The 144,179-nt window shown below is 35.9% G+C and overlaps 1 protein-coding gene across 2 annotated transcripts; it reads left to right on the top strand.

Annotated features, from left to right (window-relative positions):
• Positions 1-39,981: 39,981 nt before the first annotated feature.
• LOC145693448 (MFS-type transporter SLC18B1-like) lies at positions 39,982-128,251 on the top strand. 2 transcript variants are annotated; one of them, XM_081769451.1, is made up of 13 exons: positions 39,982-40,127; positions 43,362-43,928; positions 73,579-73,674; positions 77,277-77,350; positions 82,044-82,191; positions 83,239-83,307; positions 86,110-86,200; positions 91,085-91,224; positions 94,714-94,907; positions 104,857-104,952; positions 107,755-107,829; positions 111,562-111,655; positions 120,652-128,251. In XM_081769451.1, exons 2-13 carry the CDS (start codon positions 43,455-43,457, stop codon positions 120,925-120,927), a joined length of 1,827 nt encoding a protein of 608 aa, XP_081625577.1. In that variant the 5' UTR covers positions 39,982-40,127; positions 43,362-43,454; the 3' UTR covers positions 120,928-128,251. The 2 variants fall into 2 exon arrangements, with proteins under 2 accessions (XP_081625577.1, XP_081625578.1); XM_081769452.1 differs by having other exon boundaries at positions 40,101-40,183.
• The last annotated feature ends 15,928 nt before the right edge of the window (positions 128,252-144,179 follow it).

The raw sequence follows: 144,179 nt of genomic DNA, 5'->3' as shown, positions 1-144,179 counted from the left end.
ATGACCAGTCGCCTAGAGTCCAAGATGAATCTTCTATTTACAAAGTGAGAACCGTAACCATTTATTTACAACCGAGAAATATTGTCTCCCAGGCAAATGGAGTGGAAACTGCTAACGATCGTTCTTCTCTTTGTGTGTGTGTTTTCAGGACATAGTGAAAAGGAAATAATATACATTCCGATTAATTAACTAATCGTCATTAATTAATTTTGGTTAATATCATTATTCGCCTTATGTGGATGAGAAAGAGAGAAAATTTACAAGAAAACAAAGTTTTCAACGAGGATTGCATCCAAAATTATCATAGGGTCTAATATGAAACTCGAAAGCATTTACCTCTTCAATCATACAAGAAAAGGGTAGCTTTATTACTACATATAATCTGTTAACTATATCTATCTATCTATCTATATCTATATCTATATATATATATATATATATATATATATATATATATATATATATATAACCGCTTGAAGAAGCTTGTTCTTTGCCAATGAAACATGACAAATCCAAAACAGAATATGAAATTCAAACAATATTTTCGCAAACAGAGACAGGGGAAGAGAGGAAAGGATACAAGAGGCACACACAACTAGTAATATACAACGTATAGCCTAGCTAGAAAGCAAATTCGAAAGTTACAACCAATTCATGACCTAGCTTGCAGTAGAGGTCTGCATAGGACGGAATTTTTAGCCCGGCCCGGCCCGTGAATTTACAATGTGAGGCCCCGACCCGAGTCCGAAATATGTTTTAGCATTTAGGCCCGTGCCCGGCCCGAGCTCGTGTGATAGTCAAACGAGCCCGAAATAAGCCCGAATTACAGATATTAATAATTAACGCAAAATTGTATTTTTATTTATAGCAATTAGAGGTTTAATTTTGCAGTTGTGCTTTAAGTTCTCCACAAAGAACGGTGCAATATATATATATATATATATATATATATATATATATATATATATATATATATATATATATATATATATATATATATATATCGTTGTACAGTATATTTACAAAGTTAGGCCCGAGAAATATGGTTGTATATTTAAAAATTTACGGCCCGGGCCCGAAGTGATATATGATTTGTAGGCCCGAGCCCGTGCAGACCTCTAGCTTGCAGTATCTTCTCAAGCTCTGCGTGCAATATTGCCAAACGTGTTTTCAGACGGAGAATATCTATTTCTTTGAATGCACAAGTAAGTATTATTTAGTAATGTACGGTAAATAATAAATCGCAGGTTTACCGTACATTGTGTAGTTATTCTAATATCTTATCCAGGGGTAAGTTACTGTATATTATTAGTGACGGTGTTCCGCATCTAGAATACGGTAAGTTAAGCTTAGTTGTTTCGCTTATTTACTAATCTTTTTCTTTTCAGATGCGTTGTCGAGATTCAACGAGATGCCTACGAGTAACAATATCAAAGGCGATAACCTAACATGTAAGTATTCCCTGTTCCTTTTGTTTATTTATTTACTTCTCACTGTCTTCATTCCACCATTTCATTCATCACTCATCATCACCGTCTCCTTTAGCCAAACCGGCATACCGTGGGACGTAAAACTCAAAGATTTCATTTCATTTTTCAAAACTATGGATTCGACACTGATATTGGTAATTTCGACCATTTTTATATAGGCCTATATCTCCTTCCCCCAAGTTGCAGGTCTGAATTTGGATTTAAACGACATCAGAAGTGTCACTGTTCATCTTAGTACCAGGAAAACAATGGATTCGACACTGATGTTGCTTATTGTGGATCATTGTTATGTATCTCCTTCCTACCCCTCCCTCAAATTGAGGTGCTGAATTTGGACTTAATCAGCATCAGAAGTGTCACTATGTATCTCAGCGACCCCCCAAAGTTATAGATTTGACACTAATATAGGTCATTTTCGATCATTTATAAATATTCCTCCCCCTCCCATAAGTTGCATCATCAAAGTGATATGACAAGACCATCTCAGGTCTGAACCTCATCTATGATGTAAATTTCATCGAGATCGGTCGGGGTGGTTGAAGAGTGATGGAATCAAAAAGGCAGTTATTTTCATATATATATATATATATATATATATATATATATATAGAGAGAGAGAGAGAGAGAGAGAGAGAGAGAGAGAGAGAGAGAGAGGAGTAAAGGGGGGGCGAATCCGGATATTCTAAGGTTTTTGGAACATTTTCTTGGGAAGTAAAATACGGAGCGCAACATGAATTTGCCAGTTGAAGTACTGTACCTCCCTTCACGTTCAGTGTACAGTGTAGAGTTGAACCTCATGGAAGATAGAGTAACGCAGCAGTGCGGCGTGGAAAATTAGTTTGAAGGTAAGTAACACCATAAAATTTGCTTCTTCTAATTTCTGAACAGTCTTACTTAAGGTATTATTAGAACATAATTGAGATTTTCAAAGTCCAGTTTCGTGTGAGTAAAGAGTCACTTATGCTAATCATTTACGTCAAGGTCAGAGCCCAGTTACTCCTCGACACCACTTCTGGTAATAAATAAAGTTAAAGGTGCTTAGGCGGGACGAATCCGGACAATAAATGTGAGGTGAATCCGGACATCTATTTTCCATTGGGGCTATTTCGGACATTTTAATATGAAATCTATGAGATAAAAATAAAAATAGTTTAGACTATATATTTTTGTAGAAGATGATTTCACATATACATAGGCACATATACACTGCAAAATATTTGTAGAAATAATAAACAAGACGAGAAAAACCTTCGTAATAAAATATTATTTTGGAGAGGAAAGTTACCTGTTATAAAATTAGCCCACCCCAACCTTTCTGGGGCGGGTTATGAAGCAACTTTGAAAATTTAAATAGGGACCCTATTTTTTATATCAGATTCGGTTTTTACGGGGGGAAATACGTAAATTTTATTCAATAAGTAAATGGCATTCTAATCAATAAAAACTAGTTGCATTAAAGTTTCTTCAATTGGAAATCTCCACGTTGTCATTTCAGAATAAATGTGCAATAAACAATGCTAATCTGTTTTGTACTTCTTCATTACTCGTGATAGATGGTTCTATATTCAGCAAGGAATATTTTTTTTAGTGAAGAAAAACATGTTTTATTTAGTTATGCTTCACCGGTTGGTAATAAAATTGATATGACGGAACCTGTTTTCTGTACGTTATCTCAGTATATGCGTGATAGTTTTCGGTATGACCCTTCACTTCTCATCTTTTAGTTACAGTAACTGCTCAAAATGACTACCTCTAACATCCATGAATTTATTGATAAGCATTTCGAATAATTGTGCATGACTCAAAAGTGTGTCTGTAGGAGAGTTTAAACCGTGCACTTACATGTTTACTCTGGTAAATTTTGTAGGCCCATGAAGTGCTACTTCTGTGAAGGGAAGATTACAGTACACGTTATATTCTACTTTATGTTAAACTTTACACAATACATTGAACTAATTTTTTGACGTCTGATTAAACTATTCTTTTTCAGATGGTGAGACAATGTGTAAGGAAACAACATAAGTCATGGACAGAAGATGACTTTACAATTGTGTGGCTACGTGTAGGAGAGACATGTCAATTCGGGAAGCAGCTGAAAGGTTTAATATTCCCAAATCTACTTTGAGTGATTAACAGAAGAAATAAAGAATTCAAGAGCTTATAATTAGAAAGGCTGGACGTCAAAGTGTTATTAGTGCTGCAGTAGAAAAATACTTGCAGAAATAATTTCTACTTTACAAAAAAGAGGATTTGGCCTTACCTACCGCGATATGCAAAAGTTGGTCTTTGATTTTGTTTCCGTAAAAAAATCTTCCATGTCCCTTTAACACAAACAACTGATTAGCTGGTTCCGCATGGTTCTCATTTTTCGACAAGAGGCACAATTTGTCTCTGAGAAAACCACTAGACCTATCCAATGCAAGTGTGCAAGGGTTTAATAAAGAAACTATGATCCGTTTCTATGAGTAATTGAGAGAAACTTTGACAGAATTATCGTTATGGAATCACCCCGAGCGGATGTACAATGTGGACCAATCGTGCTTGCAGCTCACAACAGATCCACAAAACTGCTAGAAAAAGCTGGAGGAAAATCTGTTATTCAACTAACGCACGAAGAAAGGAAACGTAACACAACGGAATCAGCAGGAGAACGATTTACCTGTGGAAAGAAATTGCATTTTACAAAAGAAATTGCTAGTGCATCGAGCAAAACAAGTGATTGTGGTAATTGTGGCTTCTGTGGCAAAAATTATTATGCATGTGACTCATAAATATGGTCCTTGGATAGAATGCACAAAATGCAAAATATGGTATCATGTAAGATGTGTTGGTGGTGGTGTTAATTGTTCATTCGTATATGGGAAGTGCATTTAACTTGAATTGTTCATATTTCAACAGCGTTTCTATTGTAAGAAATTATGTAGTGTAACCAAACTGTGGCTAACTAGACTGTGTGATTCACGTTTAATTAAACAATAGTCATTAGACTATTAGAAATCTAGTGTTTAAGGTCATTACTCAGAAAAGTTCTAATTCACTCTAAGTTGACTTTTTCATTTAGAATCAGGTAAGATACACATCCTGTTGAGCTTTTGTATATGTTTAGACTTGGAAATGAACCTATATAATATTTCTTATCCTTACTTATAAGTCATTTGTATTAAGAAAACACCATAAGATAAGTGGTAATATCACATTTAATGTGTCGGGTGATTTTGTAATCATATTTTGATTTTAAGAATATTTTCTATTTCGTCCGGATTCGCCTTCCCTAGTGTCCGGATTCACCCACCTCTTTCGCAATTTTCAGCAAAATGGCATCTTCTCTTCTGCTGAATGCCATTATTAAGAGCAACAGGCTAGCACTTTATTATCATGTGTTATATGTAGTGATGTGAGGTGGAAAATTTTCCGGTATGTTTTACCGGAAAATTTTCCGTTCTAAACAAAAATATCAGTAATCAAGTAACAATTCGTCAGCAATCATAAAATTGATTGAATTCATGTATAGAAATGATAAAAAGTGAAAGATCGTTTAAAAAATCTGAAGATTTCATGGCTCAGACAATTTTCAGTACGATGTAGGAACAAGTTAAACAATTTTTCATGAATTGAAATATTTTCTGTCTCATATGGAAAAATTGAAGAACATTTTATGAGTCGAAAAGTTTTCATCATTTTGAAGCAAAAAGTAAAACAAATTTTTATGAATCGGAAAGTTTTAATGCTCTGTAGAAACAAGTGAAAGGAATTTTCATAGATCGGAAAATGTTTATCACGATGTAGAAACAAGTGGAAAAAACTTTTCATAATCCGGACAATTTTGGATATTATATATAGTGATGTTAGGTGGAAAATTTTCCACTAGATTTAACTGCACATTCAGCTACAAAATTGAATTTCTGTAGAGGAAAGTTAGTCAGCAACAAATTATAATTTTCCAATTAGCTTTCGGGAACCGGAAATTTTCTAATATTTCAAGTTGGGAAGTAAAGTTTTACCCAGTGTTTCTCTCTCTCTCTTCCTCTGCGAGCTCCTTTGTTGCTAAGCGGTTAGCATACGCGCCTTTGGCATGGAAAACCTGGCTTCGATTCCTGGCGGGAGCTCATGTAGTTCGGATTCCACGTTAATCAGTTGGTCCCGTCTTATATACTCTCGCTGCTGAGAGGGACGTTAAAATCAAAATCAACTCAATTCAACTCCTCTCTCTCTCTCTCTCTCTCTCTGTGTGTGTGTGTGTGTGTGTGTGTGTGTGTGTGTGTGTGTGTGTGTGTGTGTGTGTGTGTGTGTGTGTGTGTGTGTGTGTGTGTGTGTGTGTGCAAAATGCATAGAACATACATCGAGTTCCTAGAGTACAAATATCCTATTCTATTATTTAAAATTTCAATTTATTAAAAGTCGTGAATATTTTCCGATTCATAAAAACATACTCCATAAACATAAACATAAAAACATTCCTACATCGTTGTTTAGCCGTAAAATATTTATTGGTAATAAATATTGTTTTAAAAAGTTTCATGAAGTGAAAATCTAACGATTCTTGATTTCAAAAATGTTTCAAAAACTTCAATGCGTTCTTCCCTCAGAATCCACCTTTGATCTTACAATATTAGATTTCGTCAGTTTAATACGCATAAGACGGTTTTCCCATAGCTTTGCTACTTTTATAGATTTACATACTGCAACATTTATAAAAATAAGTAGATATAATATAAAGTGCCTACTGTAAATTTTTGACTACCCAAAATTCGAGTTTAAGTAACTCACGAAAGAAAATACTGACCATTTTCTGGAAATAAACATTTATTTATTCATGTATTCATTCAGAAGAGAAATTGAAATATAACTGATAAGGAAGCTGATTTGTGTAGTTGTTCTTCCAATAAAATAAAAGAAACATAAAAAGCTGAACTATTAGCGCTGCGTTCTAAAAGCAACAAGTAATTTCATTTTAATTTACAAAATAAAAAAACATATTTCTTATATATATAAAAATGTATTAGAAATAATGACGATTCGATATATGTTCTATCGAATCATCATTATTTCTAATACATTTTTATACATAATGAGGGTAGTTTTACAATACAAATATCTGCTCTAAGATGTTGATTATACAAAATTCCAATATTGAAATTATGATTTACGAGAGTTAAACACAATAAAATCATTTTGTCTTATTTTCTGTTACAAAAATAATTTTCATAACGAACTTTTATGTAGTTATTTCATTACATAGGCAGGCTTACATGTGAAGAAATAGTGGAATTTTCTGTTTCTGAAATTGATAAATTCACAAAGGTTTCTTTTCAATTTCTTGTTACATTTTAAATATTGGAAAGAAATATTTGTTCTCTACGAACTTGATGTATGTTCCTTGCACTTTACACACACACACACACAGAGAGAGAGAGAGAGAGAGAGAGAGAGAGACAAACACTGTATATTTTTACATCCCAACTTCAAATATTAGAAAATTTCTGGTTTCCAAAAGCTAATTGAAAAATGATAATTTGTTGCTGTCTAACTTTCCTCTACATGAATTGAATTTTATAGCTGAACGTGCAATTAAATATAGTGGAAAATTTTCCACCTAATATTACTATACATAATATCCAAAATTGTCCGGACTATGAAGTTTTTTCATTTGTTTCTACATCGTAATGAAAATTTTCCGGTTCATGAAAGTTCATTTCACTTGTTTCTACAGAGCAATGAAACTTTCCGATTCACAAAAAGTTGTTTTACTTTTTGCTTCAAAATGATGAAAGCTTTCCGACTCATAAAAATTTCTTCAATTTTTTCATACAAGACAGAAAATATTTCGATTCGTGAAAAATTGTTTCACTTGTTCCTACATAGTACTGAAAATTGTCTGAGTCATGAAAATTTGCAGATTCTTTAAACGATCTTTCACTTTTTAACATTTCTATACATGATTTCACCGGAAATATATAGAAGAAAATTTTTCACCTCACATCACGGCTAAACAACGATGTAGGAATAAATGGAGTATATTTTTATGAATCGAAAAATTTTCCGTTTCAAAATTTTCCGGAAAATTTTCATCGCTGTACAGGACAGACAATTTTTCGATTCATGGAAAATGTTTCCACTTGTTGTTCCTACATAGTACTGAAAATTGTCTGAGCCATGAAAATTTTCAGATTCTTTAAACGATATTTCACTTTTTAACATTTCTATACATGAATTCAATCAATTTTATGATTGCTGAGGAATTGTTACTTGATCACTGATATTTCTTAAGAACGGAAAAAATTCCGGAAAAATGTAGAAGAAAATTTTCCACCTCACATCACGGCTAAACAACGATGTAAGAATAAGTGGAGTATGTTTTTATGAATCGGAAGATTTTCCGTTTCAAAATTTTCATCACTGGTTATATGTAGATTAAACTCCAAAGAATATTTGACCAGAACATAGTGGCTCTCTCCACTGAATTAAGCTGGCTACAATACAAAATATCTGAACTGTCCGGATTCGACCCCCTTTACTCTCTATATAAATACCCTACCCCCGTAGGTTCTGCCGTCAAAGACAAAATAGAAAAAGCTTTCCAATCCTGAAACTCATCTATATTAAAAATTTGATCGAGATCGGTCAGGTGGTTCAAGAGTCATTAGGTATTATTTATTTTTATATCTTTTCTCATCCCGTCTCCCTCCCTGAACCGTCAAAATGATATGATAAAATCCATCTCAAGTGCGAACTTCATTAATGTTGAAAATTTGATCGAGATCAGTTTGTGGTTGAAGAGTTATTAAGTTTTATTTATTTTCGTATATCTATATCTCCCCCTCTCCTAGGTTCTACCGTCCAAGTGAAAATATAAAAAACTATCCACTCCCGAACCTCATCTATGTTAAAAATTTGATTGAGATCAATTGGGTGGTTCAAGAGTTATTAAGCCACAAACCTAGTCACTTTTATTTTTATTTATATTGATTTTTCTATCGCTCCTTCCCTCCCCTATGTTGTTCCGTCAAAGTGAAATGATAAAATCCATTCCAGTCCCGAATCTTATCTATGTTTAAAATTTGATCGAGATCGGTCTGGTGGTTAAAGAGTTAAGTTTTATTTATTTTTCTATCTTCCTCTCCTCATCCTCCCCTAAGTTCTACCGTCTAAGTAAATAGTAAAAACACTCCCACGCCAGAACCGCCGAAAATTTGATTGAGTTCGGTTGGGCGGTTCAAGAGATTAAGAGTTACAAACATAGTCATTTTCAATCTTATAATATCACCTTTTTATTTATTTATTTACTTTTACTTTGTTTTCCCTTTATACCTAACCACTTTTCTTCTAAACCGTAAGCTTTATAACCAGGGCCGTCGCCGATTGCTCCGGGCGCCGCGACCAGGAGCACCGGGATGACAACAAAATTCATTGAATTCAGATTATGTTGGTAAATTATTTTTTTTAAATAATGTTAATTTAGATATCTTATTAATCATCAGGCCACTGCTAAGTGAAATTACTGGTAATGTAAAACATAATCTAGGATTCTTCAACGCGCACTCTCTCCAGCCCTCTGTGAGAAGAGTTTTTATCTTGGAAACAAGCTTCTAAAAATCTTTGAAAAACATCAAATGTATCACTGACATTTAAATTATCGAGCTTAATGGTTACATCCTAATTTATACGCGATAATAACAGAATGAAATTTTGTAAGTTAGTTTCGGCGATTGGCCTAGTTGCGATAAGTTTGGTAATGGGAGAACTAAAATCACAGGATTCTACTTTTGTATTACTTAGATTGACTAGCACGGCATCATGATCTGAAAAGGAAAATTTACTTACATTGCATGTTAAATACAATGTACATTAGTAAATATATTATCTAAACACCCAGTGCTTCTAGTCGGTTCACGGTTAATTACTTGAAGATTATGCTGTCTGAGTAGATTTAGTAACCCATAAACAGTTCGCTTCTCTGTCGTCACATCAAAATGTACGTTTACATCGCCCCATATTATTATCTCATAATTATGCCATTTGTTCTGAAATGTCAATAACTCCTCCAATTTTGCTTAAAAAAAATATTTGGATTACTATCAGGTTTTCTATATACACACACAATTATTAATTTGTATTGGTCTAGAAAAATTGCAGTTGACTCAAATTCACATTCAATATTGCGAAAAGTTGTATCTAATTGACGATATTCTATTATAACTATTAACATAGATAGCAACACCACCATGTCTATATTTACTTCTACTGAAACTATTTGCCATTGTAAAACCATCTATATTATTGTGTTGGAGTTCAGCGACTGTATTCCAGTGTTCACTCACACATTAAATGTTTGATGCATATTCTAAGGGAGGAAGAGAAAGTCCAAAGGAGAAGAGTTTTTAAGATTTACGCCAGAAACAAGAGTATTTCACGAGCTCCTGATGTTAGGAAGATAAAACTCGGTTTCTAAACTCATCTTTGAAAACATGTAGGTATACACGTACAACCTACAATCTTAAAAAAAATGTGGCGGTACGACAATCCTAGCACCGAGAAGAGAGGAAAAGTGTGTAGGTAAAAATAATAGGAAACAATCAATGTTAATGTTGAACTGATAGTTTTTAGGGTCACTGAGGTGAATAGTGACACTTTGATGAAAAATATTTCGAATATAATTTATTTATTTTTCTCGTAGAATCCGAATTTGCAATTTCCCATTTGAGTTTTCAAAGTTGACTACACTTTCAAGTGTGTGTATGGGGGGGGGGGAAGGAGCTGAGGGAGACTAATTTTATCAAAAGTTAATTTCCATCTTGAAATTATTAACATTTTATTTCGAACATCTTTCCTGTCTGCCGCTCATTTTACCTGATATTTTTCAGCTTCAAGTTAAATTCTCACTCTATTTCTCTTCCGACATATTCAGTCTATATCTTTGAAATGATTAACTCATCGAAAAAAAAAAGTGTAAGGACCTTTTGTGCAGAATTTTATAAATTGCAATTTTCCTCATAATTATTTTCTTCTAAAAAATCGATAATTTTAGAAATAATTGCAAAGAAAACTAGAATTTACTCCTTCCCTTCCTCCAAAAAAAAGAAAAACCCATTGCTCAAATCAAGGGTACTTTTCAGAAATTACTGAGGACATCAAAATAAAGGTTTCAGCAAACATCCAGCGTGTTCGGATTTTTTTTTAAGTTTCTCTTTTTTTTTTCTTAATTTTGCTGGGTTAGGTAAATACAAATATTATCAAACTCCAATGACTACATTTCATAACGCCTTTCATATTACCCTGTATAACGCCCTATGTTTTATATACGATACACATTAAAATAATATGACTGTCTCATTAACTGAAAGGTTAGAATAACTTGCTTAATAAAAGAAATATACAGTCTCCAGCGTGATAACTATCATTGCAAACACTCCGCAAAATATACATATGGTCACGAACTACATTAAACTTTTGTCTGTGATTGTATTTTTAGTACATCACTCTTCCAAATGTCTTGCAAAACATGGGAAAGGAAACTTGAGATATTTTAAAACTCATTTATGAATCTCTTCTATGTAGAGCTGCTTTATATTTCTGCCTTTTGACTTGTTTTCGCGTACCGATGTCAACCACCTTACAAAACACTGGATTTTTGTGGTCACTTGAGTCGTGTTTTCTCCATTTCTTGGAGGGGGATGGAAGAGAAGGAAGAAATTGTAGGTTTTTTTTTGCAATTATCTCGAAAATTATAAATTTTTAGACGAAAAAAAGTTATGAGGAAAATTGTAGTTTATAAACTTCTACACAAAAACGATCCATACATTTTTTCGTTGATTCAAGCATTTCAAAGATACGGACTGAATTATGTCTGAACACAAATAGGGTGAGAATTTTAATCTGAGTCTGCAAAATATCTGGAAAAATGTGCATCGCACGGGAAAAATGTCAGTAGTGCAAAAATTACCGATCTGGAACATATTAGAACAATCCAGGTCCCGCCTGATCCGAAGTACTCAATAGTCCACTGTCGCAAGATACGCGTCAACCATGGAAAATCGAACACCCCGAAAAATCGTTCTCTTTTATGAGGGTGTATTTGTTCCCATTTATGACCACATTTTTCAACCCCTATTTTAACATAACAGAAATCACACAGAGAATAAACGCATATTTTAGCAGCACTCCTATGTAACATAGCAAAGACTACTAACATAACAGAGAATAATGGGGGGTGTATTCGTTCCCTTGTACCACTACTTTTTTAACTCCTATTTTAACATAGCAGAGCTAAGAAAAGACAATGAACACATTTTCTAACCGCCTATTTAAGATACCAGAAATTACAAAAGACTATGTAACATAGCTGAGCTAATAAAAGAGTATGGCTTATTTTTCAACTCCTATTTTCACACAGCAAAGATTATAACTCCTATTTAACATAACAGTGATTTGACCAGGTATAGTAAACTTTTTTCAACTCCTATATAGCATAGCAGAGATTATCATTCTTTTACGGGGTATAAGAAAGGCTACGACCACCTTTTTAACCCTTATGTAACATAGCCTCAGGGTGTAGTCGTTTCCTTTTATGAGCATATTTTCCAACCCCTAATTAACATAGCAGAGATTACATAAGACTACGAACATATATTACAATCTCTATTTAACACAGCAGATAAAGAACCAATAGCAGGGGTGTACTCGTTCCCTTTTTCAACCCCTATTTTAACATAGCAAAATTACTTAAGACTACGAACACATAGCAGAGCTAAGAGTGTGGCACCGTTCTTAACCTTGTCTAACAAAGCAAAGACTACTAACATAATAAGGGTGTACTCGTTCCCTTTCATCAACCCCTATGTAACAGTAGAAATTACACAAAACTTTATCCAGTACTACATGTCCCAAAAGTACTGACCATCGAGAAGAAAGGTCAAATATTTAAGCCCTAATAACTCGTGTACGGAACCACATATTGAGATGCTGTTTCCACATTTAGTAATAGGTCATCAACTACTTCACGTTCCAAAAGTACTGACCATCGACGTCAAAGGTCATATAGTTAAAATAGAATAACTAGTAAACGCAGCAACATATTGAGATGCTGTTTCCACATTTAATAATATTTCATCAGCTACTACATGTCCCAAAAGTACTGACCATCGACAACCAAGGTCAAATATTTAAGCCCTAATAATTCGTGAACGGGACCATATATTGAGGTGCTGTTTCCGCATTTAGTAATAGGTCACCAACTACGACATGTCCCAAAAGTACTGACCATCGAGCTCAAAGGTCAAATAGCTAAACCAGAATAACTCGTAAACGGAGCAACATATTGAGGTGCAGTTTCCACATTTAGTAATAGGTCACCAACTACATGCCCTAAAGGTAGTGACCATCGAGATCAAAGGTCAAATACTTAAACCAGAATAACTCGTAAACGGAGCCATATATTGAGGTGCTGTTTCCGCATTTAGTAATAGGTCACCAACTACATGTCCCAAAAGTACTGACCATCGAGCTCAAAGGTCAAATAGTTAAACCAGAATAACTCGTAAACGGACCAACATATTGAGATACTGTTTCCACATTTAGAAATAAATTATCAACTACTACATGTCCCAAACTTACCGAACATCGAGGTCAAAGGTCAAATATTTAAACGAGAATAACTCGTAAACGGAGCGACGGATAAATTTGTGTGACCTATTCAATTTTGTACCAAGCAGAAAAAAAGCAAAGAAGGAATACATTTGAGTAGCTTATTTATTTTTGTATTAACGAGAAAAAAGCCAAGAAAGGCCACTTTAAGTTGTTCAGTGTTTTATACCTTTTTGAGCTATTCAAATAAACGAAAAAAATATACAGAGGAGGAAAAGGGAAAGATATGCCATTTTAACTAGCAGAGAATTGTATATCATCCTGTACTGTTTAAACAAACGAAGGGATTAGTTTGAGTGACCTATTCAATTTTGCACCAACGAAAAATGCCATTTCAATGGCTCAGAATTTCTATACCTTTTGATGCTATTCAAATAAACGAATCAGTAAATTTATACTAATCAGAAAAGGCAAAGATTGACCATTTTAACTAACTCAAAATTTTATATAATTTTGTACTACTCAAATAAACGAAGGAATAAATTTGAGTGGAAACCTAAGAAGGGCTATTTTAACTAGCTGAGTATTTTATACCATTTTGTAATATTTTAACCAACAAAGGAATAAATTAGTACTAACCAGAAAAAGTCAAAAAGCGCATTTTAACTAGTTCAGAACTTATGTACAATTTGTACTACTCCAATAAACCAGGAAAACCGAGGAAATGCCATTTTGACTAGCTCAGAATTTCTGTAGTTTTTGCTATTCAAATAAACGAAGGAATAAATTTGAGTGGGCTATTTAATTTTGTAACAACCAGGAAAAACAGAAGGACCATTTTAACTACCTGAGTATTTTATTCCATTTTGTACTAGTTAAATAAACAAGGGAATAAATTTGTACTAAGCAGAAAAGGTGAAAAAGGACCATTTTAACTAGCTCAGAATTGATGTACCTTTTGTACTGCTCAAACAAACGAAGGAATAAATTTGTACCAAGAAGAAAAAAGTGAAGAAATGCCATTCGAAGTAGCTCAACATGTTATACCTTTCTGTGCTACTCAAACAAACAAAGCAATAAATTTGGGTGATTTATATACCTTTGACCAACGAGAAAAAAGCAAAGAAGGACTATTTTAACTAGCTGAATATTTTAAATGATTTACATAAACAAACCGAAAAAGGTCTGTTTTAACTAGCTCAGAATTTTATACCATTTTGTACTATTTAAATAAACGAAAAACCAAAGGGCCATTTTGACTACCTCAGAATTTTATACCATTTTGTACTATTTAAATAAACAAAGGAATAAATTTGAGTGGACTATTTAATTCTGTAAGAATCAGAAAAGAATATATTATTTTTTGAAAGTGAAAAAAGGTCCATGTTAACTAGGTGAGCATTTTATACCATTTTGTACTATTTAAATAAACAAAGGAATAAATTTGTACTAATCAGAAAAAGCGAAAAAGACCATTTTAAGTAGGTCCGAATTTATGTACTTTTTGCATTACTCACATAAACGAGCGAATAAATTTTGGTGTTCTACTTTTTGTACAAACCAGAAAAAATCTAAGGAGGTCCATTTAACTAGCTAAGTATTTTAAATCATCTTGTCCTATTTAAATAAACAAAGGAATAAATTTGTACCAACAAGAAAAAGCGAGAAAAGACCACTTTAACTACCTCCGAATTTATGAACCTTTTGTAATACTCAAATAAACAAAAGAACAAATATGGGTTTTCTACTTTCTGTACCAACGGGAAAAAACGAAGAAGGACCACTTTAGGTAGCAGAGTATTTTAGATCATCTTGTACTATTTAATTTTGTACCAACGAGAAATGCCACTTTTTTCTAGCTCAGAATTTATGTACTTTTTGCATTACTCACATAAACGAACGAATAGATCTGAGTGGCCTATTCAATTTTGTACTAACGAGAAATGCCATTTTAACTAGCTCAGAATTTCTGCGCAATTTTTTACTATTCAAATAAACGAAGGAATAAATTTAGTTGTCATACCTTTTATACGTACGAGAAATTCTATTTGAACTAGCTCAGAATATCTGTACCTTTTTGTGCCATTGAAATAAACGAAGAAACAAATGTGGATGGAGTATTTAGAACCAGAAAAAAGTGAAGAATGAAATTGTTTAGCATTTTGCTCTATGACTCTAGAGTTTTAACACACAAGAAGTATCACAATAATGTGTTGCTTATTTAAAGGAATATTTTTTCTGTTAGCACAAAAGGTTCGAATTTAAAAATTGGTCCTACTTCGTTTATTTTGAATGGTATACAAAAAGTGCACAAACATAGTAATATGGCTCTCCTTGTACAAAAATTGGTCTTCAAAACTTTAAAATGGCCCTTTCTCTGGGTGACACAAAAATATACAAAATAGTACAAAATCTAGCAACCACAACTAGCGCCACTCAAATTAATTCCTTCGTTTATTTGAATACCCCAGAAAGGTATAAAATGCTGTTTAGTTAAAATTGTCCTCTTTCTGGTTGACACAAAAAATAGGTCACTCAAATTTATCCCTTCGTTTGTTTGAATAGTACAAAAGTTATAACATTCTCAGTTAATTAAAATGGTCATTTTTCGTCTTTTCTGGTTAATGGGGGCGCGGTGGCTCAGTGGTAGAGCGTTCACCTCTGGTGCTTCCGGGTTCAAACCCTGCTCCCGCCAAGTGAACTTTGTGGTGGACAAACACCGTGCTCGTGGGTTTTCTCGGGGTTCTCCCGTTTCCTCCCACTTTCTTCATTCCACCATTTCACTCATCTCTCATCATCACCGTCTCCTTTTGCCTAACCGGCATAAACGTGGGACGTAAAACTTAAAGATTTCATTTCATTTTCATTTTCTTTTCTGGTTAGTACAAATTTATTCCTTCGTTTATTTAAATCAATACAAAATGACACTGAAATTCTGAGCTAGCTACAATGGCATTTCTGGTTGGTTCAAAACTAAATAGAAAACCCAAATTATCCTCAGTTTATTTAAATGGTACAAAATGGTATAAAATGCTGCGTTGGTTAAAATGAACCTTCTTCACTTTTTCTGCTTGGTACAAAATTGAATAGGCCGCTCAAATTTATTCCTTCGTTTATTTGAAATTAAATTTCGAAATGAATGAGTGCCAATAATATGATACAAAATATCCGCAAAATATAGAATTATCGTATTGATATTGATGATTATTTGTAAAATATATTTTAGTGTTTTTATGAAAAGTTATTTTATTTCCTTGGGAATGTCCATAGCAAGCTTATCAAAGTAATATCCATGTATTTTCTCATCAATGTACACTGCAACCCAATGTGACCCACTTGAATCAGATGTATCGATATTAATCACAAGTGCAGCAGGAGGTTCTACCGTTAGAGGAAGTCATTTAATCGAGAAAATCCCAGTAACATTTGCACCAGTCACTTTATCAACTAGTAACACTTTTAACAACTCGTCACTATACATGAAGATTATTATATTTAATTGTAGCATATTGTAGCACTATTAAACACATATTCATACACTTTCACATATTCACTATAAAGTAATGCTTCATGAACACTGCACCTATATAGTCCGAAACGATGTTTATTACGTGCACAACTGTGAACGTGACAACTTAATGGAGTATACTTTGGACAGTCTATTTTTCTAAATTTGTAACATTTCGTTCAAGAATTTCTCGAAGAAAACACTTTCTAGTTATTCCGTATGTGTATATGATTGTATTATTTGAACATTTTGAAGTATTTCCTTAAGATTTGAATATTCTACATCACCTTCGTGCCAGGTAATGCCATATACATTCTCAACTAGGTACTTGTTTGAAGTTATGATCGGGTCAGCTAAATTATTTAAAGGAAATGGCGGTTTAAAAACCCAGTTTTGAAGGAAGGGAACACCAGGATTTATAATGGTTAGCTCCTTTACAAAAACTGTCATTATCGTGATAAGCAGAGAAGTGTACAACAACTCTCATCGTACTGAACTGAATAAATTAGAATGTGTTATCAGTATAAATATTTCTTTCTTTGTCTACTTGTGCTAAGGAATTAAGTTGTGCATACTCAATGCATGTAACAGTTTCATTTAAAGTTTCTGAAAATGATTTAAATTTAAGGGGAACCACGTGCTACATCCCATGTATTGTCATATAAAGTTCCTGTTGGAGATAGAATAAAAGCATACAGAGCATATCCGTTTGTATATTCATCAAGAATAACAGTATGTGAATAATTTTGATAATATATACTAGTACTTGAAATCAAAGTATAGTAACTTAGAAGATATAAATCGTTATTAAAATCAGGGGTGATGGGGTTGGAAGGAAATGATTTTGAGCCGACTTGTATTTGCAGTTTGTTAACGTTAAAGTCTCAAAATTCATAGGAATTAAGATGTGATTTTCCATTGAAAGCTGTGTTGGAGATGAAACCAATAACCAGGCCTTTAGGAACATTATCCAAGAAGAGATTATCAAGGCTGTAAGATTTTACTTTTGCAGGTAGTATAAGACCTTGTCTCTATTCTTGTCAGACGTAACTTGGCCGTTTCCGAAACCGTTCGCGTACTTAATTCCATAATTAAATCTGCAGCTACATCAATGCGACGTCCGTGAAGAATAACCTCAAGTGCAACTTTATAAATTGTATTTTCAGGATACATTAAGCAAAAATTATCTTTACTACGGTGTAATTTTACATGTAAAGTTACTTTATTTAGAAGCATACGATCTAAACTTACAATATCAGTATGAAAACGTCCGTACATTTCAAAAGATTTACTATTTTTCAGCTTACTAGCACGTTTTTCAAAACCAGCATTTGTATTAGCTAATGTATTAAAATGTTTTGCAGTATCTTTATGCCACATGGCACATGCTAAATGCGTTTCAGAAGCATCATAAGAATAATTTAATAATGTTTCAATGTATGCACGATAAGGATAAGATCCTGATGAAGAACTAATTAATTTATCATTTAACGAAATATCAATTGACTAAAGAATGAATGTAGGAAATTATTTACTTGTGCAACAGTATCATGTTCAATTAAAATTGTACCATCAGCTTTCGTAATTTTAGAACGTACATAAAGATACAGATATGCAGGATGAATAAATTCCCCTGTTTTTCAAGGTATAACAAATTCAATAGGTCCTTCTGAGGTTAATGTACAAATAGAACTACATTCAGCATTTATAGTTGATTCAATAGCTGTTTGTGTCATTGGTATAGAAAAGAAATCAAATTCATTGGAACAGCATTCAGAACTATTTGAATTTAGGAGCTCCATTATGAAATGATATCGTTTATACGTTTACGTTTTGCGAGCCTTCCTCTTGCGTGACAGTCCCTTAGCGCTACCAATTAGCAACTGTCCGACTTTATTAATGGCTTTTGTCTTTAAACTATCACCAGCTTCTTTTACACCGCACGAACAGATTCTTTAAATGGACGACTTTCTAATACATAACCCCCTACTTGTATACCGGTTTCTAATGCCTCTCGCCCTACACTTTTTGCATCTTGTTTAAGAAATGGTAAACCAAAACTGAACAACCCTTTAAAGAAACAACCTATTCCATGTCCCCTTCGACATACAGGTCCTGAAAATTATGATATTCCACATCCACAAAGGTAAATAACACGTCTTGTTTTCATTTTATTATTTAGAAGATGCAGGAGAACGTTTAAATTGTAGTGTTACAGTCAGCGTCGCAGAACGAATGACAAATTTCGCCCTGCGTGATCTTTTAATAATATTTCGATTGTGTTAAAACAAAATTTTGCAAGTGGCATAAAATGGATATCTTCAAAGGTAATTGTTTGAACTTTACCGTGTTTAATATCAGATATTGTTGCTATACCTAATAATGCTGCTTTTGTATCACCTAAAAATTGATATTGTATAGTATCTATATAAATACAAATTTGATGTGAATATCCGATATCTACGTATGGTTGTTTGAATCCATGACATTCTTTAAGATCTGATTTTTCAGAAAAACCTAATTGTAAAGCTAATGTAGGTGACAATGTAACTGATTCTACAGGCTCATCACATTCAGCATGTACGATATTTGAAAAACTAAATGTTATAAAACATTGATATTGCGTTCAATTCATATAGTAAATGATGAATGGATGGATAATATTCAACAATAATTTTACTTTTCATAGGATCTGCATTTTTAAATTTGTACCATACAACATTTTCACCTTCGGTAATATTATAACATGTTAATTGAATATGTATTTCACTTAATCCTACATGCCAATCGGATTCTGATAAACAAATATTTTTAATTAATAAAATTTGTTGGACTATTTGTAAGATACACATCTGCACTAGCGTCTGAAACTAATGTAATGTAAAAACTATCATCAGTACTTTAGGAAATCATTTTCGTTTAAAGTAAGTGTCAAGTTTGAAGTTCCAAAAAATGGTAATTTTAACCCGTGTTCATCTTTCAAGTATACTTTTATGGTATAAAAATATTTCATTTCAATTTTAACATATTGCGGTGTGTGAAAAACAAAAGATTTTCATGACCGTGTTGTAGATTATATACACTACGTTTTCCAACTAATGGGCCTATATTTGGTTGTTTTACAATATCAACGCACACATTAATTATATTGGAAATATTATAATGTAAATAACATGGAAATTTTCCACGTGTTAATATTAAATCAACATTTCTAACTTTTGTGTATACAACATATTTAATATCAAGTTTATTTTCAATTATAAATCCAAAAACATGTAATCCTGGTGTAATACCAATCATACATGGATCTTCTAATTTTAAAGAATGTTTGATAACAATCTGATTTTTATTTTCTAAATAATGTAACATACGAACATTTTCATGAATCAACTGTAGAATACATTCAATCTATGAATAATATTCTGGTTTTATTTGAACATGATGACGTTCAACTTTCTCATCGATAACAGTAGTAATTATAATTTCTTCATTTTCACCATTATAAAAACTCCACAGAATATTAATTTATGTTAATGTAACACCCCATTCCCATCACTTAAATCAATAGGTTGTGCTAAATTTACTCGAAAAGCTGCTATAATATTATCAGAAAGTTTTCTCTTTGCATTTGAAGGAAGAATAATATAAGTCGTGTGAAATGTTCAAATTCATTTCGCAGATTCAACAGAATCCGATCTAATACACGAATTCATACTTGATGGATATACCGACCATTTTACGTACATCCGCCCATTTTTACGTTTCGATACTTTTGCAATTAGATAAGTTTTCTTTGAGTTTATAAATAATTTTTGTAATTCTTGTGAATAAAATATTCCTTTAATTTCTCCACCATTCCAATGTTTTATTTTATAAGTGACAGGATCTGATTTTATACATTTATGAATAATAAATATTTCTTCTGACCTTTTAGGTAAATATCCTTTTTCTAATATATGTTTATACTTACTAACACGAACATAATTACCCGGACTAAATTTACAAATTATATACTTTTTATTCATTCTTTTTCCGTATAATGTTTCAAACACTTGATTCATATTGAAATTATTTACTTTTGGAGGTACCATTTTAATACTTGAATTATATGAATAATTATTTGATCTAATACATTAATATAACGATAAGTATTCTTTGCAGTGAAATAACAATACAATCTTTCTTTTAATGTATTATACATCGTTCTGCTAATGCGCATTCAAATTCGGAATGAACACTATAATGATTATTTTTTTATATTCTTTAAACAATTGTTTTACATGACAATTATAAAATTCACCGCCTAAATCTGTGTGTACGTTAAACACGGGCAACTTGAAATTTTTAAATTTTGTTATTGAGTTTGCCATTTCAGGGCCTATCTTTGTTTTTAAGGGAACATAATGTGCATAACCTGAAAAATATCAATACAACGTAATATATATTTATAATTATTATTATAATTGCAATATTTTGCATACCTGCTAAATCCATTTGCAATGATGCACTAACATAATACTTTTTCGTTCAAAAACTTAAGAGCTCGTTCATTAATGTATAAGCATCTTGAGAGGCTAACCATTTCTTAATTTTCTTTTTAGATAACTTTGTTTTAAGTTGCAATGTTTGTATACTTGATAAAGAATCAGGATTTGAATATTAAATAATAATAATAATATATTTCTGATAATTTTGTCATTTTACAAACTATATTCTTTCCAATGTTCAAATAAATTAGCTACTACTGCAGGACTAGGTGATTTTCGTATTTTACGAGTAAGTTGTCTACTAGTACTATTACTACTTTTCACTTTTGATGTTCGTGTGCTAATATGTGTACCAATACATTCTTTAGGAACATTAAGATCCTCTGATAACTTTTTTAAATTAATGAATGTCTAGAAAATTTCTTGAATATTTTCTTGTACGAATAAAATCATTTACTAAATCTATAATATTTGAACCTGATATTGCTTTTCCTTGGATACGTTCTATACCAGACTTATCCTATTGAATTTTATCAGAATTTGTCAACTGTTTTAATGATAGATCTGTTTTGTTACGAAGTGTTTTCGGTACTGATTGTAAAATGTCTGATACAAATGGTAAAATAAAAGTATTGTTGTCAAGTTTGAAAGTTGATGCTGCGGATTTTTCTTCTTCTTCTTCTTCTTCTTCTTGAATGACAGGTAAAGTAAGAGATCCATCTGAAGATGAAGTATACTGTAAATAACGATGGAAAGCTTGTTGTTATAATTTCCACTTTTGTTATACAATAAGATCACGACGTATTAAAATCTAAACGTGATTGATTCATGTCTTCATCTAAACGTGATTGATGTGAATCAATCAATTTAAGATTGGATTGAATTTCATGTACAGCATTTTCAGGAACTAAAATCATTTTACGTAATTCTGATATACCTTACGACTGAAAATACTATTCCTACTCCTGCAAGAAGTAGTCCCAAAATTAACAGAAGAAGCGCACCACTTTTTGTAATAACAACTTCGTTTTCTTCAATGCAGTACGTTGCTGAGATAGAGCACGTAAGATCTTCTCTACGTAAACGTTCCTTCTCACGAGAATTTAAAGGGCTATTTCCTTTTATTGTGTATTTAGCTATTTGAGTAATTGTTCTTATTAAATCCCCTGAAGCATTTTGTAAAATTCGTTTTCGTTTTGTACTCTTGCATTTGCACAGAGCACGGAGAGTGTTGTAATGTTGTTTCACCTTCAACTTCTTGATGCAAGCAAAACAAAAATATTCTGTATGCATGTATGACTTTTACGTTACCGTACACATACATAATTTCATTGGGAAAACTATGTGGATGTTTTCTCAATGCATCGTTCGTTTTCGCTGTGAGATAAAATAATAAATAAGTGTGAGGTTCGTGTGTTGCTTCGAACACATTCAGGATTTTTACTATACTGAGGCATAAATTGCCTAGCTAAATATTAAATTTGTAATTTATCACGAGAATTTATAAATAATATAATATAATGTACATTTAAACTAATATCACGTGCATGTTTTCCTTCTGGAAATAAATTTTGAATAATATTACAATTAACATTTTATGTGCATAATTTGTAAAAGGATAAGCAACATCACCATTGGTTTCTGACATTAAATCGTCAAGTAATAATAATTAATTTTCTCTAATTTCAAAATTATTCATGTCAGGTATTCTCTATACAAAACGTATTTTGGCATTTGCATCTAATTTTGGTATTACAGCATGCAATATCATTAAATTTTATACTAAACATTTTATAACGTTCATTAAGTAAACGATTTAGAAAACAAGTTTTACCAGCTCTAGGAGGACCAGAAATTAAAATAGTAGAGGAATGTTGAAACTAACATCTTATACTCAAATGAGTGCATACAATAGAAAATTTGCTTTTTATACAGCCCCCAGAGAGAGAGAAGAAATAAAGAGTTTTCTAAGAAAACGAAACGGTTAAAAGATCACTTTGTTATAAAAATGTTAAACCTTGAGAGTACTAGTTTTAACAATGAGTATGCTATGCACACAATAAACAAAAATTTCACAGAAAACGATCTAATAAATATTAACTTCTACAAGAAGCGATCCAACAAAAAGAAATAAATTAGAAATAAATTGCGCATAAATTAATAATAAATAATTTGAAGGGTTCAGAGTACGAAAAGAGACATTCATACAAGTCACACTTACTCGTTCCTGGGCCTATAACCGTAAGGTACACTTGCATCTTTTCGTATGGGTTCATCGTCAGTCACGTCATGTTCGTCAATTAGTTTAAGTTTTTTGTTGACCTCGCGGTGCGTCTTTTTCTCTCTACAGCTAAAGATGCGGAACCCTGGTCTACCCACGATACTTTTTGGATTTTCTATTGCTGTGGATTCTAATTGTCCAGACACTAATTTATAGAGAATCTCAAAGTTAATTTTCTGAGAGGTCCTATCATTTAGCGTTATCCCCCTAAGTTTGAAAATTTGCCGAACATCCCTTTGGGCATTTGTTAGCCTCATAGAATAATTTTTGGCGCCTAAACCGATAAACGTTCTACACTCCCAACCTGCAGGCATTTCATTTGTCACGTCACTCAAATAGTTTCCGAGCGGTAACAAAGGTTCCTCATCTTTTTTCTGTAGGTACATAATGCTGTCTGTGTCACAGTAGATTGCTCCATGGGGTCCTATAGTCGTCATTAGTTCGTACAGTCTAAGTCTAGCCCACGAAGTTATAAATGCGGCTAGTATTGCATAGGAAAACTAACGGTACATTTTCAGTTTCAATGAATCTGTAAGTGATAATTAGATGGTCATCATCAATTGGGACCACACTTTGAATTGTATATCTTGCCGTGGTTAAATACCTAAGAAACGTGACCTCATCACTAACGGTCATTCTCTGTGACATGTCTTGCCTTGCCCCAATTTTCCATATAATGAATTCAGGTATAGTTTCGCACAATGCCTCAATCCCGGGTTCATCCTAATGTTATACTTGAACCTTATGCCTTCATGGACATAATATTCTTCGATATATTATTGTTTATCTCTTTCCGTTTTACAATGAGCCGGAAAACCAGAGGCTTCCTGCTTCGTCTGACGGAAGGAATTCACATAAGTGCCGAACATCCCTCTTCAGAATCCAGGAGTTCAAATTCAAATATTTCATGTATTTCGAGTATTTTGCAACATTTTTGAAGAGAAAGGCGTAACTCTGGAGTACAAAATGTTCCTGTGAGAGCACACTCACCATCACTATGACTAAAATCGTTAGCGTTTTCTTCTTCCACGCATGTGCGGGAAAGACCAAAGAGTAATTGCCCTTCCGCAACGTATGGCAAGATCGGAAAGTAGAGGTCTTTTGGAGGCAAAATGGTGCAATTACTACACCGTGAATACTTTCCGCATCCGGAAAGTCGGTATGTATCTTAGGTGATTTAACCAGCATAGGTTTACGTGCCATCACCCATTGCTAAAGACTTGTTACATCGGCATAGGCGTTTCGTTCATCACTCGTACAATTGACATAGGAACGAAAGACCTCCGTGCGGCCACCATTGTAACAATTCTTGGGAATAAGAAAGTCAGGCAGATCAGCACAACGTTCTTGAATAAACTTTGTACTTCTTTATCCGTCTTTACCTTATTGTCCCAAGAACATTCCCATATTTCGTATAAGTTTACACCTATACTTTTCACTTACCTACGGAGCAGCATGGTTTGCTTATATTTTTTCTCTATCGTATTGTAGGAATTTTGAGCGTCGTGCAGAATGTCGTCAGGTTTAAAAGGGAAACAAAGCTTACAGGCATGGAATTAACACCCATAGAAGAATGTTCAGTCATTCGTGCCATCCATCGACCTTGTACTTACCAATATACTTTCCCAACCACTCCTAGCAAGCTAGATTTCTATTCCTTATTTTTCTTCCATTTACATTAGCCATTGTATAGCTTTAGTACTATATTTGGCCTTGTGACGGGAACCCAACGCGGGAATTACAGGAATAGTATTCTCCGGTAAGTGCAAGGTACGATATGTCCGCATCGCAAGACTTACAATGGTGGATAACAGAATAAAGCATTGCAAACCCTCCGTTTTCTCTTCGATAATGTCGGTAAATTTGATGGCCGCTTATGTTAGAATTCTAACGTCATTTTCAAAATAAGAGAGCATTTCCTTCTGCAGGTTAAACTCCTCGGCACTTACCGCACGTTCTTGGTGCCAGGCTTCCAATTGTTTTTCTTCCGTGCTCCGCGACTCAGAGTCATACAACTCAAGCGGATGATAGGGACCGACATAATTTGGATTTTCTTCTGTATTAAACAAATATAGGAAATCTCCCTTTAAATTTTGGCTAAGGCCTAAACCTTTCGGGAGCTTAGACAACTTCACTCCGAGGAAAAAAAAAGAATCATGGAAGAAGATTCGATTACCTATGCTAATATTGAAAACCTTCTGACCCTGGATAAGAACGCTAGGAATAATATGCTTCTCTTCTATTAGAGTTCTAAGACAGAAGGGGCCATCGTAGCGACTACTATTATGGGCGATCGACACTTTATTCTGAAAGACAGGACGCTTAACTAACACGTGGTTAATAAAGGCCGTCACCGTCTTAAAAGAAAGCGAACGAGTTCCAACATTATCACCACACGTTTTACAAGGGTCATCGATGCCTTTCCTTCTACAGGCATGACAAACGTGATGACAACAGACCAGTACAACTTCTTATTTCCTTTCACCGCGCTCATTTGGTGCCTTCAATATGATCTCTACATCATAGGTTATGTACATAAACCTATTGGTATGAACAGGCCTCTGTCTCTGTACAAATCATGTGTGGTTTGTATCAATACGTGCGTGTTACGTCAAACAAAAACGTGATCAGAGTTTCGACGCCTATTATCAAAAATGACACCGCAATCGATGCCGATCTTTACATTATCGCATACAGCTCTAGCAGCTTCATTACGCTTCACATGGTTCTCAAAACATACAGACTCAGCAAATTCTCTATTGCATGCATTACATTTAATTTTGTTAGAGGTATAATCGTGTTCGTGAGTATATTTGCAAAAAGAACGTCGAGTTTCACACTTGTGTTTACGGTATCTCATCATAAACTTCCAGACAATAATAACAATACTTCCGTGCCCTGAGCAAAGTTCTAGAGTTACGAATAGGTTAAAAATCACCAACAGTGTTACCTCTTTGATAGTGGATAAAGGTCTTATCCGCCGGTTCTCCCGGGTAACGAACTATATATTCCCGGTTATTCTTTTCATGCTCCTCATAAATTAGAATTTGAAATTCCCTTTCAAATATGATTCGAAAGCATCAAAATCTGTAAAGTCACAGGCCTTCTTACTTTGAACGTTAACTCCTGCCTTCTCGCAGAGAACTTCTGCTCTAAGAAGCCATGTATCTTGGTCTCTTATTCTTAAATTACACAAACTTTGATTACTTAACGTATGTTTGGTTAGTCAGAAAACAATGGCCATGGGAAGGCAATAGATATTTTTATCTTCAATGCGTATTAAACGCTTTTCCATATAGTCTTCGTATTTTGAATATTTGGCAACTGCAGTCGTTCTAGTATTTCTTCCCTGACCGTGCATGCTGTCGGCGTTGTGAAACCGAAACAGTACTTCGTGCCCCAAAAGGAACACTTCATTCGAATTTACTACACGTTCGATTGAAGTGCTGGCCGTCTTAGCAGAGAAATTGTCTTTCCTTCTCCATGGAACATACACGGGCTTATTGTTAGTACTGTTGCTACTGACTTTGTATAGCCCAATGTAGTCCGAGGGGCGTGCATAGAAAATCACGTGTTCCAACGCAAAATCAATTAAACTTTGATATAGGCGTCTAGGTTATGAATATTCCGTTCATCACCCACAGGTCTAACGGCCCGTAAGATGAAACTTACGAAACCACTTTCTGCTCTCCCTTACAACTTCGAAGTTACTATTTCTGCCGTCATTATTATTATCACTACTACTACCACCTCTACTACCACTGTTAGTACTACTAGTAATACCATTTGTACTATTATTGTTGTTGCTATAATGTCCAACCATTATTTGAGCAAAAGCATATGATGAGCCAGGTTGAGGAGAAAAAAATTTGGTTCCCATAGTCATCATTATCATGTACAGAGGTTTGAGGGGCATTCCCTACAGGATTTTCTCCCTGTGCCTGTTGCGTGGGTATATCCACAGCGTTGTCCTAATTTTGAACCAATCTCCTCATTCCTTCAACTTTATCTCATCGCACTTTAGATTGCCAATCCCATCTAAGTCTTCTAGGAAAGCTAAATCTTCATCGGTTAATTCATTTATATTATTATGGCTCAAGTTATAATTTTCTTGAGAGGTCATAACTATGGTATTATTTTCAGATGAGATTAAGCATGGTTCCGAAATAAACCGCGATCCAAAATCAAAAAGTTTAACGCTATCTTTTATCCTATCCACATGATCTTCCCTGCAAGATAATAAATACGTAAGTTTCTACTGAGCATGATCATAACTTTCTTTTGTACGAAGAATCCATAAACAAACAAGTCCAGGACATCAGCACTGGCTACACAGTGCTGTATAATTAATATGTCATTACCTTCAAAGGCACGAAGGGCGCGTAGTAGTAGGTCGCACCTCTCCGACCCGCGATGTTCCAGCCGCTGCATCCCCATGATACATTTCCATGTACTCAAAACTCGGATAGTCGGTTAAACCGGACACCAATTCTTGAAGGTAGAAACAACTATTTTGGGAGTTATCAACTTCACTTTCATATATCAGTTAAATAATAATATGTAAAAAGAGAGACCAATCAATTATTTTCAAGCTTCAGTTATAATATGCAAAAGAGAATGCAATCAATTATATTCAAGCTTCAATTAAATACTTATATGCAAAAGAAAGCAATCTGCTTAGTTTGTGAAGAAAAATGGGTAAATATTCACTTTATATCAATTTGAAAACTATTCTTTTTAAAATAGTATCTCTCTATTCATTAATAATGGTTAAAAAACAAGTCACGGACATAAAAATATATTATTTCTTTTTTATAAAACAGTAAGTATGAGAGATTTAAATTGCACGTCTAAATCCTTAGTTGATCTTTAACTCTCAAAAGAAGAAATGACGTATCTACGTCGATACTTTTGTGCAGTTCCAATCAAGATGGCTGCCTCTCCTTGAAAGGATTACTCTTTATCAGTACTGCTGCTACTCCCTCAACGTAGTCTAGTCAGCATGATTAATGAAGCGCTGTAATACAATAGGCTTTAATGAATATTTTGAAAATCCTATATACTTAGTACTACTAAAATTCAATATACTGTAATTAAAATACGCTTAGTAGCCAATAGGACTCGTCTTCGATCTTCTACGTACGCTGACGTGAAAGGAAATGATGCCCGCACAGTATATCATGTCCTATCATGTATGCCCAAGCGCCAATACTAATAACAACTAGCGGCAGAATTCTGAATTATACATTAGTTGGGTGATAGATGTTCTTCAGTGCAGACGCATGTGACACAATGTCCCATATAATTCTATATATTAAGGTGAGTATATTGCTGTTTATTTCAATAAATAGTAAATTTGTATTACATATGTTTTCAATGCATGACAAAGCGTCAGTACATATTCGCTATTTCAATCTTAATGTGAGGCACATTTCTTCACCACTAGTTATTACTAAAAGAGGCAAAACAACTCTTCCATTCATAGGTTTCTCTCACCCGCAAGATTGAGGCATTTTCGGTACCCCCATAAAAGTGCATGTATACTTTGGTAATCTTAACATTAAGTTAAACTATTGCCGATCAATACAAGTATAAATAAACTTAACATTAAATTGTACTATTTGGGGTAAATACAGGCATCAATGAACCTCTTTCAGTAAAGCAATAGGCGTTTAGTTGGGGGAAACAAAATAGGAACATACACGAGAACAACCCCCTCTCTCAGTAAAGCAATAAGTTTTTAGTTCGAACAAAACCAACTAGCAACAAACACGGGCTTAACCCCCTCTCTCAGTAAAGCATAAGTGTTAAGTTGGAAATAACAAACTAGCAGGAAACACGGGCATAAATGCCCCTCTGTTAGTAAAGCAATAGGTATTCAGTTGTGGGGGAACCAGCTAGCAACAAACAGAGGCATGAGTAGCCCTCTCTCAGTAATGTAATATACGTTCATTTAGAAATACTATTACCAAACAACGGAGTGAATGGTCCTCGCTGAGGCAAAAAGTCTAGGGGATATTTGCTGTCAAAAGGAGGGCATGAACATCCCTTCTCAAAGTAAAGCAAAAAGTGTTGAGTTGGTAATGTATAATAACAAAATTCAAGGACATAAATGCCCCGTAACATCATTTTTCTCAACAAAATACGGACCAATATTGCTTACGCCTTGGAACAGGGCCCCGATCATTCCGTATCGCAAAAGTTGCAATGCCATTGGAATGGTGCTTTTCCCGCATGTTCATAGGGACCCTCGTGGTTTCATGATCAAAATAAACAAGCGTGTTTTTCTTCTTTCAAGACTAAGTCTTGAAAGTCCAGAAATTTACAGGAACCTCTCCGCATCCACGTAGAAAATAAGCAAACGCAATTTCTCCGACGTTCAAATCTAACTCGTGAAGGTGCCACCGCAGGCGAGCCCCTACGAAACAAACATTTTTTGTAAGGTCCATAAGTTCTGCTAGCAGTTTCTGCAACGATAATATCTAAAATAAATATCTCTTTCTCTTCTCCCATGTCTTTCCATTTCTATCTGTTTGTCTCTATTTTCTACATCTTTCAGTATAGGAACACTTTTTTCGAACACATTTAAAGCACTTTTAAACATTTGTTATTGATTGATTTTCAAATACTACGCAATACATGTCTACTATATTTTTTCTTTCCATTCATTTTTGTTATACAAAGCAAAGCAAAAGTCATTCTTTCTATTTAAGTTAATTATTCTATACTACAGTAAATAAAACAAGATTTACTACAGATGTCAAGAGCAAATATACCGGGTATGTGTTATAAAGTATTCTTTACCTATGTAAAGTGTCCATTCTTTAGAAATACTTCCCAATATGGTCACGGGTTCACAACAATTCGTTCAAAAAATATAATAACATAACTACATTATATTTAAACATAGTATCTACATAAATAAGGAATATGTGCCATCTACAAACAGTCAAAATTGTTTGTCACTACCCTATTCTGTTTAATCCCGCTTTCAGGTGTAAATAAAAGTTTGCAGTTATAAAGATCACGACAAATTCCACAGTTGGTTTCAGCACTAAGCATTCATAAATTTACTCGTGTTACATCTCGTAAATAATCTATGAATTGTACTAAATCATTTTTCCCATTATTGGCGGCTCTGAGAGAAGTCAACATGCATTTCTAAAAAACCTGACTTTTTTCGTAACTATTATTATATTTCTCTATAATAATAAGGATACTTGTTCAAGAAAGCATCACATCTGGTTTGGATCCACTGTATCCTTAGCTATAATACCACAGATCACTGTTCCTCCAATGTTTCAGATCCTATCGTAAAAAATCTGTTTGCTTCACCCATAGAAATGTATACACCCGTAATAATAATAATCATAATAAAGCTTGCTAATCATACAATGTGTGTGCTGGTATGGCTCTTTAATCTTAGGCTTGCCTATGAGACAAGACAAACATACTATTCAAACAATATAAAATTTGCTTCTCCATGAGATGCTTCACCATTCCCTTTTCCCTTTACTGATACATAAAGCATGCCCATGTTATTAAAAATATATCAAAGCATTTGTTAATTGTTATAATAATAATAATGTAAAGAACTTACGCTGGTTTTTGATATCTCCTCTTGAAGAACACGAACAGGCACAAAAACAAGTGAGACACGTTAAAAACACAAGTTGTTAGACTACAAGAGATAACGACACCACGACAGTGAAGATTTTCTTCAGATTGTACAGTCGATTTATATAGATTTAATTATTTATTAACGTTATAAAGGGGATATAGGGTACATGAAATTTCATCTTTTAGTTTCGTTTGTAATATCACTTAGGTCGCAATAAATGTCATTGTACAAACAAGAAAAGGAAAAGATATTTCTTTTCCACACAAAAACATCAGACATCGTGTCGATTCTCTAGTCATCAATTCACAATTTATTTTTCTTCTTACAATAATATAACAGAATACATTTATAGATAGCCAACATGGTGCTCCTCTCATCAAACAATTTTTTAATTTTTTCCGATACTTTCACAGACACTTCAGCAGAATACTTATGAAGGTAGACATCATTAACTGTTAATTTCATCAAAATATTATCAGCTATCAGACAGTTTCATACTCTAGTCGCGACAAATTTAATTGATAGCATCGACTATGTCTTAAATCATAGTAAATATCGCTATGCATAGAAGACATTTTGCCGAGTTTAAAGACATAAGAGATTCCAGCAAACATATAAAAACTAAAATCTACAAGAGTAGGAAAAATTCCCTTTTAGAAAATTCATTTGCGACTTCTACTCTCAAAAGACAGATAGATGAGGTGGCGCGAGAAATGTAATTTTCAAAGTAATAAAATTTAATGGAAAAACGGAAGCCGTTCAGTTTTTATACTGATTTAAATTTATTGTGGGGAAACGAAGATCTTGAATTCTTCCGAAAGAGAAAGAATCAATAACCCACGGCCAGGTAAAATCATTCAGCAAATGATAAAACGGTCTTGCATACTGTTTAATGACTAACAATTGGCAGGGACTAAAGAGGGCGGGAGATATATGCCAACCTACCGGGTCATCGACATTGGGGGACCAATAAATTCAGTTCTTCGACCTCCTTCCAGGTGTTCCCAGACAGCTCACAAAGAAAAGAGCAGGGGCGTGGGGCAAAAACTTCAGCTCAGAGTAAGGGTTGTCGGCAGACAGAAAGGTGGTCAATCAGCGGAAAAAAGAGAGTTTGTGCATTTAACTGTTCACAACATGGAAACTTCGGCCAGTGAGGTGGGAGAGGGAGGAAGAAAATGAAATTTTCCGTTTACTCACAGCCGAGAGAAAATGATTAACATGAGCCTACGTCACCATTTCCATCTATGATCGCTCACAAGAAGAGAGATAAAACCAGAGGTGGTGGAGCTAAAAGGTCTCCCTTTAATCAACTGCGCATGCGTCGCCAACCAAATAGGATGGCCGGACTCTCTTGGAAGACGGATGTATGTGTCTGTTTCTCCAATACTGTATCGCAGCGAAAAAGATGAAAAATAAGTGATAAATAAATAAGTAAATAAATAAAGAAATATCTTCTACCTCACATTTCTTCTTTTCTTTCCTAAGACCATTCCGGAATCTCATATATTGAAACATTTTATTCCTGTTCACACTTTTTTAATATTTCCTGAACAATTTTAATATATTTCCAACCGAAAATGAAATGAAAATGAATTTTTTAGTTTTACGTCTCACGTTTATGCTGGTTAGAGACGGACTAAAGGAGACGGTGATGATAGATAAATGATATGGTGGAATGAAGAGAGTGGGAGGAAACGAGAGAACTCTAAGAAAATCCACGCACACGGTGTTTGTTCACCACAAAGTTCACTTGGCGGGAGCAGGGTTTGAACCCGGGAACCCAAGCACCAGAGGTGAAAGCTCTACCACTGAGCCACCGCGGCCCCCGATATTTTCATTGGAGTTTCCATTTTTTAACACGGAGTATTATTGTAAAAAATGCGAGATAGAACAAATAAGCTAACGGCGAGTAATTTTTAAAATTACAAGTGGAATAAGAGTATTGGAGTAAATTAGGGAATGCTTGGATGGTGTAATTTTATTAATTATTTTTAATTTGATCATACTTTTTTAATTTGATCACACTTTTAGTATGCTCACACAAAGTGTTTGAGTAATTTATTACAACAGAATAAAAAATCACGTTTGAAGGCTTATAGCGGAGTTCTGATGGTCTGAGACATATTTTCATTTTATTATATCATAATTCATAATTGTTTGTCGATCTTTTTAGAACATTCACACATAATATTCGATTAATTAAAAGAAATCGCGTTTCAAGACTCATGGGAGGCTTCTGGTTGTCTGAAACACATTTTAATTTTATTATATCATAATTAAAAATTATTTTTTGATTAAACCTTTTAGAATCGTGTTTCACACAGCAAAGAGGTCTTTCAACTCTTCCAGGGTAGATCAACCTTCCTAATGGTCGGGTAATAAATCCTTACCCTCCTAAGTCTCTCTAAGGACCTGTCCGACCACAGCTGGCCTACAGACAAGAAAGTATACACAATAATAAAACAATTAACAGACAATAGCCCTATTCGAGTGTACAATATTTACCCTCTCTACTGAGTGCTACTTCAGCCATGTATGTGATGTATCTCTTGGGATCGGCGAAAATGTGTACGGCTGCTACGACTCTGTTTAACAGTAATATCGGTTGTTCTTGTGATTATCTCGTGAATGTCCTTTTCAAACCTTTCCTGCAGAAAAAAATTTCATGACAATTCTACACTTCAAAGATGTTGAACTTAGTTAAGCCTCCATTATCATTATTTTAAATTCTTAAAAAATCACAAAATGCCTATATCTGTACCATTACATAATTAATATACTAAACTTTTATATGAATCAACACTCAATGTTTTACGTGAAAGGAATGTGGCAAAAGCATTTCTCAATACCTCCTCGTATACGCAAATTTTGTCGAGACGTATGAAATGAGGCCTACGTTACATTCAAAACTGTAAAAGTGGGGCAATACATTTTTATTCGTGTTTTTTGTTTTGTTGTAAGATTTTTGATTTTCACATAGCATTTCTTTCTGTTTTAGCATTTAATCTTATTATTGAGCATGAATGCAAATGTTTTACTATGTTGCCAGTTGGCTTAGATTTAGATTGAGCCTTATTCATAGTCGTTTTGACGTATGATTAGTGTCATACTAAAAGCCTGACGACTGTAGGAAACATATTTAAGTCGGACTCGGTAGTATGGCATTAATCACGCGTCAGAACGCCTCTCCATAAGATCCAGAGGCTAATTTCATACCAGTCTTCGTAAAATTTTGCGGACTGCAACACAACACAAAATCAAGAATAAACAGTTGTACTAAACCGAATATCGCGAATTATAAGGCTTCATGCAGTCTTTCTGATGAGTGGTTAGTGTCATACTAAAAAGTTCGACTAACATATGTTTCCTGCAGTAGTCAGGCTTTAGTATGACTAATGATAAGTCAAAACGACTCTGCATAAGGCGAATAACGTCAATTCTGCGCTGCGTTGACGCAAACTCGTTCGGAATGAATCTCTTATTGAGATTTATCATCTGTCCTTTACGTCCATCAGCTGAGAGTGATTTTGCTAAGTTCCAAATCGTAAAGGGGAACTCTAGATACCTGGTGCCGTTCGGTACCAGCTCTCGTATCGTCTTCGATTTATCCCACTACATTGATTTTTCGTTTCTTACTTGAGTTGTGTTTTAGTGTTTGTGTTATTTTCACTGTATGCAGTGCTTAGTTGCTTATTTAAAATGGCCGCCCAGTCGAGTGGAACGCCTTTTAACTCATCATCCGGCCCTCAGCCTGAAACCTTCATACCGGATCTACCTACATCAGAATTTCAATAACCTCCCTGTGCGGCTATGGAAGTCACCATTACCAGTGCTCAAACTTCTCCTGTGGCAGCTCCGCCTTCCGTTACATACAAATCACATCATTTGGCTCATTATGTGGTGCACATTACTTCCAAAGTCCATTCCAAGCCTGTGGGGAAAACTCACCCCATGGCTCTTGGCGTGCTCTGTTCAAACCTAAAGTGAAAGGAATCACCTGTTTTGATATCATAGGTCGCAATTTAATCAAGGTAACCTGTGACAGTGCTACACACGCTAATGCCTTACTTAACAATGATATTCTCAAACAAGTTTGGACGGCGTACATACCTAACTATGCTGTTACTACTATGGGAGTCATTAAAGGAGTGTCTGTCGATGTATCGATGGAAGATCTACTCGCCGACATACAGTGTGCTTGAACTCTTGTTGTGCATGCACGGAGGATAGAATGTTTGGTCCGAAACTCGTCAACTGAAGCTGTACAAGGGTTAGATGCTCCAAACATACTTACTGCTCCGCCGGTACAGCCAATTCGTCTTCCCACGACCAGAGTCGTACTCAACTTTGACAGCCAATTACTTCCTATTGAGTGTAAATTATATTACTGCTGTTTCAAAGTCACACCTTATGTACCGTTAGCGAAAATTTGCCGGAAATGGTACTGATACGGGCACATCGCCAAAACTTGCAAATCCACCGCTAGATATCGTCACTCTGGTCAGGGACATGTCTCCGGTCAATGTTCCAACCCTACCATCTGCCTCCATTGTGGTGCATCCCACGCAGCTGACGACCCTGCTTGCCCTGAATGCCAACATCAACAAAAACTACAGGAAATTATGGTCAATTCTAAGATTTCCTACAATGAAGCACGCAGGTTACATCCAAGGTAAGCCACTTACGCCCAAACGGTCCAGGACTCACCAAGTTCAGATACCACGTTTAGTAGCGACTCGTTCTTCTGGCCCACCTCCCAGTGCACAGTGCTCATCACCTATGTCGCCAAGACGCCATATTCGATCCAAGACTACCTCACACATACCAGCAGATCATGACGCATAGCCTGGCACGCCGCAAGAAACTTGCTCAAAGAGGCGAAAAGGTTTATTCTCTTCGGGGACTCCTCCCTTTTCTGCTTCTTCATCTTCCCCATCAGCTTCTTCCACTTGTGTCTACAGAGGAAAGCCAAGAGATGTAGTGCGCCAGCTTCAATCTGCATCTAAAATTCAAGACTGCACACCCAAGGACCCTCCTCCGGCTGTTCTCAAAAATCAGTACAAAGGCATTCGAACTGTGCTGTTTCAACAACTAGTGAGCACCAACCTTCTTAACAATTGTGACCTGGAACCTGCACTTAACACTATCTCGCATATTTTAGGATGGCGGGAACAAATCTAATAACAATCTTAAAGTGGAATATTCATCAAGCATAGGGTAAGCAACTGGCCTTACAACGACTATGTGCTATTTTTCAGCCTACCATAATCCTGCTTTAAGAAGTCTGGTCATTTCATCATTTAAACTACGCATCCCAGGTTATCGTCTACTACAGGAAGACCGACAGGATCAATACGAGGGCATGGCTCTGGGGATTCGACGAGAACTTCCCTACAGTCTTCTCTTTGCGATACCATCTCCACTGTCTCCGCACATTCAATTACAAAGAATACGTTTTGGAACTATCAATTTCATCAACGCTTATTCACCCCCGGAATTTCCTATTCCTGCTATCTACAGGAACAGTTTGTTTCATCACTTCCCACACTCCACTGTAATCGGAGGAGATCCGAACACGAAGAGCCCTCTGTGGGGCAATGTAGCAACGAACGCGGCTGGTACGGACCTGATTACGGCTCCACGCCACAGTACCTATCTACTAGCAAAGGACGGTATTCCGACTAGACTGCCTTAAATTCAGGCCAGACCTAGTGCTCTGGATATTACCATTCTTAGTCCGGAGTTGTATATCCAGCGTACCTGGCGAGTTCATGGCTATACATATGGAAGTGACCACTTTCCCATCCTATTGACTCTCCAATCATCACGAGTCGCCCGTCCCGCATCCGACTTAGAACTATTGCTCCCTCACTCTACTCCTAAAGTCTCTCTCCCATCCCGACCTAGTACCTTTCACCAGCACTTCTAAGACCTTTTTCCAAGAGCGCACTAAGGAAACGGATGAACACTCCGTGCAGCACCTTCAGGATACCATTGGGCTCGCTACCCGCAAAGCTGTCACATCTACTAAGCCGACAACTCCTACATCTCTCACCAGTCGCTCACCCATCAATACTCCAACATGGTGGGACAAAGAATGCCAGCGCAGTTGTAACTATCGCAGGCGATGTCAACTGGAGTACCTACGAAGCCACTCACGAAAAACTTATCTTCGATATCAGGAAGCCCACGCCAAATTTCGACACACACAAGCTTCCAAAGAAAAAGGCTCACTGGGTACAGTTTTACCGAACTTTGATTCTCCCCACCACACCTCGACGCTTATGGAACTACATACGGACCAAAATGCAAGGGTACATTCAGAGACCGCTACCAACGGTACTTAACGAAGACTGGCTTACGTCGTTTCATGCGATGGTTACTCCTGCCACTCCTTTACCGGCTCCTCAAACTCTGCAGCACTGCTTGGTCTCTTCTGAAGTGAATCCCCCTCTACTTCCGATCACTGCTACAGAGCTTCAACGAGTACTTCAGAGTTCTCCTTCCACCTCCCTAGTGTAGATGGTATCACTTTTCGACACTTTCAAATGCTTCCTGATTGCGGCTTTAACTATCTGCTGCAAATGTACAACAGCGTACTTAATACTTCACACGTGTCGTCGTCCCTTGTTGTTCCAGTTCCGAAACCTAACGTGCCCTCTGAAGACCCTGGCAGCTACAGACCGAGCACACTATTACCGTGCATCTCAAAAACTTTTGAGAAGATTCTCCTTCAGCGTTTCACATGGTGGGCGGAGTATTACGATATCTTTCAGCCAACATTTGACGGCTACCACAGAAATCGAAGCACTCCCGACACTCTTACTAGCCTCGTCACAGACATATGGAGCACCTTTCAACGGAGGGAATACCTTATGGCCGTCCACATTGTCCTTGCACGAGCGTACGACAGCGTACCCTTGGATGTGCTCGTCCACGAGTTATCTATACTTAAGATCCCAGCGAAATACCTCCGCTTCATCCATAATTGGCTTATATATCGCCAAGTCTCAGTGCGTGTTGGGTACCGCTATACCGATCCGAGGATGGTCTCTCAAGGATGACCGCAGGGTTCGGCACTTTGCAATCTTCGTTTCAATCTATTCACCGTACGCTTCATCGGCAGCTCAGAATCCTTCGCCGACGATTTCTTATTATATCTTCGCACTTCTACAGTGACTCATGGTGCCACTAAACTTCGCCAAACCATAGATAACTTACAACAATTGTGCAAAGATCATGGCCTTAGTATCAACTGGCGTAAAAGCCAATACATCATCTTTACCCGGAAAAGGTGCACCATCACTTCGCCACTAGTAATTCAAGAAGCTCAACTCTCGCCAGTGCCTCATCTTCATTACCTCGGTATGACTTTCGACTCTAGACTACTTCGGAAAGCACAATTCGACACCCTTACCACCAAAGTGCAACGCGTTCTCAACCTTATCAGTGGACTCAGCACTAAGCGATGGGGAATGAGCATAAGGTCACAGTTATGTATTTTTCGTCAGTGTTTGGAATCAAGGCTTTTATATGGCTGCCCAGCTCTTTCTCCCTTACCTATACGGCTCAGTGAACTGTGTCTTCGATTACAAGTGCAAGGACTCCGTTCCATACTTAGTCAGCCTCGAAATTCACCGAACAATGCACTCCTGGAATAAGCAGGTATCATTCATTACAATATCGGAGCATTTCATGTAGCTAAACTCTTCATCTTGAAACGAATGACATCTACATCCCCTATCATCCCTAAAACTCAACTGCTTTATTCTACTAATCACAGCAAAACCCTACCCTACCATCGACAACTGCCTTTGGCCTATTTTGTGTATCTTCGTGTAAAATAATGGATGACTTTTATTTACCGCACGCTCAAACTCCCGTACTACCAATCATCTTACACCACATATATCATCTACGTAAGTGGAATTTCCATCTCTATCGCCTCACTGGTTACATACCGCTCCCCACTCTCTAACAGCGCATCTATGGGAAGATTATATTAACCAGCATCATCCAGACGCTGTTCAGATAAAAGCTGGACGATCGAATGTGGGCATTGGAGTTTTTATACCCCATTATAATTTGCGCTTTACTCAGGCATTGCCTGGCCACACGTCGATCAACATGGCCGAAGCGCTCGCCATTCGAGCCGCATCGCAACGTGTGTTATGCCTCAAACCACCTGTTAGCTGTATTTGTAGTGATAGAGTGTTCTTCGTTGTCTTCTTCCTACAGCCCAACCGGCTCATTCTGACTGGATTCTGGTAAATATTCTACAACAGTTATGTCAAATACAACGCAAAGGACTGCAGGTAACTTTCATACATGTAAGAAGTCACAAACAGATATATGGTAATGAAGAGGCAGACCGATTAAGTAAACAATTAGCGTTATTACCGCCTATCGCACTGAAGTTACCGACCGCATCATTTATCCCAACTCTTGGAGCACAACAGCAGAGTAAATGGCGAAGCTATCAACACCAGGCTAGAGGTGGACCAGGTAAATACTACTGGCGAATAGAACCTAACCCTACCATACGTTCTTGGATTTATCACTCTAAATGTACTCATAATCACGATGTCTTGTTCAGTCGACTTCGACTCAACACCTCACAGATTCCAGTGCAAAAATATCGGCAGGGCCTCCGGGATACTCCGAATTGCTACTGCCAGGAAAAGCTAGGTACCTGGAATCACCTAATTTATGCCTGTCCAAACGCACAGCACTACTGACCAGTATTTCTTACTTCCTTGCACTCCTTGCTTAATTATGGTCCTATTCCAGTGATCATTCTATCAATTAACAATTCCACTGTGATTTATTATCTCCTTCAGCTTCTTCTTCTCAATAATCTCGATTTGCAAACATTCACAGCAACCCCCGTTATCTTCACTTGCGCCACATGACTTCCTATTCTAAACTAACCTTATCAGCATTCTACCCTTGAACTTACCTTTCGTAATACACCCCATGTTCAAGGCGTTAACGCTGAAACATAGGAGGGGGAGCGTTTCCTTCTCCCCTAGGAGTGGAAGTGGAAAGTGGAACTCTGCTACATTGAAGCGGAAGTGGACCTGGCAATATTAACAGTGCTGTTGCAGTAAGCACAGGCACGAGTAGGTTTGGATATGGACCTCGGCGTGAAGGGAGAAAGGTGTAGATATTTGTATATTATTTTAACTGTTTAAGTGATAGCATAAATTTCGAAAGGTGCATAATATATATGATTATATTGTGTATCATTTTCATTATGTTACTTAGGTTGTCAAATTCATATACTGTATAGTTGACAGTTTTCAAAGTAGCCATCAAAAGTAAAATTCCAAGTGCCGCAGGTTATTTTTCGTATAAACAATAGTGGTATACGTTAGTCTAGATTGCGTTAAGATAGTAAAATTTGTATACTAGTAATGTATTTGTAATCTGCGTTCTCGATAATACATTAATGGGTACGTACGTATTGCATTGCGTGATACACAGTCAATTAGAACTTAACCTATATACCGCAAGTACAGGTAACTTAGTAAGTGTCGCTAAAGACATATTCCATCCAAGATTCAGGGAAGGTTCTAGAATCTTGGTTCGCACAGACAGATTTAGGTGGGTTAGTTAGCAGGTTGTTTCCTTTCTTTATTAAAGCTCAGTGCTTAATTGACATAGTCATGCTAAGCGAGTGAAGGCGGGTTAGTGACCATATTTTACTTTATTACAGCTCAGTGGGATGTGAACCCTGCCAAAGATTCAATATAACCCAACGGAAATAAGTTTTATTTTACGAGTTGCTAACATGTTGTGGAATTATTGCATCTACAGTATGAGGTTCGTGCAGGTTTACATTTGGCGCACCACATTTTGGAAGATTTACTGGTAAAATTCAATACTTTGCATGAAAAGACGTATTTATTAAAAAAAAAAAAAAAAATTCTGCAGGCGAAAAATTAAAAGCAAAGTAATACATCTGTATTTTAGGTTTAAAACTGTAGGGTTACTAGTGTAAAATCATTACAAGTGTTTTACGACGGATAAAATGAATGAGTGAATATAAAAGCTAGCTGTATGAGATACAGATGTATTACTTCGGCGGTGTATGTCTGCAAAATGTAGAGAAGCTGTACTTTATATTTACAAGTGAAGTGTTACTAGTATGAAACTATGTCAAGTTCCATTGAAACTCATATGGCCAAAATCTACTTGTTTTCACTATCCTTGCTTACGCCTATATCTACTGTCACTGACACGCGTACTCCCTTCGAACGCACCCCTTCGCTACCGCTCGGGCCCCCAGCTACGCCCTGTCCTGACTAGGTTAGATAGTATTCGTGCTTTTTAGTGGGCACCTAGCACGGGTTGGTTTGTTTTTTGCGCTGTAATTTTCATGCCATACATGCGGACACCATATTTATACACAGATCGTAAAATAATGTAATTTTTTAACAACTACGTCTGATGGCCCCGTTGAATTTTATATATACCAAGTGAATAATTTTCGTGTAACCCAATACAAATCGTTTAGGAGACAATAAGAAAGGAATCAGTGAAAGAATTTTAATTTTTTTAACTATTATTTTGAGTGGTGCGCCAAAAGTAAACCTCCATGTGTGTGAGGTATTTAACGGTGTGTGCTTCGGCCGATTGTTTTCATTCAATGAAAAGTAATAGTAATTTTGAATGTCGCGTACCACGTGGAGTGGTGTTTATGGTTAAAACATTTATACGGATACGATCCTTCTAAATTAATATTTACCGGGCCGCATAATTCGGGTAAGGTTTATAATAAACGCCGTAGCTGCGCATCGATAAGTAGAACTACTTTAAAGCGGTAGAGTAGAATAGAGTCAAGTTCTTAGGGTAGTTTGGACCCATTCTGTCAAAATTACTCTCATAGTTGTGATTTCTCTTGCCTACGGAAGAATACTAATTGGAGAGGGCATTATGAAGTTCATCCCGTAATTCCTTCAGAGATAGATTGTATGTTGTGAGGTCAACCAATTTTCCGTCGTGTGTTTGATCGAAAACTATTTTGCACTTTTTCTAGGTTACTAGTATTTGCTTTTTATAGTTGAAAACATTTAGGCTTAAATCGTTCCCTAATGCAGTAATAGCCAGTATTCTATTTGCAGCTTTACCTTGATTCACACAAGTGCTGGTGCAGTATGTAAGAGAAGGAAATGGCGTACTATTTTATTTTAGGTGGATACTATCTTATTTTAGGGTCATTCCATTACACATCATCACAACGAAATTCCTCACCATTTCAGATTGTGATAAAAGTTGGTGAAAAGCAAGAGCTTGTGGAGTAAACAACATTCGCCAGGTTATAAGCTCCAGTGACAAGTAGTTGTTAGATAGCAGTGTTGCTAACCTGTCCAAAAGGTGCCATTTTTCGCAAACATGATAAATGAAAAATAATCATAACTTCGCTCCTAATTTAGATAGAAACGTCATGCTGGGCTTGTTGTAAAGCTGAAGGAATGCCCTTTCAATAAAAAATAAAAAAAAAATAGGTGTAAACCATTTCGGTTATTTCTTGGGGTCAAGGTCACACACTATATGACCTTTGACCTCAAATATCTGAAATATACATTTTTTATTTTTGTCAAAAAAAAAATGTGTAATGTCATGGTGTCTACCAGTTGTGTAAATTTCATATTGGGATGATTACGGAAACAGGAGTTACAAGTAATCAGTTAGGTTTGATGTAAGAATCTTTCAAATGTGATATAAATCCCCTTCAAACAAGTAAATGTTGCACATTTCAAAATGGTAGCTACTCACCTACAAGTGAAGATATTGCTTTATTCTTTGTATTCTGTCTTGTGTGGTAATAACGTCTGTAGCAGGTAAATTATATGTGTGACCAGTAGCTGTGCACGGGTCCACTGAAGCAAGGACATGAGTGATTGGAACAGTCAGAACATCAGGAGTTTGGGGATAAACATACGATGGTGATAGAACACGGGGGTGAATTAAGTTAATAAAAACTCCTTGTGTATAGGCATTCACGGTTATCACATATCCTAAGCACCATGCATTATCCATCCATTTAATATGACATTTTTCTTGAAGTCTGCTAGCTTCATTACTCTGTAATTCCTGTTCCCGTAATCATCCCAATATGAAATTTTACACAACAGGTAAACACCATGAGACTACTTTTTTTTTTTTTTTTTTACACAAATAAATAATGCATTTTTTTTCGATATTTGAGGTCAAAGGTCACAGTTTGCCGGTGCTGCAGTTTTTCTTGATTATGTCTGGATGATAAGGTGATAATGCTCAATGTTAGGAAATATATTACTGTATGTCGTTGATTTACATAATCAAATAAGTACTAAGTATGATTTCTCTGTATCCAAAAACTTACAATGGTATATTTTCTATTTTTCAGATCAGGTTAGAAGTGAAATAATGGTCAGTATCCACATGAAACTATTTTCTGGTAGAAGTTAAACTTCTAGAAGTTTACTGGAAGTGCTTCATAATGGATGATATTTCTCCTAGTAGGGAATGTTCAGTAACTGTAAAAGAAAATGCGAACTCGATCACTGTCAGACGTAATAGTAATGAAGATGCAGTAAATCAAATTGAGGATGGCGAAGAAGATGGTATGAATCATGTTCATACAAATCATTGGTGGCATCGAGAAGTGCGGAGGGACTCTGAGTGGGAGGGGAGTGATGATGGCAGCATCTCGCCAGCCGTTAGTTTTAGAAGAAGTGGGGCTTATTACAAGAGAAGTCAGTCTGAATATGGTTTGGAGTGTAGGAAATATTCTGCACGGGAAATTCAAAGAATTCACGAAAGACTTTTGAGGACTCAAAGGAGACCTCAGGCTGCAGTCCCTGCGCTCAAACATTTTACAAGGCAGCAAATGATAATTCTGTTTTCCTTAGCATTAGTAGATTTCACAAGTTTTTGCGCCATGTCCATTTTGGCACCCTTCTTTCCGAAAGAGGTAAGTTTCGATTCTCTTTCATATTTCCATGTAAACATCCATGTGTAAGAACTATATATCTACCAGTATCTGACGTATAATTTCGTCATAGATTTGGTAATGTTTCGGGATTCAATTAACTGTGCTAATTCTGTAGTATTTAATTATTGTCCAATTTAGGATATAAATGGTGCCTCCATGCTAGAGTCTCAATGCATTTATTTATGCAACTTTTTTTTTTTTTTTTTAATCCCTTTCATATACCACGAAAGTTGGTTTTTAAAACCTTTTCCTCGCAAATTTAATATATTGTATCGTTTACTTGCAGTATGTAGCCTTAACATACATAAAATAGGAATACGTGAGTTAATTACTATATAACATGGTTTAGTAGATTGTACAATGTGGTCAAAAGTTTTTTGAGATTATGGATTTCGCGTATTACCTCCAAAATCTGTCTACTTAATATTTCGCTCCATCGAATGGTAAGATTAAGATGAAAGTGAAATGATCATTTCCACTAGATATTGTTCAATGCTAAATATTACATTAGAGCTGGGTGATTACGGTAAACACTATCACTTGTAAGTTAATTATAACTAAATCGAAATCGACAATCAAATTTCAGTCTTTACTGGAGCACTCAAGAAACCTCTGCAGTAATAATAAAAGTTCATTACTTACCAAACCATCTAAATAGCAATTCTACACGCAAACTTACCAAACATTATAATGAAGTTTCATGTTTAAGTCAGTATTTCTCCAGAAGTAAACAATTATTATTGAGAACTAAGTGTTGTGGAAAGCGTCAAGCTTTTGTGAGTACAACTACATAATTTATGGGCAGTTTTTCACTTCAGTTGTGACTATTGGTAATGAGAAGATGCATACAGTATATAGAGAACATGGCAAAATAAAGGGTAATGCTTCATTAGCCCTAAAACCTATTTCTTCACATATGTTGTTTTTCATGTAATTTATTATTTATTTATATGTATACTTCCAGATACAGCACGTTTGCCGTTTTGTACTGAAACATGCACCAATAATTAAAAATAAAATAAACACAATTCACCAAAAAAACATGTAGGCAGTGTTGAAACAAATAATAACAGAAAAAATTAACAAATAATTACATAACAGTACTTAATTTTACAAAAAACAGATTAGAAACTTCCGTCAGAGTTAAAAATATGTATTGTAGGTGGAAGTCTGTGGAAATCAATAGGAATCCTTTACATGAGCGACCTTTGGACTATTTAAGTCTAGGTTTCGAAACATAGAATAAATTCATATTCCGTGTTGTGTGAATGGACAGTTTCAAATTAATTGTTTTAAGTTTCTTTTGTGACAAATAGTATACGATTCTATACTGAGTGTTCTCATGATAGTTTCATTACTTGACCTATGTTTGTACCGATTTGTATTACAATTATTTTCCTTTGTACTGTACTATAGTGTGGGAAATTAAGAAAACAAAGTACGATGCAGGTTCACCTCCTCCCCCTCCTCAATAAGTCGTATGGTCGATTTAATTGGTTTATTTGAAATATTTTTGTTTATACCGGATTGTACCGTGATTTGTTTTGTTTTATCATCATGAATTATGAGAAATTATCAATCAAACTGGGGCCTCAGTTCAAGCAGGCCCTCAAATCAAGTGTTAAAAACACACAATACTCGTGCTTTTTATATCATATGAAAGTAGTTGATTTGTACCCCAATTAGTTTTATTTGAACCATACTAGATTATGAGAAATTAAGGAAACAGAATTGAAGGAAGGGGTGCAGCGTGAATCTGGCATGACCCTGCAACCAAACGATTTAATTGTCTCATTTAAAAGACTTTATTTGTACCGGATTATACCATAATGTGTTTCGTTTGTACCATCTTAGATCGTGAATAATTAACATAACATAGTAGGGACAAAGTTCAAACATGTCCTCAAATCAGATGTTAAAATACGCGATACTCATTATTTTTGTATATCATATTAGAGTAATTGATTTGTACCGGATTGAACCGCAATGAATTTTTTGATCCGTACTAGATTATAAGAAATTAAAGAAACCGAATTGAGGGGCTGCGTAAGCCTAGCCTCGTACCACGTCGTATAAACGGTTTAAATTTATTTTTCATTCACTTAGATAAATTTACAGCTCAGATTTGAACAATTTAATGAATTGGCGTTTACTACTTAATATACTTTTATATTTACAGACAGTGTACAACAGATAGCAGAAAGCTCTTTATTTAAAATTGTGCAATTGGAGGTGGTTAAATTCACGCACTTCTCATTAAATATTGTGTAATATTTTATATGTTGTAAATAACATTTTGTATTTTATTTTATTTTTTTAATTTGTTAGTAACTTTTTGTGTTATAACTACCATTCAGTGAAGAAACAAAAGAACTGAAATCAAACAAGCAATAGATTTGATGTTTACCAAGTCAAAGGCGCCACATTTGAAAATCAGAATAAGTTATACCAATCTATAGTGCTACGTAAAGGGACGTTTTCACGTAGTCGATTTGTAGTCGATTCAGTTGAACTGGCGTCACTTTCGACTTAGTCGACTTGTAAATAGGACGTCGACTGAATCGTCTGCTGGTCGAAGGCGACGAATCAACTTGCAAGTAAATTGAAGGAGGTACTATTTTATGTAGTCAATTCGATCAAATCGACCAGTGGAAACATTTGACTTATCGCCAGATAGAAAGTAGAACGCGATTGCTTTGAATATAGCCCGTTTCGGAACTAATGAAATTGTATAGAATTAACTACTAATAAGAGTGAGTGTTTATGAAAGCACGGAACACGCCAAAATAACTGCTTTAAAAAGGTCTAGTGCAGGTGCAGTGAACATACACCAAGAAAAAATAGTTTGGTTTCTTGAAACTAATCGTTTACAGTAAAGCTCTATAAATACCAAGGCAGTTCGTACAAATTGATGATGTGCCATTAAAAAAAATCTTTGTGTATTAAAGAACTGTTTCCATTTTATAATAATAATTCTATTAGACAATTTGTGGTTATACCCGTCGCTGTAAGGTTGAGACATGTGTGTGTGTACACAGATTAATGAATAGGGATCTTTTCTATTTTCAAATCTTAACATATTGCAATAACTATGGGAATAATAACATACAGCGTGATTCTTTATAGAGTTTACAACTTCAATCAGTTATATTTCTTTATTGGAACCACGTGCAGACTTGGTTTATATGTCATTATACTGCAAAACACTTCAAGTTTGGCTTACGTAGTGAGTAGTTACGGAGCTGACCACACGCGGCGCCACCGATCAATCGTTGGAAATGCAGAGTTTCACTGGCGCGGAAGGAGCTAAGTGCGTGTTTTGGTTTGGTGAAACGAAGTCAGCAACGAGTGTACAGCGTAAGTTTCCCACACAATACGGTAAGGTACCACCCAGCAGGCCAACAGTGTACAAATTGCACCAGACATTTGTTGAAACAGGTTTTTCTGTGCGACACACAAAGGGTCCAGGGCGCTCACCTGTGACTTGCGATGTGGTGGAAGTAGTTAGGGAGAGTTTTGTCCTCAGTCCTCGAAAATCTACACGACGTGCATCACAAGAAACTGGTATCCCTTAGACCACTGTTTGGCGTGTATTGCGTAGACGTTTGTCCATGAGGTCATACAAACTGTCCTTGGTTCAAGCGCTGAGTGAAGCGGATAAACATACCCGATATGAATTCTGTGTTACCATGTTGGATCGCATTAATGATGATGAGTCATTCTTGAACAATGTGGTACTCAGTGACGAATTAACTTTTCACCTTTCCGATCGAGTCAACACACACAATTGTCGTATTTGGGGCACGGAAAATCCACATGCGCACGTGGAGCTGATTCGTAACAGCCCCAAAGTGAACGTGTTTTGCGCTGTTTCCAGAGCAAAGGTGTATGGACCATTCTTCTTTGCTGAGAGTGCCATCACCGGCATCGCCTATCTTGATATACTTCAGAACTTCTTGTTCCACAGTTAGATGAAGATGACCACGATGGCCGCTTATGGTTGCAACAAGATGGCGCTCCGCCGCACTACCTGATAGACGTAAGGAAATTTCTTGATCAGCATTTCCCAGATAAGTGGATAGGCGTGGTGGACCAATTGCCTGCAGATTACACGCCACTTGACTTCTTTCTGTAAAGACTTCTTTGTGAAAGATAAGGTGTACACTAGGGTGCAGCGTTTTACCACTTTTTTTTCGGAACGAAATGTAATACCTGGCAAAAGTGGCCCACCCACATGGACATTACAGGTATAGATTTTTTTTTTTTTTTAATCAGATAATATCTTCTGAGAGAACTATTGCCTCAAAATTTCACTGAAAATTACAAAAAATACCAAAATTATTCATGAATTTTAGTTGTGAAAGTAAACATTTTTTGGTTAAATACATGTCAGTTGCTTAGAAAACTGACATTCAAGTATAAAAATGCCAGTTATGTGCTCTTGGGGGATGGTAATGCCTCCTCAGGGGCCAGAAAAGGGGCAAATTCAGTACATTTAAGCGGTTGTGCAGTCCTCGCTCACCTAGTCATATAGCCTGTCCAAGCGTCCCAGAGTCTACCCCGTGGAGGTGGCTGCACCTAGGGTTCCTGCGCCAGCCCTACCCAACCAACCATATGTAGGGCCGGATAAACTAATCCAATTCGTCACTGTCAGGAAAAATTGTCACAAATTGGGACTTTGATTGCAATTTAGACACAGCTTGCCTAGAAAGTAAGGTTGACCTGATAATCCCGTTCCTAGCATCACTGCCACATATTCGAGAGGCTGCTTCAGTGACTAATTTCACTGCCATCGTGTGGCATGGATAGATGGTGGAGGACTATTCTGGCACAGTGTTGTCAGAAAGTGAAAGTTTGTCCATGAGCTATTTGTTTGATACCGTCCTTAGAACTGGTGGTACAGTTATTGAAACATCAATGCTTTCCCAAAAGATCATTTCAGTGTAATGTTTCGCTCAAAATTCAGTCTGGGAATGATGTTATATCTAATAGTGTTATGAAGATTCTCTGCTTCGTGTTTTCGAGCATTAAGAATCTTATGTAATGCATCTTGTCGGACAGCAAATAGACCATCAGTCATTATGGCGAAAAGAACATTCTCTGGGAGTGCGAGAAATGCATTCGTCTGAATGGATGAACGGATTACAGCCTGGTATTCATTTGGTAAGTATCTAGACCTGTGAATGTTCTCAAAGAAGTGACAAGGACTATTAGCAATGGAAGACTTGAGATAAGTATCTCAGGTTTTTACTGAGTTTTCAAGCTCTTCTGACTATGATGAGGTAAGTCACATTTTATTTGTTTGAATGACACCATTGGAAGCTTTTCACAGTCAGATAGTTTTGAGCCTATGGGACCTGTGTAAGAATAGGGGCTTGAATTAGCGCCAATATGCGTGAAGAGAGCTCGGAAAGGTAGTTCATTAAAATGCAAGAGACAAATAGCCTGTTAGTTCCTTTAATTTTCGACGAATACCTCCCTTCCAACCAGTGTTAGTATTTGTTACATCACGTCCAAGAACCTCAACTTCATCAAAGCCACCTTCGATTTGGTTCATGATGTACTCGAAAATAGCCGTGGTCTCGTTATGGCCAGAGCCAGAGGATGGTGTCACGTCACCAACGTATTGAGAGTTAGGTTCAGCCACAAGTGATAAGTGCTCTTCTCTAACGATGCCTGCGTGTGTTTTAGTGTCTTCCCTTTGACCATCAAAGTATAGGCTTTTAATGGGATCATCATTTCTAGAACTTTCTTTTAAATTCCGAGCAACTTTAAGTTTCGCATGCCTTACTTTCCTCCTGTCCACAATAAAACCAGAGTTATGTTGCTAGATTGTTGAGAAGTTATAATTCCAACCTTTAAAGCTGCCTGAAGCACATTTGATGTTATATGTGCCGCAGCCTTTTCGCTTACATTGTACCTCTGAGCAATCATAACAGTTTGTCAAATCTAGCTACGGTTTAGATGTTCTGTCTCTGGGTTTGGTCTCTTCCTCAGAAGAGCTTTCCTCTGCTTTCTCTTCAAGGTCTGCTTCATTGTCACTGAAGTTATTTTTGTGATATAATAAATAAGATTGACTGTTTTAAAAAAGAAATACAGAATTTTCTGTGAAAATAGTGTTTAGCAAACTATTATCTGTAACGGCCAATTCATATAAGCTGAAAGCAACAGTAACCAAATATAGCGCTTGAGAAATGGCGCCCAATTTGAAGCGTATCCGGCTCGTTCCTGATAGTGGCGCTGTTACGTAGATCGGGACGGAAGGGCGTTGCAGTATTGTGAGGTGGAGGGGTGGGAGTGTGTCATGGTGAAAAATAACAATGCTCTGCTACCACTATGAACCACCAGTAGAAGGAAAAGGCAAGGACGAAAATAGCTGTAGAAACGCTTGATTGTACTGAATTTGCCCCCTTTGCGGACCCCAGAGGAGGCACCCCTATCCCACCTCAGGGACATATAACTGGCATTTTGAGACTTGAATGTCAGTTTTCATAGCATCTAGCATATATAAATCCAAAAATATGTTTACTTTAACATAACTAAAAATAATGAACAATTTTGGCATTTTTTGTAATTTTCAGTGAAATTTTGAAACTTTGAGGCAATAGTTCTCACAGAAGATATCTGATTTGAAAAAAAATCTATACCTGTAATGTCCATGTGGGTGGGCCACTTTTGCTAGGTATTACATTTCGTTCCGAAAAAAAAAAAAAGTGGCAAAACGACCCACCCTAGTGTACACCCCTCCGCTACCTGACAATGTTAATGAACTGAAATATCGCATCACAACAGCCATGGCGGACGTTACCCCGAAATGCTGCCTGCTGTTTGGCAGAAACTCGAATTTCGTTGGGTGTGTCCAGGAAGACCTGACCGCAGGTGCACACATTGAGCCATGATGGATTTGTCACGAAAAGCTTGAGTGTTTTGCAGTATAATGATATATAAACCAAGTCTATATGTAGTTCCAATAAAGAATTATAACTGATTGAAGTTGTAAACCCTATAAAGAATCACCCTGTATGAGTGACCTTGTGTGCAGTATGTCGGAAAAATAACTTTAACTTTTAAAATTAAACAGAACGAATTAGGTATTGTACCAATTGTAGTTCTTTTTATTCAAAATACATCTATTCCGCATCAATACACCGCTGGGCACGTTCAGCCAATGCTAGCAGTTTTTAATGTCCTTTTTCGGAATCGCCTCAATGACCCTCATCACAGGAGATTGGATGTGTGTAACATTGTCATTGGACGTGTGTAACATTGTCATAAAATGTTCCTTTCATGGCCAATTTTAATTTTGGGAATAGGAAATAGTCACGTGGCGATAAATCAGGCGCGAAAACGGAGGATGTGAAGCACATAGATTTGTTTTTTTAGCCAAAAAGTCAGGAACTTCGACGGTTCTGTGACGTGCATTGTCGTGCAATAAAGACCAATTGCCTGGTGCTCGGTACTCGGACCTTACGCGAACGATTTGCTTCTACAAACGCTCCATAACACTCAAATAATATTCACCATTAACAGTTTGACCCTGTGGAACGAATTCCCGAAGTATAATACCTTTGGAATCGTAAAACCAAATCAACATTGTCTTCCACTTGACTTTTGAAAACGCAATTTTTTTTTTTCGCTTTCAGAGAACTAAGGGACTTCCACGTAGCACTTTGGCGTTTTGTTTGCGGGTCGTACTTGAAGCACCAAGTCTCGTCACCAGTTACAATCGATTTCAGGAATGTTCTGTTCCATCCAGCTGTTTTAATCAGGTCCTTGCAATGTTCAATATGAGCAAGTTTTTGGTCGTCAGATAAGGTGTTCGGAACAAATCGAGCACAGACTTTCCGTTTTTTAAGTTCTTTGTCAAAATTTCGTGAATCATATCTTTCATCGTATTTAATTCCTCTGCTATTCAACTCAGTCGAATTCGCATCATGGGCGATCATTTCACGCTTGTTCCGATTTTTGTTTTTCCGTTTGCCTGGCTTTAGGTCATCTTCCAAGGACTCACGACCGTCCCGGAATCGCGTATACCACTCGAACACACGTGTACGAGATAAGCAGTCATCACCATACACTTGTTTCATTTTCATTGTGTAAATGTTTTACCTGGCTTGAAACAAAATTTAATATTGGCTTCTTGCTCCATCGTGCTTTTGTGACGATACACGCTTTTTTTTTTTTTTTTTTTTTTTTTTTTTTTTTTTTTTTTTTTTTTTTGCTATAACTTGACACTCCGTTAATCGGTTCTCATGATTGTGGTGTCGTTCTGTTGAGCAGATATCCAGCTTTCGATTATATGTTGCTTCAATAGATAGGGCTAATGGTTATCTGTAAAGAAAAAAGTTCCGTTACTTTTCCAACATAAGTAAGCTCCTTATACATTACGCACCTGCTTCCTACTGACGCACTATTGCTCAATCAACCGAAATAGGTGTAAGTATGACATCCAGTGATCATTTAGCACAGACTGATGCATAAATTTTGCACGACTAATCTTTATGACGTGCGTTTCCAGAGATATAAATCTGTACATAACTAGCTGCGTAGACCAAGAAAAGGATTAAGTGCTGAAAAATAGATCCAGAGTTATAAAAAATGCATTTACATGAAAGAAATCGTGAATCGGAAATTTTTCGTGTAGTTCGTAGGCTAAACTAACCGAATCCGGTAGCAGAAGGAACTACAAACTGTTAACGTTATTAAGCATTAATATTTTGGACATACTCTGCGACACAAAATTCCAAGAAAATAAAGCCCCAGAAAACATCCGATTATTAATTACACTAAAAGAGTGATGTAAATGTATTTTATCAAGTTATTTTCATTATCTTCATCTGAACATCCTTTAGTTACAAATTTGCCGCTTGCATAATTGGGTTCCCTTCTCTCATTGTCCTTTCTTTAAGAAGCAATAGATCTTATTGGTAAAATTTTTATTTTAATGCTCGGCTGTTCTCAACTCAGCCCTATGACATAACAGTTCCATGAAACATTTCATATTTGGGAATGTAATAGCATATAGCTAATAGTTGGAAAGTGGTACAGAAAGCACGATAGGTGAATGGTACTGAGGGACAAAAGTACAAGGACGAGCACAAATGATAGCATGGAATAGAGGTTCGTTAATAGTGGGTTGGCGTATTTTATGGTTGTTTAGAGTACTCTTCAAATTTCTTTTATTCAAATATATGATCCTTTTAATATCTTTTTTCAAAGTCCATTCTATGATCAGACGTCGTTTTCTTTCCTTTTCCGTTGTTATTGCTATTTTAATTTCGACTTGTAATTATTCTGCTATAACGTAACATATTGCTACAGTAGTCTTTCGCTTGAATTGAAATTATTGGTCAATTCGAAATCGATCAAAGCAGAGCAAGTCGTCAAGAGGCCTTCGATTTTGGTTAAAATAATTGAACAGAATCCGAATAATGGATTCAACGTAGTGGCTTCGATTTAGCTGCAACTGCAGAAAGTCGATTAGCCGTGCGACTTATTCAAACAAATGAATACAGGGCTTTAGTGATGGTTATTGCTACAAGCAGGGACGTACGCTGGTTATGGGTCCGCTTCCCCCTTCCTCCCAGAAATCCCGAAGTTTCTGTAAGTTTAGTACAATTTTGGAGGTGATTTCACGAATTTTAAATAATAATTTATCCTCATATTGAATTTATACCCCCCACCCCCACCCTAAATTCTTAGGTGCGTGCCTGGCTACAAGCAAAACGTTACTACTAATACAAGCACTTGATTTGACATGTATTTGGATAGATGCTTAAATATTATTATATTTGAAGTATTATCAAATATCACGACATACAACTATTAGTTTTAATTAGTTGAAGTGAAATTAAAGTTTGTTTTCGTAAGGTTAACTGATAAGTACACGCATTCTTTACCTTTTTAAACTAATAAATGCTGGTATTGGTTTCAAGTCTGATTTAAATACTTTATTCGAAATAATTTTAAAAATTATGCAAAGATTTTTGGACATTTGAAACGTGTCGAGATATTTAGAGCAGTCTCATCGTGACTTGGAAATTCGAGTCGAGACAGACATCTGTCTCGACTAGTCTGGAATTTCATAAAGCGTGTCCCGACTCGTGCGTGTCCCTAGCAATTAGCATAAAATTAACCTTTTGGCAAAAACAACCTGAAAGTTTTGTATATACTTCTATATAGTTCATTTAAGTAATCAAATACGTATAAATAAAGATTTATTTTCATTTGAATCAAAATACAAAATAAAATTGGTTGGTAATAAGAACATGTCTTAAGCTAGATAAGAATAATACAGTATATAACTATAATTTTTCATGCTATGATCACTACTTTGCTGCTGCTTCTATTTATAATATTCATATGTTCTAAAGGTCATGAATGTTTTAAAAATTAAAAATTTTTGACTTTAAGGTGCATCACCTGTGAATACAACATTAAAACATATCCAAGAACAAAATAATGCCCTTGTTGTCAGGAAATAGTATGTAGATGGAATTTCTGATGAAAATCGAAATACGTCATATAAACACTCTCAAGGTGAAGATTTTAACAAAAAAAAAAATCTTTTGTATCAATAACAGTGTACACATGTGTTTTCCCCAACTTCAAAATAACTTTCAAACTAAAGAAATAATTAACACTTCTGACCAGAGTATATACACTTGTTTATTAAAAACTAAATTACAGTGTAACGGTTTCGACAACTTAACGTTGTCTTCATCAGACACTAACTCTGACACTGGAGTTAGTGTCTGATGAAGACAACGTTAAGTTGTCGAAACCGTTAGACTGTAATTTAGTTTTTAATAAACAAGTGTATATACTCTGGTCAGAAGTGTTTATTATTTCTTTAGTAACTTTCAAACTAATATAAAAACTGGCAATTTTAGAACAATCTTTATCATTTGCTCCTTCGGAATCATCGATTAATAATCACATCAGAACCGTTGATCGACACGACCCTAGGATAACTATGGAGAACCTTCGCAGACTGTGAGTATGCCTTGTGCACTTTATTCTCAAATGACTTTAAATGTGTAAAGAGAGCACTGAATACTATGTTACATCACGAGAGAACCAAAGGACAATTTCCTTATGAATACGAACTCCGAATTATTGTACTATACTACCTGCACTATGTTATTGCTTTTTACTATTTCATATAAATTGTGTTGGTTTATTTCCTTGTATCTCTTAATAAATCCTTTCACATATAAAATGCAATCCTCATCCTGAGAGATATGCAAAACGCTTAATCATAATACGTGACAATTAAGCATCATTTTATGGCTTCCCGGCGGGGAATCGAACCCCGGTCTCCTATGTTCTAAAGTTCATGAATGTTTTAATTTTTAAAACATTCATGACCTTTAGAACATATTAATATGAATGTGTGGCTAAGTCAAATATAACATAAATCTGATCACAGAATACATAAGGGAGACCCTGTTCATCAAATTGCTCAGGAGAGAAAGATAGCAAGACGGAGAGCTTCCCCGTTGCATGCATCAATGTTTCTCCAAGAATGGTCATCAGTTAATATTCTGAGAAGGCCACTTTATTGAAAAAAAAAAAAAAAAAAAAAACTCATATATTCTAATATCCTTCGAAATAAGTTTTTTAATTACAAACAGCTCTGAAGAATGCAATGCTAGGTTCTGCCTATCCTCCTCCTCTGATCAGTTGTGTTTTCTGGTACATCTAATCCAGAAAGCAGAGAGTCTTCTACGTCTCCTGCGAATAGACTTTCTAAAACGTGGAACCAACTGTCGTAGACAAAATAGCCTTTTCTTCTCAGTCACTGTAGTCCTGGGAACTTCAAAATTATTTATTTTCCGATCCGTACGCTGGATTTATACTATATAGTATAAATAATATGGATTTATACTATGTATTTATACTATACTTTTCCTTCTTAACTGAACGGCATTTAAGAAGTCACTTTGATTTTAAGTCAACAATAAGAATTAGAGCTGCATAATGGCATTCTTATAATTGGATGGATCTTTAATCCCAAAGGATGTTCGAACACTGTCCACTAAACGAAGGTAAACAACTCAACTGGTCCATAATTAATTATTGCGCAACTAACCATCAGTCCAAAGTCCAGAGCAGTGAGAAGATCTGCTGTACCTCGCCAGTCCTTTCCATATAGTGCGATAATGTTTGAGGCAGTGTCATGATAAACTTCGAACTGGCTACAAAAAACATAGGTAGCCTTTGGTCATCTAACTGCTCTGGCGAGAAGGATGGCTAGACGGAAAGCTTTTCCATTACCTTCAACATGTTTCTCCATTAATGCTCATCAAGCGATAGGAAGAGCATAATTCTCGATGTATAAATGACCATCTCATAAATTTTATTATCTTCCATGATCTACTTCGTTTCCTAGCCACCAGAAGATCAGTTGGTGAGAAATCACTCTATAGCTGGCCTGGCATCATTACATTAGCTTTCAAATGCGTATGGTCATCATGATTTGCTGTAAGCATAGATATTTCAATACTTTCTCTCTTGTTCCTTCTCTAGGAAAGGCCCTTTGTAATCGCAGTCGGAGCCAACTAGCACAACTAGAAATCCAGCGTTGGCAAGGGAAATTCCGTACCCCATATTCATTCCCTGGTCTGTTGAGGTTCCCCAAACGAGTCGTAGAGTTATCAAAATTCATGCGTAAGCGAGACTGAGTGGGATGCAAACACGTATTTGCTGATGCTGAGAACAAGGTGTCAGATGGTCGCATCTCTGAATGATATAAATTAAAAGATGTGCTTGAAGTCATACTTAGTTTTTGCTTTCTGAAAACACGTCCACTATTAAAGACTTCATTCGCTTATCTGTTGCATGGAAATTTTGATTCCTAAAACAATATATGTTTATTGTTGTTTCTATTATATTAATTATTGTTGGAAATAATTTAAGTATTTTATGGATTAGTTTCACACTGTTTCAATATATATTCAACGGTTTTGATCGAGGTTGTACCGTAGGCTATAAATTTACAGACGAATATTGTCTGCTGTAATCTATTTTCAGCTTATGTGATACCTCAATAGTACTTAGGTAGAAACTATTTAAACAATGTAGACTGCAAAGAATCTTAGGTTTTTATGACAGGAACAAGAAAGAAAAAAAGAAACTGTAGTAAAACTATATCAACGTAGTGACGACGTAAGCTTTAATTTCTTTAAAAAGAGGGGGACGGAGGGACAGAGAATTTTCGGGGGACATCTATTTTTGTTTACTGAAAAGGATAATTTAATATTACTTGGTCTAAATTACGATACAAAATGACTGGGGAGTCATACGTATTACCCTTCTTCTGGCGTCAGCACTGTTTGTACGTAATGTCAAAAATCCAGCAGCAGATTTAAAAAAAAAAAAAATGAAACAAATAATTAAATATAAAACTAGTAAATCCTATCACCGTTATGAAAGAAGGAGTAAACAAAAAAGAATTCAATACAGCTTGCTGCTATACTTTCCGTTGAAACATATATACATATACAGGGTGGACTAGTTATCTTAATACCCCTACCCCATTGCAACTTTTAAATTAATAGACAAGAAATGCAGCTTGTATATATCGAAAGAGAGACACTGACATACTGTGCAGTATCACAAATGTAACAGTATTGCCGACTCAACATTTTTTTTTTTTTAATTGCACTACGTCACGTTATTAGAAATTTCAATTTTCCATGTTAAACGAAATTTTACGATGTCAAATTTATTATTCGTTGTTGCGAGCTAAGGACGCTACAATATCACAAACATCTAAATTTTGAAGGCCTCTACGACAGTAATAACAAAGGGGAAATAAACGGATCATGTTTTACATTTTGCCTTTCCTATTCCTATTCAGGATTCTAGTGTTGCTGAAAACAAAGTAATTATGCAAATTATTTCTTTTTTATAAAATAAACAAAAATGTATAACACGTTGTAAAGTTATCAAGTATGTATCAGTAATACGAGTTCAAAAAGTTATCAAGAAGATCAAATTACATTATTATTACTATTGAAAATTTTGTGCATTCAGTGCTGCTTCCGAAATCGTAGACAAACAGCAACAAGTATGACCAACTGAGCGGGAAGAATTTACGAAGTTCGTGAAGTGTGCAGAAAGTACGAAGGGGGCGCCAGGAAAACGAGTCGGGAATCACTATAATAGAAAGATCTTCATGGAAGTGATTTATGCAACATTATACCTAGTCTTACCAGATATACTGACCTAACGTTTGAGGATGACTGTACATTCGCCTGTACAAGCGAGCGACGTCAAGAACAGTATCGTCATTGCTGGATAAGCTGAAGAAGTGTAAAGGTGTAAGTTGTAAGCGTTCAAGATGAAATGAGGCGAGTATGAAATCGTGTAGGCGTGACAGCGTTGCACAAGGTAGGCAGATCACTAGGGGAGATTTTCAAAACCCTCAAGAAGCTGAAAGTTAGAAAGAAAGAAAAAAAAAGTTTACCGCGCTATTCAGCGTTTTTTGGAGATTGGAACTGTGAAAGATCGTCCGTGGCAAGCAAGACCACGCATAGTACGAACATTGGAACTTGTGAAACCAGTGACCAACGAAATCTAGTTAGGAAGCTATTAGTTATGGTTCATGAGCTAAAGATATCGAAAATGTCTGTCTCGCATGTCAAGCAGTGATCTGGGACTCCGTGCTTACAAACAACGCAAAGGGCATCTCCTGACAAATGAATTGAAGCGCCAGAGGCTCCTAAAAGCAAAGCGCTTACTTGAGCGTTACGCAGTAAATGGGCACCGTCAAATTCTTTTCACTGATGAAAAGATTTTCAGTGTTGAGTAGACTTTCAATGTCCAAAATGACAGGATATATGCCACATCCTGTAGAGAAGCTGGTGAAAAGACTCCAAGGATCCAGAGGGGTTAACATCCTGCCTGTCATGGTGTAGTGGGGTGCGAGCTACGAGGGTACAACGGAGCTACATTTCTGTGAAAAGAGGTCAGAACGTTAGCCAAAGTATACCAGAAGACAGTGCTTGAGAGACTAGTCAAGAATCTCACCAACACCCTCTTCCATGGACACAAGTAGAGCTTCCAGCAGGACAGGGTTGGTAAAAACCATGGTTTTTATTGAAAAAACAAAAAAAAAAATTTTCGTTTAAACTTTTTTTTTAATAATAATTTGCTTTATATATTTATATCACATATGGACAGAAATAAGTTTGTTTCGCCTTGGTGTTATTATACAACAATCGGGTTACGCTGGAAGGGGCTACATAAGCTTAAAGCGAAATCCAAACCGCTTCTCGGCTTACATCCGAGAGAAATTGTCCTCTATTTGAACTCGAAACCAGGATTAACTGGCGATACGTCTGCCGACTCACTCACGAAGGACTCCTGATAAAAAATACATTATACTGATCTTTACATACTTGTTAATATAATTATCAAGAACCATTTCAGAAGGACAAAAAAATAAACAGTTGCACAAGTGAAACCATTATACAGAATTACATATGGACAATTTCAAAATACTGCAGAGTACAGAAGAACTAATTTAGTTCAAGTTAGTTTACTACGACTTTTATTAGTCCAAGTTAAAGAAATACGACGACTTAATTTGCATACCAGTAAGAAAAGTGAATAAAGATACGAATTATTTGCGTCAACTTTGGTTCTGACCCATTTATAATATTTGGTCTAGGAATTAATTCGTGCGGTTGGTACGCACACATTGAAGCTGTAGTACAAACACAAAATACATAAATACCTTAAGAAAAATATTGTCCATCGCTAGCCACCACTTTCGCCCATCTGTCAGGCAATGTACGGATTCCGTGGCGAAAGAAGTCCTCATCCTTGGAAGCGATCCAGTCAGAGACCCATGTTTCGATATCTTCTGAAGAAGTAAACCGCTATCCAATCAAATCGTTGTTCATGCAATCGAACAAGCAGTAGTCCGAAGGAGTAACGTCTAGTGAATACGGCGGGTGGGGTAAAACTTCCCATCCGACATTTTCTAAATAGGTTTTGACCGGTTTTGCGACATGTGGGCGAGCGTTATCATGTTGAACAATAAGTTTATCATGTCTGTTCTCCCATTCTGGTCGTGTTCTGGCCAGAGCTTGCTTCAAACGCATTAATTGTCGTCGATAACGTTCTCCATTCATAGTTTCACCCGGTTGCAGCAGCTCATAGTACACCACACCTTTCATATCCCACCATATGCACAGCATAACCTTTGCACAGTGAATATCTCGTTTTGGTTGTGATGGACCTGGTTCACCTGGTTTCACCCAGGCCTTTTTTCGTTTAGGGTTCTCGTAATGGATCCACTTCTCATCACCCGTAATAATTCGATGCAGAAACCCATTTCTGCTCTGTCGTTGAATTAGCAATTCGCAAATGGTTTTTCGTCTTTCAACGTCTCTGTCTTTCAATTCATGTGGAACCCAATGTGACATCTTTTGAATCATTCCCATGGCTTTCAAGCGTTTGGAGACTGTTGTTTGATCAACGCCTAATGCTGCTGCAAGTTGTTCCTGCGTTTGACACGAATCCTGCTCGAGCAATGCTGTCAATTCTTCGTCTTGAAATTTTTTTGGCTGTCCAGCTCGCTCTTGGTCTGCCAAGCTGAAATCACCACTTCTAAACCGTGCAAACCACTTCTGACACGTTCGCTCAGCTAGAGCATGGTCACCATACACTTCCATCAAAATACGATGACTTTCAGTCGCACTTTTCTGCATGTTAAAGTAATGCAGCAGGACACCCCGCAAAAACACTTTATCAGGCACAAATTGCGCCATGTTCACTTAACTACAAACTGGTGTTGTTGACGCTTTAATCCAGTGCCCTATACTACGAACGATACGCGATGACAGGGGTTTGCAACACATGTGTGGATACACGGAACTGTGGGACGCTCCGTTCGTTGCGCCATCTCTTGTCCACCCGCACGAATTAATTCCTAGACCAAATAAATAGATACCAAAGATACTTCTGATTTCAATAAATGCCTCTGGTGGTTTTTTTTATGACCCCCCTTCCCCCCAAAAGAAGTACGGCACTTCGATGTATTTTACCAACAGTAAACACTATTAAAACGAAACAATATTTAGAATTTTTTTTTTATTGCAATTGCATAACAATAATAACAAACTATAAAAAATCACAAAAGAAGCATTCATAAAGTTATAAAAAGAACAAAAGTTGCTTTTGTAGAATAATCTCTTTGAGTACTGAATGGGGAATTTAGGTCTGAATATAATACGAATAATATACGGGAGTGACACGTGATAACCCACAAATGTGTGTTCATGAAGATTTTAGGAACACTTACACTTTTACGAACATTTTTCGTTTTTTGGTTTAAACTTTTTTTTTTTTTTTTTTTTTTTTTAACAGCTGGTTTAAACCAGCCAACCCTGCAGCAGGACTTCGCCCCAGCAAACAAGGTACGGACAACCTAACAGTGCCTGGAGGCAGATGTTCCCGACTTCATTTCCACTTCAAATTACACTTCTCCTAGTCCGAATCTAAACCCTTTGGATTACAAATTGTGATTCAAGCTTCAGATGATGACTTGCAAGAAGAGACATCCGAATATTGAAAGTTTAAAGCAGTCTCTTCGTCTGGAATAAGATTTTCCAGTTGATGTGTCGTGTAATGCAATTGATGAGTGGCCACAAAGACTTAAGGATTGTGTGCATGCTATGGTGGCGATTTTGAATGTTTTGATTCATAATGCATCCATGTAACTCACGTTATTAGGATATTAAAATATTTCTAGGATATTAAAATCTTATGAAAATCTTGATTTTAAAATTTGGTTCGGATACGTCGAGCGGTAAGATGCTAGGCGAATAAACATGTTCACATGAAATGAATGGACGGACAGATACTAAAATATAACTTTTTCGGTTTGTAGAAACCATGAAACATGTAAATCCTTTGAAATCTTGAATTTGGTTTTCTTATTCACCCTGTTTTCCTCTCCCCTATCGTCACTCGAAACTAAAAATTGAACATTTGTTTTGATTTTAATGCTAATATATAGAACAAGGACTATTTTAATCTGCGTTAGCACTCTGTCTGTTCAACTCGAAAATTACATTTTTAATACGTTTGCTTCAAAAATAAAAATTAATTTAACAAGTCCAATCCGAAAGAAATATTAATGTGAATATATATATATATATATATATATATATATATATATAGTTTTAATATCCGAATCTGTTTTCACTCTCAAATGATACTACGAGCTTACTTGAAATTTAATACATTTGCAGGATCTTACATAGTGGAATATTTACTTGCGATAATGTTTGTGTTGTCGAATTTCACTTATGTGGAGCATCGTCTTGTTTTAGTTAATACAAGTAAGTGAAAGTGAACAGTGTTCTTTTGGTGCTAAGTATTAGTGATTCGTTTTTAAATAAAATATTTACTAAATATCAGAATATTGTTAATGTTAAAACTTAACGCCTTAAGTATTAATTCTAGTGTTGAATCGTAATGTAGTATTTTGCATGTAATTTTGTATTATGGATTCTGTAGAGTAATGATTTTTTTTTTTTTTTTTTTAAATACATATTCGCTTGAGTAATTTTTCCTGAGGAATATTCGTATGGATCATTAAAAATACAATATTATTTCGGATTTTTTCGTTTGTACACTTCGAACAATGCCTTAAGAATATTAAATGTGAATATTCTTTACGCATGTGTATGGTTTAAATTTCAAAATTATTTCTCGTTCTTGATTTGATTTTTTCCTTTGAAAAAATCAAGAACACTATATATTGTTCGAGTTCAACCGAACTCATCCGATCGGAATCATTGCATTGTGGTTGGCATTGACCTCGTGTATAAGCGTGTGAAATACTATCTTGTGCAGGCTTCCGGTTTCCAAGTTGTAGGCGGTCATATTTTACACAAAACAATATACCGAACCTATCCGATCAAAGTCAAACTTGGTATCGTGGTAAATGTGAAATGAACGTATGAAATGTTATGTTGTGAAGACTCGGTTTCGTAATTATGGGTGGTCAAATTTTGCGTCATATTTTCGAAGAACAAAGAAGTACACCCAAGTATTCTCATTATCCTTTTATTGGACGACTTATGATCCTAAAGTTATTTTGAGTTGAAATTTGCGTATATCATACACAGGGTTCCCACTCGTCCTAGAAATCCTGAAAATGTCCTTAAATTGGTATTGTCCTGGAATCATTCTGGAAATGTCCTTGAAAATGCAAACCAGTCCTTGAAATTTACAGAAATACTGAATGACAGATTTTTTCATAATTATAAAGAAGATTTTATTTTATTTATATTTTTGTGCTGAATAATAATTTGTGATGATCCTTCATGTGTGCGTGGTTGGTGAGCTTTCTTTCTCCCAACAAGGTGGTTGGCTGGAAGAATTTCTATCTTCTTTCTTCCATTAGTCTATCAATGCTGTCTTCATTAGCACTATCCTCCAGAACTGTGCTTTGTACCAGTATTAATCCTCCAGAGATTGGTCTATGATAACATTTCCCATAAAGAGCTTACTTCAATCAGCATCACGAAGGAAATGCTGCATCATGCCTTCCATGCAAGGCAGAGCTGGAGAAAATAAGAACTGTTGAAAGAAAGTCAAATGCAGAGCAAAAGGAAAGAGATAAGTGAAAATGTACAGCAGCTGCAGAGAAAGAAAAGAAAATTGATGGAAACAAGTAAAGCTTTGGAGTAGAGATGCAAAAAAGCCGGCTTTTTTGAATCGATGGTTTTTTTCACATAAAAAGCCGGCTTTTTTGGAAAAAAAACGAGAATTTTGGAAATTTTGGCTTTTTTCAACTTCATGATTTTTCTATCTAAATAGCTTTCTTATAGTATATTCTATAGTTAGATAAGAATTCCATGACCTGAATGTGATATTTCGCTCTGAAATTCACCATCAAGATGGATGGAGCACATGTTTTACGAATTAAAGCTAACATGAAGAATATAGTATTTGAGGGTAATTTTAGAGGCTATTTAACTTTATTTTAACTTTTGAGTTATCGACATCTTTTTTCTTCTCTAGATCATTTTAGTTTGTCATCCGTGTTTCATTTCTAAGAGCTTTTAGTACTCTAGCTTCTAGCGCAAAAGTTAAACTTGCCCGTTTTTCTATTTATCCGTCAAAGCGTACGTTTTTCAATATATCCGTCAAACCGTACTACCACATTTCTCATACTGTAGCTGTGAAGTGATTTAGCAATAATTTTCCGGACACAACCTTGAATACCAATTTATACAAATAATCAGTAGCGGATTTAGAAAAGTACTTTAGGAGGGTTTTTTTCTGATTGTTTCGTTTCCTAAAAAGTCCTAATTTTATTTGGGAAGTGCTTGAAGTTTATGAGTACAGGCATAACTAATATTTCGTTTCGTTTATATGTTTAGCAATAATCTTCCGGATACAACTTTAAAAATCATTTTATACTGAGAATCAGTGGCGGATTTAGAAAAGTATTTTGGGAAGGGTTTCTTACTAATGTTTAGTTTTTTTAAACATTCGTAATTTTTATTTGACGGGAGCTTAAAGTTTATGAGTAAAGGCATAAATAATAGATATTTCGTTTGTTGCAGACATTCCGTAACTTTGGGGAACGGGCTTCAGTCCGAAAGACCGCCTCCCTAACCTTCGCAAAACCGTCACTGCTGGTAATTAGTAATAATAACGATTTAAAAACAATAAAAAAGGAAGTCGCCCAACTCACAGTACACACACTATTTCTACATTCACAGATGGAATGAAGAAAAGCTTTGTCAGAATGGTCGAATGTTGGTTGAATCCCGGACTTCCCGATAGAAGCGCAAAAGCTAATCACTCAGTCATGTTTGTTGTGCAGTTGTATTTAGCTTAACTTAAATATATTCCGTAGTCTTTTTTTTTGGGGGGGGGGGGGAGTTCCGTAATGATATGTTGAATTCCTCTTGTTAAAAAGTCAGAAAACTTGAGGATTGGGTAAACTGTGATGGTGGTTCTATAAAACTTAACTGTAGAATTTCAAGAATATACAGAACCAAAAGCTCTAGATGTGCAGCTTTTAAGTGTATCATATAAATCTAAGTATTTCTCTTATGTTTTATTTTAATTTTATTTTGTTTCATAAAGAGGGTATGGAATATTTTGAAGTAAAAATACTACATACTATTTTGCTAGTTATTTGTGTATTCTTCAAAAAGATGTGTTTACTTTTAGGGTTGGCTGGTTTACACCAACTTTTTTTTTTTTTTTTTTTTTTTATAACTGGTTTAAACCACAAAAATAAAAAGAATGAAAAATGCGAATCGTGTGAACTTCATGGTAACGTTTCCAGATATCAAACCACCTGCAATAGTTTTATTTCCCTTTCACCTTTTAATCAAGGTGTCCCATGTTCAATTCTCGGTCGAACCACAAACCTTCTTTCATGCGTAACCCAAGTAGCGGTTCGGATGTCAGTTTAAGCGAAAGTCTTCTGCTTGATAACCTCGGTATTTCGTAAGGATGTTAAGCCTAAATATACGAAACAAACCAAATTGTATATTTCTGCATGCCTAAATGCGTGTTGTTTTATAAAGAAGCCAATATTGCTTAAATATATTGATAGAAATTGGCAAAATTTATCGATTGCCTACGTAGCTTCCAACATTAGCTTGGATTGGACTTTCAATGATATCTACGTACCGGTACTAAATTTGTAATTTAATACATCAGTTTTAGCGTACTGATTATGGTACGTTGACCTTTAAATTTTACATGCAAAGCAATAACAGGATTTTCCCGTTATTGTCTTACATTTCAAGTAATGACGGGATTTTCCCAATGGCTAGGGCGGGAGATTCTCAACTTAAGAAATTTACTGACCGGACTTCTTTAAGCTTATGGGAGTTCTTCCGGCATAACCCCGCTGTTGCATAATAACATCAAGGCGAAACAAACTTATTTCTGTGAATATGTAATATAAATACATAAAGCAAAAAATCTAAGTCAAAAAAGCCTGGTTTAAACATCCCCAAAAAAACGGGTTTTTGGCATTTTCAAAAACAACCACGGTTCTTGCCAACTCTGCTTACTTTTGTATATAGGAGGTTAAAAAATTCTTATTATATACATTGGTTAATCCTGTGGAATTCATAATGTAAATATGTTGAAGAAAAATTGTTTGAAATATTTTTTCGAAATTCATAGTTTATTTTCGATGTTTTATATTATTATCAGCATCAACCACTAATTAAATGATTTTTTGTGTTATAGAGAAGCGATACAAAGTCTGTTTTATCAATTTAAAGCAGTATTTTGAAAAAAGCCCAAAATTTCCCAAGCAAAAAAGCAAAGCAGAAAAAACCGAGTTTTTTTCCAAAAAAGCCGGTTTTTTTCCGAGCCCTTGCATCTCTACTTTGGAGACAGAAGCAAACCAGCTTGCACATGAAGCAAAGTAGAAGTCTTGCTTTACTTTGTTGACAAAGTCAAATGCTATCCGTAAAGCAGCTTCGCTAAATAGATTAGGGTCATACTAAAGGTCTGACTACTACAAGATCCATGTGTTAGTCGAACTCTTTAGTATGGCACTAATCATGCGTCAGAACGACTCTGCATAAGGCCCATTATGTCTATAGACGAGGAAATCACATAACTGCATACTTTGTTGAAAACTTTGTAATATGATTCCTTTATTCCCCTAATTATACTGTCACGGAATGAAGATACCATGTACGAAAAATAGATTTCTGTTGTTTGTAAACTTGTTCAGTGCACAATTAAAATGGCATTTAGAAGGAATAAAAATATGTGTTGGATGTGGGTGGATCGGATGGCTATAAAAGGAGTTGGCAGGCCACACACACACACACAAAATACGCTCCATTTTGTGTATTATTATGTATTAATACTGTTCTTGCATTAATATTCACTGCATAAGCTACTGTTCTTTTCATTTCACTGTTGAAAGTTTTGAACCTACAGTTGCAATCCTGTGTCAGAGTCCTGCAGAATTGGTGATTTGTGCTGGAAAGTCTTGGGGGGAGGGGGAGGTCCCGGAAATTGTTTTGGGAAAGAAAGGGGGAACTCTGGCAGACATTTAGGCATATTTTTGAGAATATCTGAAGTAGAACATCAGCACTACTTCATGATGTACAATTGAAGCATGTTCCGTTAATGGAACATTTTCCTGTTTCAGTGGAAATACATTCACCTTTTCAAAACTGTTTTTAGAATTTCTGTGCCTACTTTATTTATGCGTAATACATTTTACAAACCTATTGATATTGTATTGAAATGTGTGTGAATTCCAACACATTTTACAACTTATTGGCACAATATTTATAAACGTATTTCCATTATCCTTATTTAAAAATATATATACTTTAGACGTACTGAATTAAAGAAGTGTGATAGGTTATTTTCTGTTTCAATAATTTAGAAATTCAATATATGTGATAGTGGAAAAAGCAAAGCTCAAAGAAAACCTTTAAAAAAAACACTATACTACATTTTACTTTTCCCTGGTACAAAAGGAAGCAGAAAATCAATCTTCCTTAGTTTATTGATACTAGAAAATTGTTGTCTGACATTCTTAACATTTTGGGGAAATGTACTCGTTACCCTGATAAGCTCGATTTTCAATTTGTATTGACAATTACTGCTACTTCTGTTGGGCCCGGATTCCCTGTTTACCTGTAACGGAATACACAATGCATCACTGTAGTATATTTGACCATGCCTTCCATGTAAGCATCCTCAAAATATTTTTCTATAGACACTTCCATGTCCCTCAGAGAGAGGTGGGAGACATTACCACCCTGATCGCGTACTACCTTCTAGTCGTAAGCTCTTGACTAGGTACCCGACTTCACTGTACTCACTCAGTTTGCCTTTTAAAAAAAATCGCAAATTTATTAGACTTTCAATTTTACCTTCTCCCATTTTTGTTTCTTATTTTTTGTCAAATTCATTACTGTAAACTTTTCAATCCGTTTTCTGTTACACGAAGATTTTTCTGGCCATTTATTATTTCATTCTCCTGTATTTATACAGACATACACATTCCATTAGACTTATCTTTCTCCACTGAATTTTGTCTATTTTGGCCGTAAATATAGTTACAAAAGGAAAAGTGAAAACCAGCGATATAGTGAAAGATAATTTAATATGCATAATGGGTGTGAAACATACATGGTCTGACAATAATTTGCATCAGTCATATTTCAAATTGTGCACAGTTAGCGCGTACACAGGTTCAGATTGTGGCGGACCACTCATCTATTGCAGCACGCACGGTCTCCACTAAAGAGCGCTTCAAACTCAACTGTGAGGTAAGGCCGCGGTGGCTCAGTGGTAGAGCGTTCAGCTCTGGTTCATGGGGTCCCGGGTTCAGACTCTGCTCCCGCCAAGTGAACTTTCTGGTGGACAAACATATTGTGCGTGGGTTTCCCCGAGGTTCTCCCGTTTCCTCCCACTTCCTTCATTCCACCATTTCATTCATTTCTCATGATCACGGTCTCCTTTAGCCTAGCCGCATAAACGTCGGACGTAAAACTCAAAAATTTTCAATTTCATTTTTCAACTGTGAAATAACTCTTTCTTACAGAAAATACCCTCAAGCCCACAGTACATAATCTAGAAAATTAAGGTCAGGGCTGCTAGAGAGCCAGGCATCAGTGAATATGAAGTCGGGCTCTAGCCACTCCTGAGTTGATTTTGCCTCGTGGACAGGAGTAGAATCTTACTGGAAAGTCCTTAGCGCGCTCTGAACAGATTGGTAGTCAAGTCTTTTACTGTAAGTTCCAGCACGTTTTGGAACACTCGAGCACAGATTCACGCCTTTCTTACAAAAACGGATCATAACCCACGCCCTACCACATCTTTCTGAATTTTCGAAACCTTGTCCATGGCGTCCCGAGATGATTAAGCATACACCGTATCGTTTTGCCGGTTGAAACTCGCTTCATTAATAAACAGTTTTTCATTGGTGAAGAGAGCTGTTTGTACCCATTTTTCGCGTACCGCTGAAGCAGGCGTTCACATCTATACTCCCTTTGGACCCAGAGAGGTGTCAGAAAGTGTCCCGTTGACCATCAAAAGCTTAGAAACAGAGATAGTTCCCTGTAGCCTGAACATTGTTCGCTTAGAGATGTTCATATGAGCGATCACTGTCTGAGGGATTTCTCCTCACACGCGCCGTCAGTACTTTTAATATCTTCTACAGTCTTTGCACTTCATGGATGGCCTTCTCTCAGGTGATTCTGAACGGATCCAGTTTCAAGAAACCACTAGATTATACGGTACACAGGCAAGCGACTGATTTTGTTTTATAAGCATGTTAAAAATTTCACTCTGGTTTTCCAGTTCTGTGTAGCACTATCACTGCTGCCCGGTTTTCGTAATCACTCCATTCCATTCTGCTTGCAGGGTTACCTGTCTCCCTTTCTACAGCAGCACTCACAATGACTTATCTCACATTCCACCGCCAGGTTCGTTACACTGCTTCCCGCACCTACACTCTCTGGATAAAGTACGATGTTGCTGATATTCTGGAATCGTACTCCCCGTGTAAGGCCGGTGCCAGAGTGATAGGCTGTTGTGCTCACGTAGCTTCGGTCTTGTGGTATCTAGTGTTTCGCACGCACGACCCAACCGCATTCCATCTCCCAGCATCTTAGGAAGATTACGTTGAAGATGCCCAGGATAAAGTGGATGATGAATGAACTGACGATGTAGAATACGATCAAGCATTCTTCAGGACGATATTTAACACAAAAGTCTTCACACATTTTCCTTTAATAGTTTTTTTTTTTTTTTTTTTTTTTTTTTTTTTTTTTTTTTTTTTTTTTGGGGGGGGGGGTGCTTTACTGTGGATTCATATCATACATACGATTTCAAGTGCAACGTTTTGTTTTATATATAGCAGACTTCAAGAACAATCTGAGTCTCTAGTATGTTCAAGTAGACATATCAGACTACAGTTTGGCAATTTTTGGTGTTGTTCCGAGTGTCCGCTCTATTGTTACTACAACTCCGAAAACAAATATTGATAGCAAAATACAGGTTGACCGAACACACTTTTTCGTAAACAAATTGCTCTCATGATGTAACAAATCAACCTGCGGTCTTGCTATTTGGTTATTTTATGTGCTTTTATCAGCAGAGCAAAACATTATTAAGAATTTTGCCATCGTGTTGGCGCTTTCCACGAAAATCCGTGTAGAATGTCGTGTAGATAACAGGTATCAACTTTTATAAAACTCCATTGATACGCAGAAATCGGCCCTTATCATCACCCATCCTTTTTATAATAGTAACTAAATTCTTATTGTGGCCTCCCTCACCTGAAGTAATCATGTGTGCCTAACAAGCGAATTTTACAAACATTGAGACCAGAGCTGTCACCAAACTTTTGTTCACCGAAGCAAACCCATGAGGAAATCGGTGACACACTACAGAATTCTCCTCCGTCATATGCAGTGGTGAAGAAGTGGGTGGCGCAGTTTTAACGTGGCGATTTTTCAAGAGATAATGTGCAGGAAGACCAAAAACAGTTACTGTCCCCAAAATAATGGGTAAAACTTATGGCGTTATTCTTGAAAATCGCATAATCTCAGTAAAACCTGTGACAGAGATTGTGGGCATTTTTAGGAATGCGTCGGAAGCATAATTCATAATGACTTGGGCATACGTAAACTCTCGGCAAAGTGGATTCCAAAAAAACTTGTCAGCAGATCAAAAGCGTGAAAAAGCGAGGGTATCAAGAGAAGTCCTCCCATTTTGACCGCAATGTTGACCGATTTCTGTCACCAATAGTAGCCATAGACGAAACATACTTATACCACTATGATCTTGAAACGAAATAGAACAGTGGAGTGACGACACTCAGGTTCTTTCTCCCCAAGAAATTCAAGAGACAGAAGTCGGCTGGAAAAGTGCGACATTCTTTTAGGATAAGGATGGGGTCATTCTTTTAGAGTACCTGCTGAGGGGACAGACATTTAATATAGAGTATTGCTCTGCATTACTTGCAAAGCTGCAAGACAAATTGAAAGTCCGACACCGCGGAAAGTTGAAAAAAGGACAGTGTCCTTGTCCATCGAGCACTGCAGTCATAACTGACATTGCATGATCTAGGGTTTCAATGTCTAGATCGTCCCTATTTCTTGCTCTGTCAGACTATTACGTATTCCCCAAACTTACCTAACACTTGAAAGGACTCATTTTGGATCTGATAAGGAGGTCGTTAGTACTAGTAAACAGTAGTGCGAGGAATAGTCTTCAAAATTTCTGTTAATTAGTAACTACAGTACTTAAATTAAAATTAACTAAATTATGTGTTCGGCCTTACCACAATAAACAAAGTGACATGCAAATAAAGCATGCTGATTAGGTGTTGGCTTACCGATGCTTGTAGTACTCCGCAAAATAGTCTTCTAGTGTTAATTATTACTTTCGCTGTCAAACAAGCGTATAAAATTACGACATTATTGTAAATGACAAAAATATAATACAGGTTAACAAATAACACACTGCAATAATCAATGTTCTACCTTTAAGCATGTATAGTGATTATGGGTCCAGTTTAACTATGTATGCTTCCTGTTGGAAAGATCGTGGACATGAATCCAGCTTCCACGTGTATTGTGGTAAAACAAGCAAAACTTTTGCGTAGTGATGAAAAGCAGCTTGTGAAAGTAAACGTTTAATAACTTCTGCCTACCAATGAAATTCAAAGAACCTTTATATTATTATTATTATTATTATTATTATTATTATTATTATTATTATTATTATGTTATTTTCGTTCTGCTGTCCAAGTACTCAGCATGACCAAGATAATCAGAATGCATGTGTATAACTTACTCCTCTCCGTGCGATATTGAGTTGGTGTTGCATTAGTAGCCAATCATAGGTTTGAACAGCGGAATGATACGAATAATTTTATTATCTCCATTTAGAGATAAGCCGAAACAGGTAATAGTCCTTGAGTTAGTAAACATCACAAATTATCCATTAGTTCAATGTTAATGGATATGGAAATAGGTGTTTCAAATAAGGAATATGGCGGCTACTATACGTTCATATTAAAGTACCCTGAGCACGCTTATCAATTCTCAGAAGAGGAAAGTCTATTTAATTTTGACTTTAAATGCTGAAGTTATCCTTTTTCCCGTATACATAAGGTTCAACATGACTTGGTAGCAATTCAAGAAATAATCCAGAGGAAAGGCCTGCTATCACAAGCAAGCAATGAAGTTTGTGAAACAAAACATAACTCCATGGGCACCAAAGGTAACAGTATTTCCTTCTTTATATGAATTAGTGCGTTAAAACACATACGGTAATGTATTGCCTCCTTTAAAACTTAAAATAAAAATATAAATTGTCTCTGAAAATTCGTAGAGTGAAGGAGTGCGGGACTCATCCGGAGAATGAACCCGAATATGAGGCTTATTGTGCCGATGTGCTAACCGCTACGCTAAATAATCCGCTTCCCTGAACATTCACACACCTGTTACTCTTCAACTCAGTGCTCATACTTCCGGTCCACAAGGACTATACCACAACTCCTGTTGTGCTAGGTAATGATCATCCGTGACCAACCTATTTGATTTATTAGGATACATGTTCAATGTTCATTAAAAGCTCTTATCTCAAAAGCACCGAAAATTATCTAATTGTGAACGTTTCAACAAAAAGTTATTCCTTCTTCAGGACACCCGTTGTTTATATTCCGAACAACATTACTTTACTTACTTCCATTGGATCTTCAATAATATAAAGGAAAATATGAAGAATCAGCTAATTTGTGAGGAGTTTGATTTACCATAACTCCTTTATGTATTTACTCTGTCCGTGTATCCGTACGGAAGACAGAGAATCTGAAGAACTACTTAATCCTCGGAACGCCAAGAGGAAGGAATTGGATCCATGTCAGTTTCTCGTAAGAAATTAGTTTTGTTTTTCAGAGTAGGCTTTGCTCCATTAACTGACTCGCCCGACGTAGAGTATGCATGCATGTTGTGCTATCTAAAATAATTGTATACTTGTTGAGCAATTGTGGCAAAAGATTTTTCTCCTTTTACGGAAAATTTACTTGGGTCAAAAATGATCCATCTTGGCGTTCGAGGGATCACCATCACGGCTAGGATGTACAGGTTCAAAAGTTAAAGAGTCGAGTTCATTGATGGAAGTGATATTCAAACCAACCACTTCCAGTTTTTAACGTTAATCGCTATAATAGAGTAAAAATGATAATAGATAATCACAAGTGGTTTCTTGCGATCAATTATGCGCCTCAAGAATGTATTCCATTTCCACTCTAATGTCACTGCTAAAACCGGAAGTACAACCACTTCCGTTTCAGTATTGAGACAATATCACGCTATTCAAACCAAGCTTGTTCCGGGTGTACACGTGATAACATCACTTTCCCTTTCGTGAGAATTCAATTTCTTACTCTGAAATCACACACCTACAGAAAATATATTGTAAGGAAAATCGATTGATTTTTTTTTTTTTTTTTTCATATAAATTATCTCTGTTTACGAGTTTTCATGACTATATTTCTTCTGCAAGATGGATAATTTTATGGCATTAGCTTGTAATATATTCTTAATAATTTAATTTTAATTTTTTTTATTTTCAGGCTGCAACGAAAGGTGTGACCGATACAGTATCTGGATTTATATTTAGCTTTTACGCGTTCATGATATTTATATCTTCTCCAATATTTGGAAAAATAGTAAGTTTTCTTTAGTTTAATTCTTTCTTCCGATACCAAATTAACGTATTTCGAATAAATCATCTTAATCAGTACAAATTATCAAAATATGACGTAAATAATTAATGTTTCATATGTAAATGGAAATGTCATATTTAGTTTTTTATATTTGGTCAGTTCACCTGTTTGAAGAAATGGTATCAAACAATGTGTGTTTTTGAGTCACTACATCTTGTGATGTATTATTAGACATTTAAAGTAATGTGAAGTAACTTGAAATGTTTTTAAATGTACTTAATAAAATTAGTAACAGTTACACCGTGCGCAGTCGCACGTATTACTAATTCGTATTTGAAGAGCGTTCATAGTCCATTGATGTAAAAACTATTTGAATATTTATAACTGGAAAATCAAGCGGCATTTCGTGACTTATATCTGAATTGATTTATTGAAATTAATTTGACATCTTGCTACGTCCAGTGTATATATAAAAAGAAAAAAAATCGAATTAATCTTTTCTGTTAGTCAATTAGGAAGAGTAAACATAGTTTTTTTTTTTTTTTTTTTTTTTTTTTTTTTTTTTTTTTTTTAAGAAAAACCATAAATAAACTAATTAAGTATATGTCCTATGAAACCCGGAGGTTCAATGCCGTGTTCACGAAAGCTCTCCACTGACTTCTATCTTAGCCAACTGGATCCAGTTTCTATTTTGTATTCCTATTTCTGCAAGATCCATCTTAATATTATCCTCCAATCTGCGTCCAGGTCTTCCAAATGGTCGTTTTCCGGTTGATCTTCCAGTTAAGACTTTGAAAGCGTTCCTACTTTCATCCATCCTGGCTATATGACCTTCCCACCTGAGCCTCCTAGACTTGATGACTTCAACAATATTATGTAAACCGTATAAATTATGTAGTTCCTCATTATGAAGTTTCCGCCATTCGCCATTCCCGTTTCTCTTGGTTCCGAATATTCGTCTCAGGATCTTGTTCTTAAATACTTTGTCTATGTTCTTCCTCTCGACCATGTTTCGCAACCATACAGAACAATAGGCATGATTATCGTTTTATATATTTTAAACTTCAAATTCCTCAACAGAATTCGCGATACAAGAGATTTTGAACTGAATAATAACATGAATTTCCTCCTTTTAGTCGACATTTAATTTCTTCGTGAATATGATTTTCGTCTGTTAATGTTGATCCTAGATATTTGAAAGTATCCACTATATCAAAAGTATTATTCGATATTTTAACGCATCCATAATTTGCCGTATTATGATCCCGACGAACTTGCATGTATTTAGTTTTCTCTGCATATACTTTAAACCCATGTCCATGCAAGCGTTGAATAAGATCTCTGCATTTATTTCTATTGTTCTTCTGTCATCCCCTATTAAATTTACATCATCAGCATGTGCCATAACCTGGTAAACCCCATTCAACTCTAGGCCCTGGTTGCTATCTTTGATTTTCCTTATAGCGTATTCCAGAACAAAGTTGAATAATAATGGCGACAACGCATGTCCTTGTTTCAGGCCATTCTCGACGTGAAAGCTCGTGGATTAAAAATCTCCTACCCGGACTTTATTTTGGGATTCATTTAAACATAACTTAATCTAATTAGCTTTTTCGGTATTCCAAATTCTGTGAGAATGTTGTACAATGCTTCTCTCCTAACCGAGTCGTAAGTCTTTCTAAAATCAATAAATAGTTGATGTACCGGGGTATTGTATTCCCACTTCTTTTCGAATATTTGTCGAATGGTAAATATTTGGTCGATAGTTGATCGATTTCGTCTAAATCCGCACTGATAATCTCCAATAATTTCATCTGAGTATGGGTTCAATCTTGCTAATAGGATGTTGAGAGGATTTTATAGGACGTTGGTAGAAGAGAAATGCCTCGATAATTATTACAGTTAGTTTTGTCGCCTTTCTTGTGAATTAGAACAATGATTGATTCTTTCCACTCTTGTGGCAATACTTCATTGTTCCAGATAAGCAGAATGAGTTTGTGTATCTTGTTCCACAATTTTTTGCCTCCAGCTAAAATTCTCTCTCCCGGAATTTCATCTACACCCGGAGGTTTGTGTTTCTTTAATTTCTTTATAGCGATTTCTACTTCTATTCGGTTATGTTCTGGGATATACGATTCTGCGGTGTGTATTTCCCTTTCTCTACGCACGTTAGTTTTTGGCTGCGTGTTAAGCAAATCGTCAAAGAAATCTTTCCATCTATTTAAGGTGCTTTATGTATCAGTGAGAACTGTTCCGTCAGCTTTCTTTAATATATGAGCACGAGGTTGATAGACTTTCTTAAATTCGGTGATCCCCTTGTCATGTCCCGAATGTTTTTATTTTTGCTATTATCTTCAGGTACCTTAATTTTAGCTTTCAAAAAATCGCGTTTCTTTGTTCTAAAAGTTTCGGAAGTTTCCCGCTGGATGTCTACAAAATTTTGTGTAGTTATTTCATTTGGATTTTGTAGCCAACGTAATTTTGCCTGTTTTCTCTTCTCCGCTAGTTGAATACATTCCTGCTCGAACCATGGTTTGTTCCTACGTATTTCCGCGTGTCCTAATTTTTCTTTTGCTGAAATTTTAATGCTATCACTAATTTCAATCCAAGTATCCTCAACACTAGTGCACTCCGAATCTTCTAAAACTGAGAATCTATTCGAAACTTCAAATTGGTAATCCTCTCTTACCTGTCTCTCTTCTAATTTCTGTAAATTAAATCTCTCCGAATACCACTCCCTCTAGCTTTGGAACTTCTTGTATAAATTAAAAGACAAATTCTGACCAAAGCATATATTAACTAATAAATAATAGTGTTACAGTTTCGGCAAATTAACTTTGCCTTCATCAAACACATATAAGTTAATTTGCCAAAACTGTAACGCTATTATTTATTAGTTAATATATGCTTTGGTCAGAATTTGTCTTTTAATTTATAAATCTCTCCGTTTTCAGACATGGAATATTTCCTTTATTCAACGATAATCTCTCCCGTATTATCGCTGCTACCAGGACTGCTATCAGTGCCACAGTCAGCTCCTCTAACTGACCGAACATCAATTAGGCTAGATTGTCTTCTTCTATCTACTAAAACGTAATCGATTTGATTATGTGTTTTTCCGTCTGGTAAGGTCCAAGTATATTTATGAACGTCGCGATGTGGAAATTTTGTACTCTTCATGATAAGGTTTTTGGGTGTTGCGAAGTTCACGAGTCTAACACCGTTGTCATTACTTCCCTTATGCAGACTTTCGTTCCCTATAATCGGTTTGAAAGTATCCTCTCGTCCTACCTTCGCATTGAAATTTCCTAATAGAATTTTCATATGGTATCGCGGGAGTTATTCAAATATCCGTTCCACTTCTTCGCAAAAACTGTTTCTTATATCATCATCCTTATCTTCTGTGGGGCATGTACATTTAAAACAATAATATCACACCACCGACCCTTAAGAGTAATAAAAGAAAAATCATAAACTGTGTTGTTTTCTTTTAGATCCTTAAATCAGGTCGAAGAACTGATATAATTAAATTATTTTATTCATTTTAACGTAGTGTACTATTGTTAACACAGCATAATTGGTTTCACAGTTTGAAATCTTTGCAGCTTCCCCATCTTGGTGCCAAGTTCTGCTTCCTAGCTGGTATGTTTCTCGCTGGTGGCTGTACTTTATTGTTTGGGTGAGTATTATATTAATTCACACATTATTGTCATTTTTAAGAAAATATAAAAACACCATTGTGTTTTTATTGTGTATTGTGTCTGATGGATTCTTCTTAATCAAAATGTAGTCCTAATCTCTCACCAAACAATTAACTTAATCGAAGGCGCATAATGAAGCCAGTTCGAACTATTATCGTATTTTTTATATGCATATACAAACTTTAAATTTTAATTCATGCAATTCAGAGCGTATTATGCGTACCTACGGAACTAGCTTGTCACGAAGATTACTATTTGCAAAGCGTTGTCAGTCCTTTTAGTTACAGGTGTTAATCATGTATATGTCTATTATGTACATTTTGAGTAAGTACACCAAAGATTTATTATACATCGATCAAAACCTATAGATATTACAACGCTGTCATCAGTAGGAGAACAAATAGCATCATAACTTTTAACATAACAGTACCTTCACCACTTTCCTGAATCGCCTTTGTAATTAATAAGCCACTGTAACTCAACTCTTAATCCATAACCTTTCTCCATACTTTCTAGTGATACCAGCATTTATTAGAAGTAGAACTCAGTACTCTACAGTATGCCTTATGTGATATATATTCAGTTTGTTTCCATGGCACCGGAATGGCTGAATAAACTCACGTGTGTTTCATGATTCGATTCCCCGGTGAGGAAAACTGAATATTCTGATCAGAAACACGTAAGCAGTGGGCCCCGTTCTCTTCACCTAACTGCTGTTCATTATCTTAGTTATTCCAGTATTACTTATTGCACCATTTCAGTAATACTACGTTTAATTTTATCAATTAGAAATCGCACTTAGAATTATGCCATTACAAACCAAACTTACTAAGAATTTTCTTAAACAGCAATTCTTTAGTTTTGTGTCTCGTGCTTCTGCCTTTAGACAGTATAGATAACCATTACGCGAAAAAAAAAAAAAAAAAAACGATTTGAAAAATGAAAAAATAAATAAAAATGAGAGTAGTGCTCAAGAAAAATATTCAACCCTAAGTTCTCAACTTCACGCCCCAAGAAGAGCCAGACACCCGTGTTTTAGATAAATGTTATTTATTTATTATTTTAATTTATTGTTTTACTTACTTTTCTTTCATTTTTCCACGAGCTTATTTTTTTACTCATTAAAATATACGCACTGCCAAAATTAACTTACAAAATATATGGGACAATTCTAAATCATCCTAAAAGTGATATTCCAATTACATAAGCATCTCTACGTCAATAACAAATTCGTTGATGAAAAAAAACTACGACATACATACTAATAATTATTACTCGCTGGGAGAGTATGTGATACGAACTTAACGGTAAAATTTACTGAAAACAGAAATTATTACTACTTACACATGCCATGCCCTCTTTTTAATTGGCTTCACTTTACATTCTGTTCCTCACTTGGATCGTTTTCAGATTTATGGGATTTCGAAAACTGGAGAAAATGGTGAAGTATTCACCTCAGTTGTTTACGAAAATGAAAAGTGTTTTATAACGTCAATTGAAGGAATATAAACTATCAAATGAACACGGCAATTATTAAAAGGGAACCCAGCAGACCAACAAAAAGTAACATTGCCTAGTAAATGCAGAACCCTATTATATCAGGTAGTCTAAAAATTATCGAGCCTTTTACACACGAGATGGCGTTAGTGTCCCAAATTTCAGTGTATGTGTCACAGCTAAAGTTCATTCAACTAACCTTATCTTGATGTAAATATTGCAGAATGGTATTAGTCCGCCAGTCATTGGATGATTGCCTATCGGTCAGCGCATCTTTCAAGAAGCACGTGCTTGTATCCTGTCGGTGTTCCTCTCACACGGCCATATTATAAACTATGATTCGCGCGTAAGGTGGGTCAAAGCCACTTCCTACGCGTGCGTATTCTCTTTTATTGCATTAATTCAATTTACTGGTTAGATACACTGTTGTTTCTGTTATTTAATTGTAGGGAAATTGCATTTCTGGTAATGAGCCTTATAAGCAACAAAAACATTGAAAAACAACTTACTTGACAAGGACTATTTTCTTCTGCCGCATGGATGTTCCAATGGCCTTTAACCCTTTGGGGATCCTATGGTACAATTTATACCATACGGGTGTTTCATGGTACATTGCGTTATAACTCTTCTATTTGAGCTTTTTCGTCCGGGTTTTTGTTTGTTTGTTTTTCAAGTCCAGAGGCATTGTAGAAGACATTACTATGGTTTCACACCTTCCTGCGTCCAGACATAGGAGGTGATGACGTCATAATTTTAAAATATATTTTTTCTCTTATGAAGCCTATGTTCATGATTTTTTTTTTTTTTTTTTTTTTGGCGGGCCTATTTTTTCACGTAGAAGATTGAAATTGTGCACAAACATTCAGTCCATCGAGTAGTATTTACCAATTTTTTTTTTTTAGATTTCTGCGTTAAAACAGGGGGGTCCAGAGGAGCTAAAAGTTGAAAAAAATATATATTTAGACCAAAAAATTACCTTTTTTCGGGAATTTCCGGCCTTTGATACATGATGGAAACACGGGAGTCCTACAGTCTGAAAGGCAGTTCTATTCTGGAGAGAATGATGGGCGAAACATCACCCTGGGGTAATTAGAGATGTCTCAGGAAATTTTTTACCTGAGATAATGGTCTTTTGCGGTAATTTGGGGCATTGTGGGGATTCTTGATAAAATTTCTCCCGCCCTTACTATTCAAGATAAAAGCTTGAAATTTGGTACACACATTCAGTGTACCAAGTACTATTCATCAGATTTTTTTGAGATCTCTACGTTCACACAGGGCCGCTCCACAGGGGCCCAAAGTGTTAAAAAAAATTTCCTCCAAAATTTTCCCTTTGACATCATTTTTCCCTCTCCTGGTATATGGTATGAGCATGCAAGTGGTGCCATTTGAGAGCCAGCTTTATTCTGAAGAGAATGAGGTATGAACCATGATCCTAGGATAAATAGTAACGATGCAGTAGCTACTTGACTGAAAGTCTAAAAAATACCCCAAAAACCCAGGTGCCTTAAAGAGTTAACCAATTAAAAGGAAAAATCACCGCGTGTATTTGTTTACATGAGGAACTGAGCGTTCCTTATAAACTATAGCCAGCTCTATCGTCATTTGGAAGCTGGTGGTTAAGGCTAGTAGATGTGCAAAACGTGTTAGAATTCTTGTAATCAGACGTAAGATTTTGCACCAGCGAAGGTGAGTGAATCTTCTGCACACCTGTGCTACATTGGATAAAGGTGTAAATAATACAAGGACGTAAAGAAATTTCTGCTGTTTATGGGCAATATATGTTATCAGAAGCAACAGCCAAAATATGGTTCAGTCGCTTTCGTTCTGGAAATTTCAATGTCCAAGATGCTCCTTGTAATGGGCACTAATCACAGCAAAAGTGGATGATATTCTGGCAAAAGTCGAGCAGTACCGGCAGGTAAGTAACAAGGACATCTTTAATGATCTAAACGTCTATCACCAGTGTTAAACCATTTAGAAAAAGCTGGCTACAAAATGAACCTGACTGTCACATAATCCAACTCAAAAACATTTACTCGATCGAATTTCTGTGTACGAATCTCTACTGAAACGTAACGAACTCGAGCCATTTCTGAAGTTTTTGATCACAAAAAGCGGATAACTTACAACAATGTGCGAAGAGGATCGTGCTCGAAGCGAAGATAAACTCCACAGCCTTGAGTAAAGTGCACATTGATGCCCAGGAAGGTTATGCTGTGCTTTTGGTGGGATTGAAAGGGCATCATGCATCACTAGCTACTACTGCTGAACAGAACGATAAAGTCGGACTTGTACATTTGACAATTAGCGCGAGTGCTCCTAGCAATTTAAAGGAAATAGACGAAATTGATCAACAGGAAGGATTTTGTATACTACGCTGACAACGCCAGACCATATACACCTTCTGGATCAAATTCGAGAGATGCTTTGTGTTTTTGTAAAAATGATTCTTACATATGCCCCAATGTGTTATTTGTCTCCAAAAATTAGTAGGGAGGAAATAAAGTGATGGGCAGTCAATCTGAATTTCGTTAGTATTTAATATAATAATAATAAAACAACCCTTACACTTAATTCAAGTACCAAAGAAAGCTCAATAGATGGCAGGGAATCCCTTCCTCTCTCTCCTCCATTCTAAGCTACAAGTAACACTTTTTTGAGAAACGCAACATGCCCTACCCATCCTAGAAATTATTCACTATACTCCCGGTGGTGCCTCATGTGGACTCACATTAAGGTGTACGTCTGTCTCTCACACAGTATGGGTACAGAGAAGGAAAATTACACTCTGAACCAACCAATTATTTCTACTTGTATTCAGTGTATAGTGAAAGTTCTGCGTTATGTATAAGCTTTCCCATTCACCCGGCTTTACGTTCTTCTGATATTTTCGTGATTACTTTTTTTTTTCTCGAAAACGTCGAGTCTCTGATTCTTTGTGAAAATAAGCGTCTAATTTTCATATGTATACGTAGTTATTCCTTTATTTGTATCAGTAAATGTATAACACATTTAGCATCCAACTCTTTTTTTTTTTCTTTCTTTCTTTTCTTGTAGGTTTATTTTTATTTTTTATTTTATTTATTTATTTTTTTAATGGAGAGTACTTTCTCCTAAATGGAATTAAGTCTACTGTTAAATATTGAGATTAGGTATTTATTCATTTTTCAGCTTATTAGATCGTATAAATGACACCTTGACGTTTACTGCGTACTGTTTCCTGGTTCGAGGAATGGAAGCCTTGGGAGCAGCGTCGTTCTCTACTGCTAGTTATACTTACGTGGCTGAAATATTTCCTGAAAATGTAGGGGCAGTTATGGTAAGATTTTTGGTATAAAGTATAATAATTGTAAAAAAAATAAATAAACAGTTCTTTTTTATTTAGTTAATGTGTGTTTCTTTACTGTCAGCTATTCAAAAAGACCAAACTGATCTACAAAAACTTGTACGTGTCATTTTCTTTTACAATTTCAAAAGTTCAGAAAATTGTAAAACAAAATGTGTTGTATTTAATATAAAGGCTAAACGTTTTGGTATGGGTTTGAAGTTTTTTCAGCAGCATCAAATAAGAAATGGAACTGTGTTGTAGATAACATACGCATCTACAGTAGGAAGTAGAGATAAACATAATCTTAAGCATAAATATAGTAGATAAATCCTCTTAGCACATTATTCTTAACGTAATGCTTTTGCTAACCTTATAGATCTTAGTATTGAAGAATGTAATTTTATTTCAAGGGCCGCACATGCACTCTACGTTAGTCATTCTATGAACGATGAACATTAAAATTTGCCTAGAGTTTAGAGAGATTTCCGGCTATACATGCGTGTTAATCTTCAGATAATCACTTTAAATGTTGAGATGTAAAATATGATTTGACTCAGTCATGAAATTTAAAAGTAATGTTGACTGTGAATTGTGTTATTGTATCATTGTTTTGTATTTTTTATTATTGTCGGACATATATGAAGAATAAGAAAAATGTTACAAATCAAAAACACATCGATATCAATAAAATTATACGATGACAGTATGATGCATGTCATTGAGCCTATGTTGAATATGATCCTTGTGAGAAAAAATCGAAAATATAACTGTGATTATTAATTGCACAATATCGACGTTGAATTTAAAGACAGTTGTCGTGGCAAAGTTACTAATTTTTGCGTGAATGTAAGATCGAACAAAAACATTTTCAAGAAAATGCTAAGAATGGGGTGAAATTCACGCCACGTGGGTTTGCAAGGGTTTATACAAGGGTTGATAGTAAGCTGTGTATATAATGTCATATGATTATCTCTAAGGAATGAGTAAACTAGAAAACATATTATTCATAATTACTCATTCGTCATTTTTTCTTAATAGGGAATTCTAGAAACGTTCGTAGGTTTGGGAATGAGTGTTGGTCCTGCTCTTGGTGGTGTGTTATACTCGGTACGTATGATTCATTTATTTATTACATCTATAATAAATTGTTTCTGTTTATTTATGCATGGTTTGAGAGTAGTAATGTTAAGGTTACTGAAACCATAATTCCCAAACAAATATTACATTCTTACCAGGAAAAAAAAATTATTAAGAGGAAATAAAATATTAAAGAAAGAAGCTCAGTGTATACGTTGTTAGAATATTAAAAAATTTTAAAATAGTCACAGCAGTTAATTTAATACTGTATAATTATTTTATTAGTAGTTTTGTGTATATATTGGGTGTGCAAGTAGAAACTCGGCTCTTTTAGGTCAAATTGCACTGTATTGAAAAGATACTTATTACAAAGATTAATAATCGAAATATTCTTCATTACTATCTATGGTCTTTTGCCAGTATTGTGGTAACTGATGAATGCTATCACGACAGAAACTTGATGGTTTCGAAGCAAATAGTGATCGAGCCATTTTGACACATCTTCAACTTGCGTGAATCGCTGATCTTTCAAAGATGACATCGATCTGAATAAGTAGAAATCAGACGGCGCCAAGTCTGGAGAAAACGTCGCATGCTGGAGACCTTCCCAGTCTAAGGCGAAGATGAGTTCCTGGGTTTCTTTTGCTGTATGTGGACGAGCGTTGTCAATCAACAATAGCACTTTCCGACTTCCTTTGCCGGTAAATGGTCGTTTTTCCTCCAACACTTCACTTAATTTGATCAGTTGGGCCTGTTAACGTTCAGCTGTCACAGTTTGACCAGGTTCCAGAAGCTCGGAGTAAATGTAATCCCACCAAACACACAGTAACTCTTTCTCGGCATGAATATTCGTTTTAGCAACTGATGTTAATGGCTGGCCTGGATCAGTTCACACTCTTCGACGTTTAGGATTGTCATACAAAATCCACTCTTCACCATTCGTGATGATTTTGTGCAAAAAGTTTTTGTTTTTGTACCGCAGATGTCATGCAGATCATCAGGCAAAGCAAATTCATGCAGATGTCAACTCTTCGGTTTTTGTTTTCTTCCGTCAGTTCATAAGGAACCCGTTTGCCTTCCTTCTGTATCTTTCCCATTCCATGCAATCGAAGTGATGTTGCTTGGCGAGTAACTCCTAACTGTTCAGCAAGCTCTTTTTGCGTTTGACATGGATTTTCATCCAATAACACTTGAAGTTCTTGCACCTGGACGTAGATCGTCCTACAGACTAAACGTTCCGCCACGAAATCTTGCAAACCACACTTTTAATATTGAATGACTCACAGAATGTTCACTGAAAGTCGAATTAATCAATTCTGTTGCTTGCGCCGCATTTTTCATTTGAAAACAGAAGAGAATACAATAGCGTAAATGTTGCTTATCGTTCCATCACTACTACATGTAATACGCGCGACTTGACGGCTTCTGTCACTGAAACTTGTGTTACAAAACCAACAATGCCTAAGCTACATAGTCACACTAGCGGCCGAATTGGATGCGTTCAAGAATGTTGTTGAATGCACCCAGCTTCAGAGCCGAGCTTCTACTTGCATACCCAATAGATCAGCCGTTAGAGCTTATTAATGAAATTTAGTTTTTGTGGAGACTTACATATAATTTATATAAAAATGAAAAGGATCTTTTGTGTAATCGCATCATGGGAAACCGACTAAACCGTTTGAAATGAAATGAACTGGGTGTAATCACCTATGTCGAACTGGACTTTATCATGTTATTTTGATTAAAATGCGTATCCTAAGGGGGATAGAAGGGGTTAAAATTTATGCGAAGAGTTTTGTGTCTCACGAATCTGTCAAGTTAGGAAGATGAACCTTGTATATAAACTCCTCATTAAAAATAAGTCGACACGTGTCCCAGCGCTTCTTAGAATTCCAGTTTTAAAGGAATATTTTCTGTAATTTCTTTCTTCACATTCAAAGCAGTTTGAAATGAATTTTTGAAAATAGTTAATACCTACTTTGAGCTAGATTTTTATCATGTTACTTTAATTCAATGGCGCATCCTAAGGGATGTAGAGGGGGTTCAAAATGTATGTAAAAATACAGTATATTACGAACCCGTCAAGTTTGGAAGATGAAACTCGGTAAATAAACTCATTAAAAACAAGTGGACACGTATCCCAGCGTTTTTGAAAATTTTCGTTTTAAGGGGGAGGGGGATTTTCTGTTGTTCCTTTTCAACAGTTTGAAATTAATTTAGTAACATAGTTAGTACCTACCTCAAGCTGGGATTTTATCAATCCCTTTGATTAAGGAGGTAGGGGATTCAAAATTTGTCAAAAATATAATCTTAAAAGGTTTCATTGTTACACTTTTATTGATGTGTGTATCCTAAGGTGGAGAGGAAGCTCAAATATTTTAATAAATCTATTCTTCCCTCGCGAAGAACAGACATTCCAGTTAGTCGTGTATATATATTTAAAAACACATTTTTCTCTTCTTAAATTAACAAAAATCCATATTCTGAAAATTTTACTTAGCTAAAAGAAAATTATTATTATTATTATTATTATTATTAATGAAAAGGAGAGAATTGTCCAAATGGAACTCATAATCACGAGCTTTTCTGTGGAACTTCCCACCTACGCATAATAGAAATGCAAAAGTTACTGCCTTTCGATGATTCAAAATTTTCATTCGTATCATTTTTTCTTTCTTACTTAATCTTATTCGTGTATACCATCCGAAGAAAATAATTTTAAGTTCTGATACTATTATGTTACTTCTGCAGTTATTTTTTTTATTATTTTTTTTTTATGTGATTAAATAGTGTTGTAATGAATGTTATTACGTATATTTATTTTCGTTTCAGCTTGGCGGGTATAGTCTTCCTTTTTACTCACTTGGGATTTTGATGATTGCAACGGTGCCTCTTAACTACTTCTTGTTACCGAATAGCGATGGTAAGTTGTATTTACATGTATCTTAAATTTAATGATTCATGCTGGTATTGCACTTATGGGAAACTATCTGGTCCCCAAATTTAATATATTGGGAAAAAACTGAATAAATAGTAAAATGTGATCCCAGCTTCAATCATGTCAACGAATATTCTTTGATTTAATTTATCGGTACTATCTACGTGTGTGTTTATTTCTTATACACCTTGCGCATTAAACTAGGAGGGGCGTACTATAATAATTTATACTTTTATTTTTATGATTTATATTTTAGACATATTCATACAGGTTATACAACAACTGACCTGTCGCATCTTCTCAATATAATCTCTTCTTTTCTTTATGCACTTTTGCCAGCTATGTGTCAGCTTCAGATCATCTCTGGAATCAATTGTTTAGAGTCCCACGTACCCATATTTGGACGGCTTGTTCAGATTCATGAGCATCTGCAAACCAACGACCACGGAAAGATTTTTTTTTCGTTGCCCCGAACAGGTGGTACTCGCTTCGAACCAAGTCCAGAGTAGAGAGGGTGCGACAGCACTGTAAACCCTAGTTGATCAATGGCAGCAGTAGTTTCCTGGCTGGTGTGAGAACATGCATTATGTTGCAGAAGCACTTCTTTCGCTCATTTACCTAACAGTGAATAGCACGACTTGAGCGTCTGAGGATCTCCACATACGCTGCACTGTTAATCGTGGCTCCACCTTCCAACTATTCAATCAGGATAATGCATTTCGTATTCTAGAATACTGTGGCCATACGCTTCCCAGCTAAAGGTGTTCGAAATTTCTTTGGTGGTGGACTGTCATGATGTTTTACTGCATTGACTTCTTCTTCGTTGTCGACTTATGGTAATGGAGCCAGGTCTCATCACCAGTCACAAGCGTAGACATGAAATCTTCGGGATCATGAACATGGCGTTGCAAACGTTTCCTGCACACGTCCACATGACATTGTTTTTGCTCTGCGGACAAGAGTTTCGGAACCCATTTTGCACTGATTTTTCCCCTCTGTAATTGAGTGAGCACGATACGCTGCTAGGTGTTAGTTAGTCCTGTGGCAGCCTCCATTTCAGAAAATGTAATGCATTTGTTCTCTTGAATGGTCCTGTCTACCATGGCGATGATGGCTGATGTCACTTTCGTTCTAGAACTGCCCCTCATTTTCGTCAAGGTGCTACCCACTTTTCAACCCTCTACCCAGTTGTACACTGTTTTCCACGACGGTACATATTCTCCACACACTGCCACAAATCGCCTATGGATTTCACGATAGGAACTACGACGTCCAGCGGTATCCTCCATAATCGTTTTCCATGTCTGTTAGTAACACTCACAAGGGTTCAAAAAATGGACTGCACAGGGCGCTGCTGTCGTCCCCGTTGCCGATAACCTCCCAGTTGGAGACGAAGGTCGTAGGTGCCTTTGACTGCCTTCCCAGCTTCAGTGGTCCACTCCATTTCGAACAAGAAAAGAAATTGTAAATCATTATAGTACGTCTCTTGTATTTATCTTTCCATAAGAATAATTTTCAATTATTTATTTTCAGACACCGTTAACAGCCACAATTATTTATAAATTTGACTACCCAGTGCTTATTATAATAACAAGACGCCCAAGTCTATGCGTATCGCTAATATGCAAACCTGTTGCATAAACATATGGGTGAAAACAAATAGCTATCCTTATTCTTGTCATTATAAAAACAGTATATCTCAGTCCGTCAGTTACGTTAATTTCTAATAGTTCATAGTCAGGTTAATATTTGTCGCAAGTTGTGCTACCTCCTACTGGATGCCAAGAGATGTCACTAGCATGCAGGCAATTTACAGACGAGCCGAAAGCGTGGAGGAATAACTAATAATCAATAATGTTTGGAAAATAGCTTTTAGAAATAATTTTTATTGCGGTCTTTCCAGCCTTTTTCTCAAATTTATAGGAATTAATGCTTAACAATAAATGTATAAACACAAGTTAAACTAGCACTTGGTTCATATGAATGAATACGTAAAAAGCCTCAGCATTAGAAAGTAAGTCACATAAATCTGTCAGACACTATGGATTCCAGTCTACTTGGAAACATGACAACTAGATCGCTTTCTTTTCTTTCTGCCTATTTCTTCCCTTCCTATTTAATCGAACGTTTAGCAAAAGCGCTTGTAGTGTACTATTTTATATTTATTTGATATTATTTTTAATCTTGTGTAGTAGATAAGTAGTTTTCCATACTTGCTTCGGAATTCTTTCTTTCCAACCATGTGCCCATTCTTCACACAACAAAGTATTAGATTAATGGAAAATATGAGCTTACAACTTACCAGCGTAACAAATACCTCAACGCTATCAGGGGTTGTACTCGATTAACAATTTTGTTCAAAAGGTCTTGGTCACTCACGTTACTTCAGAAGGCCTTATTCTAGCAATCGTATGTAGGAGAATCTAATTCTTTGGCTCTAAATAAAGATCTTAGTTGACCAAAGCAAATCCACATTTGTCTGATTAAGTTCCAATTGTAGACAAAAGTGTAGGGATTTTCAGATATGTGGAAGATATATTTTTTAACAAATTGTACAAGCCCTATCTGTTAACTATCATCATGCATCTCACTTTCCACAGAAGACTGCATTAAAGCACAGTTTGATGAAGTGAATGTATATATTTCTCTTGACAAAATTTCCAACTATAATCTACAGCTGAAAACTTGTTGTAGCAACGTGAACCCACAAAACTCAATAGGGAATACATCAGTGAATTTCACAGGACTGTTTGAAAAACAATTTGATGATTTCCCATTTAATGTGCGTACGCTCCACGTATGTCACAGTTGACTTTGCAATGTGATAGACGCCTTGTCCTAAATATCATGGGTGGCAGTATACTGGTTCCAAAATGTTCGTCTAGTAATAAGCTGCATTGACTTCAACTTTTTTCTTCACTCTGCGTAGTGTAACTAATATTATCTTCAGTATAAGTTCTAAATACCTTTCTTTGGAACCCGACTGGCGGAAAGGATTTGTGAGTGTGTTGTATCTCATCTAAAATCATTATCTCAACGATGGTAGTGCACCTGTTGTGAATAAAATTAAATAATGATTGCAGAAGTCGAAGCTACTGTGCTGAAATCTAGACAAAAATTAAGTAGATGATAAGCATTATGGTGATTAACAAGTTTCTGCGACTGTAATTGAAATATATGAAACGAGAAGGGTAGTACTTTTTTCTTCCTTTATTTGATACAATAGGGGCTTCTAATGGGCAACTATTAATTTCGCTCTTTTGTTTTTATGAAATCAAGATCATTTCATTGAAGTTTAAAGGCATATATTGTTTAAGTAGTGGAGCCCTGCACAGTAGAAGTGAACGAACATTTAATTTCATGCTAATTTACCTCTTACATATGACCGATTTCAATCTCAAACAAGCCATTGAAAAGGTTGAAAACAAGCATGCGTTATATTTCACTGAAATGGAATAGAAAAATTATTGATAAACTTAAAAACAGGTAATTTTACTATCTTCGCTGGCGTACATCAACCTCAAGGCGGTAGAAGTTATTCTGTAAGTCTCAAAAAACACACAGGCCATGTTTTAATAAAACTCTCACTGACCGAAGCATTAACTATATTAAAACAGTTGTGTAACCGTTTCGGCAGTGTATTCATCAGATACGTTCATGAAAATCTAAATATTGTACGAAATTTATTGAGGAACCTTCCTAAGAATATTGTAAATGCCATCCCCAATTTCAGTTTGGAAAGTTTAAAAGAATAAAATAAAGATTACCCATATTTCAGCAAAATCGATTTTTCTTTTTTTTTTCGAAGATGATTGTGGAAAGTTTCCTTTATATGTATATATACACTACCGGTCACAAGTTTCCTGATAGATTAAAAAGCTTAAACTTGTAAACTTGTAGTACAATACAGTTTTGAACAGTATACTTTGTAGTTTACAAACACAGTGAAAGCCTTGACAGAATAATATACCGGCATTATTGCAGAACAAAAAAAAAAAAAAAGAAAAAAAAGAAAGAAAAAAGACGAATTGTTTAAATGTTCTTGTCGTCAAAGAAACTGCACTTCGCCACTATCACACGTTCTGTTCTTTTGAAGATAGAACTAAGTTTCAACGTATGCTTCGCTTTATTATCCTACTTGAAATGGAATAATAACCATTTTAGTCCAGGTTTCATTATATCCTGTGAAGTGAACCATCACCAGAATTTACAAAACACCTCCAAACCATCACAGAACCTCCTCCATATTTAATAGCCGGGGTTACAGTCACATCTTCGATGTAACAGATCTTCTAATATAAACTCGATGTCTGTGACCAAAAAGTTGCAATTTTGACTCATCCAGCCTAATACATATTTCCACTGCTATATTGTCCGTTTTTTCTGCTTCAGGTCCATTGAAGTATCTTTTATTTGTGAGGAAATAATTTACGAAACATGAGGAGAAACCTTTTCCTCTTCGAAGGAATTAGGAAAGCCTGATACAATTTTGTACTCAAGCGGAAGTGTTAACAAGAACGAAGAGCAAAGGGCTTACGGTTAATAAATTCTTAAAGGTGGCTTGTATCAAGTAGTTATTTGAGCAGTGATTCTGAAAACTTGCCTGAGATATACTTGAGGATATACTAATATATATATATATATATATATATATATATATATATATATATATATATAGAGAGAGAGAGAGAGAGAGAGAGAGAGAGAGAGAGAGATACAGGGAAGAGAGTGCACTATATGAATAGAGTGCAGTAGCAATCACTAACACAAATAGATCAATATGTGTTGTAGCTATCGAAACCGCCTATTTTGTTTGAATTCTTATTATAATGTTGTTAATTGGTTTAATCGTTATTGTTATGTTTTTAGGTTCAAGTGTCGGTAGCAAGTCTGCGACATTCTTAGCACTGATCAAAATTCCATCTGTTGCTGTTATTGGTGTTATAATAGTTGTTTCTTCAAATACTTGGGGGTTTTTGGATCCAACTTTAGAACCCCATTTAAGAGAGGTAAGAGAATTTTAAAGCTTCTTAGGTAATAAAATTCTTGTTTCACTGAAACAATGCATATGCATTTGTTGAATAGTAGTTTTCAGGCAGTAATTGCAATGTGTCCGTTATATTACACTAAAATTATATTAGTAACATTTAATTACTACCTTGATCAAAAACTTTCCGGAATCACCATCGTGTGGCGCTCTCAGTTACCTGATTTGACTTCTCTTTTTCTGTGGGTTGCCACAACTGTCAGTGATATTCCTTCCCAATTTGAACATCCTACTTTGCTATTTGTGTAAGTGACGCAGTATTGAGTATATCTGTTTGGGTACATGTTTCGATTTTGGCAATGAAGTTAATTTTGCAACAACGAATGGGTATTAAATTTTGCGTTAAAAACGGATTCAATAGTGCAAAGATCTTGGAAATGTTGGAAAAGTGTTTCAGCAATGCTACGCCAAACAACACAGCGGTTGGCCAGTGGCGAGCACCCAATGAGCCAAGACCGAAAAAAAAAAAAAGTCGAAAAAGGCGATGCTCACGGTTTTCATGGATTACAACGGGGTTGTGCATCATGAATTTCTGCCAGAAAGTCAGACAGTAAACAAGAAGTATAATTTGGGCGTTATGAAGCGTTTGCGTGATGTGGTCCGCCTAAAAAGAAAAGATCTCTAGAAAAACAACTCGTTGGTTTTTCACCATGACAATGAAGCGTCAACCAATGCTATCATTATCCGCGAGTTTTTCTCCAAAAACGTAATGAATATCATTCCGCAGCCACCGAATTCACGGAATTTACCTCCGTGCGACATTTGCCGTTTGATCGACTCAAGAAACCATTACAGAAACCATTATAACAGCCGAGAGGAAATAGTAGGAAAATCGAAGACGGCTCTGATGGACATATCGAAAATCGAGTACCACAAATGTTTTGAGAACTGGATCAAGCACTGACATAAGTGCGTTGCAGTCGATAGGGATTACTTCGAAGCTGACAACATCAATTTTCAGGAATAAACTTACATTTTTAATTTTGTGAATGAATTCCGGGAACTTTTTGATCAAGGTAGTATTTTGTAGGATATCCTATTAGAAGTGTCAAGTTTTTGCAGTCTTCACTTAAAGTTTGAGAATACTGGAACTGTGTTCTGATTGTGTGTGTATGTGTGTATACAGAATTCTAATACTTAACCCTTTTGAATTATGGCTCTTTTTAGGTAAATTATAGACTTTCAGTCAAGTAGCTACAGCATAATCCCTACTTATCCTACGATCATCGTTCGTACCTCATTCTCTTCAGAATATAACAGCCTTTCAAACGGTACCATTCATGTTTCCCTATCATGTCCCTGAGGGGGAAATTTTGAGAGAAATCGGGATTGTTTTAAAATTTTGAGCCCTTCTGGACTCCCCCGTTCCTGGGTTAATGCACAAATCTCAAAATCAACTGAAAAATACTGAGGGGTGTATTAATTGTGTGCACAAAATTTCAAGCTTCTATCTTTAATAATAAGGGCGGGAAAAATATTTACCAAGGAGTTAAGAACATCCCCATGATGTCCCAGATGACCGCAAATTACCCGGATGTAATATAATAAATTCCTGAGACATACCTATATATCCTAGGATCATGGTTTGTACATAATTCTCTTCAGAATAGAACAGACTTTCAAACGGTACTATTCACATGTCTCCCATCATGTATCTGAAGCGGGAAAATCACCAAAAAAGGGTATTTTTGTTACAAAATATTCCTTTTTAACTTTTTTGCCCCTCTAGAACCTCCCTCCCCATCCCACCTGTTTTAACGCAGAGATCTGAAGCAAATCTGAAAAATACTAATCGGTGCACTGAATGTTTGTATTAGACTCGTAATCGTACATACAACAACTTTCCAACTCCGCCGTTGTATTCTGCGATAATGTAGCTTCTTAATAGTCTTCTATTTCAAACGTACCATTAGATAAATAAAAGTCTGTATCGTCTTCATTAATTTTTAATTCTTCCTCCATTAAGTTAAGTTGCAATTGCTGTCCATTAGTATTAGTTGTGTCAATTTTGTCCAACTTCTCTCCTCTCTTCCACGGCTTCGGATGTAATAGGCCTTTGAAATGTATTACATCTACTAGTTGGATTAAGTGTGGTATATTCTCTGTAAGTACGGTAAGGTTAGAGAAGTCTTTATAAAAATCTTCATTTAGAATCTCTGTTAGAATTAACATGAAGTGCGTTGCGGCCTGTGTCTAACTTGTTCATTGACATAACTTTCTGTTTAGACTTGACTTTAAGGTGTCATACACTGAAGAAGAATGGTTACTGCCTCCACATGCAAACGCGAGATATTTTCTCATTCTGTGAAATATCATGCACTTCGAATAACGAATAATGTCTGTATCATATTGATCTAATTTAGTCGATGGTTGAGGTTGAGTCATTTCTTGCCGTTTGTACGCCGGTCTATGGTACGTTGTAATGCGGTTTATACTTGTGGCCGAATTCAAGGACTGCGTTTGTTGTTCATCTTGTTCCGCAGCACAGCTTCCTGTAGAGTTAAAGTAGTTTCAGTTACGACTTGCTCACGAGCTGCTCACGACTTCCTGTACCTCATGCTAATAATTAATTGGTCTCGAATCATTTCTTCTGTCCGAGTACTCACAGAAGGATACTTGCTTACAGAATTCTGCTCAACCATTTTGTGAAGATGGAATCGTTGTGCTATAGGACTAATTTTTGTTCCATAGTGTTTCAATATAATGTCCTTCAGTTATTTGTATGATCTATCTTCAGGTGCATCAGGCAAGTCATGATCGTTATTTATTCAAAAGCTGTTTTTCCGATCACAGTTAATAATGTAGGAACGTTCCGTACTTTTCTTTCTCTACTGATACTACTATAGGTAAATGTTCAAACCTTTTGAGATAGCATTGAATGGTACCTATACCAGCATCAAATGTCTCAAAAGCCGAATGTGCCATCTTACTTGATCAGACTTGGAGCGTAAGTTAAATAAAATATGATGCAATAATGATATTTTAATAATTTGCTAGGTTAAATAGAATCTATCCCTTTAATATGACAATCTAGAAATCAATGTCCACTATTGTACATAAATATATAAGTTAGCCATCATACATGGCAGCCAGTAACTGTATAAATGGTCCAACAGTCCCCAGGTGACCATCTGGGATTTTGATGAAATTTGGCACACAAGTACCTACATCCCTCGTAAGAAAGTCTGTAATGTGTTATTTTCCTGTTGCTACCAGTTCCTGAGAAATTGACCTAGAAGTTAGGCAGTCCGCATCGCTACTTGCTGCACACATTGCTTTTTGTAACTTTGCAATGAGCAAGAACTCAGTTACTAATTATGTTACATGGGTCAATCTTTTTCTGCAATAAATATATTGATCGTTGTAATGACGTAATATGTTGAAAGTGGCATGACCATTTTATGTTCTGATGTTATATTACCGGAGTGTATAAATAAATATTTCTTTACAGTTTGCGTTATCACCTGAGAAAATAGGACTGATTTTTCTGTTGTTCTCTGCGTTGTATGGAATTTTTAGTCCTATTTGGGGTTGGTTAGCAGACCGAGTGAATAATCATTGGTCCATGATGGTATGGGGTCTTCTGCTTTCAACTTGTGGGCTTCTTACATTAGGACCTTCTCCACTTCTGCCTTTCCTTGAAAAGTAAGTGTGACGTAAGTTGTTGTTACTGTTTTCTTGTAGTTTTGCTGATAAGACGTTCCTCTCAGTTCAGTTTGTTTGGTTTATTTGAGAATGTAATATTAATTTATCTTGAAATCGGTCGTAATTATTAACAATAAGTTGTCAGTAATAATAACAGATGCAATTTTTATTTCAAAAAATCGAAAACTAACTTCTAGTGATATGTTATGTGTCACACATATACAAGGTTACTTACCATATATTGAAAATTCATGGCTTTTATACTACTTGTTTGGAAGGAAATTTGTATTCATTAATAGAAAACAGGTTTTCAAACTATCGATCTCATCTATCTAAACTTTTGTTATACGATATTTTCATAGATACAAAATATCTCTTGGGATATCTCTTGGGGGCGCGGTGGCTGAGTGGTAGAGCGTTCACCTCTGGTGCTTGGGGTCCTTGGTTCGATCCCCGCTTGCGCTGTGTGGACTTTGTGGTGGACAAACACCGTGCTTGTGGATTTTCTCGGGTTCTCCCACTTTCTTCATTCCACCAATTCATTCATTTCTCATAATCACAGTCCCCTTTAGCCTAACCGGCATAGCCGTGGGACGTAAAACTGAAAGATTTTTTTTTAACAAAATATCTTTTCTGTGTGTACTTTTAAAAGTATAATGTAAGCAGATTATGTATCTTCTGATCGTTTTTTATGTAAATATAAATATAGTATGGCTTAAACATATTGAACGCAGTAACACCTGCAGGATTTTTTCCAGAAGGAAGAGAGGTTTCTTGTATTTCTTTCTTTCTTCGTAATATCACATATAATACTCAAAACATGCAAAGTCTGTCAAGAAAGTAATGAAACGGATTTTCTTTGCTGAAACTTGCAACATAGCAAAAACGAACCTGCATTAATTAAAAATTACCCTTTTCCCCCCTTTACTCTGCTACTAAAGTATCAATTTGGTAACATAAAAACATGTGATTTTGTCTGCAGTCACTTGAGAGCTAGATATATTGATGGCATGGGTCAAGAATTATAAAGTAGCAGGGTGCTGTGACATTTTGTGTTAAATTTTTCATGGGACAGAAGCATATAGGAAGTGAAAACGTTCTTCTGAGATTCTATTTTCAGCGTAAGTTTTGGGTGGCATTAGCTATTTGCAGATCGACTTAGACTATGTAAGTAGGGATGTTCGATACTTCGATATATCGATCAATCGATCGATATTTTGTGAATATCGAAATTTCGATATTTTGTAAATATCAAAATCGATATATCGATACTTCGATATTTCGATATTCTTTGATATTTCGATACTTCGATATTTTTCGATACTTAAATATTTCGATATTTTTCTATATTTCGATATACTTCGATATTTCGATACTTCGATACCATTCGATATTTTGATAATGGAGGTGGTCTCCATAATTACTAGAAAATGTTTTAATTACAAAAAATAAACATAAAAATGTTGCGTGCAGTTTGCCCGTAAATAGATGGCTGAGCGCCGCAGATCAATAACTGATATCAAGTCATATTTTGAGTTCTATACTGAAATGGCTGTAACATATCCTGTGTGCCAAACATGATCAAGGCCCAAACAATATAGTCAACATGATGCCAGAATCGAGAAAATGTGGCGATCCATAAGGGCGCATATAATCTGCAAGCCTTATCCTTAGTTTTCTCGAAGCTTCCTTGATGTTAGTCAGTCATCTGTGGCGCTGAGCCGTTCAAACACGACATTGTGTAACAGGAAAAGAGCTGAATAATGAGTACCTGCTGTGTTTATAAACTCTGGTATAATTGGATAGAATAGATATATTTATACAATTTCTACATACTACTCCTCTTATGTTGTCGGAAACGCAAAAATTACGTGAACTACAACTAAACTTGCACACAAACTTTTATAGTATACATACTACGAATCTTTGTTTCTTACAAATGAGTATAACTAGTGAACAGGAAACTTATTGAAGTGAATATACAAGAGAAAATGAGATTTTCGTAAAAGTAATTCTCACCATCGTGATAGTAATAGTAAATGCTCAAAACTTGCACTAAATAGGAATTAAGATTAACTTTCTCTTCCTTACACAAATCTCATTAAAAAAGGAAAAAACAATAATGTTATACCGCCGGACTGGATAAGAGAAGTCTTACTTAAATGTTACAGTGCTATCTTTAAAAATTACACAGTACTCTTCTGAAATCTAACATGTTTTTGTATACCTGACAATATTTCAATTTTTTTTAAGAGTAGGTAATAAAACCTTACCAATTTTTATTTTGTAAAGCATCATACAATTATCATATTTGTCATATTCAAAATATGTTATGGCGTATTCACAACTTCAAAAAACAAATATTTTAATATTTATAAAAATGATAGCTACATTTTACTATATACCAAATAATTCAATCAGTTCTGATTAAAGAAATTAGTGATGTAATATAGACAAATAGACTTGTATGTCAGTATATTCATAAAGTGTATAATTTTACTTATAGGGTGTGACAACGAATCGGGCCATTTTAAAAACGTTATTAAGAAGAAATGATGAAATTTATTTGGGTATAACAAACTGGAATATAAACTAGATATGAAAGCATTTACTTATTTGTAAATTTAAGTCACCAGACAGAAAACAATCTTGCACAAAAAAAGAAAAACAGTGTTGCACCAAAAAGTTACTGTCCAAAAATAACATCTTGCCGATGACCGCCATTTTGAACTACACTCTCAGTAAGTCTCTTCCTAAGGTCACACGTTACTCTCTGCAACATAACTAGGAAAACCATGTTATCGCTAGATTATGGAACATCCCACTTGCAGGAAGTGATTTTTGCTTAGGAAGCATCTGAAATTCAGTCTTCAAAGCTACTGCACCACATACAATTCCAGAACTAAAACGTTGCATTCAGAATGAAGTTGCAAGAATTTCCCCAAGATATGCTGCAAGGAATAATAAATTACCGTAGGAAGAAGCATAGTGAGCGTGTAATGTAAAATAGCGGTCATAGGCAAGATGTTATTTTTGGACAGTAAGTTTTGGTGAAACATTTTTTTGTTTTCCGTGCAAATTTGTTTTCTGTCTGGTGACTAAAATTCACAAATGAGTAAATGCTTTCATGTCTAGTTTGTATTGCAGTTTTTTGTACCCAAATAAATGCCATCATTTCTTCTTAATAACATTTCTAAAAATGGCGCAATAATTCACTGCTGCAGCCTTCACTTACAGTAAATATATTAAGACACAGAGAATACTGATACGCCCTTCACAGACTTAACATTATAATGCCCACTATCATTATCAGTACAATTGGTTAAGAAATACAGCAAAAAAAATTTCTGAAATAACCAAGAACAATTGAACATCAACGCCACTAATGATATTAAATACCGAGGTACAATTCTGTTTTAAAATGTATTGAATTAAAAGCACAATTTCTTTTTCATCTTTCACTAACATTTCTGAACCTTTCAAAAATTCCTTAATTAGAGTAGACGATTTACATCTAAACATGTGAATATTTGACTTTTAATGTAAATGTACTTCTCATATTTTATATTTGTTTAGAACTGGATAACTTATTTACATCCAATTGGATTTGTTGTTACTTGAATAAACCTTTAATCATTCTGCACTGGGGAACAAATTTTTTGTTCATTGCGAGAAAAATCAACTGCTCAGCATGAAACCCAGTAAGAGCAGTTCGGTTGTCTGTTACAACATTTCCTCCACTACTGAAAACACTGGTACCTGGTACACACAAATATTTTTTAACGAGTTTGTTCAAGTGTGGCAGAACTGACTGGTGATTACGCCACCAAATAAGAGGATCGTCATTCATACAGGGCTGTGGCATTTTTAGATAGTGATCAATCTCTTCTGCAATTTCATCCTTAGGAGTTTTCCGATACTGGTGTTTCTTCTTCTTTCTTTTGGCAAACACTGCCTCAAATCCAGACAGTTGTTTTTCTGAACGCTTTTCACATGTCAGAAGTACCTCCATGGTGTTTGATTCATTGGCTGATGAATCTGGAGAAAGCTCGTCAATTATTGCTGATCTCACCGAAGATATTTCGTTTTCATTCAGGTAAGTTTCTCTGAAACGGACGTCCAAAAACGTGCTCATTTGCAGCAGTTTACATGGAGGTTTCAAATCTTCAGGTTCATTTTCACTTACATCACTGTACCTTTTCTTCAGAGCGGAAAGGACATGTTGCTTGAGTTTTGGTATTAATGGATCCTCAGCTGTTGGTCTTGCATCCAATTTGAATAGCCAGGTGGAGAATTGAATAGAAGTCTTGAATAGCCAGGTGGACTTCTATTTTCATCAGCTGAGCCACCAGATACTTCCGCATCGTCAGATTCTTCAATTATCGACAGAAGTGGAAGGATTGCACTTCCTGTGACATATGAATCTCCACTCATGAGCTGAGACATTTCCTCTAATGGTTTCAGAAGTGCTATAACTTTCTTCAGCAGTTTCAACTCTGAGGGATCAAGCAGCATGTCACTGTATTTGTCCTTATAATATGAACTGAAGAGCCCCACTAACCCACTGTACTGAGATTCTACAGCTTCCAGAAGGTGCAGAGTGGACCACCAACGAGTAGGTACAGCTGCTGAAAATAGTCTTGGTTGTTTGCTCAAACTTTCCATGACATTTTTGAAATCTCTTCTCAGTTTGGAAGATAATGAAAGTGTTGTCTGTATCTTCTTACACTTAATGATCACACTAGATAGTGGTTCCTCTTTCAAGATCTTTTCAATTCCTATTTGAAGTGTGTGACCGAAACAGCTAATGTGGTTAAATTTCATTAACTTCATTGCTGAAAGAATATTAGCTGCGTTGTCTGTGGTAAAGGTAACAACAGATGCTGTAGCTATCCCCCAGTCATCGAGTGCACTTAATAGGGCATCCTTTAGGTTTACTACCGTGTGATCAATATCAAGGAGTGAACAATTAAGGCACACACTTAGTAATTCCCAGTTGTCACTGACAAAGTGTGAAGTCAATGAGAGGAAAGGATTTTTCGCAGCAGAGGTCCATGTGTCAGTAGTTAAAGCTACTGACTTCGCTTCTTTCATTAACCTTGTTACGTGATTTTTTGTTTCTTCATAAAGTCTTGGAATGTAAGTATCTGTCATAGATCGTCGCCCTGGACATTCAAAACCAGGTTGTAGACATTTTACCATGTAACGAAAACCTGGCTTATCCACAGTACTATATGTTTGCATTTCTGTAGCAATGAAATAGGCCACGCCCCGTGTACACCTCTCCTGTGTTCTTGAGTCCAGTGGTCGGTAATGTTGAAGTGTACGTTGTTTTAACTGTGGAAATGAACTCCTATTCTCTGCCCTATGCATTTGATTGACAGTTGATTGATGAGAACCAGAAGAACAAGACGATGAAATTTTTTTGCAAGCAAAACGCGGAAATGATTAATTTTTGCGACATGCATGTTTAAATCTGCATATATCTTTCATAAAACAATATATTTAGGCTGGAATTTGGGTAGGAAGAGGGGATTCGGAAATGTTACTTGTAATTCCACTACATTAAAAATCGAATAGAGCAGTTCGTTTTATGATAACTGTAACGTGTTTCACTTACTAACCATGTTATGGTACGTTAAGGTAGCTGAAACACAATTATAACAATTTGTAAAATGAACTGCACCATTCTATTTCTCGTTAAAAGAGGGGGTGATTTGATATATCACATGGCAATGTTCTTAATTGAAATAACGTTGAATCCAATATGTTCGCCACAAAGATGGCAGATGACGATCATGACGTCATAATGTTTCTCCTTTGTCCCATCATTGATAGTATTTGATTTCATTCTATCGCATAAGCAGTTTGTAAAATATTCAGCCCTGTCCCGACTTACACTAATACTTTGTACTTCGAATTTGATGGAAATGAACGGCAAATTCGAATGCCAATTACTCCAAATTTAAGCTAAACACCAATTTTATGTTTTCTTAAAAACTTTTCTCACAGCCAAAACACAGCAAAGCAGCAGAAATCGAAGGAACGTATAATGTGGCTAGGTACCCCCTAATTTGGGCATAATAACGCTTCACTACTTTACTCTTCATTTTTGACCGAATTCTTTTGCGGGGTCCTTTTGGAGTGGAGGAAAACTGATAACATGTAACAAATTATTGTCCAGAATCTGATCTGAAAATAGTCTTATACATTATTTTCAAGACATCAGCAAACATCACCTACTGATCAGTGATCAACACTATTCTAACCAAAACAATGAAAATATAGTCGCTACCACATATGTGCCAATGTACAAGTCTATCAATTTAAATACAAAGTCAAAAGGTTATACTGATCTTGTAGTGACTGGCTGTGTTACTCGATAGAAATCAGACTATAAATTAATATTTCGACTATTCCCAGCATGAAAATGAAATGGAACATTATCCATTCTCCATTTTACTACTGCTGCTGTCACATAACATTTCGAGGGAGCACCATTTCTCTCGCCTTTAGGTGGTCTTTTTAGTTTTCATTTTTTGGCTAACTTCCGCCGGTGACTGGAAACTAATAGGGGAGGAGCTAGAGGGCCTCCATATGCACCACCACCCTCTGATCCTTTGGGACATATATTTCTATATTACCTACAATTCAAGGAAAATTTGTAACCATGTTCGCAAAAAATAAAACTGATGCTACTATAAAATCCCAGACCTTTCTTTGTTAACCAAGAGTGATTTTACGAAAAGCGTATACCTTTACGTTGACGGTCCTAGAAATTCCCTTAATTATGAGTGCCATGAAAAATACCTACCTCGATGGAAAGCTTTTTAATTTGAAACCCTCTTCTTAAAGAAATCAAACTCATGAAAACGAACATAGTTTTGCTTGCAAGTAATTGAAAAACAGCAAATGCAGATAAAAGTAAGTAAAATGTCAATAAATAAATAAATAAAAGCACTCAATAAAAAACTACATAAATAAACGAATGAAATATTTTTTCTTTTTGCAGAATACAAGAAAAGTTATGGAACGTAACAAGATTTACTTCTGATGGTTCTGCCAATTCTATATATGTTTTGTTTGTATTATCCGTTTTAATGTACATTATCCGTGTGCTTTCCATTAATATCTGGAGGTATTCCGGAGCTACACCATGCATACCTTTGTCCTGTATTAAACGATTTAACAGGAATGAAACATTATAGATATCTGAACACCACAGGCAATGCATTGCTGGTTAACTTCTGTACACCTTATGCATTAGAAACTGTAAAGAAACCGTTTATGTTGACAACCAATCGTGATTGGACTATATTGATATGTTGTCTTTATTATTAACGCATGCGATGGATCAACGACAAAGACAGTACTTTTCTAGACATCATCTGATATGTAAATTAATCCTAGAGCAATCAGTTAAACTCAGGGTGCTCACGCAATGTGCCTATGATCGAGAATGAGAAAAGCTTTTGTTACACACTACGATGAAAACATAAGAAATGTATAATTAATCTGCACCCTGCTGTTCTCTTTCTGAACAACCTGGATCTCCAGAAGATACTTCTTCATCTTCAGCAGATACATCCAGAATTAACCGATTTGCTTTTTGAAGCTCAGAATATTGGCGCGGGTGATGTACTCGCAGGTGTGACTTCATGTTAGAAGTATTTCCACATTTGTGAGACACAGTCACTAAACATTTTGAACATCGCACACAAGACCCACCATATTTAGTATCTGTCCATTTTTCAAAATATTTCCACAGAGATACATTTGTTTTTCCTGTTGAACTACCACAATCTGCGTTTTCTTCAGCAATTTTTATGATCCCTGCCTCTCGTTCCAAATAGTAACTAATGGTATGGCATTTCAGTCACAACACAACTGTGTGAGATCCAACAACAATCACAGAGAAGATTGTCACGGTTACCAAATTTACGAGGGAGAAAATTAGCGAACGCACTGGATTCTTTTTGCAAGATTTTGATTTTCAGAAACTCTTACTCGATACATCTATCTGGGAGAAAAATAATAGTTCTTATCTTAGAGGGGGGGGGGGTATGAGGCGTTTGATAGCACTTTCTTTAAAATGAAGAAACAAAGGTGTAGGCGCCAACAAACAATTTGTACATTAAAACATCACTGTTTTGCATTAGGTAGCCTTTAATCAAGTTGGCAGAGACAAATTAAATCATACAACAATCGAGTTGAAGCCAAAATGTTAAACCGGATTCTGAAGTTGTATTGTAATCCACATGTCTTAGTTGTATAACCCTTATCTCTGACCTTTGAAATTTCCCACACAGAAGCAAAATGCCCTATGTGGCAAAGAATAGTAATGATATTGGTTTGCTTCATAGAGAGAGGTTTCCACCTTTGCTGCAAATGTTAAACTTGTCTCTCCCCTCCATAAGGCTAAAGACAAGCAGTGCTTAAATATAGCGGGTGTCTCGAAATGCTGATAACCATGAAGGACCCAGACACATTTTTCGTCGTGAATTTAATAACTATAAAAGTCAATCAGATGCGGTATTGCATTTGTTAAGGAAGGTAGAGGCTTAGTTCATATATTTATGTGGAAGAAAAGCAAAAGTTTTTATCACGTGGAGGGAGATAAAAGAGTGTTTGTTTCATGACTTTTTGTGCAAGAACAAGAAAAAAGAGCCAAGAAAGAACTTGGACTTTAAATACCCAGTGTTTTTATTACATATTCTTTCATCATGTTCGAGAGAAAAAAATAAATAAAAAAACAAGAAACAAACGAGTCTCTTTTTAGTAGTACTGCTGTAGTTTTAAAAGAATCGATTGTCGTTATAAGTAAACAATCTCCCTAATAAAGAATAAAAGGTTTAAGAAATGCAGTTCCCCACTCCGGTGATATTTTGCTTCTCTTTTGCCCTTTGAAGTGTGTTTTTGCAGGGAGGGAAGATAGATCTAACAGCATTTCTATTACCGCGATCCCGTCCTACAATCCCTTGATATCTTTAACCGTCAGATAAGTTAGAAAGATGTCGTGGCAGTAGCGCTGAGCACTCACTTTACCCAAAATAACACATTAGTACTGTGATCGGTTGTATCATCCCGTTGCCTTATCTGACGGTTAAGAGATATCGAGACATTTCATTAGAACTGGCCCTGAAAGTGGCTGGAAAGCTTAGAAGCAAGCACTGTCATGCCCTACTTTCTAATATCCATAGCATTTTTTCTTCGATGTTTTTCGATACTTCGATATTTTCGATACATCGATATTTTTCGATATTTAGATTTTTCGATATTTCGACATTTCGATACTTCGATATTTCAATACTTCGATATTTTTCGATACTTCGATATTATCGACCGATATATTATCAAACCTTCGATATTCGATATATCGATCGACTTTCGATATTTGGTCGATATCGAAGTTCGATATTCAAAACCGGATATCGCACAGCCCTATATGTAAGTTTAATCCGGTTCAGACACTTTACAAGCTGAGGAAAATGTGACAATAGTGAAAATGATTACAGACACATTAAATTTGATTAAAATGTTTGAGTGAACTACTCGGAAAAAAGTTACCTTTCTTCTTGCTTCAAGATTGCTTACTCGTAATGCTGCATGGGATAAAAGCTGGTCGTATATAACACACACTGATTAAGCTTTTGATCAAAAGAACATTCCTATGACTTAATAGCTCCCATAATTCCATATCTTAGTTAATGCAGTTGAAAGCGATCTCCGTGGTTTGGAACCCTTCATAGTATCGAAAGGACGCTACAGGTTCAACTAAAGGCCGTTTCAGTTCAAGGTTCTCGGTACTGTTTCAAAGAGTGGAAACAGTTTCTTTAGTTACATGTTCCTCGTAATTGGTTTGTTGATAGTTGATTAATATGTTTACATTGTCAGTCGTATTGCTTTGTAAAAATATAACGTAATTCAAATATTTTGCTTTCTTTCTCAGTTCCATATGGTTAAATCTCGTGTCTTTGTCCGCCATTGGGATTGCTGTTGCATTAGTAGTATTACCTACATTTCAAGGAGTCTTAGACAGTACTGTGTAAGTACCATATTAATACCAAAGCTCATGGTTATCTTTCTCATTAAAAAAAAAAATGTAAAGTATAAACCTATTTATTTATTTATTTATTTATTTATTTATTCATCAGGAAATAACAAAAGTAGTCCAATAACAATTTCTTCTATACATAAAATTAATTTAGTTGTAGTTGTAAGTCAACTTCGAAAATAGAATATATATATATATATATTGGCCACATGTAGTTAATTTTGTGTGTTTATTAAGGGAGTTCTCAGATTCTAAAATAATTAAAGTCTTTGTAATATAGTGGTGTTGCCATTTCGTCATGTCTGAAAAAAAAAATGTGGGAATTATGGTGTTCATAGAAAAATACAATTAATATACATGGTCGTTGTCGTAGTTTTGTTAACAGCATATTTCAATATAAATCATGATGTAGGTATTTACATAAATTTTAATGGCGCTGGTAACAGGGGTTGCTCACGATATAGATAGCCGACTTTCAGGCCTTCCGAACGACACATTTAACCACTTTTATGTCCCGATATATGGCTAGCTATTCCGTGCTCTGTACGTACATCGTCAGTTGAGCACGTTCCGTGGAACGATGAAGGTGTAAGTGACGTATTTTTGGAAGGGGTTCATTTGTGGACTTTCCGCCGCCCTTATAAACACTCTATAGTAATGAAAAGGTGCAAAGAGGAGGACTAATCGTCAGCAAAGCTGGTGTGGGTCTCATCATTCGATGATCTGTCTTAACAGGTCCCTGTTGTACGCGGTTGACCGGAAATAGTGTAAAGAACACAGCCCCAGTCCGCTTGAACCCTCGATATAGTACTCGCCATTAAAAGAGCAGTGACACTGGACAGTCCCGTAATGCAGAAATTGGCCATACGACACGTTATGTCAAAAGGAGCAGTTTCCAGCATCATCTGGAAGAACTTCGCATTGGAAGCACCCGAACACCGCCACAGTGTCCCTAGATGAGAGGTGGCTCTACTTAGATGAGACCAACAGAGTTTAATCCATTTTCTGCTATGAAACCGACCACAGGCAGTGTGTGCGATCTTTTATGCTGTAGTGCAAGGAAAATTTTTCCAAGGAATTTCTGGAAGTGACGGGATGTAATAGAGAAATGCTGCCATCCGTTGAAATACTTTCTCACACCAAAATCAACATAGCTTACTTCCAGGAGAATGTCATGGACCGTTTATATAACACACACATCCCCCACCTGTACTTTGATGAGACCACAAATATGTAGATCCACATAGACAAGGCTTCCAGCCTTAACTTTTGATCATCCCAAGAGTTTTGTGCAAAGAAGGTAGAAGAGAGGAGAATTCGGGTGACCCTATTTTTGTTTATCCCTGTAAAATCTCCTCACGTCTCATCAATGAACTACGTGGGTTTGGACTCTACACACTTGCTCGACGCCCTTCCCACACCTTGCAGGATGTTCGGAAAGTTGCCAAATCGGTATGGCGAGACTTTCTTTTTCCGATTCTACGCAGGAGTTTGCTACAGTGGAAACCACGTTGCCGAGCAATGGTTGAGCCCATGGAAGTCATATTGAAGACAACTGGTGATGGAGAAAGAGGATTCACAAGTTAGGTAATAGTTCGAAGTTGACTATTTTTTATCATGGGGAATCTTCTGTAACACAAATAAGCTGTCACTAAGTGGATAACTCGATTCCTGAGACTTTTTCATCACTGCTGCCCAAATGGCAGACAAATTTCAAGTGTTAACACACAATCAATTTTATATTACAACAGTTATTTCGTTGGCTGAATTTCCTGCTTGCCAACCGATAAGGGTATACTGATGTAATGAATTGCTAATGGTAGTGTTACCTTTCGCATATCTTCTAGATATTCACTATATGTAAATGTGCTTGGAACAGATATAATCATATTGTACGTATATTGCTCTATAAACGTGTGTTGACTTGGTACCTTTAATTCACAGAAAGCATAAGTACCTCTCTAATGTTGTATTATGTTTATTTTAGAGGGATATCAGTCCTAAAACGGTTGTAAAAATATAGAACATAAAAGAATATTCGGAAATTTCTACTAGAATACATCAGGAGTAGCAAGCGCAGTATCTTTTTAAAAATAAAAGTAATTTGAGCCTTTTTCGTATGTTAGCGGGATTCATTGGTTATCATTAGAGTAGCACATGGGTTCAAAGTGTACATACGCAATTAACAATATTTGTTGATTTGATGTTTTTAAGAGAACAATAAAAATACTGAGTTGGTCTTAAAAGGTTGCTCTTTTATATCCTATGAATGCAAACAGATGAAGCCCGAGTGTAGCTTAGTAATACTGCAGCAATACCATCCAATACCAGTAAATGTTGTATTTATCTTAAAATAGAATATTTAAAGATTTATTTGTCATATATTTCGAATGCGTACTATTTTCGTAGGTTAGTGCATTTTTAAGATACGTATCAGGTACTAACAAGAAAATGAAATATGCTATACGAATCCAGGAGTGAAAGTGTTAATTGTCGAATTTTCGCTGACTGCTATCAGCAATGTCAAGACATAGGTAAGTGAAAAGAGGATGGAATGGATCGAAATTAATTGTGCAAACAATAACTGTATACACTAACACATGAATACTAATAAATACAAACATTTTGAGGCTTCAGTGCAAGTTTCATTTGTATACTGTGAACATTCAGCGAATAAATTATTTTTAAATGAATCTGTAATAGGATATAAAAGGACAAACTGAGTATTTTGATCTTGTGTACTGTATTATCACATATTACTAGTAAAGAAAGTCATGTATTTTTTTATTTCAGAGAAGCTGGCTGGTCAGATGATCTCGGAACTCATAGTATGGTTGCAGGATTTTGGTCATGCATGTATTCATTAGGGTAAGTAAGTAGTTGATGTTTTACTGGCAGGTTGTAATGATAAGTTTTTTTTTTTTTTTTTTTTTTTTTTTTTTTTTAAAAAAAAAGAAGAAACCTCTTATTTTCTGTGCCTCCCTATTTTACAGCTATCTGATATATAGTAGGATTTTCTTGTTTAAGCAGTGAGAGAAAGCGTTTTATTTAGAGATTCAACATACGCGAATGTTCGGTCCTCTTAGCCGCAACCGCTGAAAACTGAGCATTCCCTTCCCCAGATCCCAGAATTTATATCAGAGACGGAGTTCTTCCTGGTTGATCAATGTTATAATTATCCTCCCCCCTCCTTTTTTTAATGAAGTTTTGATTTTCCCCTTCTTTCTTTCTCTCCAGAAAGTTATTTGTTAGAAACACCATAAAGTTTTGTCAAAACTTCTGCACATACAAACATACGGCCAAGCTGCTGGGAAATATCAGTAACAATATACTACGTTTCATCATCGATGACGAGGATCATGCCTCTTTATCCATTGTACGCTTTACTACGAACTATCTTCGCGTGTTCTCCCTTGTCTTAGCCATACTTGTAGTTTGTTCTGGCAAATTATTCCGAACCTATTTATTGTCGTACTTCTCGCCTCCTGGCAGTAATAATGGGTAGACGGGTAGACGTGGTTGGGTGTCTAGTGAACTGGTGATTAACTCGACATTCAATTTTCCTTGAAATTGCAATTCGAGGACGGCTTGGAATGTGATGATAGTTACCTAATTGCTCCAACCTTTGCATGTTGTATCAGTAGTCCTCATTGATATTCCTTGTCGATGAAAGTACCTGGCAGTCTCACCTAGACAGGCAGTGCCTTAGAGTTTCCATCCATAAAAGTGGACGAACAGCTTCGCTAGCTTTGCTCTTCATGGTATTGAAATTGCCTCAGAGAGAACGGTTTTTGCAGTGAGTAGCAGGTAAACATTTTCTCCTTCCTTCCTATTCCTTCCACCCCAACTGTACTGACACCAGTGCCTGCAACGAATGTAATATGCTTGTGTTTCTGTTCTTCCTTTAAATAGTTAGATATTTTTCTTTATTCTTCTTTTAGAAACTAAACGGCTAAGCAACAGCTTCTCTTAATGATGAGCTGTACACTCAAACAAAATATCCGTAATAAAAGTTTAAATTTTAAGGTAATTAACTTTGAAAATAATACTAAACTATTTTCGATGTGGCATTATGTTGTTATTATTATTATTATTATTATTATTATTATTATTATTATTTGAAAAGTAAGTCAATCACATTCATATTCGATTCTTTTTAAGTATGAGAAGCAGTCCTTAAATAACGAGACAGGATATTCCACAAGAACTATGCTATTTAGGACAATGGAGACAAGCCAGAAATATAATTTGCTGGTCTTACGAAAATGATTCGCGCTCGTTTCTAAATGGCGTTACGTGTCTGACAAGGAGTGAGAAAGAGTAGTTTACTAGTGGATGTGCCAGTTGTTTGGCTACTCTTTGCTATTGTGCTGAGTACACCTCTTTGGTTATGGTTTTACCACTTTTCAAGAACTCATAATGCATAATCCCAGCAGTAGTCCACCATACACACAGCATCACTTTCCACTGATGAAGGTTTTGCACTTAAAGGCATGGAGTCATTTGACGATAGCCAATGGTACGAGCTTTCTTTGTTATCGTACATTACCCACTTTTCATCACATGTCAAAATGCGATCCAAAATTGGACAGATGTTGTTCCTAGTCAGCAAGGAAGAGCAAATGTCAAGTCGTTGGAGACGGTTTGCAGCAGTCAGCGCGTGAGGGACCCACTTACTCAGTTTCCACGATTTTCCAAGCTCATGCAAGTGCACACGAATGGTTCCATCGCTTACCCCAAATCGTTGAGCGAGTTCTTGAATCCTCTTCAATTGCTGCCTTGAGTTGATCCAAATTGAGAGATTTTGGTCTGCCCGGTCGAGGTTTGTCTTCAAGTGTCTCATCGCCGGTCGAAAAGGTCTGAAACCACTTTTGAGGTGTCCGTTCACTAATTGTTAGAGACACGATTTTGTGGTAATTAAAAATTCGCAATTTCGTTATAAAAAATACGCGTAAAGCGGGATAAAATCGTGACTATGTAAGAACAATATTTTCCTTGACAATTACAATTAGTTACCTTTTATTTCACCTTAATTTCCACTCACCACGATATGAGCTTATGCATGACTATATCAAACAATATTTGAGTTTTTTTTAAAAAAAAAAAACACTAAGCATCCACACTGAATAAAAGTATCATTTAAAGCAAAAACACACAGAGAGAGAACATTAATAGAAAAAAATAACTTTAGTGTTCACAATTTACTTATGCAAATAACACTTAAGCATTGTTTTAATGTTTTCTGGTGTTAAATTTGTTCTTTTGTCGGTAAGTATGCCATTGTAAGAAGAGAGAGTCCTCTCCACATCAATATTTAAAACTGATATGTACACTCATGTCCAAAATGATTGTCGCATATCTATAACTGTCTTCTTGTAAGACATAATTTGATAATGCTTTTGTAGGATACTTTTAATACTGATACTATGTGTATAATCGGGAAGTGAATATTTGTGGTAAATTTCATGGGGAAAGAATTATAAATACGAAAATTAGTATGAGTGAAACAAAATGTTGCTAAATGGACAAGAAAGTTTTATTTTCGTTTTATTGTTCTTATTTACTGCTCTTTTGACATGAAATGTGTCACATACATGTCTTCGCCGATTATACACATACTAAAAATGTAAGAAATACTTGGCAAATTCGTTATCAAATTATATTCCTACAACAACATATTTATAGACATGCGATAATAATTTTGGACAGGAGTGTACACTAGTTGGAGACACTTTCCAGCGATTTCTGAATGCTCATTTAACATACCGTACAATACTCTTTCCACACTATCCACTTCACCCGTAGATACCGTTTGGAACTCGCATGTAAAATTTCCAAAATTCATGGTAGTCTGTTTCCTCAAAAATGAGAATTTACATCACATTGCGTTGAAAAATTGTCACTTTTGAGTAAATTTCGTTGAATATCGGGACTTGTTGCAAATTTCGCTAATTCGACAGAATTGCGCGTTTACTCGCGAGCGTTATATGGCCTAACAAATGGTGAAAAAGTATATATTTTAGGTACACAACGTTTTCGCACAAAACTGATACATTTCGCGTTTTCGCTTGTCACCAAAAAATCGTGTCTCTACTAATTGTACCTTCTCCAAAGGCTGCACATATTTTTCTTGCTGCTTCCGCACCTTTTATGCCCAACTTGGACTCATATAGTAAACAAGCCCTGATTACTGCGTTCGGCACAGACATGGTCCATTGCGAATACTTGATCTCGAACTGTCAAATGCAACCTGTTATCTACGTTAGCCGACGTGCCAATGACTCAGCTTTCAGAAACTGTCACATACAGGTACACATGGTCACAGAAATGATTACTACCCAACGAAAAATAGCGGCAGGTGTAAAAACCGCACGAACTTTCTTGGTTGCCTGGGATTATTATTATTATAATTATTATTATTATTATTATTATTATTATTATTATTATTATTATTATTATTATTATTATTATTATTATTACTATTTCACTTTTCACTCTGAATTTCATTGAATTTTACATATTTTTAAATGTGCTCATTGGTTTAATTATCATGTGTAATTGTTGTCGATGCTAATCATATACATCTTTCCTTGTTTACAGCGAAGTTATAGGGCCGTCCTTGGGTGGTGTATTAATGGATCATTATGGGTTTCCCATTTGCTCAACTGTGATGGCAGGAATAACATTATTTTCTGTAAGTTTTTTATTATTATTTTGACAGGAACTTAAGGTTGTTTTTTTTCACTTCTATATATTTGTACGGTTTATTTCAGTAATTTATATGGTTTATCATTAACATAGCACGTAATATGCGAGATGGTCTCTCTTGTAGCCGAATGTTTAGTGTTTACGATTCGCAGTGGAAGTATGATACTTTTGACATTGGCTCAGCATCATGAAACAGTTGGGCGAGTTATTTGAAGTAAAGGTAACGGATCTCCAATCTTGGTCAGACGTAATGAGAGTCAGTCTCCTAACCGCAGATCTAATCAGCCGTAATTTATCATGTACTCAGGGTAAAAGTGGATCTGAAAAGGTAGAGGGACGGTAGGTAGCGGCATGACTTCACGCCGTCTCCCTGCCTATCTTGGTTCATTGTAATTATTTAAGAACTGGGGGGACGCCGTACATATTTTCTGGAGGTGGGAGGATAGCATCCCCTGCGTTCCCCCGCAGTTTTACCCCTGCATGTACTTGAATATGGGAGATTACTGTGTAGCATTAATATAGTGGCCACAACAACAAGGTGGGTAGTAATCGGAACTGTCCGAACAGTCGTATCCTCCTACTAGTAACATTGTAACTTAATGTGTGTTCAACGGCATTGTCATAGTTTTGGTCCCCGTTACACTGTGATTAATGACTTACACATGTGTTTTTTCTTTCTATATAGAGAAGGGAAAAATGAACAAACATTGACCAACTTGCCTGTATATATGGGTCGTTCCTTCTCAACGGAAGAAGAAAATATTATGTTGAAAGCAGGTTGAAAGTGTGAAATAACAAAGTAACACTCGGAGTTTCCAGACTACTTTTATCTTCGCCAAAACATTTAAGACATTCCATTCCTGATTCATGTGACGGAGAAGGTCCGCTTTTTACTCATCCCTGTTGTCACCGAGAGCAGTCGTCCAATTCGAATTTTGTTGGCAATACCGAATTTCGGAGAAAATGTTTCACTACCATGTAGTGGGGGAAGGCAGCTAATATGTCAATTTTCTATACCATCCACTAAGGCTTTTAAGCTCTCGCCTAAAGAATATTCGGATCGTCTCATATTCTTATATCGAATATCAAATAATGGAAAGACAATTATCAGAAATTATGCGAATTATTTTAAAGGGCATTGAGTGATCACTAATAGACGGAGGTTCATAACCTAAAAAGTATAGTTATATGATCTATAACGCGCATTATCCTGTTGAAGGATGATCTTCTTTCCAGGACGTTTATCACGCAGGGCACGACGGAACTTCAAAAGTGTCTGGATGTAACGGACAGAATTTATGGTTTGTCCAGGCTCAAGAAAATCAACCAGAATGCAGCTCTGTGCATCCCAGAAGACGCTTCCCATAACTTTCCCTACCGATTGCACTGTCTTCGCTTTCTTCGATGGCATCCTCGAGCTCTTCCGTGGCTAAGCGGTTAGCGTACGCGCCTCTGGCGTAGTAGTCCCGGGTTCGATTCCTGGCGGGAGCTCGTGGTTTGAATTCCACGTTAATCAATAGGTCCCGTCTCATATAGCCTTGCTGCTGAAAGGACGTTAAACTCAAAATCAACTCAACTCGGTGGCATCCTCGCTTTTTTCTTCGGTGGCGAATTCAAGTGCTGTCATTCTATACTCTGTCGTTTTGTTTCAGGTTCATAATGATGAAACCAGCTGTCATCTCCAGTCACAATACTCGTCAAAAAGTCATCACTTTCATGTCGAAATCTCTGAAGAAGTATTTGGGCAATGGTTAGTCTCTGACGTTTGTGGTTCTCGGTTAATAAAGTGAGACCCAACGGGTACAAACCTTCCGATAACCTAAACTGTGAATCATTTCTTGCACCGCACTATGTCCAACATCAAGTTTTGCAGCAATTTCATTCACCGTGATACGCCTATCTCTACTAATCAGCTCATCAATCCTTACCTTATTGCGTTCCGTGGGGACAGTTCGAGGGCGCCCGCTGCGAGGCTTATCTTCGATACTCGTGTTTCCATCCTTAAAATGTTTCACCCACTTCCTAACACTGATGGTACCCATGCACACATCTCCATAGGCACGCTATAGTCTGCGGTAAATTTCAGAAGCAGATTGGTCTTCCTTAACCAGGAATTCAATCACAGCACGCTGTCGAAACGAAACATCGCTGCCCGCCATTTTGAAAATCCTGCCTGTGGTCACGTTCTAGCAACGAACAGCGTCTACGCCTAGAAAGGAAGGAAGGTCTGTAGATTTGAGATTATATACTTCGTTTCACTTACAACTAAAAATTACGGTTGTGAAAACATATTGCTCACGGCTTTCAGTATGCTCCTCGTATATTACGTGTTATTACTAAAAATTTCTATGAGAATAGTCGTGATAAGAACAAAGAAGTTAGATAAAAGAATAAAGGAAGACGTTGGTTATCGAGATAGCTAAACACTACCATGCTTCCTACAACTCAGGTATAATTGGTGTGTAATTATGGTAATAGAATACCGTCAAATATTTTAGGACGTTGGTATTTTTACAAGATTTCTTGATCTAGACCGAAAACATCACAATCATATAGTAGTATGTTGAAGAGTGAGCTGTAAGTTGCTGAACAAGAAATGTATCGTCATGTGAAAGAAGACGACGACTTGAAAAAAAAATGACAATTAGGCAAAGAAATAATATTTGGTATTGAACATGAACGTAGAATGAAGTGCCCAAATGGCATCCATAAAATCTATAAATTCAAATATCAGGTAGATTATATCCAATACTTTGATACAAATCCTTTTGCTTCGATTATTGCTTGGATGCGTTTAGGCATAGATCCAATAAAGCTATCGATTGTCGACTGAGGAATTGTCTTGCACGCCTCCACGAGTTGAATGAACTTTTCTGTTGCGTTTGTCGCTCGTTTACCAATTAAACGTTTCTCTAGCTCATCACACAAAAGTCCAGTAACATTTAAGTCCTGAGATTGACTTACCCAATCCATTAGAGTGACACGGTTACTGGAACCACTCGAGCACTTCACGCACGCGATGCTTTCTGATAAATGAAGCTGACGTATTGCGTGCCACGTCACGTATTGCATGTGTAACCGTGACATTTTGGAGGATATCCTTGTATACTTTTCGATCCTCTGAAGAGGACGCATCCAAGTTGCCGAGAAAACATTCCACACCATGCTTCATAGTTGGCAGTTGATACTTCGGGTCGACACTTTTTCCATTAGGGCGATAAAGCCATTTAATAGCGTTACAACCAAATAGCATGAACCTACTGTCATCGCTGAAGATAATTTTAGACCATTGTCCAGGGGTTCATTGAAGGTCAGCCACTCGCGCCTTTCGATTCTTCCCAGAAATGAAGGACTTTTGAGCAGATCGCAAGCCATGAAGTGTGGCGGTTTGCTGACGACGGCGGATTGTTCGTACGAATGAAGTAGGTTGGTTAGGAGTCGATATTTCCTTCGCAATGTCCGACGCCGTGAGACATGGGTTTACAACAGAATATGCGAAAAATGTTGCGATCGACGACAGAAGTAGTTTAGTGCTGTCTCCCGATTTGCCTCTTCTGCACATAGCCTCCCAGAAGACTCAAACGCTTTAGAAACGTAGTTACCGCTGATCTAGACATGTTAAACTGTTGTGCTAATTCCTTATGGTTTCGTCCTTGTTTGTGACCTTTTACAATGGCTTGTTGTTGTGCATCGAAATCTCGAGCACTACGTGTCTTCGCCATATTGTAGACTAGTTGAATATACCCATGCTTCGCACGGAGGCTGTATTTGGAAGTCAACGCCTGTGGGAGTATCACCATTGATCTCAGCGACCGCGAAAACTATGGATTTGATACTAATATCCATAGTATCCATATATACTAATATCGGTCGTTTTTTACATGTCTTGGTATCCCCCCTTGCTGACTCCTGGCCCGCATGCAATTGTAACTAAATTTGCAAGTCATCGCTAATGGAAGTGTCACCATTCACCATTCATTTTGGATTACTTTTATGTGTCTCGGTATCTGCCCCCCCCCCTCCCCCCCAATGACCCCCGGCCTGGAGCCAAATAGCGTGAATTTGAAAGTTAATGCGATTGGAGTCTCACCATTGATTTCAGCGACCGCGAAGACGATGAATTCGACACTAATATCGGTCATTTTCTACTACTTTTACATGTCCCGGTAAACGCCCCCCTGAGACCCGCCTAGTTCGAATTTTGACAAAAACGTTTAACTCTGGTCTGGAGCCTGGACCAAGGTATTCGTGTCTAAAATTTTGTAACTCTCGGTCAATTTGTCTGGTTCCTAAGTCGGTTCCGGTAAACGCCCCTCCCCCCTGGTTCGAAATTTGAAAAAAGGGCTTCGTCTTGATCCGGGGCCTGGCGGGCCAAGGTACCCCTGACTAAAATTTGGTAAATCTCGGTTCATTCGTCTGGTCCCCAGGCCACACACAGACAGACAGACAAACACACAAACAAATCCTTTATTTTATTTATGTTAGATTAATAACAGATTCAATGACTCATTCCTGTAACACAAAGATTTAAAAAAAAAAATAGTATAGACAACTTTACTAAGGAACCAGTTTAAGCAGTATAATAGAATATGTAAAGGATCTCCAGAACATGTTCTCTCTGTTGTTAAAGCGCATTTAGTACCATGCAGAGTCAAACGAAGTTCCAAGTAATGCGTCATAACCACTTTAAAGCTTATTCACAAGACATTTCACACACAAAAACACAAAGGTGATACAATTTTGGCCGGTACTGTACATGTATGTAGAATTATATCTAAGACTACAATACTACAACTAACAAAGCGCTATATACCTACACTGTCCTACGCTACTTACTATACTATTACTACTACTTCTGAGCTAATAAACAGAATTCTAAGATGCTTACTTTTTACGGGGGATCTCCGTCATCGTATGGTGAACCGTCGGAGCACGAAACCTGAAAAAGAGAATGTAACATAAAAAGAGAATGTAACATAATTAATATATTTCTGTACAGATAGTATAACATGTTTCAATGTTACCTATATATATTTGTCTAGTGTATATATATATATATATATATATATATATATATATATATATATATATATATATATATATATATATATATATATATATATATTGTTACAGATCTGAATTATTGAATAATATTCTGAACTGAAACCTCTTGATCATTTGTGTTTGACATTGTATTTAGGTCAATTTCGGCATTTGTTAGTTTGATTCCTTTTGAACGGATCCGACTCATTATTCCGAACTTGAATGCGTTTTTGTTTAAACTGTTACTCTGAGGTGACGGCTCGGACCTGTATGTCGCCTATCGTGAGTGCTTTGGGCTACGTTTGTAGTGTGCCGTATGTTAATAATTTCCCCGTTGCGTTTTGTGTATGTAAAGCTATCTACTTACCTCATGTGTCAATTTTGTCTACGTTGAAGGAAGTACCATCTGTGGATATTCGTGGAAGATGTAGTTGACGTTAACAGTAGTAGAAAAAAACTGCTGACAAAAGAAGCAATTGCAGGTGTCACCCTAAAAGATGAGAAAACATTATAATTCTTTAATTGCAATTGGTAATTCTTACATGATATTGGCAAGATCTGTTGTTTATTAAATGAGTTTTTACCTCAGTCTGTACAGATAAATCTTCATAAAAACATATGATAGAAGATCTGCACTTTTTTTCAGCGCCCTGTTATCCGAAATATGCTCCACAACATCAGCAACAAAATCTTGGTCCTTTGTTCGCTTAACCGTTGTCATTTTGAGCTCAACTTAAATAAAAGTGGATCGGATCTATGATTCCAACATCAAAATAATGGACCCTCAAGTGATGAAAACAACTTCGAATTTACATATAGTTTCGTATGCTTGGTATCAGATTATAACGAAGTAATCTAGGGGTTCGAATTGTAGTAGAGCTTAGAGGTTTCCTACTCGTGTAGCTATCAAGATTGGAGAAAGACAGGTTATGCTGTTAAGTATCTGTCTTTGAATAATAATAAACAGAATATATACTTATTCATGTATCCCTTCACTTCATAAATTGATTCATTGTGGATAAAGCGTATTAAAATTCAGTTTGGAAAATGCATAAACAAGTTACCTAGTTACATCATAAATACTGTCACAAAGTTTGGAGTGGCGCTGTAGGCATCCCGAGTGGCACAGTGCTGCCATCTGTGTATAAATCGGAAGATGAATGTAGTGTGTGTTTGACTGTTCATGACATACGTTGATATTGCACTGAGTTCTGATGGAGTGGGGCGATTACGAAAATCGTGTAGCAGTAATTGCACTACACAAGGTCTGGAAGACAGCAGGTGAGATTTTCAACCTCCTGAAACCCCTACAAATCAGCAAGAGATTCGTGTATCGCGCTATACAGCGATACACCGAGACTGGAACGGCAGCTGACCGCGCAAGGAGTGGCAGACCACGAACGGTACGAACCCCGCAGGTCCAGAAAACAGTCACAAGAATTCGAAGAAATCCTGTTCGAACACAAAGTGTGATGGCTGCTGAGATGAACATCAGCAGAAATTCCATGTCTTGTGTGCTCAGGAGTGACCTACATCTACGGGCGTATAAGAGGCGGACTGATCACTTTCTCATCCAAACATTAATGTCGCAGAGGGTCCTTAAATCAAAGAGACTATGGCGGCGTTACGCCAACAATCTGCACAGAAAGATTCTGTTCACTGACGAAAAGGGGTTCACAGTTGAGCAGTCCTACAATGCCCAAAATGACTGTAGGGAGGCGCGGTGGCTCAGTGGTAGAGCGTTCACCTCCGGTACTTGGGGTCCCAGGTTCGATCCCAGCTCGCGCCGTGTGGACTTTGTAGTGGACAAACAGCGTACTCGTGGGTTTTCTCGGGGTTCTCCCGTTTCCTCCCACTTTCTTCATTCCACCATTTCACTCATTTCTCATTATCACTGTCCTTTAGCCTAACTGGCATAAATGTGGGACGTAAAACTTAGATTTTCCAAAATGACCGTGTGTATGTCACGTCATCTACTGCAGCTATTGAGGCAGCTCCAAGGATTTAGAGGGCACATTATCCTGCCTCAGTGATGGTGGGGAGTGAGCTGCTCAGGCACAACCCAGCTGCATTTTTGCAAAAAAGGTGTTAAAACATCTGCCAAGGTGTACCAAGACACTGCTAACACCTATAGTGAAGCCACTGTCTGCTACCATGTTCCCTGGAGAAAGGTGGACCTTCCAGCAGGATTCCGCTCCAGGCCACAAAGCGAAAACAACCCAGGAGTGGCTGGCACGGAACGTCCCCGACCTCATTTCTACCGCTGATTGGCCTTCTAGCCCGGACTTTAACCCGTTGAACTACAAACTTTGGGCAGTCCTTCAGGCAAAGATCTGCCATAAACGGCATCCATCTGTCGACAGTCTGAAACACCAACTGACCCAAGCAGTGAACAATTTTCCCGTGGACGTGGTGCGTAATGCCACTGACCAGTGGCCGGACAGACTTCGTGCCTGCATCAAGGTCAAGGGGGGACATTTCTAAAAATGATTCGTGCGTCAGGTGTACAACATATCAATGTAAAACATCGCCTTGGTGTTAATATTCTCTGTGTTATTCACATTCAAACTTGTAACAGTATTTATGATATAACTAGGTATATTTCTTTAAAATATTGGTACATATAAAAAGTCTCCGCGGTTTTTTGGGATATTCTTTACCGAAAAGTGTCTTTATTGAAAATCAGTTTTAATCAAGTACATATTGACTATTATTATCTATGACCTTTTGCCATTTTTCGGGGAGCTTCATAATTCCATCGCTGCAGAACTTCTGTTTTATCGTCAAGAAACTTGGCCTAGTGATTTTCAGCGCGCTTGGGTCGGCCAAGTTTTTACCATCAAGAAAGTTTTGCAGAGACCGAAACAAATGGTAAGCAGACGGTGCATTTTTTATTCGATTTGAAACAACTCATTCCAGGCAAATGGGTGAAATACAAGAATATCAAACGCAGGTGATCATGCTCAAAGGCTAGTGACCCTCCACAAACATCAAAGCCTGGATTGTCGGCAAACAAGATTATGTTGATTGTTTTGGTTTGATCGTTCCATTTACAGGGTGTCTATCGATCACGAAAGTCAAGAATGTCACGAAATCAGAAAACGGTCATGAAAGTCACGAAGAAGCCACGAAATTTAGCTTTTGGGTCACGATTTTTTTTAACTGTGCAAGTGTAAATACAGATTGAAAAATTTTATTCTATAAAACGTCAAAATTCACCACCAAAATGTCTATGGTCGGCTTTAGACGCTACCAAATCGCAAACAAAATACGTTTGTATCGCATGGATGAAAATTCGGCCTAATTCGCACACAAATTCACTCTTGAAAATGTTAGAAAATTTTATGATTTGGTAAAGAAAAGGTCACGAAAAAGTCACGAAATTTCATTTTGGAATTTTAATAAACACCCTGATTTACTATATAACCTCTTTTATTATCATTACTATACACACATGACAAATAGAGAAGCATGAGTAAAGAAGTTGTAGGGTGTTGGTCAAGAAAATCAAACTTAATCTCGTTGAGAGTTAGTGCTCAGATAACCACGTGGGACTGTTTCTCAAAACTACTAGTCTTGTAATGTTTGTTACAAAACGGTAAAATATCGCGAAGTGAAAATATTAGAATAATAGTAGAGGTCATTTCCTAATACTGATAATTTGTCATGATTCTTAGGTATATATAATTGTAGAATATTTAATTTTAAAAAAGATTGTTTGTATTACAAGACTAGTAGTTTCGAAAAATATGCTCCTGGCCGGCCAGAATTCTTCATAAGCTACAATGTTACAATTTTATTGTCGTTAAATAGACATATTTTCTCATGCCAAAATACAACCGAGTATATATTGATAATGAATTATTAATACTTAACATGAATTGCGGTGTGTGTTTTTAGTGTAGAATTTATTCAAGGAAATTATCTTCTCTTTTTTAGGCACTTATGTGTACATTGTTCTTCTTAACAAGAAAAGAAACACCAAGTAAAGACAGTACTGAGGGAGATACTACAGTCACAACACTGGACTGCAGTTCTTCCAATGGTTCCTTAAATGAGAAGTCGCCACTTCTAAAGTCTGAAGAATACGAAGGTGTTAAAAAAGTCAAATATAGGTATTATGACCGTTCTGCAGCTACAGGAAGCCATTCTAACGGGATGACTGATATACGGCAAGTTGTTTCCGTGACTGCTGGAGGCGCGTGTGAAGTCTAATCTAAAACTGTTGAGCATGGATGACACTTTCGAAATACTTTCCCGAGGTGCTGTACGTAGATAAGATATTAAAAATATTTTGTTTTATAGATCAACAATATTTTGTCCATTCCATGAGAAATGATTGTTGAGCGAAGTGTGTTTGGAAAAAAGATTCTTGAATCGGAGCCTAAGCGTTAGTAATAATTAACGGGAAATGACAATAATACGATGAGAAGTTTAATTTTTAAAAATACTTGTGATTGCTCATATCAGTTATTTTCATTTCTTTGCTGTTCTATGTATTCGCGTTTTCCGTTTAATAGTATTAGAAAAACGTACATATTGCATATCTCAGCCTCCCCCCCCCCCTTTTTTTTTATCATCTTTCAATTTGTTACCAGTATACGCAAAAGTAATCCTAGAATTTTCTTGGGTTGTTAACTATAAGTAATCCATATTTAATTTCTTGTTTGTGTATATATATGTATAAGGGCAAGATAGTAAATAGTTAAGTATACAGGGTGGACGTTAATTTCTTATGGATAATTTTATGATGAACAGTTTCAATCAAACTAAGCGAAAATAGGTCCTAGTAAGCAATTCAGAACTATTTTAGAGTTATACACTGCCGAAAAGTGAAAAACGGATTCTAGCTTGGGAACTCTGAGAACAAGTTGAAGCGGTTCTAGGAACGAAACGAGTATATATGCTCTTTATATTTAATGTAGTTTTGCAAAGATATTTACGATGTAAGATACAACGCTTTTAGTTTTCCATCTATAATAGTTGTATTTAATTCGTAACATTTCAAAAGCAATTTATTAACTAATCAACTAATCAGACCAACTAATCTTTAGAAATCAACTAATAATGAATGTTGTAAGGCAATCTTGAGATTATATTGAAGTTAAATGATATTAACAATTAGAACATCAATGTAATAAAGTGAAAATTATGTTTACCTATTTATTCGTTGTAATTGTCCTATCGTGGAGTATGTGATAGGACACAATCACAGCTCATAAATAAGTAAATATAATTTTCACCTTAATATGAAAACTTAAACATTAAAAAAAAAAATAGATCGTTGTTTATTTGTTTTAAAGGTAATCCAATAAACAAGTTGCGGAAACAGTATTTTTTGACTAATTTAAACGTATATACTGTATGATCCGAATGGAATATACCGTTGTCTTAATATGTTTTACACCATATTCACATGAGATAAAATAAACCCTCGGGGTTCGAATAAAGCTCTTCCCACTGGTCTAGCGGCTAGCGCGTGTACGTTTAGTCCCAGGTTTGATGACCGGGTGGATAGCACAAAAATGTAATTTCACAATCATGTATACTTTCATTAAACATCCATCTCCTTTAGCTTAAAGGATATAAACCTGGGACCTTGAACTAAATTTAAATTAATTAATTTTCACACGTTTAAATCAATTTTTATACAATCTAAGTGGTCTAGCTAAGCCATGTTGGAGGAAAATCATAGAATTTTATTTGATGGCATCCGTTATGAGCAGAATCATTCATACACATAAAAGAGTGAATTGGCCGCGATGGCTGTGGTAGAGCGCTTACCTTTGGCGTGTGGGGGTCTCTGATTCGATGCCAGCTCCCACCAAGTGAATTTTATGATGGACAAACACCATGTGCTGTGGGTTTTCTCTGGATTCTTTCTTTCCTGGTGCTTTCATTTCGTCATTCCACCAGTATCATCTATCCTCGTCTCCAGGAGGCTCGGTTCGCAATCGTGGGCCGTTCAACTATATATTGAATACCATATACCAACAGGTAAATCAGAAGAAGGGTTTGCAATTATGTTACTTGGAATACGATAGTATTTAACGTTAATTTTAAATATGAGTGGTTTCCTATATTAGTTCCGTTTTGAGAATAGAAAGAATTAAGTTTCCTTTTAAACATCAGGAATGAATACAAATGGATGGAAAACCAAAAGCATCATCATAGTATAAGCACTGTCTAAATATTCAATTCCAGAACAATGCGGAACGAATTTTAGAAGGTAAGAGTAGGTAACTAAAGGATTTTTAGGCCTTCAAATAATCGTCGTTCGCTTTCGTCATGGTTGTGAAGCAGATATTTAGATACAGATTATAGTGGTAGATTTATTCTTGAGTTGAGTTCCATAGTTCTCTAGCTAGAACGATGTAAAAGTGAATTTTTCTCTATTTTTGGTAATATAAACTCTAGAAAGGCTTTATAATAATAATAATAATTATTATTATTATTATTATTAGTAGTAGTAGTAGTATTCGTTACTAATACTTTAGTTTTCTTAATTTAATTAGACTATTCCTAGTAAGAAATTACATCCTCTCTGTGTATATATTTTGTGCAACTATATTAGTTGCTGAGGAGTTGATGAACTAATTAAGATTTTTCAGTGGGATAAAAGGCGAAGTTCTTACACATAAAATTTTTAAATGAATGAATTCAGAATATACAATAGAGTATTACGTTTACTTAATACAATATAGCTAGCAAATGAGCAGTTGTACTTGAAAAACAAATCATACTCGAAGCTTGTAATATGGGTGCAGTAATCCTGGAAATGCTTTGTGAAACATCGAAATACAGCCTAATGTGAAGGGTATACTATTTTGATTTTTTTAAACCAATTTTAAAAGAATATTTATCTTGATACAGTATTTATTTTTTCATGTAGTTCGTGATTTCATACAATGAGCAGTGGTTAAGTAAATATTGGTTTAATTATACTTAAGACAATTATTTGTCCCATAAGAAATATTATGTACATTTTTGTGTGTCCTGTAATTTATATACCATTCATGTTCTAAACTCGAATTTTGCACATTTAAACGAAACTTGTATGCGCGATAAATTAAATAAATAAAACATTAATTCCTACCTTTGCTTTGCAGGCTCTCTATTCGGATGTGTACTTACTGTTTTGACACATGATTTCCGAAGTTAGACTAAAACTAATTTCTTGAATTGACTGGCATTTCCTCACAACTGATGATTATTTTGTTTCCTATTTTTCATCAACTTTAGTACTACTCGCGAATTAGGATAAATATTTTCGTAAAGAAATTTCTGCCGTATCAAAATAACTTCGTGGTAGCTTTAATTTGTATAGCTTATTGAACGAAAACGTTCATTGATAGGTCAGTAATCTTGTAAGTTGTCTCATGATTAACCTTTCGTTACGATTGCTATTTTAAAAAATACAATCCACTAATTTGTAGATAGCATGAGGAGGCAAGCTGTACATTCAAGTATCCTTCAATATGCCAATTTGCTAAACGTACCCCATTCCCTTACTGTGTAATCCACTATGAGATTTTTGATAATCACGGATAGTTGTTCGTTTTCGAAACGTACCCCGTTTTATAGATCTCCCGGTTTTCTTCTTGGTCCTACAAATAGGCACTTTTCCCGAAGATTTTGCAATTAGAATATCACTTATTTCCCTTACTTGCGATGTGTATCATTGAATTGAAACGTTTCTTTCCAATTATCCACACTGTACTCCTTGGCGTATGCTTATTATATAGAAATCCGCAGTATGTGACAAAATTTGCCAGATATTTTCCTTAAACCTTGGTTTTTAAAACCCTTTACCCTATGCTCACTTCAGTAAGTTAAATTGTATTCATGCAATATATAAACAAAATTATGCTTTTGTTGATTTCCATGTTCCATTTCGTTTACTATATTTAAAGAAAATAGGTGATGCAATATGAGCATGTTTTAAAAAGTAATAGCATGAACCCTTCTGAACGGTTTCAGCTACTGTCCCTCCCAACAGCCCAAGTCACTCACGGTAGATCACTTTATGATAAAAAGTCTATAATTAAAAACTTGAATTGTACTAACATTTTATAGAGAAATTCTTGGAGAGTAATAGCGGATGCATCGAAGGTTAAAAATCATTGACGCGAAAAGAAAACTGACATTGATTTATATTGTATAAAGTGAATTGTTATACTGTCAATGTCATACTTAACTGATTTTTCGTATGCACTATATTATACTATCTTAAATCTTTGCAAGAATTTATCCACAAAAACATGAGTTTTAAATTTCAGAACCCTTGCACCAAAGAGGAAAGGGTTCTCATAAAATAATTTAATCTTCATGTGAATGACTTGGGCTGTTAAGGCGGATCACAAAATAAGTGACTGAAACCGTTCAGGAGGTTCTTGGAGAGACAATAGTCAGGTTGGCTGCACATCATAACTTAAGGAATGTTAGTTGCAACGAAAAGTTATTTTATAGACGCTGTAGCGTATGTTTTCTGCCAGTTACGAATTTTATTTTCTCATTGCTGTAATTGTGTTTGTATTTGCTGTCGCTGCGCCAAGTATTGAAAGGACGAGGGTTGATGATGCCCATTTGTGGCCTATCACACAGGTTACTTGTGATGTATTTTTTAATAAATGCAGTATACATTCTTTATGGTTATGTAATTAGAATATTTGTTGTAATAGTGAAAGTTTATTTTTTTATTATTTATTTCTGCTTATAACGTGAAGTATTTTCTTAATTTTCGTGTATTTTAGGCGGTTTGTCTTACACTTCCGTCTATTTTTTTCAAAATTCTGCATCAATTATTACCAAGGCCACAATCAACTCTGTTATAGACCACAGATGGGCATTATCAACTCTCGTCCTTTATACAGCTCCTTTCTAGTATTATGGGGTCGGTGATACTCGGTGTGTTTCCTCCTATGCCCTGAAATGTTCTTTGTGTCTTATCCACATTCACCTCCAGACCGATTTCTTCACGTTATTAAGACGACATTCGTACTTTGTGGACGCTTCAGGTCTTCGTCCTCATATACGTAGTTGCGAGCCTGTCTCCTTTTTAACGCCAAAGCTATTTAAGACGTGAAATCCGAACTATATCAGCAATCGAACTCTGAATATATATGAGCACTAAGCATTCTACGGTTCGGAAGCCGAATCCTCATACACAACAACACTAGTTAAAAACATTCTAAGTTTAGTGCTCTGTTTTCCTTATTTCCTTGGTTGTATTCTAAAGCCAAATCAAAAAGTAAATGGAATAACACGTTTCCGTGAGTTAGTCGATATGAAATTCTAAACAAACACATTTCTGCGCTTTTACTGTTTAGGATATCTATTTCCAAACGTTTCACCACCAGTTTCCATTTAGTGTGTACATGATGAGCTTTTCGATCATGTTTATTAGAATTTACTTTATTTGGTGCATAGGATTCTCTCTGAAAGATAAATCCTCATTTTCCGTACTTTCTCCGTCTATCCTGGTAAACTTCGAACTTCGGTATTACATGTAAAATTGTAATTCAAGCATCATGTAACTCGTCTTTTTTTTGTCAAGAAAAAAGAAATCATGGTTAAAATCACAACCCCACATTATATTTATGTTTATTTATTCCGTGATTTTTGTAATAGCATACCGAAATTTCTTATTATCAAATAAATAATGCACACTATGAAATCAAACAGTTTTGGTGATTCCTTTAATTATCAAAAAGACACAAACCACTTGAAAAGAAAAAAAATACGAAAACTGAATTTGTTGCCTTTTTAAACTGTCGGACTCTTTCTTTCTTCCTTTTTCCCCCTGGGAATTTTATATTTATTTCGCGTTTTATATGACTGGGATTGTTATGACTGTTTTGAACGTGAATTGTAAATAACGATATATTTAATTTAATTTTGTGATCAAAAGGAGATTATTATAAACAGAATGAAATAGTTGTAAGTCATAGTTTTATTAATGAGTAAATTATGGGTAAATCAGACATTATACAACAAAACATAACATGAATGAGACAGTTTTATGTAAAATGAGATCACGTAAAATTGTTATGTTGTGATAACTGTACACTGGTTGTGATGAGGTTTTTCAGTACTTGTATGTATGTCGGAAAAGCACACCTATCTCAGCTTTTTTTTTTTTTTTTTTTTTTTTTTTTTTTTTAAAGCTACTGGGTATAGAGTTTTTAATGGATTGTGATTGGCACTTCCTGAATTGATTAAATTTTTTGATGGAATTTATTTTCAGTAGTTACTTTGCTCAGATATGAATTCATTATCATTATTTCTTGGTCGTTAGGTAGTTAATGTACAGTGTGTGGGCTGTGGTAGAAAAATAAAATAACAACATAGAAATTGAGTATTTTCATTGTATAATTGCAAGTAGTACAAAATTATGCTAAATTAGCCAGGTATATCATCTACAGAGGGGACACCGTTAATCTAGTGGTTAGAGCGTTGGATTCATGTCTATGTGGTCTCGGGTTAGATTCCCGGCCGACGCTTCCCAATTTTCGGGGTCCACCCAGCCACGTGAATAAAAAACGTGAGACGGGCACTAGGTCTAGAAAGTTTCCTATAGGCCTGGTAGCGAATGTCGCTAGGCTGGACGTGGTTCCACCAATCGCTAACAGATGGCGTGGGGCGGCTCAGGCCCAGAAATCAGGCCGTTATGCCAAGTAGTTTGGTTTGGTTTGGTTTTATATTATCTACAGAGTGAAATCAGTAAGATTAGAAATTATGGCGCTATTTAATTTTGAACCTCTCTTATAGAGGATTGAAATTGCCCCATTCCCAAGTGATTATAGTATATTATATACAAAAATAGTTGATGTTCTGGAAACAAAATAGTATGTTAATCCAAAGTGTTAACTTTTCTGACTACAAACATTATACTTTTTGATCCATTTTATATATGTTTCAATTTTAAATATCTTGTTAAAAATTTTACTAATACAGTATCATTAGAACATAGCATGTAATACAGTCTTGTGGTTGTAATCTACAAATTATAAATATATATGTATGTAATTTAATGAAATAGAAGTAAAATCAATATGTATTATTTGTCTGTTCGTATCAGTATTTTCTTTCTTTGAAAGTACTGGGTGTTTTAGATAGTATTCTGTCCACTTTAGAATAACACAACAGTTACTACACTTTTCATACTTGAATGTGGAGTTGATTTAAATTGTATTGATTGTTAAATGTTAGAGTTTCATATATTTTTCCAATAATTTATGCCAAAGGCAAAAAGTTTTTAGACTCACCCATTTTTGTAGATGACTTGTGTAAAAATACGGCCATTTCTCATGTAAATTTTCATTAAGTGTAATGTTATTCTTCATATTTGGGTATATTTAACATGCATGTTTATTTTTGTTTATATTGTTGTATTTACTTTATGCACCTTCAGTGCCTTTCGTGTGATGTTTTGATCATAACTAAGAACGGAAAAAAATATTATTTGGGTAAGTTTATTACGTGGGACTGGTAAAGGCATATCGTATTCGATACAGTATAGAATAATTGTTTTCAAAAAGTCTTGGCATAAAAAATAGATACTGCGTTATGAATAATGACATCAGTATATTTTAATTAAAACCCCATAAAATTGTTCACCGAGCTAGGGAAACTATATTGTTTCTTCGGGAAGTGGTACATCTTATCCTCAGGGTGTCTACTGATACTGGAAATACTTAAATTATACTGGAATTTAATTTTGATACTGAAAATACTGGAATTTTGATCCACATACTGGAAAAATCATGAAACTGGTAATTTGTCAACAATGCTTTTTTGTAATTGTTTTAAGTCTCAGAAACAATTTTGTATTCATTGTGATTGTAAATTTTTCCAAAGCAAGAGTTGTATACATTTTGTAATTAGACATTTAAACAATGGGTGGAGCGGAGAGCTGTGAGGGGAGTTAGGAGACTCTTTAAAAAATCTTAAAAAATCATTGTATTAAAAAAAATCAAGGTTAACTAAATTTATTAAAAATAAAATATTAGTTTGATGGTAAAACAATTACAAACCTGAAATAATCAAGAATGTGATTATTACTTAAGAACTTTAAAAAAAAAAAACATTGTATTAGGTACAAGAATTTTGCTGATAGTTATCCTGAATATACTGGAATTTTAAAACTGAAACTCGTAGACACCCTGAATCCTTCTGGAAATTAAATGCACAGTATATACCACTAACATTTACTTATATGATTCTATGTGGGTACTAACTTCAAGCTTACATAACATTACCGGAAATAATCATTAGTAGATTAGCAATGTTGGTATTACGACATGAATTTATATTAGTATTTTGAAACAATTGTTATCTTATTTATTATACATAAAAAAGTATGAAATCGTATGAAACTTTATTAATCAGTCGAGGTTATCAATATAAATAGTAGAACAAGATAAAAATCCATAGGAGCCGTCCACTTATTACGTAACGTTATTTTTGACCAATTTTTACCCCCTCCCTCCCCCTTGTCACACTTCGTAGCGCAGTGCCGAACCCCTCTCCCTCTGTTAAATAACACTTCTGATTTTTTTTCGCTAATGTCCTTATTTTGGGGGTTATTTTTAATGGTAGAACTTTTATTATAAAATTCTTGTATTCTGAATATATTTGTAATGTATTTTTCGCCAAAAAATCAAAGTATTAGAAAATGGTAGTATCGTAATATTTTAATCCCATAAGGTTGTGTAATTAACCAGTTTTAATTCTTCGATATTTCATACTGTCGTTTTCCCAAGGAGATCGCACCAACCTTTTAGGACACTAATGACTGGCAAGGAGGAAGCACAGCCGAAAGATGTAGGTGAACAGAATCTAAAGAACTGACATCGATCTCTTTCCGGGATCCAGGATACTTCGCGTATTTGAAGTTCGCCAGTATCGACGATGAAAAGAAGTTCTCTTCCTCGTCGACCACAGATTCAAAGTGGCTGCCCACGTCCAGTCGTTTGCAGGGCCATCTCGTTTGTAAACAAGCTTTCGAGCATCTTCTTCGGACTTTGGATTTCAGTTTATCCCTTTTCAAATTTTTCTTATCCAAAATCAGTAAAAATGCGAATAAACTCGATTTTTCCAGAAATATTCAAATCCAAAAATAATTTTTAAAAAACAGTACGAGATGAATATCTGACGAATTAGGTTTTTAATATTTTATTTTGCTCTGCAAATCGGGTATCGTTGTGTAGCGGAAAATATTTCACGAAAAATAGTTGGACATGCGAACTCCCTTAGATGAATAGAGTGGGCAATGATTCAAATCAAAAGTTTTAAATAAACGGGGGCATTTTCAAGCGGTGGGTACGATCACTAATAACTAAGTCCAGAAAAGTATGTGCCATAAATGCAGTGCTAAGATAGCCACAAAATAGAGTTTTATTATATTGTAATACATGCATGGATTGTCACCAGTCATGCTGGTATCTAGTAGTGTTTTCGAATCCCTTCTGCAGGATTCAATTTATATAGAATATATGTTTGTAATTTCCCAGAACAATAGAAATATTTATTTATTATTTATAAAATAGAAAGGAACTGAATACAATTAGTCTATTTGTTTGTAAGATTGTATATAAATGTGAGAATAAAAATAGAAATCACAGCAAAAGAAAAGTGTTACGTAACGAAGACGTAAACTCACTCCTCTCTCTTGTCACACTTCGTAACGCAAAGCCGAACCCTCCTCCCTTTGCCGCGTTACGTAATATGTGGACGACCCCATACTTCCTCCTCAAGCTGTCACATTAAAATAAATATCTAAAAATGACTTCCACACGTTGTGGAAAAACTGCCTGTGTCTACCAAGTTTGTGGAAGTATCCTGTTTTTTTTTCGACAAGGACTGTAACAGACAGCAAAAATAAACTATCAGTTCTGGTATAACTACAGTTAGTCGAAATTACTCATTAAGGGTGAAATACGTACTTATTTAAAAGATTAAGATAGAGAGGAAATGTAAATTTTCTGCATATACAAGCACAGTTTCTCAAATTAAATCCTAAATGAATTTCTGTATTTAGTTGCGTAACTCTGAAACGTATTATGAACTCAGCGTATAAACAGCATTAAGTTATTTTATTTCGTGCAGAAGAGTGATATTGTTTGACGATATTATTTTATGTTAATTCTTACTTTTGTTCCAAGTAGTAACAGTACCTGTAATTTTGAATTTAATATGGCAAACGACTCTTAATTTCTTTCAAGTGATCCCTTTGGAGGGAGGTGATATTTTATAGTTCATATGGAAAGTTATTATTTATAAGTACCAGTTACTTTTAATATGTAAACAACCACGTGCAATGATACTGTTGCTTAATATGTAATTAATTATATTGGTTTTTAAATTTAAGAAGGAATTAAGATACTCATTATATTGTTGATATTTCCTTTTCCGGCTTATGACTTCTTTAATTTTCGTTAATTCCGGTGTGTAACCAGTGTATATTTATTTAAATTAAGAATTTCTTATACGAAGCAAAATATACAATTTTGTTATCTAGTCAGTCCCAAATGTGTTCAAATATGTTGTTTTTCTGCAGTTTGTTTTATACATACAGTCCATCTTTTAATTAAATAAATTGTACTATCTACCAGACAGTTGAACTATGCTGAATGCGAATAAAGAAGAAATAAAACTAACTTTGTTTTAATTAGCGTTGTGGGAAATAGTCACTACTAGACAAAAGCACGCAAAGTTAAATTCATACACAGTATTCTGTCCGAAATTCGAACGTCCCGAACTTGAACAACTTGAAATACGAACGAGGGATTCGAGGAAATTTTGCCCCGCAATACAAACCTTACTTTGGAATCCGAACTTTGATCACGTTGTTCGTGTGTGTTTTTGCTTGCGTTTCTCACTGCGTGTGGGTCATTCATAGCTTTGTCGTTCAGTTCGTTGTTGAAAGCTGTAGTCAACTCATCTTGTGGAATTGTCTCTGTTAATTTTATGCTTTTGTACTTGTTTTATCTTCTTTTGTTTTATACTGAGTTGGACAAAAGTAGCTTTATAGTTATTTCACGTTTTAAATCTATTTTTCCAAGCCAGTATTCTATATAATTTCTCCATGTTTCAGAAATGTTACTTATGTATTCCTCATATGGATGTTTTTTTTTTTTTTTTTCTGCAAACTTGTTTTTCAAATTATCAGGACTGTAGACAGGCATAGCTGTGTGTACTGAGCTGATAACAATCCTCATGAAATTAAGTGTATTCTAAAAATTATTATTATTATTTAATATTTTACCTCAAAAGACAGTGTATTTATTATTAAACTCATTTTAAAATATAGAGTTGTAGGACATAGAAACGAATTAAAACAGGTTTCATTATTATAAAGCGGAAAAATTCTGTGAACTCGAACACGGTTCTGAAACGGGTGAGTTCATATTCCAAGCTATCATTGTACTACAATCACAAAGCCATGGAAAATGATCGGTCCACTAATTAGTATAAAGAGCTCTGAAATAAAATAGATTATGTAAGATACTTTGTTTTGTTTTGTTTTGTTCAGGAGTAGTTAAATTTATAACGTTGTTTGACAGTTTTGGTCACTTTTTGATGAATGTCAAGATTATAATGAAAGGTGGTAGTTGTAGATTGGATTAAATTTAAATTTGAGTTCGGATTCGCTAAAGATTCGTTAACATTCTGTATTCAGTTAATAAAATCTGCATAGGTGATCTCGGTCCGGCAAAATAAGGATTGTTACGCGATCCGTTGCCTTTATTACTCAAGCTAGGGCATGAAAAGGAAGTTAGCGATATTCTTTCCACAAACAATAGCATTAATTGCAAGTGGTGGAAATTTAATAATAATTATTATTATTATTATTAGCACGAATCTTTAATACTTAATCCAATTTTGATAATCCTTGAGTTTTTAATAAATTGTTTATAAAATTTCATGATTACAAATGATCAAATTTATATAGCAAATGCTAGAAAGTCGTTATCAAATCAGATTTCGTTTGTCTATTCATAAGAATAAAATGAAATGATTTAGCAAGAAAGAAAAATATCTAATTGGGATCTTGAAGAAAGATGATGATTAGAATTTGAGAAATTAAATTTTCTGTTGTAATATTAAATTTGAGAATAGCTATTCTGAAAGATAGATAAAAGTTACGAAATCGTGATATATATCTTTATATGTTCTAAAAATAGCGCCCACGAACCATAGACTATTATTCTATAGGTCAAAATTAAGCAAAGAATATATACAGGATGTTTCAAAACAACACCGACTATGTTTGGGAGGTTATTCCTGACACAAAGATAAGACGAAAAGTATAGACCAATCTGGGTGCACAAATGCTTCCTTTCGCAGTTATAAGTTGCCGAAAATATGAAAAAATGAAGTTTAAAGATCCATAGCTCCGAAACTATTGGACCTATCGTAGTCGGGTCAGTATTTCATTTAGGAACTAGTATGTGCGCTATCCATAAATACGTGTTTCAGAATGCTAAGGTACTCACGGGACAATTTTTATAGAGACAATTTGGCTATGGGCATATAATTTGAAGTCCTCACCAACTGCCTCTATAAAAATTGTTGCGCAAGTAGCGCAGGATTCTGAAACATGAATATTTGGATAGCGCACGTACTAGTTCCTAAATAAAGTCTTGACCCGACTATAGTAGATCCCATAGTATTGGAGGTATGGACCTTTAAAGTTCATTTTTTCATGTTTTCGGGAGCCTATAACTCCGAAAGGAAGAATTTGTGCACACAGGTTGGTCTATACTTTTCGTCCTACCTTGGTGTCAGGAATTACCTCCCAAACGTTGTCTGTGTTGTTTTGAAATACCCTGTGTAATTATGTACTTGTCTCTTGCTAGCCTGAAGGACCAAATTTCACTGTATGCAACGTCGCGCGTAGATTGTTAGACCATACAGTTGATCTAACAATCCATCAAATAGTTACTTCGATTCTTTCCAGATGGCAGTTAAGTCGATAGGCGTTGATACTTGCACCACCGTCGGTACAAAAATAAACACAATTCACTTGCTAACAAAGAAGTAAATGCCAAGATTAGCTAAATAGTTTCTACAGAAATGAAACAAATAGCTATATTCTAGTTAAATCAATGTAATTTTATTGTTTTGTAATGAATACAAATCGCAAATAAAAACTGAAAAGGAAATGACAGATCAAGTGACTTGCCAAATTCAAATAATAATAATAAATTCTACATAAATGCTTTATACTGCCTTAACAGAATCCAATGTTTCAATAAAATCCCAATATATATAATATAATTAATTTAATATTCCTTAAAAAAATAAAAGACAAAATTAAGTGATACAAATATTTGAAATGAATACATTAATTTTACACCTAGATCGTAAGAGAAAAAATAAAAAGTAGAATACAGTGGTATTTAAAGCTAAACGTAAACTCTTTCTACGTTTACAAAATAATTGTCAAATAAACATATTTAGCACGTTTGGCTTGGCTACTGAACCAACTGCAAATATTGATTTTGTTAGAGTGTATTGTTCGTAATCCGTACAGTTCTATTCATCTTTTTCATTCGTTTTGTCTGTGTGATGTACTGAAGTGCTTTGAGGTATTAGGCTGATTGTGGGACGAAATCCATTGCGGATTCAAGTCCCATTGATGAGCTGTTGTGTTCATTTCCTGTCAAATCTGGTAAGAATTCAAAATGTACTAGTTAACTCAATAATAAAACATGTCCACGGGACGTCCTTTGGATACCCCATAGGACATTCAAGTTCTCCAGCAGAAACTTTAAGGATAATGGAAATATTCTTGGATTTCTCCCGGATTTCGATGGGATATGTCTGTCAGACAGTATTTAGGTGTCCAAAACTGTGATAATCCCGCGAAGAGTTCAGAATGTCCACTGGCAAAAATGAGTACCGTATCCCGATATCCTGGGACTGTCGTGAACATCTTTGTGCAGGAGTGCCCACAAACGGGATTTAGGGCGTAGCTTGCGCCAATCAGATTATTTAAGCGGACTAATTTTTCATTGAAAAAGTTAGTGTACAATCAGACTGGACAATATTAAATTTGAGGGGAAAGGGTATATTTGGCCGCTTGAATGGTAAATTTAGGGGGAGGAATTATAGATTTGAGAGTAAAATGGTAAATTCGAGGAAAGAAGGGTATATTTGGAGTCTAGAATGGTAAGGGAGGAGAATGGTAAATTTGAGAAAAGAAAGGTGTAGGCCTATCTGAGAGTTAAGAATGGTAAATTTAAAGAAAAGAATGATAGATATGAGAGAGGAGAATGAAACTTTGAAGAAAGAAAGCATATTTGGAGGCTAGAATGGTACATTTAGAGAGAAGAATTATAGATATGAGCGAGAAGAATACTAGGCCTATATTTGGGGGCTAGAATGCTAAATTTAGGGGAAAGAATGATAGAATTGAGGTAGAGAGTAGTAAGGTGTTAGTCCTAAGCCTTTGAGGGTGGATGGGCGCCTATTTCTGTGCTATAAATGAATTAACAAACAGTGCGTTCAAATCTACTGAGAGGAGATCCCTGGTTCAATCCCAGACCATATGAATTTATAGGAGACAAATACCGTGACCATGAGTTTTCTCAAAAGTTCCCTAATTTCCTCTCACTTTCTCATTCTATCAATTTTATTCTTAATCACTTTAATTAATCATCTGTCCATTAGTCTGAAAGCCATTGCAGCTGGATATAAAGATTTCATTTCCGTAGGTATAGATTTTTCACTTAAAGCTCACGAGATTCGAACCACACCTTTTTGCCAGGAATCTGAATCATATCCACATCACTTGTATTATTGAAGTTTTGTTTCTGTGCATTGCTTTATTATTTTCATGAGACCTGTAGATCCGTCTAATTATATATATATATATATATATATATATATATATATATATATATATATATATATATATATATACTCCTTGCAGTGTACCAATTGAACTTTGTAGTGGACAAATACCGTGTGTGGGTTTCCTCGGGGTTCTCCCGTTTTCCTCCCACTTTCTTCACTTCACTCTTCTTATTATCACGGTTTCCTTTAGCCTAACCGGCATAACGTAAAACTCAAAGGGCCTTATGCAGAGTCCTTCCGACGCGTAATTTGTGCCATACTAGAGAGTTCGACTAACATATGTTTCCTGCAGTAGTCAGGCCTTTAGTATGACGCTAATCATATGACAAAACGACTCTGCATAACGCGGAAAGATTTTATTTTTTCCTTGCAGTGTAGCCTATATTAGTGCTTCTGAACCATTTTTCATTGACGGCATACTTTACTGAACGTCTCGATACACTTTTTTGTTAATAATATAAATTTTAATAGTGTAACTCTATTAAGTTTCTGTAAAGTACTGACTCGGTGTAGTCCTCAGCACTGTTGCTACTGCTGCAGGCGTTGATTGGTAGTCAGTCAGTCTCAAAATTAGTTTTAACTAATTACTAAAACGAGGAATTTTAGGTGCAAATTTCAAATCTAAATACTCATAAATACTCAATGTAAACAGTACAAAACTGATTGTTTCATATATAAGAACTCAAAATTCACTGATGTAAGCCTATTAAAAAGTCTGCCTAAAACAAGTCACCAGAACACAATGTTAATAAAGTCACCAGTCCAGAAAACTGTTTAAAAAGGTAACATTTAACATTTCAATAAAAGTCCAAGGTCAATATATTTTTAAGTGAGGCTGCATCTCCGATCACTAAGTAACGCTCGTGACTAAATGGCTAGCATTCGGCGTTGGAGGCCGAGGCTCGATTCCCGGTGGAAGCTCACGTGGTTTGGATTTGACGTTTAAGTCGTAACACATGTATACCCTCGGTGCTAAACGAGATGGTAAAGTCCAAATCAACCTATCCAGTCACTAAGTAAAACATTTATATATACAAAAAGACTGGTTGGTGATAGCTGTGATTGGTCAATTTGATACTGTCACCTTTCTATTCAGTAGCGTCCTCACGGGATGACACTGAAGCAGAAATTGACCTAACGTGATGCCGTACACGCTCGGTGTTTTTTGTTTTAATTGTTATAGAAATAGAATGCAGATAAGAAGCCAGAAGTGCAAAAAAGTGATTACATTGAGAAAAGGTGCAAAAAGATGCTTCCATTGAAAAAAAAGTAAGTATAACAACAACAAAAACAGTTAACCTTTTTGGAATTTTTAAGGAAATTTTAGACTCTCAGTCAAGGATCTACTGCATCATCACTATTTATCTAGGATCATGGTTCATACCTCATTCTCTTCAGAATAAAGCAACCTTCCAAATGATACCATTCGTATGTTCGTATCGTATATATGAAAAGGAAAATTTGAGGAAAATATGGATTAAAAATCCCTTTTTCGAAAGTTTAGGCCCCTTTGGATCCTTCCTGTGTTGATTCACGGAGCTCAAAATCATTTGAAAAATACTAACATGCAAGTAGTGTACGTAATGCATGTGCAAAATATCAATCTGATATCTTGAAAACTAAGAAGGGGAAATATTTACCAATGTGCGATGAATATCTCAAAAATAACTCAGAAATCTCGAGGAAAAAAATAGGCTGTAATGTAAAAATTTCCTAAGGCATCACTACTTATCCTAGGATTTTCGTTCGTACCTCATTCTCTTCAGAATAAAGCAACCTTCCGAACAGTGCCATTCCATGTTCGTAACATATACTTAAAAATCCCATTTTCAAAAAATTAGGTCCCTTTAAACGACCCTGTGTTAACCTATAGATCTCAAAATCACTTTGAAAAATACTAAGTGGTGTTTGCAATGCGTGTGCAAAATATCAATCTGATATGTTGGAGGCTAAGGAGAAGGGAAATATTTCCTCAGGCATAACAAAGTAGAACATTAGATAATGTAGAAAACTAAGAAGGGGAAAAAAATCTTTATAAATGGAACATTAGATAACGCAGAAACTTTTACTTACTTTATGATGATGGTGTATGCAGCTCCTGCTACCAGACCCCGTCATCTGACAAACATACAAAGGCTTGACATTCGCTACATATGTATATGATCATTTTGGTCTTTTTTTGTTCTGTTATAGCAGAACTTTCCTTTCCATTTCTCACAATCGCATACCAAGCAACATCAGGGATATGATTCCGTGATGTGCTTTGGACATACGACGGTGACGGACCAGCACTGCCAGTCTTGTTCTTGAATCCCATAAAATCTTTTAGACAGTATTTGCGAGAGAACAAAATAAGCTTTTTTGCGTTGTACTCTTGAAGGCCAATCAGATGACGTCATGACCCCCACCAACTTGACGAGCTCTTCTTAATGCATTTATGACTGAACAATAAAAAAATCCAGGAATAATAGATGTTAAATTAGCGTTTTAAATCAATACCATAAATCCGGAAAGGATTACAAGTGTTTATTTAACGTTTTTTTTTTCTTGCCAGATAATCTAATTTGTGCATTTCTAGTAGCAAAACAAACATTAGGGTGAAGCACCTAAATTTCCTCGCTCTGCTAATATTAAAGCATAGCGGTTTTTTAAATTCTCAAATTTCGCGATATCCCGGTCAGAAGGAAAATGACAGAACACTTTCTAGGACATTATATTGCATGAAAGATTAAAAACATTGGGAAATCAAAAACAGCTAATGAAGGATCACCTCGACGACCCGTCTAAAGCTATTGATTCAAAATTTCTGTCCTCTCACTAAGGCGCATTTTGCGGTTGCGTCTTCTATATCCGATTCAGATCATTGCGAATATCAAGATATTTCATACAGCGCTATTTTATTCTTTTGTTCCGCAGCTAGAAAGTGGTACACACTCTCCTGAAGTTTCTGCATCTCTTATAAGTATGCCATATAATGGTTAACCCTACAATGCATGATTTAATTTTCAGTGAAAAGAAAAAGTTTTGCAAGAGAAAAGAAAAATGGGTAACGCAAGTACCGGTGCCTTCTAAGCGGAAACCGTGGAATTACAACTAGGTTCGAACGTTTCCATCTGGTTCAAAATGCATTAGCAACTACATACCGTTATGTAGGAAAGCATAGATTACATTTAGCACTATGACCCATATCTGTCTCACTATGCATTGTAGGGTTAAGTAAACTATGTTTGCTTTGTTTCTAAAGGATCTTTGATGTGAGGACAGAAAAGATGTGTGAATTGAGACCAAATGTAGTGAAAAGAAATCAATTTGATGTCTCAATTTTAAAATTGAAGAACTTAAATAAACCAGTAAGACATGATTTGCATGAAATAATTTGTCCTTCGCAGAGTTATTGCCGGGAAATGTAATCAGTTGAAGACAACCTGGCACATGAATTTGATACGCAAAATAAATTAAAATGTATATTTATAATCGAAATAAGCAGAATGTGCACAAAAGTTACACCTATTCTATACTCTGTTTTTTCTTTCCTTTTTTCTTGTTTTTTTACAAAACTGAAAAAGAACTGGTGGAAACGCATTTAAGGACATCCAATCGGAATTTCACACAAGGATAAAGTAATGGTAGGTGTTAAGGATCCCAACATGCCCATGAGATCCCGAATATGTTATACAGGGTTTTCAAAAACATGTATACTCATCTTAATAGTGTTGTATGGAATGTTCGCTGTAGCTGAGTGATGGTCGCTGTTAGAGCCCAGCCAACAATCAGGTACCATCTCATAGTTGCTCAATACAACTTTAGGTGTGGAAAGTTAGCAAGCCAGGTACAAGGTGTATACCGAGTAGGCCTAAAATAGTAGATTCCTCTTGTGGTATGAGGACCTACACTATCCTGCAGAAAGATTTGGTTTCTTAAAGTGTCCAGATAAGGTCGGAGGACATGATCGGCAACATTAGAAGCGTAAGACACACTATCCATAATTGTCTATAAGGAACAGAATATATATATCTTGTTGCTCCAGTGCCAGCTGTATGTCCTGTATGGCAAAAATGTACACACTTGTACGTCTATGGGCACGTTCAAGACCGCTGCTAACTTCGAGATAGAAACCACTCTCATCACTGAATACCACCGCCCTCTATGGTGATAAAATTGCAGGGTTCAAACTACAAACCCTGTGGGTGCGCCGCACCCACAAGATTATTTATGTGGGTGCAGGAACCCCGGAGCACCCACATAGTCGGCGCGCATTATTGGTGTCATAATCTTATTACATTTTTGTGAGTGGCTGTTATTACTTCCATGTTATACTATAACAAGGAAGTATTGTATTAAGGTCAAAATGCCTAATGTATATCCAAATACGACAAGATTTGAGTGAAGACCTACCATTTCCGTATTGACGTCTCTGTGTCTGTATGTATGTACGTTCAGAAAATATTTCGTCAACGATAAATCACGTGAAAGATTACATATACACACTGGGCCCTTCACAACTTTCTATTTGGTTCAATATTCGTGAAGTGTCTAACATTTACCATGCAACACCTTCCAAACGGTACAAGCTACGGTAAAACTAACTACATCAATGAATTTCCGTGAAAATTGTACATGAATTGATGTAGCACTTGCACCTATTCCTATTTCAAAAACCGAAAGTTGAATCCAATATGACGGATCCAAGATAGCGGCCGGGGTGGGTAACATGTGTCAGAGAAGCAGTACTTGATCCAATTTGTTTTGCATACATTTATGTCCGGTTGCATCTAAAGAAACTAAAAGCAACTGCAAGCGTTATAGCTAGTAGTGTATGATTGAATTCCGGATATATGAAGGCCCATAAATATAAAAATTACCGGTATGGGCCGCTAAAATTAGTACAGTACACATTGGACAGCGGAGAACTTTGCAATTGAATCAATTTTACACGAATCTCGAGGGGATACTTTGCGAATGTACCTTGTGAGTGAAATAGGTTACGCTTGGTATTAACTAACCACAAGAAATAATCCTTCTACCTTATTCTCCGAAGCTTGACCTTAAAAGAACTCTTCTCTTTAAAGAAATAAGTAGCAGTGTCACGTGTATACCACATGAAGGAATAGAATATTAAAAGTAACAGAATGGTAAGCGACAAAAGTTACTTTTTGGTACAGTTCGGTTGTATACTACAGGGGGACAATTAATCTATAATAACTCTCTGCGCAAATATATGGGGGGGACATACATTCGGATTAGTGGATGGATAAACTCCATCAACGTACTCGATTCAGGAACATTCGGGCAGGCCAGGAGACAATTGCACCATGAGTTTGAGAATCACATGCTTTTTAATAAATTGTATACTAATATACTAAACAGAAAACGTGGAACTCTTTATCTCCGTGAACAATCTACTACCTACCCACTCCCGTCCCGTCATACACATCGAGCAAAATCTGAAATGAAGCTAATGACTCGATTTCTAACTTTTTACCATCTACAACATGGCTAAAATCGTTAGCAATTCATCCAGTGGTTCTTGAGATTTTTGTCCCCCTAGACGGATGAACACACGGACAGACAGAGTAAGTATAGGGTGTTCCATAAAGAACGCAACTTTTGAAATGCCCGCCATTTCTGTTCTAGTAAGTTGGCAGCACTGAACGTTACACGATTTTCATCTGTTATCTTTGTGGTTAGTAGTCACGGAGCGCCGAGTAGCGCATGATCGTCATATGTTTTCTGTACGGGTAGGAATGGAGCGCTTCACGACAAAACAATGTGTTGTCGTAGTGAAAATTTACTACACATGTGGCGAACTTGTTCAGACTGTTCGCAAACTCCGTGGAATGTTTGGTCAACATAATACACCAAGGAAGTCAACTGTGATTATATGTAGCGTTCAGTGCTGCCAAATTACTAGAACAGAAATGACAGGCAACTCAAAAGTTGTGTTCTTTATGATATACCCTTATATCCCTTTCCGTACAGGAACTTTTTAACATCTTTTTAAATCCCCACCAAACTTCAACCGCAAACAAAATAAATATACACACTCTGGTATAGGATTGACGCATATGTACGATTCATGTAACCCGCAAAATTGTAGTGAGCCGTCCCCGGCCGAAGAAATAAAATGCAACACAAAAATATATAATTATTAATGATTGTAGGTGGTATACGCACAATCGTGCGGGTACGTCACGAAAAGGATATAAAATTTACATAAAAGAAGTTTTGGTTGGTAAATCAAACTTCTTAAAGAATAGTACATGAGTACATGGTAAAAATGGATACATGAGTAAAAATTGGTTTAGCTTCTGAAAGACAGACACTTTTGCAGTAGTATACCTAGGTAAAATGATTTTGAAAGCCGAGACCAGAGATGGAGTGGGTAAGTGGATCAGTGAGTCAAGTTTTCTGAGTGATCAGTGGGTCGTGGGTCATCAGCGTGTGACCCACTGCGCTCCTACCACTCACCATGACCCACTGCGTCCCACCACCCACCTGACCCACTCTGATCCATCGACTCACTCTGATCCACCGACTTACTCTGATCCGACCCACTCTGCTCACTGCATTATAAACAGCATCTTCTGAACACTGGTGAATTTGTCTACCTTTTACTTTTAAGACCTCTACTTTCCTTCCTTTTTCATTTGTTTCTGTTTACTTACCTGAGACGAGTATATCTAAGAAAAAAAAGCAGTCACTTTTGTATATTGATATTTGTATTTGTAATAATGGCAATAGGACTTATATTACTACTTGGCTTTCGAGACACAAAGCCTGTAAGTTTTTAAAGGAACTAACTACTCGAAAAAAAAAACATTTTTGAATTACTGTAATATATAAATATTACAGTATAAATATTATATTTATATATTACAGTAATAATATATAAATTATTATATAAAAATTGAATGTAACTATGTGTGCCTGATCATCGCGGCCAAATTGAAAACCCAAATGAAACGACTTTTGGTTTATAGTTAGGCCTTAATCCAAACTGGGATGTTATCATATCGCTTTCATTATAATACATATCCTAAGAGGTAGTGGGGATTCGAATTTTTGCGAAAAAAATTGAGTATGTGCCAGGGATGGGCACGAGCGAGTTCGAGCGAGTTTTCTTTGAAAGTCGACTCGCCTCAAAACAGACATTTTCACCTCGACTCGATAACTCGACTCGAATTTGGGCCGAGATTCGAGTCGAGTCGAGCCAATTCGAGCTAAACCCTGTGTGTAGTTCCAAGTACTCTTTTCAAGTATCCTACATAGACAATATAATTATCAATGATAGTACTACTCCTTCTTAATTATTATTATTATTATTATTATTATTATTATTATTATTATTATTATTATTATTATTATTATTATTATTATTATTATTATTATTATTATTATAACACCATGTATAACCATGAAAGGTAGGCGCTTTCTATCTGAATACTAAAAACTAGTTGACTGTAGATCTCGGGCTTCGAAAAGTCTTCAGAAGGCAAGGACATCTGTCACGAGGTTATGAGCTTGAGTGCCGGAGGAGTAAGTATTCCGGTTCGAGTCAAAAGTTGTTAAAAGTTATAGGGCGCCGGCCAAAGATGTTCAATACTGCTCGGCCTGGATCTACGGTTGTCAACTGCTCGAGCGGCTCGGCTCACAGCTCATTCACTATCGAGCCTAACCGAGAAGTTACCCGAGCCAACAGTTCACATAATCGAGCTGGCTCGAGCCGATGGCTCATCCGAGCCGAACCGAACCGAGCTGATTGCTCACCCAACCGAGCCAGTTCGAGCCATCGACTCAGTTGAGCTGAGTCGAACCAAGCCGATGGACTCGTTTCAACGGAGCTAGCTTGAGCCGATGGTACACATGAGCCGAGTCGGTGGCTCATCCTAATCGAGCAGGCTCGAGCAGCTCGCTCAGTTGAACCGAGCCGAGCCGGTTGATATCACTACTCAGGTTAGGCTTCTTCTTGGGCTCAAAAATTCGACCGTGCAGGTCTCAGCTTTGATGGTTGGTACATACTTATATTGGTCTATAACTATTCTATCAGGACTTGTTTCCATTTTGTACTGATACACAATAACACACTGAGCAAGGCTATGTGATAATATGTATAAAAAAACACTATCACGTAACAGTTTCAACACAATAACTGTGTCTTCATCAGACTTTCACTCCTTCTGGCTGCTTGGGAGTTGTACATCACTTATATACTCTCCGGAGATCGAATTTTAATTAGGCTCCGTCCTTTCATTAAAAAGTAACACTTGTGTGGTTTTCACTTTCACTTTTTAGCTGCACATGTGTCCAATTAAAATTTTACTTTTTTTGCTGGATACATTCTGTCCTCTAATTATCCTTATTTTCCTTATTAATTTTTCTCTTTCTTTCTTCTCCCTTTTCAATTCTTCTTCTTTAAGCAGAATCTTTTTCCACTCTTTATTTATCGAGAATCCTGCATTGCAATTCATCACTTTGTCTCTGCCTTCATCATCTCCCTGGGTTCCTTCCATTATTATTGATTTTATTATTGATGACAGTTATTATTGATTTTGTCATAAGGCACCAGTTTTGGGTAATTATCTTATCTGATATCTCTAGTTTTA

This window comes from Thermobia domestica, chromosome 8 (assembly GCF_964235325.1).
Source record: "Thermobia domestica chromosome 8, izTheDome1.hap1.1, whole genome shotgun sequence".
Lineage (NCBI taxonomy): Eukaryota > Metazoa > Arthropoda > Insecta > Zygentoma > Lepismatidae > Thermobia > Thermobia domestica.
The sequence above is the reverse complement of the archived record's forward strand: the minus strand, read 5'-3'. Positions and strand labels throughout refer to the sequence as shown.

Coding starts and splice junctions, on each gene's coding strand:
- LOC145693448 (XM_081769451.1), top strand. CDS start 43,455: ATGGATGATATTTCTCCTAGTAGGGAATGTTCAGTAACTGTAAAAGAA. Junction 73,675..77,276: donor CTCCAATATTTGGAAAAATA/GTAAGTTTTCTT, acceptor AAATCTTTGCAG/CTTCCCCATCTTGGTGCCAA. Junction 82,192..83,238: donor AAAATGTAGGGGCAGTTATG/GTAAGATTTTTG, acceptor TTTTCTTAATAG/GGAATTCTAGAAACGTTCGT.